Below are 144179 nucleotides of genomic sequence, written 5' to 3' on the forward strand. Positions count from 1 at the left end.
TTGATGGAGAGAGACAGCATGACCAGAGGGTCTGTTTACCTGGTATCCACTATTGGCAGGCTGAAACACCCATGCCATGTGCCAGCATTTGCCATCAACTTCAGCAAAACGCTTGGTAACTAATTACTAGATGCCGTACTTTTAGTCAACTTCAGTGAGGTGAGATAAATTCCTTTGCAGATATTTCCTGTGGAGGCATATTTGCTTAATTCGACTGTTGAGTTGGGAACTGACCACAGTCCTTCAAAAATTCTTCCATGTTATAGGCTCAGGGAATGTAATGCCTGGAAAAAGAGTATTAGCTCACCTAGCCTAGCCACTTGGCTATCATCAGCTATTTACTGCCACACAATTATAATTCTATTAAACCCAGTCACTTGGTTTTGCTTAAACATAATCTGTATTTGGCTACATTTACTTTTCAGTCTTGAACTGAAGACATCAGAAGCAAGAGAATTCCCCTCATCTCTGTAGTTTGTTCTGAGAGTTAATTCCCTTCTCCACTATAAATGTGCACCTTTCCCCCCTTCTGAATTTGCCTGGCTTCCAGCCACTGACTCTTGTTAAGACTTTATCTTCAAGATTCAAGATCCTTTTACAACCCAGCATATTTCCCTTAGGACGCAACTTGCACATGGTCACAAAGGAAATAGATACCATTGCAATGAACCAAACCTTACACTCTGAAATCTCAGGATAATGCCCAGAATATCAGCTCATCCATGCTGCTGACAGCACTTTGGAGAATGGGGATGGATAATGGTTACTAATGCAGCACGCAGAATGGGTTTTACAGGTAAGACTGTGAGAAAGGGCAGTGTTACCTCTGCCTCTTCCAGTCACGCACAGACCAGTACGTGGCAGCTGGGGCACAACAGAAGAGACCTGGTTATACAGGACACAAATTGCTCAGGAACTCAGCAATGTATGGTTCTAGCCTCTCATGAGGTAAACGGTTTCCCACAAATCTGCTTCAACCTGTTGCTAACGAAATAGCAAATGTCTGCCTTGATTATCCTCTGACTTTCATGGACCAGATGATGCTATCTGCAACATTGCAAGCACCAGGTGCCCATGAACCTGGCATCCCTCCTCCTCCAGCTTCCAATCCTGGCACCCTGAGGTTATTGTGGCAAAGACCCATGAAAGGGCATGCAACTTTTATGGAAAGTGGCAGATTTCAAATATGAGAAAGCACCTTCCCCCTCCCTGGAACTTCACCTTGCTGTTGTGAACTGAAGCTCTGCTCTCTGTCTGCTGCAGCCCCACATAAAAAGAAAATTGTTTCTCATAAATTACTTCGGAAATGCACATTGCATGTTAATTGTAAAATAAACAGTTTAAATTCATTTCATTGAGCACAACATCAGAAAGAAAATGAGCCAACTGCAGTAGATTATTTTTGTTGGATAGGTTTCAATCATCTTTACTGATGCCCTTCATTCTTCTCCTGATTACCATCACTAAAAACCCCCATAGCAAATTTCATCTGAGTATCTAAAAATAGAGATATTTATAACTTGGCTGTTTTTGTCTCACATCTCTCCTCCCCCTTCCCTCCTCGCATTTCTGATCAGACTTATTTCAGACCCTGGTGAAATATGTAAAGCACCCATGCAAGGACTATGTATGGAGGGGAATCTGGGGGCTTTACCACCTTCTTTTCTATCTGCACCATAGGTGGCCGAAGGAGTAGCCTCAGTCCATTCCCAGCGGCATTGCCAGGGGTTGTCATCCCATGAGACTTGCTCTCTCAGCTGCTTATGTGAACACTGCCTATCATCATTCAGATTCAGCCAGGTTAGCAGAGTTCCTAATTAGACTGGTTAAGCTAACCTTGTTCGTTTTCGCTAAAAAGAGAGTGAAGCAGACAACACAAATAGTCCATCCAGCATGCCAGCAAAAGCAGAAGTGAACAGATGGGGTAGGACAGGGAGCAGCAACTTCTTCAGCTAGTTGCACTACAGCCACGGCGATGTGTGATCACGGCCTTAGTGCAAGTCCTCATTTGGAATAAAAGTGGCACAGCTCTATTGACTTTACACTGATGAGGAGCCAGCTGATAAGGGGGATGCAAAAATAGCAAGTTTCACAAGTCTCAAAGACAGGTGAATGTCACCCTTATGAGTTTCTCTTCGATCTTTTGGTTGACATCCCCAAAATTAAGCAATTCATATTGAAGCCAGGAGTCTACATGTTGAGCCTACACGATCACTTGGTAGGTTGTAAGTCATACCTTAAGTCACAAGATAACTTGAAACTTAGCCCAGGCTTGTTTAAAATTCAGCTCAGGTTCATAAAGCTAAAAACCTCAGTGAACCCCGCGAACTTGGCTCAATTTTAGGGTTTGAACGGTCCAGGTCTAAACACATTTAAAATACTTTTTTTCAAAAGCAGCCTGGGCAACAACTGAAAGCCTTGGGAAAAGTTCCTCTGCATAAGAAAATAGCTAATGCATCAAGTTATGGTTTCTTAATGGCATTCAATTAACACATCACCGTTGTTAGTTGATTAAAAATTAACTGTGAATACACATTTAACATTTAGTACTTACAAATGTTCCTTGATTTATTAAAATTGTCAGGAGTTAAGGAGTCTTGGGATAAGCAAGGAATATTTTCTTTGCCTATTTTGGTAACTCTGTAATGAAGCAAGCAGCTTTTAATAGAGAATGCAGACTTGCTGAAAACTTTTCTGTAAAGCACATTATAAATCATTCTTCACATATTAAATACTCACTTTGCTCAATTCATGCTGTTTGCAAAAGCATGTATCGGCTAGCAGCAGTTGCACTAGAAGAAACCCCCTTTTTCAGCACTGCAAAAGAAGGGAGTTTGGTTCAGAAGATTCCTTCAGGAGTACAGCTGAGTTTCCACTCCTATTTGTGTTTGCTAATGGGGAATCTTCTCCACGCTGACTTTTTGGATTTCAGTATGCCAACAAATGCCACACAGGCCTTTTGCTGCCCGGCATCCCAGTGCCACTGCTACATCAAGAGGGCAAAAGATGACAGCCCCAGCCTGTGGTTGGGAGGACGCAGGAGGAAAGCCGTGCTCAGGAGAAGCACAGCCACATGCTGGACAGTGGTGGGCATCCTCTGCACGGAGGGTTTTCAAGAGACTGGGAATCCCACCCAACTCTGGTGTTACTTACAGGACCTGTCGATGCAGCCAGCCTGTATTCCCTATGACTCCAGCGTCGTTCCTCCTTTTACGTGCGATCTTCCTAAATTTGAACGTGTCAGTACTGATGCTGTATACAGGGCTGACTCTGACTGCACGTGCAGTTACTGCAATCGCATGTTCAAATAGACATTTAAGCCTCTGAAGAAATATTTGTACTCTCGGATGTGGCTAATGTGTTTATTGAACCAGGTCCAGGCAATGACAGGCATGAGGACACTGTGGAAATAGAAACAGTCCAACCAAGAAGTAGCAATAGCAGTGCAAAGCGCTCAACATTTCAGCTAAAGAAGTCAGGGGAAAGAGGGCTTTCCTCCTACCTGAGCACTGACATTTCAGGTCTGCCTGCTTTAGTCCACGATTGTGCGCCTCTGATTAAGTGTGTGACATATGGATGCAGATCACGAAAACAAGACCCCTACAATGTGAGCATTTGGTCACCCTGCTCCTGAGATGCTGACAAAAATCTTTTAAACACAGAAGTTGGTTTCCAGCACTATAATTTTCTGCCTTTGCCCTCCCACATTGCTCTACCCTCAGTATAACACAAATATAAATGAGAAAAAAAAGAAAAAAAAAAAAAAAAGAAGGAAAAAAAAAAGCTTGGGAGCACTTTGTATCACGTCCCCCTCTGACTTGCTCCCGGAAAATGCAGCAGTGTTTTTCCCTAGTTCTGCACCTAATGAAACTCTTGTCATGATGCAGGGATTAATCTGATTATTTATTATTTGCATTAGGATGATACCATCTGCCCTTCCCTCCCCTCTCTTCTCTTCTTCCCTGCATGATTAGAGATCTATTGTGTTGAGCAAGACGGGAACCGTGTTAAGAAAAGGTTGTTATCCCTTTTTCAAGGAAGGGAAGTGAGGTGGGGAGAATTTCGTGATTTAGATGGAGTTTGCTGAAGCACAGTCAAAAGCATCCTATCCATTTCTGTGGGCTCTGGATCAGGCTCTAAGCATAAGCCTGCTCTGCATAAGACATCACCGTGAGACAGAGATTTAAATTGGCTCCAAAATAGCTGAGTGTCTGCACTGCAGCATCGCCACCTGAGGAGATGCTAGTTCTGGCTGTGGAAGCAGACTGGCCATCCCAGCTTGGTGCTGGTAAACTGAGGTCCGGCAGCCTCCTCATTCAGAGCTGGCTCAATGTACAGCGCTCCAGGGTGTATCGACCAAATATGACCATGAATGCCCAGGATAACCTTTCTCAATTCACCCAGGAAGCAGTAAAATGAGAAAATAATGCTTCTATTCATAACTCTAAGTTACCGCTGTCCAGTCTTAAAGTACATCTGCTATACTGATAAAACAGGGTTCAGGATGAATCCAAAAGTAAGACATAGCTTTCACTTTTGTCTCTTCTCAAGTCTTCTGCCATATTTAGTATGTCCTTCATCATGTCTAAAAATCCAGTTTATCCAGTGAATAGCCATTCCTTAGGAAAAGGAAAAGCATTGCTTTGTGATACCAACAGTGGAACTCCTGAATGGTCTGGCAGAAATGCTTTTTAGTGCTTATTTTTAAAATGAAGAATTTTTTATCCAGAAGTTCTCAGAGATGTTCTTAAAGACATCTAGATACTTAAAGATACTAATAAGTGGTAACTGAACTTAGAAAAAGATGCTTATCTTCTGCTGAAGTTAATGGGAATGAAATACCTAAAAACTTGAAAATCTTCCTTCGCATCTGCTGATCTTTAATCTAAGCACCCTTGAAAAATCTAAGTCTTCTGTGCACTTAAAAATGAGATCCCATTGTGCTTGACACTCTTAACTGTCGAGGTATTTTACTAGCATTACTTACAGCCAATGATGCCCCAAGACAAAGCTAGCACTAAAAAACCCTATTACCAAGTGGGGAGGCTGACTTTCACATGGTTAAAAGTGCATGAGCTGATGAGCAGACTCCCAGAGCCTCTCCAGATACACCCTACTCTATTTACTAGACTGGTCTCGTCTCACCATCTTCCCACATGAACCACATCTTTGTTGTTACCGGCATTTACTCCTTAAGTCTGAGCCTGACATTCTTCAAGAAAATGAAGGGAAAGGGCTTACTCACCCCAATGCTCTTCATGTGAAGAGTATGACAGAGCTTATGTGCCTCGGAGACAGAGAAGGATCTACCCAGGCAACAAAAAAATCTCACAGAAAGCAGGTATTTGTCAGGTTGTGAGATAAAAGGCTCATTTCCACACAGACGGAGGAGCACAGAGCATAACAACGGGGAGGCGGGGGGGACCTAAATAACTTCAGGGGAGAAACGTGCCCCTGCTGTGGTCCTTCCAGGGCTGTCCTGGGAGAGCATCACCCCACCACGGTGAGTCACGGGAGCTGCTCTCTGGAGCACCTCAGGGACAGAGAGGGGTCACTGCCCGGGGACACGTTATGGGGTGCACGGGAAGAGTGTTTTGGGATTGAATGGGACTTATTATGCGTTGTTTAGGGGAGGAAAAAAAAAAAAAAAGGTGGGAAAGGGAGGGATCAAAGTGGTTTGGGAGAGCCAAACATGGGAAAACTGAGGGAAATGGCGATAAAACAGCCAGCTGTGTGTAAATAGGACTGGCCAGTGCTCTTGTCTGAATCCACTCGTGTGTGTGTGTGAGGGAGATGGTGCGTGCAAGGTGTCTGTACCCCTGTACCTCCCTTGGAGCGGGGCTGCAGCCCCAGGACCTCCTATGTCCAGGTGCCAGCAGCATGGGGGAGACAGGGATCCACGGGCAGCTACTGGGCAGACTGAGTGTCTGAGCCCAGCTACTGGGGGATCCGTATTCTATACATACGTGTATATTTTGCAGTGACAGACTTTCACCCTGATCAGCCAGGGAGGGGACATGATGAGGCTGTTGGTGCTGATTGTGTTTGTGCGAGTGCTCTGTGTGTCTGTGATCTGTATGGCTCTGAATACATCTATAAGCCATATACATCTATATGTATGTTGTATATGTGTGTTCCTGTGTGTGTGCCTACTGGGAATACATGCTCAGTCTCTCTACTGGTCAGACCTGGGACGTGGATCTTCAGCAGCCTAGGCTCTGTTGGGCTGCCAAATTCAGTCTTTCCCTAACAATATTTTCAAGGCACTAAAAAATGCACGAGTGCCATGTGCTAACCTGCAACAAACTCAGTGATGTCAGTATTTGGAGTCTGACTTTGGAGGTTTGGAGAGGCTACTATATCATAATGCCCTGTTTGATAAGCTTCACCAGCCAGATCCGAGGAAGGGAACAAGAAAAAAAGGTACCTTTGGACAGGCCTGTCAGGCAGATGGACAGGGGAGCCTTTCTGTTCATGAAATGATCCCAAGCACAATTGCAGGGAACAGTTTATGGTGCAAAAGGAAAGATAATAAGAATCTAATGCGGAGGAAATTTTCAGATAACAACTGTCTTCTCTCTCTCTCCACAGGCTGATATTGCTCGGTGCTTTCATTTTCTGATACTCTTTACATCCAAGCTGACTGTGATCTTTCTTGATGAAGGCACTGAGACAAATAGCAGTTGGGTGCCTAAATATCTCTGAATATCTCTGTGGACATAGCTCTGAAGACTCTGAGCACTCAAAATTCAAAATGGGGTTAGATTCCTCCAGCTGCAGAACAATAACTTTTATAGCCCTTTTCCGCAGACAGTCTCAAAGTCTAGAGTTTGAGACTATAATGAGAAGTTTAGAGCAATTGAAGTCTCTTATTTCATTTTCATCTGAATGAGGACAGCCTGGAATGTGGGATATCTCACTTTTTGGTCAAATAGCTAGACCCGTTTTATCTATGAAAGGGGCCTTGACTGAAGTAAGGTGTTGTGCTGAACTTGAAGACATCAGGGATGGTTCAAGTTGTACCTATCAGATTCAGAGGCTTAACTTTGCCTAATTCCTGGATCTCACTGGGATTTAGGCAGGAGTTAGCCAACCCACTGTTCAAATTTAGGGGTGCCCAGGGTATGTTTTCAGGGTAAAAGCATAGACACCCAGAGAGTTTATGATTCCCGTGAATTAAACAGTTGAAAGGGGGTATGGTTTGGATGACAATTTGAGACTACATTTGGCACCAAAGTCCTTCTATGGGAGTGCTCCTGAGATGCATTTGTGAGCAACAGAGAGCAATGAGCTTTGCAGGCAGTGTTTGCAATTACAAAAGGTTTCATCTCACCTAGTTTTTCCCATTTCATTGGGTAGCACTGAACTTGGAGTTACCTGGAGTCACCTGGACTCCTTCCAGTGACAGACGTAAGCAGAATGGACTCCTTCTTCTGTAAGCTATGCAGCATGAATTATCTTCTTCATAGTTTTGTTTCTCTCTTTCCCCTATAAGAAGGAACCCAGATGTTCAGCTTAGAATAAGAAAAGGGAAGGCAGAAAAGATGAATCTTGCTCGACACAACACTCTTTCTTCCCAAAGCCCTGTCTTAACCAGCACGGAGTTTAAAGCAGAGAAAACTTTGGGAACTGACCACTCATTTCAAAATCTTATTGTATAATTGGAAGATGTTCACTAGCGCAATACAGCTTGTTAATTATCAAGCATTAAACATACGAGGCCAGATTTTGACATCTTGACAATGACGGCAATCTTGTATACAAATAGTCCTGCTGCAATAAATTGGACCATTTGTGCAATGGGATCTACCCAAGGCTACGAGTGACTCAGTGTGAATCCAAATCTGACACCTAATATTTATAACAGGGGACTAGATGACTCAGGGCTTCGTAACAAAACACAGAGTTTTTCAGCCTCCGGCTACCTGCTTTAATCTCACCGCTGTCAACCATGACAAAAAGTCAGCACCACATGACAGCTGTTCAGAGACATCCTAATGAGCGGGTGATGTTGGAGGTCCTGGTGGACATCACCCGGGAAAGCAGCTCTACGCCTGGATCTCCGTGCTGGCAGCTGCAGCAGAGGACCGGTGGCCTCCAGGTCAGGGTCGGAGCATGTTGGGTGGCATAAAGAAACCGGCACGGCCGCAACTCCTGCGGCATCTGCTCGAGGAGAAAGGCACGTCTCGGCTCTCCGGGCGCAGCGAGGAGAGAGCTCCCCATCAGCATGCACAACCAAAAATAATACCCCCCCCGACAACTTTGGCTCACCAGTGAGGCCTAAACCATGTATTCTTCGGGGAGTGCAGCAAACCCGGAGACCATAATTAAAATATGTTAATCTACACTGGGCACTTACCCATGGATAAACACTTCCATTTGGCACAATTTCCCGCAATCTTCTGAGGTTTGAGACTGATCTCAGAACCCCACTCCTTTCCCTTTTGACATTTTTGGTCTTACTTTTGAGCCAAAAAGAAAATTAAAAAAAAAAAAAAAAAGTAAGAAAAAAAGAGAAAGAAAGAAAAAAAAAATTGACACTTGTTTTCTTCATAAGCTTTGTAATTCCAGTTTGTTTTTACTGGGGGTGGGGGAATGCTGTAGCTAAGCTATGTGTTCATTACAGCCAGGGGGAAAAAATGAGGTTGGCTCCCAGTTTTGCTTATGTTGTTAAAAGAGCCTCTGAAGCTGCAGTTCTGGAACAGGTTCTCCTCTTTCTTTGAAAGCATGCTGTTTGATAGACTGTCATTTGTCCCCTCCTTTCAGAAGAGCCAGCTGGCAGCTAAGTGCTAAAGCCAGTGACTTGCATGTGTTTTTCTGACATTTAACAAATGGGAACAGCTTGCAAATCTGCATTAACTCACTCTGTCTCACAAATAATCATCGGCTACGCGGTGTAGACATTCGGAACATTAGCGCAAACACAAAAGGGAGCGGGAGTCTGTGGGAAAAACAAGTTGGCAAATAAAAGATGTTTTACTAAGGGACAGATACAGCTTTTTGGTTCAGATGGAGGGTTCGGATATAGATCCTGAAATGGGGGGTGGGTGGAGGTATGAGAAGCGCGTGGCGAAGGGAACTAATCCTCTCCCTCGAACCGCAGGGAAAGCTATCAGATTTGCACCTGAAATGAGAGCTTCTTTCACCTACCATTCACAAGTGTTTATCAGCGGAGCATTTTCATTTTGCAGCCACCACCTGAGATAGTCTGAGGAAAATACAGAAAGTGCACCCAATGCCAAGTTGTTTCCTCATCAGTGCTTCTGCGTGGGAGCTTATGGATGTCCCTGAGTTTTTCATTTTGTAAATTAACGTAAGAGGCTGTTACTAGGATAATGAATACTATGGGATGGTTCAGGTAATAAAGGAGCACGGATAAACCCAACACATGATCAGTTCTGAGGCTAAAATACAGCAAGTAAAACATTTACCTTCTAGGCTTAGGTAAGAGATTTGGACTTTTCACTTGAAAAAGAAATGGATACTTAATTCCTTTAGCCTTTCTGAAAACTATAGCCACAGCTTTTAGGCAGTGAAAGAAAAATCCAGCTGTTGTTTCATCTTAACCACGCTTTCTTCCCCCTTCTGGGGACTGAGAAAGGCACATCCCCAGGTAACAATGCGGACTTTTTCCCCTGCTCTACAAAAAACCCCTTCCTTTGCAGGTTCACACTCTTGTAAGTCATGAAGCACACATAAAATGATGGGAAAGCCTCACGTACAGGCCATAACAGTTTGGGGTGATCATCTTATCTTCCTTTGTAATAGCACCCAGGCCAGGACTCCAGCATTTAGACCAAAACATCCCTCTTGCTGAAGCTACCGACTAAGTCCTGTGCCTGGGAGTCATCAGAGACTTGTGGCACCTGCAGGTGCATCTCTCGAGGCCATTACTGAGTTGCAGTAACAGAAGAAAACCACCTTCTGTCCCTTCCTGGGACAGAAGACAACCACCACAACGCCGGCACAGTTGAGCGGATGCTGAGGCAGGATATGTGATTTCCAGAGAGTACCCGGTGGATTTGAGTGCCATTAAAAATAGTTTTGCCGAGTAGACAGGTATGTTACTTTGCATTACTGGTAGCTGAGAAGGAAACATGCCTTGGCTGCCTCCATGTAGCACACTAACATTTCAGAAAATATCACTCAGTGTGAATGAAATATGAATATATTTCTGAGATAATTTAACCAAGAGGCTATAAACTATATACTGTATCACTTTACCCCTGAGTTATCCTGCCCTATGCCAGTTGCGGTTTAAAATATTGACTATATACAAGCTTTTAACTAGTCTCAGTAATGCCAAAAAAGCCCAGGATCAAACCTTGTGCCAGCTTTTCCACTAGGCAGGATTCCGCAGCCTGTAAGATCCCATGAGGACACAGCCCTTCAGGAACGTGCCTGGCCTGTAGGCAAAGCCTTAGCGTGCTCATGAAATTCTATACAGCTCTACTCTTCTTCCATTAGGAGCAAAAGCAGCCCCATACTTTGCTGGGTGTGTCTGTGCAGTTAAGTGCTTCTTGGTGTGCAAAACCTGTCTCAGAAAGAGCAGCAGAGCCATAGGTGCTGGCTGGCTGTATTTCCCCTCACCTGAGCATCTGCAGGCATGGTTTTTGTCTTTTGGGGGTTAAAGATTCAGGATTCTAGGCAAATAAGAGTTATTTTTTGTATTCAGCTCTGTTCCGCCCACCTTTCCCCTCCAAATATTTACTCTACTAGTAAAAATCATCTGGTCATTCAAATCAGCTACAGGAAGTTCAAGACCATGGATGATAAATTATATGCACCATCTCTAATTACTCTGTCATCTGTTTTCCTGTAAGTGCTGGGCAATTTCAGTGAAGCCTTAAGTAAGGAACTCAAGTCACACTTCCTTATCATATGTACACTGTAGTGTGTTTGCCTCTCTGAAATATAAGAGCTGCCATTTTTCCTGTAGCATCAACATTTCTTTTCCCTACATCCCTCTACCTCCTTCTCTCTCTCTTTCCTTCTCTCTCTCACAGCACTTGGCAAGTTTCTCCCTGACAAAATGTCCATCTGTAAAAAATAAACAGAACAATAACACCTTGTAGGCATGATGTAAGTGTTGCTTGGGTTTTATTTTTGTACAGATATTTATATATTTAATTAAATACAGTCCTGGCAGCTTTGTAATTGCTTAAGAGTATTCTAACAAAAGCCTAACTGCTGAAGTGGGCAGAATTGCATGTTCCTTCATTTTTCTTGCTCTCCTTTAGCGTATTCTGTGCAGTGCAGCAATGAGCGTATGATTTACTATTGTCCTGGAACAATCTCTGCAAAACCTTGCCTTTGATTCCCCTCCCCACCTTCGACTGTTCATACGCACAGATACACATTTTGTATCCAGAGCGGTCCCAAGGGAAGATCAAATTCATCCCTTGTATAACTACCTTGAAGTCAGTGAAGTTTCACCATCATGGCTGAGTTTGGCCCCTTCAAGCAAAGCTCTGCAGCAGTTACAAGATACGTATGAAACAACCCAAAAGGTATTCTCTTCCACCCTGTGAAGCAGCAGATCAGACAGACAGATGGAACAACAGACAGGCAGGAACAGATAGGATTTGCTCTGAAAAGAAGAAATGGTGAATACTTTCATGGCGGAGCTAGGAGTGATGCAGTTCCGGAAAAAATTTTGGAAAGTAATTTCAGGGACTTGGAGGCAAGTTGCAACTAATGAAATAGAAGTTACCAATTAGAAGAAAGAACAAAGTGTTTTCAAGCATGCTTACATCAGGTCCTATGCCTTTAACACCCTTGATGTTATAGGACACATCTGGCCAATAGATACAACCAGTGTGTGACTTCTGAAGATGCTGTAGTGCATCTTTATAAAACACCACAGAACAAAATAAAAACTGCCCAGAAGTTTACTTCTGAACAACCTTGATTCTAGAAAATAAGTAACTCCCAGCCAGCAGCTGGTCAAACTCACAAACTGCAGGGTAAAACTCACATTCAAAGGTTTCGCACATGGACTCATTACCAAAGCCAAGTCCTTTGGTGCAAAGCCATTATGCGAGAGCAAATCTCAGTAATGAGATCAATGCTACAGCTATTCCTGAAACTTTGTTGTTTTGTGAAAAAAGTTCCTGCTCACAGCAGCTGCCATGAAACTAATGAATGGACTTTGTCCTCAGGGAGAACTTGTCCTGTGCTCAAGGAGCTTTAGATCAGGCTGAAAGCTGTTGGTTTTCTGTGGTGAGGCTTGCTACGGACAAGCAAAGAAATATGAAGAAGCAGAGACTCACCTTTTCCTAAAGAAAAGTTAGGCCTTGGTAACAAAGTCATTCCCTACTAACTCTCTGGATGATCTAACACTTTATAACATTTTTAGATGCACCTTTCCAACCTTAATGTCATTCACGGTTGTTTGTATAAAGATATAGCAGGATTGTTTGGTTTGGTTGTTTTTTTTTTTTATTTCTGTTGGATAATCAGAGATACCAAACAAATATTTGGAGGTTTTAGAGCTCAATGGCACAGAACACCTCAAAGACAAATCATCTGAGATACTTTTAGAAAAGATCTAGTGGCTTTTTTTTTTTTTTTTGAAGAATAAGAATCAGCCTAACCTTTTCATGTACATTAAGCAACAGTATTGATCTGCATACCTCCAGGGACAGTTTATAGGCAGAAGAGGTCAGGAAGAAATGCTCCCAATTGCACAGCAGGGTGTTCAATGGGAGGAACTACAGAGAGATATTTGTTATTCACTATTTCCTGGAAAATCTCACTGACCTCTCCAGTGCTCCTCCTTGCTGTAAAAATTTATGTGGGGAATGAACCCAAACCAAAGCACCAGATTAAACTATTGAGCCTGGGATGGAATGGGAGAGGTTACCCAGCACAGAGCAAATAACAGTTTTGAGTCCTAATGCTATAAATTTGGACTGAAAGTCCAAAATCTGCAGCCAAGGTACCTTTTCAAATTTCCAGGTATCCACTGCAATATCATTCCGATAGAAGGAGATTTCTCCCCTAGTCACTTTTGGAAATAGATTGTCCTTTCTGGAAACCAGAGCTGGAAAAAAGGAGCAGCTGCAATCAAGCTATCTTTTGTCTAGATCCTGCTCCCTATCTCTTCCAGCCTTTCCCCCAGAAAAAATAAAAATTGTAAAAAGTCAAAAAGTAACATACAAGCATTTTATAGCTGTGTGGGCATGTATTTGCATGCATGTGAAAGAGAGAGATGGGGAGAGGATTCCTGCCCCAGAAGTGTGATTAAATCCAAAGCAGGTTGATAAAGGATCTACTGTACTAGGATGTATTAAAAAAGAGAGTTATTGTATCTTCTGAACTGATCAAGGTGATAAAGTAACTGATCACACAGAACTGCTGGAACTACACCCAATTCTACTCCATGAGTAAACAGAGTCCTGTGGCTCATTCAAGAGGCTATAAATTTAAGCTTAGTATTTCAGGTCTATATCTAAAGAGTGACAGAACCTCATATCTCCTGATTCATCCAGAAAGAATGCATCATCTTTTTGTACCAATCTAATCAGGAACACTTTTGCCATGTCCATTTTTCTTTTTAAGTCAAAAAAGGCACAGAAGAGATTTATTCTTTTTTTGTTCTTTTCTTCTTTTTTATTTTTTTTTCCCTCCTGGATATGGGGAAAATAAAACCAACCTCGACTTCGCCAAGCCTCTGACACAGGTATCCTGACTGTACAGCTCACGCTAGCGCAGTTAATTTCAACCCTGTGCTTTAAGTACCATCTAGTGGTTAGAAAAATATTTGCATGTCTGTTGGCGTATTTTCGAAATCCGATTTCTGTATCTTTTAGAGATGAACTAGTCTCATCATTTTCTGAAATGAAATAAAAAGAAAAAGAAACACTCTTTCATTTATTATTCTTCCCCTTTTTTTTTAAAGAAAATAAAATCATGTCTTTTTACCCACCTTGTCTTAGTTCCACTGGGAGCACTGAAAAGTTCATCAACTTCAGAGAAAAAAGGGCTCAAGAAAAATGTAGCTGTGCTTTTTTTTTTCTTGTACAGATAGAAAATAAATGTCAATGCATGAGCCTTCGTTTACTTATATTTAAAAAAAAGGGGATTTTTTTCATTAAGAGCTCAACCCATACATCTCTGAATATGCATTTGAGAATTGGCCTTCAATTTGAGCCATTTATGACTTTTGAAAGCATTGCTCCATCTATCTGTCTATCTTAAATTAATATCTCTCTTTGTGTGTTCCCCTTTCCATATTGTCTGCCATCTGTTATATGATTACTGAGAGATAATGCCTGGTTCACTTGTTTGATTAGTTATCTTGCTTTCGGTTTCAGTGGACGTTGGTTAAATACCCACGGTGTTGTCCTCCCGATATCAGCAAAGTTATACCATAAACAGGTAGAGGTAACCTCCTCCTTTCTACAAAATCTACGTGATTCTTTTCTAGCATAAGACTCCAAATGTTAGTTATGTAAGTCGTAGCCAGTTACCTTTAAAAAATCATTTGGGAGAAATTAGATCTTGTATTATCCTAAAATAGGCATTTACGATAGATTAATTCAAAATGTTGCTTAAGGCACCTGTCTTCTCCCCGGATTACGGAGGGAGCTCATCGATGTGGGTCAGGCGAGGCCCCTGGACCACGATTCAGTTCCTCGCCGTCGACCTCCAGCGTTGGTCAAGCTCCCCCAGGCATGAAAGAGCCTTCAGGAGACCTGCCCTCTCCCCGACCGGCAGTTCAGAGTCAGAGAATACTACCAACAGCTCAAAGGGCCTGAAATCAGATAGTTTGAGTCCCTACATACCTAGCCTCTCCTTACGTGCAGGGGAGAGCTGTCAGTGCAGCCCGTGGAGCCTGGGGACGATGCTGCTCTCCCAATACCAGGCACCAGGACGGCTCCAATAGCTCCCTAGGAGCTACCAGCAGCACTGACTAAGTCCCTAAGAGCTATAAGGACAGCTTAAACACCGGCCTAGGCATAAACATCCCTAGGTGTCTAAATTCAGGTGTTTTACTTATGCACACTATCCCACTCAATATTTTAGTCAGCTAAAATTTGGCAAGACGAATTCCACCTCGGAAGGTTGCTAATTTCACCTTGTAAGTCTAACTGGCAAGTGATGTGAGAAAAATAGAGACAATAAAACATTTATCATTCTCACACTGCCTCAGCACGGGTTATTACCCTCTCAGAGTTTGTCCCCACAAACATTCAATTTGGTGTTTGTCACAAGTGATGGAGCAGGATCCCATAAAGAATGTCCTGCTGCTGCTGGAAAATGTTTCTGTCGCTGGTTCTCCGTCCCAACTGCTTATTCCCTCACCCCCACGCTGGAGATTTCCAGCCAGATCTGCATGTAGCCATAGTCTAACTCTGGAGATACCAAGAACATGTGCATGGGAGGAATTCTTATATGACAGTTTAAAAAAGTCAGTTAAGTTCCTAACTGAGAAAAGCAAGAATCATTTAAGTACATCCCATTTGACAAAATTTAGAGATTAGCCTTTCTCCTGTTAGAATACTGTTCATGCTGCTTGTATCATATATCATAAATTGCTGCCTAACATTGAGCTGTGAAGTTTCATCCTAGAAATTCTGCTGGAGACATTTTGACATGAGCACAAGATTTATTGCTGGGCAGCTAGTGGATCTGATGTCTGTGATGACAGATATTCTTTTTTCAAATGAGTATAATGGCACCAAAAAGAACAGCATCAACCTTAATGTCCCTGAAGTCTTTTTCTGTGAGCTGCAGATGTACCCACATGCAGATTTCTGAGGAATCCCCATTAGCAGATGCAGCAGCATCGCATCAGGTTATCGAGCAGGAAAAAATGTGCATGTTTGTTTTATCAGGCAAATGCATTTTTCCCAGGGTGGGGGGCAGGAGGGTGTGATGGAGTCCTGCACTGAAGCTAAACTAGTCGGGAGATCCTGCTCGTACACTGGAAGATATTGCACATCTGCACGCTAAAGCACATTTCTGTTACGTTACCCAGAGCGAATAGTTTATTACGTATCATTACCTCCAAACAACAGATAATCAATTTGGATGTGTCCTTATTTACCTGGACAAACACTGGAAGGCTTTGCAATTTAATGGCCTAACAGTTTGTTAGAACAAATAGACCTATTCAATTCTGAGATCACAGTCAATCTGACGGTTTATAGCTGGTTGGTTTCTGCTTTCGAACTGTGAAACCCTGATTTGTTTTCAAGGTGTAAAATTAGCAGTAACATTTTCACATGCTAACGGATAAGTCCCTTATTGAAACATATGACTGCACTTGCTCGTTGTAGAGTGAAAATAGCCTTGCTCAAAAACCCAGCACAAAGCCTGTGGCCCGCCTGAATTTCACACAAGCCCTGATGTGATGCCAGGTGTGAACTGGCCCAGACACCGGCTGTCTGCACAAGAGTAAATTTCAACTATTAATTTACAGGTTGAAGCAGGAGGTTTTCCACTCATTATTAAATTATACTATTTGTATGCAGCTCTGTAAAGCAGCAATGGGGTGCTTGAAGCGAACATGGGCATTTAAAACAGTAATTCTTCATTTCATCTCTGAAATGATTAGCCTTGGTAAATCATTCCAAACACTGAAAAGAGGTGTTAAATCATGTCCCCTTGGTTTAGCAATATATTCCACCTTGTAATCACACCAGCGTAAATAAGCACAAGGTTAAAAAATGAAGGAATATCTGAACTCAAACCTCTGCCTTCAGATCTTAGAAGCCAGAGGAGTCAGAACAACATATAAGGAAAGGAAAAGCAACAAGGGGAGAAAATGCATTTTACCATATTAATGTGGTGGTTATTTTTTTCTGTTTAGTTGGGTAAGCCAAACTAAATCCTCAGAATCAGAAAGCCAAAGTAAATTTTGAAAATATCAAACTAGACTTCAGTGAGACAGCTGAAGATGGAGAAAGGAAAAAGTCTGGCAAGTGAAACAGGCTGCACATGTAGCAGTTCCAATGAAAAGCATCAGGCCTGTAATCTGGGTTTTGGCCAGCATGGAATGAGTTGCTGTTTCCAGTACAAACATCACCTTATCCAGCAATATCCCAGCATTAATCTGCTTGAGAGACTTATTGGAGTTTGGACTTCTAAAGAAGACACTTATTAGGACGCACTGAAGTATATATGTGGAGTGTATGTGATAAGGAGATACTTCAGAATATATAGTGATGTTCAAAGAGGATGCTTCAAAGTGGCGTGTGGCTGCTTCCAGCACACTCTGTCCAGAGGACAGCTGCACCCAGCTATGCAATTTATCTGCACTTGTCTGCATTTTTCATTGTTTTTCTCTAACTTGAATATTTTTTCCTCCTTCCAGGGCTTTGTCCCCATGAGGAAAGACAATTATACAGTAATAATATTACTTCCCTGCCTTGCCCCCACCCTTTTTGGTTTAAAAGCCCATTCTCTTTTAATCTTTCCACATAAAATAGGTTCTATATTCCCCTGTTAATTTTAATAGTCTTTCTCTGTACCCACACCATCTCGAATTTGTCTTTTTGTGGCCATTAGTGCCTCCAAGTTCCTGTTAGAATTTTTTTGTACTCGCCTTTCTTTTAGTTGCGTCACTTTAATGATTCACAGACATCACGCAATTTCTAGAAAGCCCAGGTCTTTCCCCTCTCTCAGTAATAACTGATGATCTCTCTATTTAAATCAGAAATGGCTAGGTTAAAATTCTTATGAGTGTTATCACAAAACTGGTTCAAAAGGGGTCCTATGAGCAACCTGAAGGAAAGATGCACATCCGACACAGTGTTTTGATAAAGTCCATTTACATTTTGGTTATCTTACCCTTGTCCATGCTGAGATGGATTACTTTTTATTTAATAAAAATTCCCACTTAAATCATTTAGATTGAATATAACAATTTGCTGAATTGTGTGTTACTTAGTCACCAATCTACAGAGAACAGGTATGTCACAAGCACCTCAAGAAGTCGTACGTGAGAAGTAAAACTGCACAAGACACACAGAACACAACTACCCCAGTAGCTCTAGCTCAGATAAGGGCATCCGTGAACTTAGCATGCTTCATTGCCTTATTCAATTCCCAGTGATACTATTAACATCTCTGTTTAAAGGCTCCATCATCTAATAATGAAGCTAGTACACACTGCCACTTAGATTTCCCCATCACAGAGCTTCAAAGCACCCTGAATCAGTGGTATTTTGCTTACTCTTCTAAAGCCTTAGAATTTTTTTTCAGTTCTTGACATAAGTGATCATATTTGTCAATCTTTTCTTGCATTTTCAATTGAAGGTTTTCATCAAATGGAAGAAAAAAAATTCCACAGTGAATCCTTCTTCCTCTTATTAACCATTATCACTAATATTATTATTGGCATGACCTAACACAGATTTAAGTTCTTTAGCTCTTTTTACTAAGGCTTCTTGCCTCAGAATATCCGTGACTCCCACAGGAAAGGCTTTTATCGGAGGTCCTGAATAAACTTCCAGAAACATTTTTGGACCAGAGTGCTAGAAGGATTTATTTAGTTATTGTCAGGGATTCATCTTTAAATTAACTGTGCCTTTATAGTACTAAAATTCTGCTTTTTCATTAGTGACATAGCTTAATTGCTTCACAATCAGGGGAAAAAAAATTAGAAATAAGAAGAAGAAAGAAAAAAAGAAGAGTAGCAAATACCTGCCTGACTTAACCACATTAAGCAGCATGGTGCAGAATATAACTTAACAGTCCAGTGAACTGTCAGTGGCAGAAGTAATTGGAAATTGGTGGGATAGTTCTTCATGTGATGGGGATGGGAGTTTTTCATGCCTATTTTTAATGGGCAAATAGCTCTCAGGGCAGCTTCGTATTCTGACATTAATTTGTAAAGATCCTTTATAATGTAGAAAAGTTAAGATAGCAAAAAAAAAAAAAATTCCAATTACATGTTTAATGACTTGGCATTTGTGGTAATGCTATCTAGCACTAATTCACCTGTTAGAAAACAGTCTATCTTTTAGCCCCTGGGGTTAATAGAGTGCAAAAGCCTAGTCTTATCACAGGGTGGGAGAAAAGTGATTAATTTTTTCCTACAAATAAGAAAGAAAAGCAAGAATGACAAAATTGATTATGCATTTTCAACTTGCTTTTTGAGCTTAGACTATTTATTAAATACCTTTTTAAGGAAAATAACAAACTTCTAATTGCTGGTGTCTATCTGGCCCTCGGTATTTTGCAGAGAGGCATGGGGGACTTCAGTCCCTTTGTACCCAACACGAGCACCCAGTGGAGTGAGGCATATACCCATATCGTGCCGTGGGGCTGCAGCGATGATGCCGCATAGCCTGCCCTTGAGATCAAGGCCTCCTTCACTTCTATATGGAAATGGGATCCATAATAAAAAATGTCGTTTGATCAGTCAATAGGTGGATGGATGGATTTATCCAGTCCTCAGCTGCATACTCATAACTACACTGAAATCAATAGCAGATGCTTAAATGGAACTAAGAGCAGAATTTGTTCCACAACAGCAAAGAAATACAGTTTATGCAAACATTCATATCCATTTACATGTCTGTCTTTATCAGTCACTGCTGTATTTGCATCTCACCCTGGATAAAAGGTTAGCAAAGGCATTTGTAACGAACCCTTCCATTTTAAAACATTTAAATAGTCTGTAGTATAAATTGCATATTCTAACTGACTGCTCTGGTGTGAATTTTTGAGTCCACTGAAAGGAAGAGAGGCAGCATTTACTGTGTTTATGCAACATCTTCCTTTGCTTAATACCAGATTTGTCTGTGTCAAGGCTAAACCAGGATTAGCAGCAGAAATACTAAATGATGTTAGAATTCATGCATCCCTGTCTAGCGCATGTAGAACATGGAGATACTGGTAATATCAAAAAAAACCCAAACAAAACAAACAATTGTCATCAGTCCAATCTCTAAAACTAGGAGTTTCACATTAAAGATAAGTGCTGTCTAATGGCTGGAAAACAAGCCCAGAAATCAGGGCTTATCTCCCCTGTTCCTAACTCAGCTCGTGGTTCATCTGTCAGGAGCTAATGAAGGCTGAATACTGAGCATCCAGAATACTGAAATCCAGTGATTTCATCCGGAATTCTGTAACCTTGGGTTTTCCGAGCAGTCAGCCTGTACAACTTGCTCCTGAGCCCTGTAGGGTCAATTATATTTTTGTCATTAACTTCAACTGGAGGGTAAAACATCAAACTTTATATTCCATGTACCTCAGCACCTCCCATCTGTGGCATGGAAGCAACAAAACCCAGCGCACCCTGAACAATTTGGATGTTTCTGGTGCTTAGAGAACTAACACTTGCAACGTGCCCTTTTGTGATCTGGTGGTTACAGAGAAAAATACATAAATCTCAGCTTTAGAGTGAGATTCACCTCATTTAATGTTAGCTTATAAAGGCAGTGTTTAATACAAGTCAGTCATCTAAGTTCCTTTTACAATTTTTTGAGAAAAACGGGATTGCAAACAGTGGTACATCCTGGCCTCACACAATTATTGAAGGTAAGTGTGATTATATTGGTCTAAATGTTACTGTCTCCTTCCCTTGACTCTAAAGCAAGGTGAGGCTAGCCTAGACAAGGTAGAATTATGATTCCAAACATAACAGCGTCATTTTAAAGCAATTAAAAATCTTTTGTTTATGGCCTGAAGCTTTATTTGGATTTGGATGCTATGAAAATGGACTGTAAGTGGATGGATGGATGGATGGATGGATGGATGGATGGATGGACTAAATTTTGCCTTTACATGCCTGGTCAAAACTTATGTTTATGGTGGTTCATTTTTTTAAAAAGTTGCTATTATAGTTGCTTCTTATTTGGAACAACCTAAAAGAGATGTTCAGCTACTTTGGGGAAGCACAGGGTACAGGTGAAGATATGACCCACTCTTATAAAAGACTCAAACTTGTTTTCCCTAAGTTAGTTGAAAGTGATATGCCCTCATTCCCATGGCAAGGAACATTTCCTTTAGTGCAGCTGACAAGTTTTTCAAGGTGTTTCTGCACATCCTGTAGGGAAAGCAAATTGTCATCAAAATTGAAAATTCAGAATATGGTGGGGGTTTTTTTTTCCCCTGAAGGTCCTTAGGGCTCTTGAAATGCTAAGTAGAAAACTGAGCTCAATGCATATGGAGGAGATTTTCATATTTTAAAAGACAGACAGAGTGTCAGCCGGCAGACGCAGCAACTCCAAGAATCTTCAAAAAGGCAGAAGCAGAAAAGTTTACTGCTTGTTCGGCGGACACATTATTTTAACCTGTGTTCTGCAGATTGAGAGGCAGATTGCCTAGGGTCAGAGGGTGACCCTGCCCTGCAGCATGAGTATTATTCCTTTTTTTTTAAAGTGCAAATTTACATTTGGCTGCAACCTGCCTCCTTAATGATGGATCAGCCTTTTGTGCAGGTATAAGCTCTGATTGATGGGGCACGGGGATAGGAAAGGAGAATGGAGAAAACAAGTTTATAAATTTGACATAAGATTTGAATCGCAGCAGGAACTCTGCCAGTCTCCTTAGGCATAAAATTGGACTGGCTGGAGATATGTACTGCATGTGTGATGTTTCAGCACTTACTGCTTTCATTATATGTTTACTTACTCAGTTAACAGACTACTGAACTTGCAAAATCTGGCAGACCAGGTTTTTTTAAAATAAATTTTATGATGGGGGAGGGGGAAGAGGAAGTGGAAAAAACTGAAAATTGCATACCAGATCTTCAGCTGGTGTAATCCAATATCATTTAATTGCTTTCACTGGAGTTATGCTGATTTTCTCTAGCTGATGACCTGACTCAGTATTTTTGTTTTGCTTTAGCTTCCCCCCCCGCCTTTCTGAACAGGCTGTGTTGACATTTCATATTTCCTATATATTATTATTCCTTCCCCTTCTTTGTTTTGGGAATTATATGGCTTATTGACTAAACAGCATTAGAAAACTAAAGTTAATGGGCCAAACTCTTCCCTAGTGCAACTTTATTGAGTTCAAGTTATATAGAGATGAATGAGTTCAGGGACTTCTCCAAAAAGGGTTACTGCAGAGGCTGATTCTATAATAAAAGGGAAGTCCACAGCTTTGTTGTCATTTCAATGGAAATTAAATGTTGCAAGAAGCCCAGTGCTTTCATCTTCAGCTGATGTGATGAAACCTGAGAGTACTGAGCACAAAAAGGTAAAATTATACCTCGTTTTAATGGATTAGAACAAACCCTTTAATATTTTCAAGAATGCATTTAATAACACTCCTGTTCATGTCTACATATTCCCTGGAGCACTCTGAGTTGTATGGCCAACCAGAATGGCCATCTTCTCCAGCACATCTCTATCAATGGCAACTGAGGGAGTGGTTTGCTGACTGGTATGGCATCTGTCCCAGGAGCAAGGTGAGACTGTGAGGATCCGGCTCCTTAAAATAGCAGAAATGCAGCACCAGTCTGGATCAGGCTCAGAGAAAACAGACTTTTATGGATGGGACAAAAAAAAAGAAGATGGTTCCTAACCAGGAGTGTTTTAAGACAACCTTCTCGTGGTCTTAGGGGAGCCGAAATCCTTTTTGCTTGTAAAGTGGAACTCGCCAAGACAGATTGAAACAGTTGGTGCTGGTAATAGTGGAAGATGGGACTGAATGTGTGAAGAGATGCCTGCAAGTGCTAGGTTTCTTTGAGCACAAAGAATGATGCTGTTGTTCTTGGACAGAAGGATGGGGAAACAAGAACTTGGAAAGTTTGTTCAGTGGTAGTGTCACTTAATGGCACACACTAGACAATTAGAAAATACTGTACTTCTTACTGTCGTGTTTAAGAGCTAAGTCCTATGATAGCAATCACAGTAGAAATGCAGAAGGGTAGTGACTTCTTCCACAGAGAACTCTAATCTAAATCTAACAGTCGTTAGTTATGGAAAAATATAAAATCAGCTGGAAAGTGAACCTTGTTAGGTAAAACATCATTCCATAAACCTAAGTTATCAGTGCTCTGACTTTTCAAATAGAGCTTTAAGCGTGGATTTGTATTATCCAGATGAGAATCCACAGGGCCACCCTTGTGACAGCTTCAGCTCTCTACAGAGGTATATGCTGCTGGCCGAACACTCTCTGTTAGACTTTGGACATTTGCTCCCTGCTCCATATGGTCTAGATCTGAATGTTTTTTGAGCACATTACAAGAGCAGCTTTGTTCCAAAGCTAGAATTGTGAGAAGGATAAGGTTTTGGACCCAAATGATACTACTAGGTTTGAATTTAACTCCAAATTAATGGGTGGGGGTTCTTTACAGCTAACTATTGTTCTGCATGGATACTTAAAATTATCCAGTATTTACAGTATGTGAATCAATGATCTTTTAATGCACCTATAAATAAATGTAAAACATACATTTGAAGAAAGGAAAGGCGTGTTCTTTTCTTAAATCCCATTCTTACCCCTTTTTAAAGAAAATAACATAACCACTGTGTTAACCACCTCTCCATTGTGGTTCTGAAAACCTGCCCATCATTGTGGCACCTAAACAGCAGAAACTCTCTCTGCTGTACATCCAGCATGTAAAGTCTTTCTCAGGATATTACTAGAGGGAAAAAGGCAGTTGCCAATTCAGTTTTGTTCCAGTTCATTAGTGACCAAAATTCATTACCATCTGACAGATGTACTAAGGGTTATGTATAGTTCTTAGTTGTCTCAGTCCGGTTTCGAGTGGACAGATGTCCACATTCGGAAAAGATGAAACAAAGCAATTCTGACAACACAGCTACTTTGAGCAACTTCGCTGAAAGTCTCTACCAAGAATGTGGGACCTGGCTGAACATCTGAACTGATCAGTCCTCTTGCTTATCGTGGTAGTCCCACTAGCAGAAAATAGATGGTGTATAAGGAAGCAATGCCATCCTCTGGAATATTGTATATATTTCTTAGTGGGATTGAAAGGTTACATTATTTCTCTGTGGCTATCAGTCGAATATGAACTGCAAGTGATACTTTTGCTTCAAAACAAGAAAAATAGCTCCATTCCCTCCAAAGAGAATCGTGTTAGTGGCAGAGCTCTCTATCGCTCCCACTGTTTTTCTCGATGCTTCACCTCATCAGGCTTCTGGGACCTGACAAACTATCAGACTGAAAAACAGAAAAGAGATGGGGAAGATTTTATTGCATGAGCAAAGCAATGAAGAGTGTCAATCTCATGCTTCCTATAGTCTTCTAATGACAAGAATGGCATAATATCAGTAAGTAACTAAATCTAGGTGTAGCTAGCCAGTTACTTCTAGTCTTCGTGAGAAAAAATAAATTTCACTTTGTGTACCTTTCTTCAAAAAGTTTGTAAATGCTTACATGTGTTGAGTTAAATTGGTGTTTCATGATCAAAGACTCAGGTAAACGTTAGGGCTCTATGGGAACTTGTGGTTGGGCTGTGCTGTGGCAGAAAGCCAGGGCCTGTCCCACTGCCCCAGCCAGAGAGCAGGGCAGACTGGGGGGCGGCCAGGGCAGACTGGGGGGCGGCCAGGGCAGACTGGGGGGCGGCCGGGGCAGCCCCAGCCCTGGGCATCAGGCACCTCCATGGGGATGGGACCTTAGCCCAAGAGTGGGAGTTGGCTCAGTGGAGCCCACGGGTGGGCCAGGCAGGGCTGTGGTGGAGCAGGAGACTGATTTCTGTGGCATTGCTGGGACATGGAACTCCCTGAAATGGGGTCCTGGGCCATGAGCAGGGGAGATTGGTGACCATTAAGGCCCATTAGTCCCTCAGGTCCCTCTCAGTTTCACCACAAGTCTAGAAGGGATAGATGCCCTTTTTCTGGTGGCACGAGGAAGGTCAGAGTTTGCTTCACAATGTACTTGGAGCATCAGCAATCTTGACACTCCTGTTCGCTTCCAGAACTTGTTCCTGCTATCACATATGTGCAGTTGCCTGTACAGTGTGTGTGCTAGTTCACTCCCGGACTCCCTTCTGGAATATGCTTATGAGTTTCCTTAAAGAAGAAACCCACGTAGAGTTGCCAGGAGAGTTTGCTTACGGCTGTGCTGCAGATCAGCAACAGGAGAACAGATGTGCCTTGTTTGACACCCAGCACCTGGAATAATCCTGCCCTACTTCAGTAGGCCAGAAACACTCAACCACCACAACATGCCTTCATGCCATGCCCTAGATGTCACGCTGTGAAAACCTTCCTGCAGGCTGCAAAACAACCCTCACGTTACATGAGGCACTTTGAGCTGGAAAAAACACACAGAAATAATCGTGTCTTTTGGCCACAAGAGTGGTCACTGAAGCTTAGAGAAGAGACAGACCAAATATTATTGCAGTTGGGATACAGATGGACCAGTCTGCAGGGAGCAAGTCAAGATAGGGTAGATGTGAGTCACACGTACTACTTGATTCAGGGGCAACAGCCTACAGTGGCTGTTTTTAGCAGTATAGATGTTGCCATGAACGGCGAGTGCCCTGAAGGATCCACAGAAGTGGCAGCAGAGAGTAAATGGGATAATGCCCTTATCTAGCTCTGCATCTGCTCTGTACCAAATGGCCCTGCTCAGCTTTAGTGTCCTACCTCGGTTGGTTGTAGCAGTGTGGCATGTCGTACAGACACTGCACCCGCTTAGACATCTGTCACCTCTGGCAAGATCTGTGTCAGCAGTGATTCCCAGACATGTATGGTACGTTCATCACTGCATTTTCAAAGTACTTTAGGGTCCTTCACGGTGAAAAATACTCTTTCTATCTGCCTCTATGGCAGTATTTGAGAACTTAAAAGTGTAAGGTTATTAATATGAGAAAGTAGTATAAAGTGACATTTTTGATTGAAATTGCATCTTTCTACAACTTCATTGTCAAAAATGTCTTTCCTAAACATTGTTATCCTCTTTTGCCTCCCACAGACCTAATTGATTTATTTAGTTAGACACACTGGAATCTGAGAAAGCTGGGAAGTACACCACTTCAAAAACTTTTTATAATGCCAACTTCAGAGGTCTTCTGTAATTTTTTCCCCTTAGCTTTTTTTTCTGATAAATAAACAAAAATTGAATAATGACCAAAAAATGTCTCTGTAATGGTGAAACCGATGTTGAGATTACTTAACTGATACTACTAATTCCATTAATTGAAAAAGGATCCAATTTTTCCTAAGACAAAATAATACCAAAACAGGTACACACATATGAAGGTACTTGCTGAGATTTACATTGCTTAGCTTTAAAATTGTGACATTTATTTATCTTTTAAATTTTTACAGTTTTATGTTTTACTTTTTCTCCATAGCCAAGAAGAGCAATACGTTTGTTTATCTCTGTTATGGAAAGCAGAGATTTTATGTAAAAAGCTGGGCTGGAACCAAACTAACAAACAAACAGAAGCCATCAAAAATTATGAGGCAGGCAATAAATGAATGGCAGCTGTCAAGGCTGTAGAAACTGTAAATGTGATCAAAAAGTAACAAATTAAGATAGAAAAAGCTGGACACCTTTTTTTTTTTTAAGTTATTTTAACATTATCTGTGCAAAGGAATATCTTAATTTAATTATGTTTAAATTACATTTTACACTCATGACACATGCCATCTTGGCAGTGCTTGAAAGCAAAGGCTTCATTTTAGTGACATATGGTTCTGGGTCACGGCCTTCTCTAATTTCCTAGTTGTTTTGGAGAAAAAGGAAAAAAAGACCTCCTGGTCACAGCACCTGAGGGGGAAAAAATAGTGTTGGGGTGAAATAGTCCTTCTTTCCTTAAAGAAGGGTTCCTCCCCAGCTTCAGCCTCTTCCCCCATTGCTGCTGACTTGCAAGAGAAGAGGACTAGCTGACGACATGTCCTTCCACATCACCTGTTAACAGGCCTTGCTGTGAAAATGGAGGAGAACGTGGTGGTTCCAAAATACATTATCTTTTTATAATACGAGCAGCACATGCTGGGAGAGAGCACCTCTGTCTTGATGCTTCCTCAGGACTAGCGCTGCAGTATATACAGCGAGCTACATCAAAACAGCACTTTTTATACTTTTGTTCAGCAGTGCTGAGAAGTTCAGCGGCTGTGGTGGATCATAAACCACGAACCTCCTCTTTAGGCAGCCCCGGCTGCTTTGCCTACATAGGCAGAATAAGCGTAGGATAGTAATGACGTGTGTATTTTTGTCACTTAAAAGTGGCTGCAATCCTTAATAACCCTTGAAACACTAAGGATTGTTTAAAATCATGTTATTATTTACAATATGTAAGTTGTGGGTGATTTTTGGTTGCCTGTGTCAGATGTAGAGTTGTTCTGTACTTAGATTTTACAATTTTGTTTTCTGTTAGGTGATGACCACTGATCACCTAGTGCTGCTGACAGCTGAGACTTCAGGAAAAAAATAACAAATGAGCAAAAAATACTCCCAAAGTAAGTGTGGTGAGACTTATGATAAAATCACCATGATGAATTCAGCGATCAGCCTGTAATGTCCACGTCCTGCACAGTGTTCGCTGCATGGTAGTAGAAGACAACTGCCATTTCTACTGGGCCTTCTTCAGAGCTGTCAGTAACATAAAGCAAGAATCATTATTTCTAAAATTACCCAGCGTGTGACTACCCCTGGAAAAAGGTAAGGTGTACAGTCTGTAAGCCTCACAGAAGTAGCACCTGCCTTCCAGGGCACAGAAAGGTTTTGGAGATGAGGGATTTGTCTGCAGTGTGAAGAATCGCAGCCTGAGAAGATAGCGTGAAATCTAGGTAAACTGCTGGAAAACTGAGCAAGAGTCAGAGCCTTGAAACCTTCAGACACATCACCCTGGAGGCTGCTGCCGCGCATCCCAGCCCTCTCCGCCCTCAAGTGGGGCAGGCAGCCATCTCGCACCCAGCTGGAGCACCGGCCATCTTGCCATGCCTCTCACGGAAGCGGCCATCTTGCGTGCCGTACAGCCGGCAGCAGCCATGGTGGTGAGGGAGACGTGGGCGCAACCCTCTTGGGACCGCCCACTCGGCTGACTTAGGCTGGCGGCCATCTTGGTAAAGGGCCGTTACAGCGGGAGGCGGTAGCGTCCCGGCTCCTTCCTCCCTTCAGCAAGATGGCGGCGGCGCATGCTCAGAGCGGGGCGGCGCGCAGGGCCCGGGCGGCGCGGCGCTCATGCCCGCGGGCTGTTGTGGTGGAGGGCTCGGGCGCCGCTGAGGCGGCGGGCGGGGACCGGCGGCAGCCATGGGCGAGACCGAGAAGCTTTGTTATGTTTATAGCTGCGACCTGGACATCAACGTGCAGCTGAAGATGTGAGTGAGGGGCTGTGTGGGAAGCGGCCCGGCCCCTGCCGGTTTGGGGGAGGCTGGGCCGCCCGCTCACCGGAGCTGCGCTGGGTCCCGAAGCCTGGCTTCCCCGCGGGAGTCCGCTTACGGGGCGGTGCTGGCTCTGTCTCCCCTCGCCGGCACCGGGAGCCCCTGGATGCCGCAGCCTGTTTCCCTCAGGGCTCCGGGCCGGGCGGAGGCAGCGCGGCCGCGTCCGTGTCGGCGTCCCCTCAGCCCCGCCGCCGAGCGGTGGCGTGGGGAGGGGACGGGCAAGGGACCGCGGCGGCAGCAGGGCCAGGGGTTGTAAGCTTTGCCCTAAACGCCTTAGAAACGTTCATGGTCTTGGGTCCCGCAGTGCAGGACCGTGCTTCAAGGCAAAGATTGGTTGTCAGTTCAGCGCTGATGTCTCTGATAACATTTCACCTGCTGGTGTCACAGCTCACCCCTCAGTGTTAGGGGAAGGAGGTGAACTGGGGACACTCTTTCCTACTTGTTTATGTGTTCCTTTGAGAGCAAGTTGCTCTTAGTCGGCTTCTTTGTTGTAGACAGATCCAGGTGCTGCAACATGTAAGTATGTTCCTAACTGGGTATGTGTAAGCACTCTTCTTGAAGCTGGTGTTGTCACACGCTGATGTATTTGCTGGTTAATTATGAAGTTTGGGATTTTTCTGCATCACAGCAATGGGATGTTTACATTTGCATAGGAGAGACGTGGCTGGCTCTAAAATGTATACCTGATGTTGCTACGTTGCACTTTTTTTGAAAACTAACTTGGGGAAGCTTTTTCGGGGGTTGTTTAACTTCTGAATGGAAGATGATACCTTAAGTCAGATGCATGTGTTCTTTTTGCTAATTCATTCTGCCAAACAAAAATATAACTAGGATTTTTTGTGTGTGTGTGTGTCCATCAGAGTGTATGTCGTCCTGGAATGTGCTATGCTAGTTTCTTGCAAGAAGCTTGTTCATCTACTCTGACGTGTTCTTGTGGTACTGATAGATCTTTTTTTTTTTTTTTTTTGCTAGAAGATTGATTGTACGTGTTTTCCCATCACCACCACAATTTCTTTTTTGTTTTCACATGTGCATCCACAGTCAGATATTTAATATGCATGATTGTTTTCATCGTGGTATAGCTGAGGCCTGAGAAATTCCATCAATTTACTCTAACGCCAGCACTCTGCAAATTGTTGCAGGGCTTCAATCGAGTTCGATTTGAACAGTCTGCTTAGTTGAGCTTTGATTTGTTGTTGATTTGAGAGACAACTGGTATCCAAAGCCAGTCATACGTTTCACATTTCATACAGTTTAAAAATAAGGCTTTTCTTATCATGTTGTTTTTTTTTTTTCCAAATAGTATTTGAGCACATGTGATCTGGTGTTTGGTTTGGTTTTTTTTAATAGCATCATATGTTATCTCATTGTTGCCCTGCTTAAGGTACCTCATTTGATCCTGTCTGAGAATCTGCAGGTTGTACTAGAAGTTATCTCCATTGAAAAGACAAACAAGTAATTCTTCCCTTCTCTGCTTCCCCCCCCCAAATCAGCATAGGAATAAATTCTGTATTTGTTCACCATTTCACATCCTGAGTTCCGCTCTGATATTTGGATTTCACTACCGGCTAGTAATGCACAGTGAGGATAGCCTCAGTACTGGGTAATCTAAATATAAGCTATGGAAATAGAATAGGATTTTTATTGTGGATGAAATAAATTCTGGTTTGTTTATTCCCCCCCCCCCCCCCGCAGAGGAAGTCTGGAAGGGAAAAGAGAACAGAAGAGTTACAAAGCTCTCTTAGAAGATCCAATGCTGAAGTTCTCAGGACTGTATCAAGAAACTTGCTCTGACTTGTATGTAACTTGTCAGGTGTTTGCAGAAGGGAAGCCTCTTGCTCTACCAGTTAGAACTTCCTACAAGGCTTTTAGCACTAGGTGGAAGTAAGTGACTGGCTTTTATTTCGTATTCCTTTTAGTTACTGTGGCATCAAGTTATATAAATAAATATGTATGGTTTTTATTTCTGTCAGAAGAATTTGTTTTCTCTTGTATTCCTCAAATAACTTATGTTTCTTCAAGTCTCTGTATGGTTGTTAAGTGTTACCCTGACAGCACAAAACCAACCTTTTTGTGTAATGGGTAAGTGATAAAATTGTTACTTGCGTGTTTGGGCATGGCTCACTACTTAACTTCTGGGGCCTCGACTAGCACGTTTTCATACTATTTACTGGACAGACTGATCTTTGGTACTTAGTCTCAAGCCAGAGTATTTCTCCTTTGGTCTCTAGCCTTTTAATCATGCTCAAGACAAATATTTGAATGGTTAAAGCCCACAGGAACATAGTCCATCTGCTCTTGGAAATTCATATTCTAAGGAGAATCTGGGTTGTATAAACTAATACAGAGTAACTTGAATTCTAAAGCTTTATAACTAATAAAAAGTGTTTCTCTGCAGCTGGAATGAGTGGTTGAAACTGCCTGTGAAGTATCCGGACTTGCCTCGCAATGCACAAGTGGCTCTGACCATCTGGGATGTATATGGACCTGGTAAAGCAGTTCCTGTGGGAGGAACAACAGTCTCGCTCTTTGGGAAATATGGGTATACTGCTTTTTCTTCTGTGATACAGATTTGAAGCTTACTTGTGAATAGTAAAGTAGCAGTGGTTATGAGAGGGGTTTTTTATTTATTTTTTTAAACGAAGTTAACAGTTCCATGTTTGCAAAATCAGATACATAGATGATTTACTCTATTTCCTCCTGACTGTAACTTCATACATGCTACAGTGTTGTAAAAAAAAGTCTTCTCTTGTGTAACACCAAAATTTATGCTTTTTTTTTTTAAATCTGTAATCTTGGATTTTAAGGTAGCAAATGCTGAAATCACTTCATTTTTATGCTTTTGTAATGCATGGATGCCAGTACTGATTACTTAACGTAATTGATTTAATTGGCTTGCAGTCGGGCTGTTAAGACAATATTATTTAGGAGGAATAAAGTGTAACTCAGTAAATCAGGAGTTTTCAAAATTAATAATCTGTGATCCAACAGAGGGTGAGTTTAGTAAATTTGTGGATGATAACACTAAGATGGGAAGGATTACAGGTGTGCTGGAAGGTGAACAATACATCAAAAAGATCTTGACTAAGTGCAAAGGGGACTGACAGAAAAATAGGATGCAGTTTAAGGAAAAATATGAGGTGCTGGTACTTTTTGCAATTGATTGTAGTCAAATACAGAATGGAGAGCAGCTGCCCAAGAAAACAGAGGAAAAGATTTGTGTTTTGGAGTGAATCTTAAGTTTTTCATGATTCAGCATGGTGATGCTCTTGTGAAATGTGTGAACAACATTGAATATATGAACAGTTTACAAGTATGCGCATCAGGGACAATGTTGTATCCTCTATACTTGTCCACTTGTCTGGGATATGTTCAGTTCTATATAACTGACTTTAAGCAAGTTGCTGACTACTGGGAGTCTAAGGGAGTCCATATCATTGAACATCTAGCAAATAGGTGTGATGGAGGAGGAGTGAAGACTAGTGAGGCTGAAGAAAAGACTGTAGAAACACTTTTCTAGTACGTAGGTAGCGCTGGAAAATGGGGAGAAACAGCCTTTTTTGTCTTGTCAGTGGATAAGAAGTAATAAGGCTAAACTGAAGTGCAGGAAAAGTTTAGGTTAACATTAGGAAAGCTGTTCTAGTGATGCTTGAATGCAGAAAATGACTGTAGAGAGAGATTGTATCTGTCACTGAAGATACTGATTTGACAAAAAGATTGACATTGTCTTAGGGCAGAAAATTGAACTGGATCAACTGGGCTATGTCCCAAAGACTGCTGGTAGTTTTTAAAGCATTAGAGCATAGCTCCTGGAAAAAGATACAATATTTATAAATGAAATTTACTTTTATTTCCAGCATGTGGGGCCTGGGGGAAGTAGACAGACAGAAACAAATAATTGTGGAATTTTGTATTTGCTTGTAAATGTAAACCTTTATAGTAGTATTCCAGAAATTGATGTGTAAATTCAAGGTCAGATGGTCTGGTCCTTCTAGTTGGTTTTTCTCACTTTTAATGGTTGACTTTTTGAAGTGTTCCTTCCAGCTGTATTTACCTGAAGTTGTTAGAGTTAAGTGATCAGCTCTTATTGGCAAAAGTAATGCACTTGATTTCTTGGAGCATTTTTTATAGGTGGATCAGCACAAATATGCAAGGGAAGCAGGGTTTTGCAGAGAAAAGATGTGGTCAGTTACCCTGCAAAGTTCTGTTCACTGCACAGTTTCAATTACTAATTCAATTTCAAGCACAGATGGAGAAAATGATGTGTTGAGGGTTGTGTGGGGGTTTTTTTGGTGGTGGGTGTTTTTTGGGTGTTTTTTTTTTTTTTGGCAGCTCAGAAGGCTGCTTTATATCAGTTGACCTTCAAATGAAACTTAGGTAGTTTTTTAGTTGAATTTTTTTCAGACTGGCAGACCTAAAGTCAGTATTATAATTTGCAAGTCAAGAGGAATACTTTCTGCTTCATTACAAATAATAAAACTATGAAGGTCAAGCTCTGTCCTCAGTTTGCGTTTGTACCACCCCACTGACTTTGGGAATTACCCATTTTTCTTCCACTTGCCAAATAAGTTATCTCAGAGTTACTCATTTTCTTCTAAACTCCATGTGCTAATAAAAATGAAGGCCGTAGAGGGCACAAGGTGCAAGGCACTTTGCAGTTCAGTTAAATTATGCATGGCACTGCATGTTTGCGGGTTTGGCCAAGGAAGCTACTTCATTTTCTTGCAGCTGCTGCTGCACTTTGATTCCTAACAGCTGTATTATTTTGAATGTACTGAAGTGATTCTGCATTTTTCCCTGCAGTATGTTTCGTCAAGGTATGCATGATTTGAAAGTCTGGCCCAATGTAGAAGCTGATGGCTCGGAGCCCACCAAAACTCCTGGGAGAACCAGCAGCACAGTCTCTGAAGATCAAATGAGCCGCTTGGCAAAGGTAATGGAATAGCAAGTAAGCTTTAAGATGTATGTGAAAAGTTTGCACTTTCACTGGAGTGAAATTAAGACAGGCTTTAATGAAGACAGGTGTCTTGTGTTGTTTTCTCATGTGAAAGCTGTCTTCCTTTGATTGTTTAGATATTTCACAGGATTTATACAAATGAGTAAAATAGATCATGCTCATTTGCTTGTGAAGTATTTATTAAAAGGGGACATATAAATACCTTTTAATATACATAGCATTCTGTTGTAACAACTTAACATCCTAATTCTTTGTAAAGAATGAAAATACAAAGATGTTTTGAAGATGCTTGAAGCCAAAATTCCATCAGGTTCAGTCAGAGCAGCTCCTGACAGTAACTTGTGAGGACAGCCTAGTTTCTTTCAGTAGCCATACTTTAGATTTAAGGCTGTCTGGTGTAGTGTTCAGATGTGTATGACATACCTCTACATTAGAAAGAATCTGAGTAGAACTGCGAAAATTAAAGTTTCATTCATTTAAGCTCATGAATATGTGTGTATATTAGTATTTTCTTCTCCCAGCTTGATGGCAGAGTGGTTTTTTTGGCATCAAAACTACTTCTGGAATTGATCAGTAAATGTTAGTTCTTGAACTGTTTTACTAGCAGATCTTTCTCATTCTTCAGGTGAGCTTACCCCAAGCTTGCCAAATTGTTCAGCTCATTTACCCAGTGTACTTTCTTCTTAATCTTGGTCTCCTAGTTTTCATCCTCACCTTTGCGCGACTCCGAGTGAAAGATAGGTCCAGTGCCATAAATACGTTCATTTTCTCATCTAGAGATTTATCACAGCAATAAACTAACTTTCATTTAGGGTCTCTCTTTTATTAGTCTAGTTCACCTTGAATTTATAATGGAAAACTCATTAAAGCTTTTTGCCAGTGGTGGTGCCCCATTTCTTGATCATAGTAGAATAAATCGCCTTTAGCCTAAGGAAGCTCTGTAGACAGACACTAAATATCAAGCCTTGTTTATAGTTCATCAAACGGTTACATGATGCAGGCAGTGGGTCTCTGAGAAAGGGTTTTTAGAGTGTAAGCCTTCCCTTTCATGTTAGTTCTGTTATGCAAATATGACTATGCCCTACCAGTGTTTTTTCTCCTCTTCCCTTCACTCCCTTATGCTCCCTAGCTCAAGAAGTACAAATAACGTAGAGTATTTCAGTCTTAAAATACCTGGATCTGTTCTAGACCGTTCCTTTGGCATATGGGAGATGAGGGCTCAAAGCCTCTGAGGAAGAGGAGGGAATTCTCCTTTCACATCCCAGTTGAGAGTCCTAGTTAATGGCTAATGAAATGCTAATAACATCGCTGCCATCACTCTTCTCTCCTGAAAGCTGTTTTCGGAGATACTAATTTCTGAAAGATGAGAGTGTTTTCACTGATACTTTGTTGTGTTCATTTATAAAAACATTTTACCAGCAGATGCTAGCAAAGTGAATAGGGTTTCTGGGTAGCGTGTCTATGAGAGCTTTCATTTGCACAGCTGTTTACACAGCAGATGAGGTTCTTGTGATGTATCATTCCTAAATAGCCATTGTTTGAGCACAGTCAGCTTCAGTTTTTCTATGACTTACTCCTCAGTTGCTCAATGTCTCCTGATGCTACTGTATGTGCAGGTATATTTAAATACTGGTAAGAGGAGCAGGACTAATTAAATACAAGATGAGTTTGTGTGGACTTTGTTATTCTTAGTTTTTTTTCTGTTTATTGCACAGACTTACCATTTATAAGTGTCATGCTATTGATTGATGTCTCATACCAGAGGCCAAATTAGAGTCCTCCAGATAATAAGTAACTTTTGAGAAGAGCTTGCTGAAGGACCTTTTCTCCATCTAAAAGATAACTTTTTATTTTCTTGACATGCTTCTGAGTTTGTGTGGTATTTATTATTATAGGGAATTTGTATAAAATCAATGACTGGCTGCTGGAGGAGTTGCATCCTTTTACCTTAAGTAATTGATACTATGGCAAGTCTCTCATTTCATGTTGAAGTGCCATATGGTTGTGCTCTTACAAAACACATGGATTTTGATTGTAAAATTGCTACTGATGAAAAAGCCATGGCTTTGCATCCTCAGGGTCATTGTGAATGCAGATTCTTCCTGTACTAAGGAATATTAGTGGGAAGAGTGTGGAATACCTTAGCACGCTCAAATATTAATGGCATTAAGATGTTTCTCCCATGAGTGTTGTGTTAATTTATTCTACTTAAACAAAATGTACTCTTAAGTTCTTTTTGATCCATTCATTTCCCTCACACCTGCTGCTGGCTGAATGAAATTAGATAATAACAGTGGTAAGATAGTATCTAAAAGGATGCCTCTTATTTAGTAGCAGATGATGAATGCTTCTTTCCCTGAAGGGAATGCACTAGCTTCTCTCTTATTTTAAGCTTTAAATATTAATCCAAGAGAACGGTTCTTCATGTGTGTGTATATATATATGCCTACAGATCTTCTGGGTCTTGTATGCAGGCCTAACTAGTTGCTGTATTATTACTTTTTTCCTCTCTACAAGGGAGGTTTGCAGGTTTAAGAGATTAATAATTTTCCTCTAAAACATACAGAATGACTTTTTTTTTATTCTCTAGTGCAGTGAACAAGAAAATGAACTAAGAATTTGTGACCAAGATATCTAAATAACTTTTTTTTGCCAAAGCTTTGATTAAGTGCTCTCCTAAATCTGTGTATCAATGCCGGATATGAATATGTGGTAGTCGGACAATTTTGATGCATTGGTTCAAGGTAGTGGAAATAAGAGGGCTACCTTGAGTAAGAAAAAATACTTTTGTTAGATTAAAAAAAAAAAAAGCAGGGAGTAATTTATAAGTGGCTAAAATGGTGGACATGTAGGGGTAAGGAATTTCTTCATTGTTGAGAATGAGAAGACCTTTTCTGTGAACTAGGTAGGACATTTGTGAATGTGTTTAAGTGATCATGTCCAGCCTGCCTGGAACAGCATTTTGGGTTATAACTGATCTGTGTGTTGCTGGTTCTCTACCTTTGAAATATATTATAAAGTCACATAGGAGGCAAAGGCCAAGTCTTGTATTATCCTGTTAGTACAGTCCTGGTGCATTTTGTCTGTGTAATAATGCTGAGATAAAATTTGATGAACTGGCTGCAGAATATAACGTAAGATAGCAAAAAGTTATTACTATATTGTGCTCCTGTTTACAATCCTGCTGGTAAGTTGAAAGAACTGAAAGACTGGTTATACTCAGCATCCTGAAACGTTAGTAAGGATTATACTTTGCCGCCTCCCCCTGCCCTTCCTTTTCCTTTTGTACTGTTAAGTTTCTGAAGTTTATTGAAGCTAATCTGAAGATTAGCTGTCCCAGAGTTTACTGGAGACAAAACAAATGAAAAAAAGTCCTTACTATATACTGAATGGAGTTAATTAATTCTTAGAAGTTGCAGTGGTCTTCCAAAGTTTGCATCAAAATCTTATTACTTCTGTCAAGCTATACTGTGGTCTAGAGCTTAAAGAAATGTTAGGTGAATCAGCTGCTTTAAGCGAACAATATCATAGTCGTTATGGAATTGTGGTTTTGTGTTTCATGGAATGAGTTCAGGACAAAGGGCATCAGATTCTCATGGCCGATTTACTATTTAATGCTTCTTGAAATGGCCAGTTCCTAGCAAATCTGGAAATAAGTTTGTTTGGTTTTTAAAAAAGGCAGGATTTTCCTCCCAGCAGAATAGCTTTTTGACTGCTTTTTAAATTGTGACTGCTTTTAATTAGTCCTTTACTTTGGTGGAGCCACTAACTATAGTTGAGGATTAATATTCAGTGGAAAAATTTAAATCTCATCACTAGTAGACTTAGTAGGAACCAAGAATCAGAAAAGCTGAATTAGATAACGTCTGAGAAATGAGCAAGTATTGGCATTCAGAGCTAAACATCATGCTTGCTTTCATAAGTAATTGCCTTAAAATTTAATTCACATCCTGAGAGGGTGCAGAGGTCATGGTGTGGGCTGTAGTGTATTCCAACTCTTACTGACATAAACTGTTTCCAAGAAAACTAAATTAATTGGGAGGTTTCTTTCCTGCTTAGAAGTGGGAACCAGCATCCAAACCTGTTAGACCCTAACACCAAATTAAACTCTGGGGAGGTGAATAAGAGAAAAAAAAAAAACCCAATGACCTTGTCTTAAACAGCAAGAAGTCAGTTTGTGGAAAGTGAACAATCAAGATGGTTTGTTGTTGTTGGATATGAAAGGACAGTTGATCAAGGTGTTAAAAGACAAGGATTAAATGCTTACCAGCTGATCTTTGACAGATCAGTTCCACTCATACAAGAACACCTGCAGGGAGACTGCAGAACACTGAAATTTCATTTCATTAATGGCTTTAATGGCTGTTTATAGTCTTTTGGAGACTAGACAATTATTTGCCTGTTATCTCAGCATTACTTCTAAGAGATGTAAAAAGCTATGTGATTCTGCATAATTTCTGAAGCTTGGCTTCTTGAGAGTTTGTCATGTATGAACTCTGCAGGTCAGTCAGGATCTGTACCTGGACGTGAAGTTGATGCTCCTTCCAGAGTATGTCATGATGGGGTATGTATTTAGCCCAGGTCATCCTTGGTGTGCAATAATACTTGTGCCCATACTGCTAAGACATCAGTTTACTGGGGATTTGAGTGAGAATAATGAAACAGTATTACTGGTGCAAACTCTTAACCTTTTTTTCTTCACAGTGATTTTTTTTTTTTTTTTTCCTGTCTATAGTGGTGAGCTACTGAAAGTCTCATGCAGGTATCTGACAAGCTATGCAACCTAGATGACTCCCAGCATATTGCAAGTCTTAAGTCTTCTGTGTCTTTTTTTTGTAGTAACCTGATCTTTTTTTTTGTAGTAATCTCATCTCCAGTTCTGTATGGAGGAAGCAGGCTGTTGTGTTCTCCTGCATACAATACCTTCCATTCATATGCTCTCCTAGTTCTCCTTGTATATTGCTTGTCCCCTAGCTGTCAGCTGGACAAGAAATGGCAGTTGGTGTGACTGTGTGGCCTGTTCAAATTTAAATGCTCATGGGTCGGCAGGGTGACCACAGAACAAAGCTTGGTGGCGTATTAGTTGTAACCCTTCCCTTAACAGGAATAATTTTGAGGGTCTCTTCACTGGCCATTTTCTAGACAGTGATTTCTTTGAAACATGAAAGAACTTGATGTCTTCTAGTTCCTTTGTATCTCTTCTTGCATGCTGCAATTACTATTTTTTTGAGGAACACTTGTGATTTCTTAGGAGCCAAAAAGATGATTTTTGTTCATATTTGTGTGGTGGTCTGCTGAATTTTTCATAAACTGTTGTGTGTCAGTGCATCTGAAACTACAGGTAGTATGGCTCATATCTTGCTTATCTACTCTTCCACTCTTCTAATGTTAGGTAGTCTTTTAAACAACTCAACTTCCTTGCTATTAGTATAGCAATATGTAGATGTAGGAGTAAAACTTTTAACTACTTTTCAGGTGACTAAAAAGAAACAGAGAACAAGCTCTCTATGATTTGCTGTAAGCATTCAGCTGACCTTTTGCAGTGTGTAAGTCCTGGCCTGAAAACTTGTTTAGGTAAGGCTAGCAAGGGCAGAAATACTCAATTTGGATAGTTTTTGAAATATCTTCTTTTTCTTTGGCTTGGTAAGTTTTACTGTATGAAACTTAGTAACACATAAAATGAAATATATTTGTTACATGACTTTGCTTAAAAAAAAAAAAGGTTCCTGTTTTTATTGTGTTAAAAATGCAAAGGTGATGTGCTTGGAACATGGTTTTGGTCTTTGCCTTGATTGGGGTTTTAGATAGTAGAATTACTTTTATGGCATGGCTTAACTGTTTACAAGCATCTACTGTGTGTGTACTGTACAAGCATTTTTTTCCTGTTCCTTTATTTTTTCCCCTGATTTCATGTTAGTGTCTCTGTTAAATTGTAACTTCGATACTCTTCTTGCTGTGAGCAATTTAAATGTTATCATTGTGGTTTTTTGTGCAGCTCACCAAGTCTCATCGGCAAGGTCACATGGTGAAAGTGGACTGGCTGGACAGACTGACATTTAGAGAAATAGAAATGATCAATGAGGTAGGTCATCATACATCACGGTTGTAACTTATATTTTTTGGATCTTGCTAATATGGAACCGTTGCTTGGTTAGGGGACTAAGTTGAAGTACTTGTCCTGTTTTTCTTCAGCTGCCAGTGTATATGATAAAGGAAAAAAAAATTCTTGTAAGCTTCCAAAGTTGATTTTACTTTGGCAATAATGAGACTCATAGAATCACAGAATAATTTTTGTTGGAAGGGACCTTTAAAGGCCATCTAATCCAGCCCCCATGCAATGAGCAGGGACATCTTCAACTAGATGAGGTTGCTCAGAGCTCTGTCCAAGCCCTGACCTTGAATGTTTCCAGGGATGGGGCATCTACCACCTCTCTGCGCAAACCTGTTCCAGTGTTTCACCACCCTCATTGTGAAAAATTTCTTCCTTTTATCTACTCTGAATCTATCCTCTGTTTAAAACCATTACCCCTTGTCCTATCGCTACAGGTCCTACTAAAATGTCTGTCCCCATCTTTCTTATAAGCCCCCTTTAAGTGCTGAAAGGCCACAATCAGGTCTCCCTAGAGCCTTCTTTTCTGCAGGCTGAACAACTCCAACTCTCTCAGCCTGTCCCCATAGGAGAGGTGTTCCATCCCTCTGATGATGTTTCTGGCCCTCCTCTGGACCCTCTCCAACAGGTCCATGTCTTTTCCTGTGCTGAGGACCCCAGAGCTGGATGCAGTATTGCAGGTGGGGTCTCACCAGAGCGGAGTAGAGGGGCAGAATCACCTCCCTTGACCTGCTGGCCATGCTTCTGTTAAAGTAGCCCAGGATATGGTTGGTTTTCTGGGCTTCGAGTGCACATTGCCAGCTCATGTCCAGCTTTTCATCCACCAGAATAAACAGCTGTCTTACAAGTTTTCAGCTTTAATTGAACTTGATCATGAAAGACAGGACTTATTAATAATTTGGAATAGCTTTGAACAAATGCTGTTAGGTATTACTAGCTTAACTCTAGGATTTAGGTTGTGATGGGAAGCTTTTTGGACATACAGTCTGTTCCTTGGTTTTGAGACCTGTCCAGCTTTATTGGTTTTGATTTTGGGTGCTGAGGAAGAACTCTTGTAAGATTTGAATGAATATTTAAAAAAAAAAAAAAAATCCAGTAGTTAAATATCTGAATGAGGTGTTAACCCTCATTGAGCAAAATCACCTCCAAACTGTGAACTGATTATACTCATCTTGCACAACAGAACTCTGTTATTTTCTGCTTTGCGCTCTGAGATTTTTGTTGTCTTATTTATAATTAGTCCTCTGGGAATCATATTCTTTTTGAAGTTGAATTTGTGCTTTTATAAACCCTTATGAATATTTTTTTTTTTTTTTTTTTTTTTTTTTAGAACTCAGCCTATCCCACCCCTTTTTTTTTCTCCCTTCCCTTTCTGTAAAAATACAGAAAACTAAAAATTCCTGATTCCTAGAGCTGTGCAATTAAGTTCAGAACCACTTTGCCTGTGCTGGAAAGTCAGTCCACTATTAATGCATAAAATGAACTAGAGTTGCTCATTATTAAAGGCGATGCTTATTTTTTTATTAAATTTATGTTCCTGGTGGTGGCTATGTATAACTTCTTTCTTGTTTCTCACCTAGATTTTAAAATTCTAAGCACTTTTTCTAGGTAAAGCATTTCAGAAATGCATACATGAGCAAATTTTCCTCCAAAAGTGAATGAGCTGCAAATCTAATCTCATAGTCCATGTTTAATATGTCTCTTTCATGGTGTTATTTAAAAAAGTGTCTTCTGTTTTTTGACTCTGACATGCATAATTGTGTGTAATGATTTAAAAAAAAAAAAAAGCAAACACACAAAATGCGGTTGTCATCTGGTTATTCTTCACTGCCGTTTTTCAGACTTTCAGCCCACAGTCGCAAGCCACTGAAAACAATGTGATTTTATCTGTTAAATGTGGGTGTTTATCATGAAGTAGGAATGTGAGCAAGTAAGAATATCAGGAAGAGGGTGATATGGCTTCAAGTAGTGCCACAAAATGATTAACCGAATAATTGCTACAACTACTGATAATCTAATTAATCAGTTACAGCACAAAGGAAGTAAGGTAATTGCTGTAGTGAGAATGCTGAAGATTGATGCACTTTAATGTATGACACACATCTGTGGTGGTTCTCTTCTCAGAGGGAAAAACGAAGTTCTAATTTTATGTACCTGATGATTGAATTCCGTTGCGTCAAGTGTGATGATAAAGAATATGGAATAGTTTACTACGAAAAGGTATGTGCCTTGCAGGCTTTATGGTCTTCTTTAAAAAGCAACATATGCACCTAAAATGGATGGGGTTTTCTGCTGAGGTGAAATATTCTGCTGCAGGATAGTGGCAGACAGCTGTCAGTGGCAACTGTTTATGTACGTACAAATCAAGTAGTACAGATGCAACAAGATTGCAGAAGTCAATCATTTGTGTAATACAGTTCAAGATTACAGAATTTAATAAGTGTGAGTGATTAAAAACTTTTTGATCTGTGGTTCCTTCAGTCCTCCAGTAGTACTTTCAGAGTAGCTGTCTGTAAAATTATGTCTTATATCAGGAAGAAATGTACCTGTATTGATTGGTAACTTAACTCTTACAAAGTTGTTAAAACTTTACACAGGAGCTCTGCTGGTGAACATTTTATCTAAAGTGAACAAATGTAAAAGTTCGGTCTTCCATGCTGAAAATGCTTTGGAAGTCATTTAAGTGAAAGACTTCTGGATTGGAATGTCTTGCATCTTTTCTTCCTGTTTACAAAACAGATCTCCAAAGCAATGCCTTCAGTGTTTTGTATGAGTTCAAACATAATGGAAAAAAGGATTAACAGTGAGCTTAACAGACATCAGTGTGGCACTGGAAGGCATTATCAGTACTTTTATGGACCTCTGTATTGTGGAAAGACCTACTGAAATAGAAGCAGCAGTGTATCTCTAATCTGGTTTAAAAAAAAATTTGTCATTAATTGCCTCTTAAAATTTCAGCATGTTTAGATTCATAATAAGTCAGGAAGTTACTGAATAATACAGCTTTATGGGAAAGAGAAGGTACAAAATGAGACTGGAGTCCTGTTGAGATCAGAGGCACTGACTTCAAGGAGCATCTATTCTGAGAGCTTAAAAAAAAAAAAAATCTAACTCAGTATGCAAAATGTTAATACAATGGAAAACGGATTACAAGTATTTCTATGTATGTGACAACACTACCAGTTGATCTGGACAGAAGAAGTGTGATCTAACTTAAGATTCTTGAAGAAGGTAGTGAAAAATAAAGTAATAAATTGCAAAAAGCAGGATTCCACAAAAAAAAAATCTGAGAAGGCATAGATCAGAATCTACCTCAACTGTATGATCTGGTGCAAGTTAAGGCTTGTGAGTATTTGAAAAAGAACTGTTTATATGCTATTAATCTAGCCCTTTGAATTAAGGTGTTATTGAATATCTGAAAGTATTAATAGTAGTCTTGGCACTAATTTTAATAGAGATGCCTCTATAAAAGAAGCTGTTACGATTGTTTTTCAAATTGCTGTAGTCATAAAAAAAAAAGAGTGGCTGTTTAAGAAATTTTCTAAGCCCTTATAAGAGCTGTGTCTTGCAGACATGATATAAGCATAATGCATGCGGATGTCCACGCTCTATCCAGATATCCCATATAGTGGTAGCTGCCTTTGTGATGCTTCTGGAGGAAATAGGAGTTCCACTTGGCACTTAGTGTCTCCTCCTGCACTCTGAGGCAGGGGTGTGTTTTGGGGGAGGGAGTTTCCTGGGGTTTTTTGGTGTGGTTTTTTTGTTTTTGTTTTGTTTGGTTTTGTCTTTGTGGTTGGGGTTTTTTTGGGGGGGAGAGGGGTGTTGGTGGCTTGATTTTGGTTTTTTTGGGGGGGGGAGGGGCGGTTTGGGTTTTTTCAGTGGTGGTGTGGTTTGGGTTTGGGAGTTTTTGGGGGGGTAATTTTGGTGAAACTGTGCCTTAGGCAGATGTCTTGGTTAGCTCTTTAGCATTTCTTTTTGCGGACTGTAGTTGACAATGAGACCTCTCCCCACCTTTCCAAGTCTTTTTCCCTTTAGAATAGCTTGTTTCATAGTGCTCCTATACACTTATCCTAGAAGCAGCTATTGTAGAGGACCTTACTATTACAAAACTCTCTTGTGTTAGAAATCAGAATGAAACCTACGATGTGTCAGATTCCTCCAATAAACTAAATAAAGTTACTTCTGTGGAAATCAAGGAAATACTTTTCTGGAGAGCATAATAGAGTATGATCAAAATATTGAAACATTTTACTAACCCATTAGCTTTTTTCATTAGAATGTGCTGTACTTTTTTTCACAGGTGCAAACTGATGAGCATGGCTACTGTGTGGCTGTGTGTCCTCTTGGCTCTTATATTTTTATAGGTCAGTGTGATGTTCCTAGAAATGATTTTTCTTCCTCACCTCCAGAAACCTACCGTTATAGATGAATTACTCCCGATTTAAATGCACAGCTTTTTTAGTCATCATTATGGCTTTACATATGTGCAAGGTGCAGGGAAGAAGATTAAGACTTGAAGCATGCCTCTTGCTTTTAACAGATGTTTCTGAAACATATTAAAAGTGCATGGAACAAAATAACTATGAATTGGCTGCTCTTGTGGAAATAAAGTAATTGAATGTGTAATAGTACATATTAAAGCTATAACTAAGTGCAGTTTGAGGGATTTGTTGTTATGAAGTAGCTTTTCAACAAGTTCTTGACCCTTTTCTGGCAGCAGTAGGAAACGGTACATAAATTAGTGCCTGTCTTCTCAGTTTTGTCATGCTTCCAATTACAGTGTACAGTATATGTATCCAGCATCACCAATCCAGTATATTGAGTCTAATGAAAGTAGGTTCTGTTGTCACCTGCCTGTGACCGATAGTCGAAGTGGAGATTACTTGTCACAGTTTTGTTGATAAATTTGTTTTCAAGTGTTTACGAAGAACTAGCCTGTTAAACAGTGGCTGATAGAATTTGAGATTCTTTGACTCAACATTCAATTACAATGAAGTGAAGTGGCAGTGGCTCCTTCCATGTTTTCTGTTAAATTAATTTTAATACAGCATTCAAGACGTGAAGTATAGCAGTCTGCTAGTAATGAGAGCATTGCTTCTGATTCTTCATTTAGGCAAAAACTCAGTGTGACTTTCCAAGTGCAAATAACACCAGCATTTACCATTTATGTGGTTTTGCGCAGGTTTCAAGTGAAACCTTAGTTTGAATAAATAAATTGATTGCACTGCTGCATCCAGTTCATTTGGGAAAAAAAAAAAAAGTAGTCTTGATTATCAGAGCCTTTTTCATGGCTTGAAAGAAATAAAAAGTAGTGTCTACAGCATTGGGTGTCCGTTTACTTTTTGTGGGGGAGAAGTTGGATCCCATTGGTGTTACTTGAAATGATGTTTTGGCTAAAGAATAAGATAAATAGAACTTCCTTGTTTATTGATGTTGTGAAACTAATTTTCAGGAAAGTGCAGAAGAATGTTGCTGCTTCAGAAAATTCTGCATATTTTGTTGACTTTCTTAAATGAACTCTAATATTTATTTTAAAGTAACACACACTGACCTTAACGTAGTGAAATACCTCTACAGCTTTGCAACATAGTAGTTTAAAGTAAGTTAATGCTGTTCAGTACTGATGTTGCTTTTGTTTCCCAGTGGTAAAATAGCAGGTCATCTCAGGTTGTGGCTGTGCTATGAATGAATGCTTGGCAAAACTTGGTTTCATAGCAAGTTTTGGTTGAAGCTTAAAGCATTGTTCTAAAATGCGATGAAACGCTGGGAATAGAATTTTCCTAGTGCTTGAGCTAAGTAACTAGAGTTTTTCAGCTTGGCTTTTCAGCATAATCTAACTGCATTTGAGAAGAGGCGTTTAAAGAACAGTCATTACAATATTTCTTTTGAAAGGCTAAAAAAAAAAAAGATGCCAGCAATGAGTTTAGAAATCATTCTTTAAACACTAGTCTTGGAAGAAATCTGCAATCTTTGTTTTAGAGGGTATTCTAAACATTTTGACATGAGGCACTGGAAGGCTTTGCACTTTTGTGCTTTTGTCATTCTCATCCTAGTAAGTTCTGAGTTGGTAATAGCTGTCATAGGCTTTTGATTGTGGGGTAGGTGCTCCATTTTTACCAGCCTAAAAGCTTTGTCAGACTTTCGTTTTACAGCTATTTTATCTGAATGTTTTCATTGAGAGAAAGATGTAGTAGTATGGGTGTTATTACTAATCCCTAGAGAATCCGCATGGGGTATGGATGTTATAAATGCCTCTGTAGGAGTTTGAAGATTTATAAGTTGCTAGTGAATCCACTCCTGTGTCAAGTTTTTCCTACAGTGCTTTTATGTGAAGGGTCTAAACAGAGTGGAAACTTGTTTGTCAGTGGGGCATTGGTAATCCTTTGTTGTTTTATAAAGGTCAAGTCAGATTGCAGCCTTATGGTTTTGATTAGGAAGATAACCAATTAGTAGATAGAAATTGGTCTGTCATCTCTTGTCATCAGAAGTGTTTGTTTTCAGAAGGATTTCTCCCCCCCGCCCCAACCAATTTCATTGTTTTTTATGTAATATGGCTTTGTAAAACTAGTATAACATGATCTGAAAGCTCTGTCTGTTGAGATGGCAAAGGTTTTAGTCCAGTGCTAGCGCTGATCTGTCAGTGTGGCTCTACTCAGTTCAGTCTACTGTTATAGTGATGCGGTAGTATTTTGTTATAATAGAAACACTTTGGAAATACAATTAATTATATACAATTAGGTTAAAGCTAAGTTCGTTATTTAGGCAGTATGATTTTAAAACAGAGGAACTGTAAGCAAATGTACTCTTTGTCCTCTTCAGTGTTTGCATGTGTACTTTTTTTAAAGACTACTGGGAAAAGCAATCCTGCTCATGTTCTGGGACCATCATCAGCCACAGCCAGATTGTATGTGTATTTCCTTTAACTAGGAATGATGTGTGTGTAGTTACTGTCATTATTTTGACAGTAAAATCATTACTTCAGAAAGGCATAAGACACTAATAAATGTAATAGAAGTGTCTTCCTGAATGTGCATTTCAATAATAAGAGATCTTTTACTGTAGTCAGCAACACAAAATTTATGTGGCTGGAAAAAAATGTTTCTCCTGCAAGGTTAATGGCAATTTTAACTCCTGTGTCTTGTTGGTGACGACTGATTCTTTTCTTCGCCTTGATACAAGCACCTCCCTTCTTTGAAAGTTACCTCTGAAAAGTATAAAACCAAAACCATCCCAAGAGGCATATGTGATTGGAAAAGCAGGAGGGGGGGAAAAAAAAGGAGGGTGGGGACAGAAGCAAACCTGAGCAAGTTATCTCAAAACTTACATTATTGAAGGAAATGTGATATGTTGAAAAAACTTTATTCTGAGCTGAAATTTATTCCAAAATAAATGAGAACAAGCTAAGTATAAATATAGCATAGCACGTATTATGCTGGTGTTGTCTTGTTGCTTTTTCTGTTTTACTGTTTTATACTGTCTTTTAAATGAAATGTTCTTCCGTAGATTGTGTCAATTAATGCTTAGTTACACTTCTAAGGTAAAAAAAACCCCAAACTGAACTGCTGGGTGTCACTGAAAGAGGGAAACGGAGTTGCTGTTTTTGTCATGTGGTGGCAGGCTTTGTATTTTTTTGTTCCTTCTGCCTGGTTGAAACAGGAAACTTTTAGCTTCTCCCTTCCCTTATTTAAGCAGCAGCAGGTTAGACTGCCCTGAGGAAAACTAGCAGGCTCTTGTTGTACTGCTCTAGAGCAGCACAGCACGAACTTCTAGAAGAGACTGTCACGCTCCATGTGGAACCTGTGATAGATGGGCACACATATATCTTCCTAAATTTGTCTGTGTTGAACTGTTAGGAGATATTTTCTGCAACATAGTTGTTATTTCTAGGAAATGACTTGTTTTCAGTGGAAATACGGACCCTGATTTGGTTTTTCTTTGTGCTTCCAGAGGACACATGTAATACTAATGGAAAATTTCTCCACTTACCTGTGTGCCAGCATGGTAATGAGCTGCCAAGCTGTGTCTCATCGGATGAACTTTCATCTGTCTTGCCACCTTGTTTATCATCTGGCAAAAACTGACAAGAAAAAGAATCTATTTCTTATTTTCTGTTTTTCCCTTTATAACTTTCAAAAGTCAGCAAGGTGCAGCTGCATCATTTTTTCACTGTAGTATAATTCACAATACATTAATATGACATGTTTTTTCCTAAAACTTGATGTTTAATATGCCTTTAACTTTTTGTCATTCAGGATGGTGATGAGTCATCTCCAATTTTAACAAGTTCTGAAATTGTGAAGATTCCAGATCCCCAGATGTCTATGGTGAGCATGCTCCATGTAATGCAATCCGTATTATAGTATTTTTGTTGAAGTTTTTGTAAATGGAGATGAAAGCTTGCCTTTATTGCTGTCTTCAATATTTTAAAATTCCAGTGGAAAGATATATTTGACCAGTTGAGAAATATCAGTGGGTTTGACTTTTTAAATTTTTTTATTTGCTGCTGCTGCTAGATTAAAATACAAGAAGTTGTTTAATGCTTACGTTCATCTCCTCCTTTCCATACCTAGTGTGCTTGCTTCTGAGGTGTAGGAAAGCAGAGAAGGGGGATTGCTGGCAAAAGAGGTCAGAGGGTGGGAATATAAGGTAAGAGGGAGATGAAGAAATGAAATGTAGAGGATGGTGCAGTAACTCTTGGTCACTTCGTCTGTTAAAATATTTTCTCCCTACACTCTCTTGTATGTTGTCTTTCATGTAGACAGTGCCTAAGTACAGTTCTAGAAAAGATTTCCATTATTGTGGATGCCAATTCAGTGGGACTGGTATTGGCAGCTTTGGGAACCTTAATGTAAGTGGGCTTCTACTGGCAACACTGTTTGAGCACTGTGTAATCTAACACTGCAAGAGCAAGTCTGACAATGCTGAAAACTGCCTTGGCTGCTGAAATCTCATTGACACTGTGGCTCCTATTGTGGCTCCTACTGTTGCTAACATGGTATTAACAGTGGGAAAACTTTTTGAGATGTTTTCTTGCATACAAAGCTTTATACTGCAAACATCATCCTAAAACATTTATAAAGTGTCTAGCACGTTGTGAGTGCCGTCTAAATCACGGACATGTCGACTGAAACGCTTACATTTTGCAGCAATTCACCAAAAGGCAAGATAGGGTTTGTAAATTATGTGAAGTAGAAAACCAAAACAAAACCTCAAAATCCCCAACAACCCTCCACATATTATTGACGGAGGTTCTTCTAAAACAACAGCAACAACAACAACAAAAAAATCCAGAAGATGCTGTAGTTTTAGATGTGAATTTTAATTGCCGTGCATTATTCAAGGTACTGGTGAGTCTTTACTAGATGGTTTCATTTCAGTAGTAATTTTCTCTGGAGTTTAAGTATTTATAAATACTGACTTACCCTCTGCGTTTAGGAGAACTTAGTAGAAAGCAAACATCACAAGCTTGCTCGAAGTTTAAGAAGTGGACCTTCTGATCATGATCTGAAGCCTAATGCAGCTACGCGAGATCAGCTTAATGTAAGTCAGTCATATGATGGCTAAATTCAATTTTATTAGGTAGGTTGGTATTAATATATGGTGACAATTTAAGGAAAATACAGTTAATTTCAGTTTATAGAAAGTGATTAATTAAGAAATGTTAAGTGTTTCTTACAAGTGCTTAGTTAGATGGGTCCAACTCAGGAGCAGAAGGTTCTTGCTCATTTTTCTGTAAAACAGTTTTGGGGGGATAAGAATGCATATTGTGCACATATCAGGTAGGTGTTAACGGTGGTCTTAAAGTAACTGTGTATGTTTGCCTACACTGCCAGTTCAGCCACATAACTGAAGAGCATCACCATCATAGCATGAGAACTTCGTGTGGTTGGAAAGATTTTTTTGTTTGTTTCTAGCTATTTTTGTGTGTTGTCAGTGTTGTGCTTTGTCACAGTGTAGTCTGTTAACTTGTTAGTTATGCCTGTTCATGTTTTTAAACTTGCTTTCTGACTATGTATCCAATAGATCATAGTGAGTTACCCACCGACAAAGCAGCTAACGTACGAGGAACAGGATCTAGTTTGGAAATTCAGATATTACCTTACTAATCAGGAGAAGGTAAGTTGAATGGTTTGCGAAGACATATTAACGCAAGAGGTGCTTCATCTGGCACTTGTTCTACAATGTCCTGTCCTTGCAGAGATACAGACCTTTAGTGTCTTAGAATCTATTCAAGATTATTTTTTCTACAATGTTATTGATTTAAAAATTAGTGACTGTAATTTTTCCTCTTAAATCATCTGAACTGGCTATTACTGCAGCAGTCTGTCTTCAAACACTTTGTCAGCTTAAAATACCAGTGTTGTCAATTTTGTCTGCAGCAAATAAAAATTATTAGAGTAGCTTCTTGATCCCTTTTAGACAAGGGTTAGCGTTACCAGTATAAGTAGCAGCACACCAAAAGCCCGAAGTAAATTAAATAACTAAATAATCCCTCAGCAGTGGCATTTTTAATGTGGTGGTAATGGTGTTAGAGCAGTAACCATTGACTTTACATTTTACTTAGAAGATAACTCAGCTGCAGTTTTTTGGGACATACTAAAACAATTCAGTGTTGTATTGTCACTTATATCAGTAAGGTTTCTCAGGTCTGTGCTTATGTAAATACAGTCTGAATCTAGTTCTACCTTAACGTGAAACATTAATTTCTGAAATAATTTGTTTAGCCTGGCTTTTCACTGATGAATTGTCCAATGTCTTTCTATTTAGGCCTTGACAAAATTCTTAAAATGTGTCAACTGGGACCTACCACAGGAGGCAAAGCAAGCACTGGAGCTACTGGGCAAGTGGAAGCCCATGGATGTGGAAGACTCTCTAGAACTTCTGTCATCACACTTCACCAACCCAACGGTTCGGCGCTATGCTGTCGCCCGGCTTCAGCAGGCTGATGATGAGGTATTCATTGGTCTGTGGACACATGTGAAAGTCAGGTGGTCTCAGGATTTTTAGTCTCATTGAGTACTTGAAATGTTTGCTACTTTTTAAGGTGTTTAAGTAAATAATAGTGATGGAAAACTAAAAAAAAAAAAAAAATTCACTGTGATGCTATTTATTGTAAGCTCTCTGTGGAGCAAAGTCTTCACATTATTAATTGGCACTCATTGATAATTGTCTTAGTGTGAGCAGCCAGTGATAGCTGGTTTTGTCAAACAAGGTGAAATCACCATATGTTCTCCTCAGAAACCAGTGACAAATTTTGAATGTTAACCTGCATAGGAGTGCTCTGAACTTAAATAATCTACTAAAAGATTTCCAACAAATCCTCCTGCTAAATTGAAGCAGTGTATCATCATACTCTTCTGCTAAAGAGAGTGAGTAGAAAAGCATCTGTGAAAATAAGGTGTTTCTAATTGTATACTGATTAGAATATGATGAGCTGTGATTTGTGAGTAGAGCCCACTTAGATGCTAATCTGTTAATTTTTAATTATTTATGTATTTAATTTTCTTTTGACAGTAAAAAAAAAAATAGTACTTTGAATGTATTACCATAACTCTTGAATCCTTGGCAATCAATAGAGTTTAAAATTGGGAGCATAAATGTATCGAATTTTTGCAGGCCTACTTCAATAGCTAAGGTCATGCTGCTTTGACTTGAAAAATGTACCTTTTATGAAACATTGAAAGGCAACTATACGGAGCAAGTTGAATAGCAGAGGGGAAGAAATTCATTATAAACAGCAAGTGATTAAAATTCTATACTTCAATCTAAAATAGATCAGATATGTGGGGTTTCTTGGATCCCCAGCTATACAAGGGATTAAAAAAAAAAAGAAGAAAAATGATAGTGCATAAGAGAGGAGAGAATCTGAATTCCTGGTACCATGGTCCAAATTTTATGCTTGAATTTTTTTCTTGGAGCCACAAACTGAAAGGTTTATTTTGTGGATGCTGGAAGCAAGTAGGGCAGCTTAACTAAGGAGAACTTTAAAGTAGTAATTGCCCTTAAATATTTACTTAATTAGGACTTACTACCTTTGAGTAAAAAAACATTAGTAATGTGATAATTCAGTATCTTTTGCGAGTCGAACTTCATCCTACACCAGTTTTTCTATTGTATATTGCTTGCTAGGGAGACCCCAATTTCCATTTCCATGTAGGCCACTAAATGCAGACTAAGTTCTCTATAAAATAGAATTTTGAAAACATGGAGGCCTAGTCAGCTTTGTCTGACCCCCTCAATTCACTTTAATTTTTTTCCTCCATGAGGATTTGCTGATGTACCTGCTACAGTTAGTCCAGGCGTTGAAATATGAAAACTTTGATGACATAAAGAATGGACTGGAACCTAGCAAGAGGGACAGTCAAGGTTCAATGTCAGAAAGCATGACAACATCTGGAACTAACGGTGCAGAAATAGACAGGTAAGAAACTTAGATTTCCAGTAGAAAAGCAGAAACATGTAACACTGTGAGCCCTCAAATTCTTTCTCCTTTTTAGGGACTATTGCATATTCAACATCCTATTTTATAATCTGAAGCGGTAACGTTAAAAAAAAAAAAACCTGACCCCTGAGCTTTCACAGAATGTATTTCCTGACTACAGATAGTTTACAGAGCAAACATTCTTAATCTTGAAGTTGTGGCCTTTGACCTTACTGCATGAAAGGAAGACAACTTCCGGAGAGCAGGAAAAACGCTGGCATTGCTTCCTTCTGTCCTTGCAAAAATTAGGATGTCTTCAGTGAAGCTATATGAGGCTCCACTTCCCACTTGCGTCAAAGAATATGGATCTAAAAGTCCGATCAGTCTGAAATAGGAATTTCTTCCTGCCCCTGCAGAAGAAGGTGTAGGGAGAGTCCTGTGAATGTAAAGGAGCTGGAGGAGCACAGTTTTTATTCTTGCAGGAACACAAAAGAAAGGCTGAAATATCTAATTAATATAGTATTAAGCAAGGTGCAAACAAACTTGGTTAACTGAAGTCTCCTGTGAATATTTAATACAAATTTCCAGGATTTTTAGTCTTAAGCTTCAATGTCTAATCCCTTGTATCACTAGGATATACTTTTCGTATTACAAGTATACTGCTTTTCATTGATCTTGCTGCTAAGCTGTAGAGCGGGTATCCTGGGATGTATGGCGTGTTTTGAGGCTGCAATGACACTTAGATCTTAGTAGAGCTGTTTGATTACTTCCTTTCAGGTAAATTTGCTGTGTGATAATTTTGCCTTGCAAGCATTGGGTTTGTCTACTCTGTTATGTGTAATTGCATTCCAGAGACGAGTGCTTGCAGGTGTTGTGTATTAGCAGTTTCATCTTAAGAACATTTAAAAAAAGCTTATCCTGAAAATGCGGATTTGCTAAATTCCCATCTATGTCTGCTTATTTTTTATGGAAGATGAAACAAAATGCTAAGTTTCACGTAAGTGAATGTCCTTCAGAGCCATAAACTGTGTAGCTAACCAGGGACAGATTTTTGCTGTTTTCAGGAACTGCAGCTGTCAAAGATGCTGTTCATGCAGTTTGTTCTGAAACAGGGTTGAGATACTATCTTCAAAGTTACTTCTCGTCTACTTTTCTGAATTTATTATGCTGTGAAAGTGAAACGCGTTGCTATTTCCATGCATGCCTCCTGCTCCCCAAGCAAGAAATTTGAATCATGCCAATTACATGCTTTCCTTATGTAGTTCCCAGATCATGAGTCCTATTCCACCTGTTTCCTCACCACCTCTTACTTCTAAGACAAAGGAGCTTGCAGACAGTGAAAACCTTGATGTAAGTCAAATGCTTTACCTTCTGTTTTTGATACTTTTTTAGTGACCTGCTACTGGTTTTAGTTTTTGTTTGTGAATATTTGAATCTTTCTACTGTATCTTGCTGAATACTTAGAGTGCTCAAAGAATATAAATGTAAACTAAATGCTAAGAAAATAGCAATAGCTTAACTGATTATTTTTTTTACAGGCATCTATTTATGTACATGGTCACACTATCCAAAACTGGGGGACTGGGCACTGAATTCTTCATAAAATTAAAGTACTCTCCTTTAAAGGAGAAAATTACTGCAAAGACTATCACATGCTGATTAGATACTGACAACTGCATGTGTTTGAGGTGTTTTAAAGCAGTTTTTTTTTAAATGGAAAACAGTTATCCAAATGTTTTAATCTCTGCAATCTGTTCTTCCTGTAGCCATATTCTTTGGCATGGGTGTCATCTTTTTTGCACTTAAGTGAGACACTGTATTGATTTACATCTGCCAAGGATTATACTCAATTTATACCACAAGTAGAAGAGTAATAAGAATGGGACTGGAGGGAGGGAGAGATAGAAGGTAAAGACAGTTTGAAGGAGTCTGATTTTAATGTAATGTGCAGTTAATTGGTCTTTGAACTAAAGATCCATTTTCTGTTGCAAATCTTCCTTTTTGAGTCTCATTATTGCATAGAAAATATGCCTCAAATTGAGCATATCAGTAAAGTTACACATATTTCTTGTTAGTTGAAATATTAAACCTTGAAAAAGCAGCTAAATGCTGTGTATCCTCTACAGATTTATTCTTTATGTTAAAATGTAGAACATCTTAAAGATTTTCACATCTTCTGGATGCAAAACAGGGTAGCAATTCCTTTTCAGGGTTGAATCTTACAGCAATGGATAATTGCATAGGAAGAAAGTGTAATATACTGTAAATAGAAACTTTACATTAAAGATTTATTGTTGGAGAACATATGTACTTTTGACATGTTGGTAAATATATTACTATAATAGCAGACCTTTTTTGACTTGCAGTGTTGTTGCAGGATTTGGAGTAATATTAAAACTAATACGATTTAAATATTAGGTTGGATTGGATTCAGATTTTAGAAGGAAATGTATCTCTCAAAATGCCCTGCAGTTATTTGGGGTTTTTCCTTTACTTCGTGTCTCTCTCAGGTTCTTAGACTTCTTTACAACTTAATTTTGCTTTTCTTAAATCCCTTCCAGCAAGACCTTTGCACTTTCTTGATATCACGAGCATGCAAAAATTCCACGTTGGCAAACTACTTGTACTGGTATGTTAGAAACTATTTATTCATACTGTACCAATGTCTAATTGAAATCACAGCTATAATACCCAGAAGGATGCACAGCAAAAGATAACCTCTCTTGAGAACTTGAGAATCTCAGTTTCTCTCAGGATGAAGTAGTGGATTTAAACCCATATCATTTGAACAGAATAATTTGTAAAAGGAGGGCGCTGGTGGTTTGTAGGGCATTAAGTACAGTGGTGCCCCCCCCCCCCCCCCCCCCCCCAAAAAAAGCCTAACTGTAGTTTATAAGTTGTCATTCAAATTGTTTATGGTGGTGGGGTGGAGTTAAAGTTCCTCTTCTGCTCTGCTTTTCTGTTTGGTTTGTGTTTATAGTTTTTGACAGTGTTGGCTAGAATACTGAAGTTATGCACTTTAGTATTAATCAAGAGTGTACTTTAGGAAGGTTCATAAAGCACTAATTTTTTTGTGCTAATCTAATTATTTTTTTAGATTCCATTTGTGGGTATATTATGAGCACAAACAAAATGTCATTGCAGATGCAGGCTTTCTTAAGGGGGAACTTTAGTTGTGAATAGTTCATTTAGATAGTGGAGAGGTACGATTACTTAGCTAAGGATCTTGTCTCACTTCAGTGGTTTAAGAATTAAATTAGATGCCTAAACCAGTCATCTGCATGCCTTCTGAGTAAGCATTTGCAGATAGGAATTATCTCATTTGAAGGAAGCTGAGATGAATAGAGCTGTACTCTGTGAAGGTGTGTGTGTATATGTGTATATATTAATGTATATATATATGCGCATATACACAACACATACAGCTATTTACTTGTATATACACATGTATTTTAAAATAGAGAGCGTAGATGCCTTTTACATGGCTAAACTTAAGTCAAATGATTTACATTTGTATCTTTTGTAGCTGTATCTAATAATTAAAAATACTAAGACCCATGATCATATGTTAATGTGCTATGAATATTAACCACAGATAAGTCATGAATTGGGAACAGTGTGATATGTGATGCAAACCTACCAAACTGTTCTTATAAAATTCTTAAAAGAATCCTAACCTATGCTAAGAGTGATTCCATTTGTCTTTTTAAGTTTTATTATTTCATTGCTTTTTCAGTAGCTTGAATTTAAGATATTTAAGTGCACGACTTAACTACAGTTCCTATTGCAGTGGCCAAAGATAATGTTTGGCTTCAGAATAAAGTGCCATCAAATTTAAATTATTAAAATAATTGCAGGCTGAATTGATGTGGGTAGAAGCCAAATGCTTGACTTAATCAAATATTCTTCATTAAGATCACTGTTAGTAGATTAGCTTATTTCTACCCCATGGATAGAAACTGTGCACTTATGCACTTAAATTTTGGCAACATCTCAGTCTACAGAAAGTTCAAACATCCAGAACTCTGAAGTTTTTGTCTTATGACTTTATAAAAAAAAACCCCAAAAACCAACCCCCCCCCAAACCCCAAACAGACAAACCACAAACAAAAAAAAAAAAAACCCCAAACCAACCACCAAACCAAAAAACCCCAGTCAATTTATTCTTTGTTTTCTTTCTAGACATCTCAATTTCTCAGTGACAAAATACAAATGTTGCAGCCACTGTTTCAGCTGACGTAGCCATAAATCCTCTTGGCTGCTGATCAATTGCTTGTTTCAACTATCCAGACACAGCATGCACCTAAAATAATCAATGGAAAAAGTACAATAACCCTTGAAAATCAAACCTCCTGCTCAGTCACTTGTCACTGTAAAGCTGTCCTATCCTCATACTTTAACAGCAGCTACAGAAGTCAGCTACTGCTTTTTTCTGTCTCTTCTTTGGACATACGAGACACCTACCCGAGTATGAAGCATTACTCTTACTCCTTGTTTCAAGATAGCTTTGAGAAACTGTCTAGGGCTTTTTAACAAATGAAGATGAAAATGGCATGTTTCAATTCATTACTTCCTGTTTTCCTTTAAGTTTTGGTGCACAGACTTTGTAAATATGGACTTATTTTTATGCACATATTACTGCAATCTAATTTTGTCATTTTAGTGAGGGAATGATGTAGAACAATTTATTACCAAAGTCCTAGAAGTAATCTTTAGTTACAGATTTCATTGAGATAATGCTCATGGAATGAGTTACATATGCCTTATTGTGTATTTACAAATAAGACTAGTCAAATCTGATCAGCTGCAAATGGCAGTCCTCTAATTTGTCCCCTAATCATTCAGTTGCAAAGAGATTCTGAAAAAGTGCATAAGGAAGGGTTAATTCTAGCTGCCAGAGTAAAGTCCAGATGTGTGTGTTGAATGTGTAGAGTTGCTTTTGAATCCAAATTCAGTGTTTTAAAATCGACTGACTTGCTAATTTCTTCCTTTTTTTAACAGTGGGATTGTATTTTTTTTACTGGGTGGTGCTAGGAGATAGATTGATCAACGGAAAGAATAACTTCCGTGCATAGCTACTTTTTGATTGTAAGTGCTGTGACCAGAAAGAAGCACAAAAGCATTCCAAACAACTGCTTAACATATAAATTTTCAGTATAACTGTCCCAAGTTGTACTGTTTAAATCTTGTACCTGAATCCTAATTTTAGAAATGAAAACTTATTTTGGAATGTAGACTTTGCAGAGCTGCTTCAGGACTAACACCATCTCTTCCACCATTGCTAATGGTAAAATAGGGAACAGGTGGGGTGAGATTCTTCTTGGTTTTGCAGGTATATTTGAATAGCAAGTTTGTAGCCACTACATTGTGTAGAGGGTAGTAGCACAGTGGAATGCCTGCTCCTCCCATGTGTACTGCTTGGTTGGAGTGTTCATGTGATTTGGACTTCTGACTTGTCCTGTTTGAGTGATGCCGCTTCATTGCAAGTGAAAGACCTCAGAAACTTTGATAGGCTCTCCTGATCCAAGTGGGAATTTGTGACTATGCAATTTTGAAGCGTTCACCTGTTGGTTGAGATAGCAATCTCATTCAAAGATCAACTTTATTTTTAGTTCCAGGCCTATAATACAGGACTACTGTATTTCACTCAAATTGTGTAGCACCAGAGTACAGCATAACTTGGGTTGTTTTTATGCTGCAGGTATGTAATAGTGGAGTGTGAAGACCAAGACACTCAGCAGAGGGACCCAAAGACTCACGAAATGTACTTAAATGTGATGAGAAGATTTAGTCAGGCTTTGCTGAAGGTAATGCCTCTGCGTAAGGAAATGCCTAGTGGTTTGGGATAGTCATTCTTTAAAAAGACATAGGTGTCTAGGAGGACAACAGTTTTTTATGTCATAGGTATTGAAATTTTAAAAAAGCTTCTGCTTTTGCTTGAATTTTGAATTTGTGGTAAACCAAAGAAACTACTGGAAAAGAAAAGAACAAGTATTGGGAACTCTTTCCTCTGTTTTATTGCTTATTCCTGTTAGTAACCTGCTGGGCCTAAAATCCTCTCTCTTGTGTAAACGGTCTACTTTATTTACTATTTCTTTATTGGAAGCACTTGTCCTTGCAGTGTAAATTGAGACAAGACACCTATCTTTTGAATTCACAGTGTTGTTCTGTGTATCAGCAGCAGAGGGTGCTGGAGCAGTGGGGAAAAAAAGCAAAAACAAAAATAAATACTTTTGTGAATTGCAAGCTATAACGTATAGCAGATGTGCAGTCTTTCCTGATTTTCATGTATCTCACACTTCATACTAAAATTCTGATTTTAGGGATGTTGCTTAAATCTGACTCTTATGCTTCATAAGAATATTGCATGTGCTTATCCTTACTAACTTATTTTGGCTGTGTGAATAGGTTTGTCATGCATGACTGTTCACCACTGAAATTGTTGATGCAAATTGAAGTGCACTGCTGGTCAGATAATTGATTGCCAGCTACAGTGATTCTGATAGTGTTTTACAGAAAATACCTTTTGAATTGACAGGAAATTGATCATTATTCATTTACCTCTTAAAAGCCCAAAGGTCTAAGAATAAAGGAATAATTTCTAGATAAAATAATTACAGAACAAAGAACTAATTTTGTTTCTTTTAATTCATTTAGGGTGATAAGTCTGTCAGAGTTATGCGTTCATTGTTGGCAGCCCAGCAGACTTTTGTAGATCGGCTGGTTCATGTAATGAAAGCAGTGCAGCGTGAAAGTGGGAATCGTAAGAAAAAGGTAACTAAAGGATTGGAAAAATTATCTCTGGCTAGAATTTGATAATAGGAATGTTGGCTTTTAACTAAAAATTGTTAGCACTGAGATTTTTAACAGATGTCCATCTGTCCTGTAATAACTTTAGGTAACTTGAAACAAACTTTGGAGAGGTTTAGATGGGTCAAAGTTCCAAAGTGTTCTGAAAGTTTGTAGACGAAAAACAGAAGAGGCCCTTGAGAAAAATCTTGGAATACTTTGGCAAAAGGAAGATAGGGGAATAATTGAGTAGTTGAAGATACAAGAGTGAACAAGTTGTGGGGGATGTGGGAAGGTAGCAGAGGTTATTGTGGCGTGAGAATTATGCCAGGATAGATAATGAAATTTGTCTAGCAGCAATGTTTAATTTGTTCCAAGAGCCACAAAACTATTCCTTTATAAGGAACTTTGCCTTCTGTTGCATCTTGTGGAAAGGGATTTCTATCATAGGTGCATTTTAAGAAGATTGGTCCTTTTTAGTTAAAATATTTTAAGTGAACTTGACAGATGTGTATGTGGAGGAAGCAGGAAGGCCAGAGGGATTTCTATTCATGTTTGGTTTTTGTTTTTTGTTTTGTTTTTTTTTTCTTCTGGCACACATCAGTATTTTTAAACATGTATTTTTCAGTGTAATGATTTTTGTCACCCTTCTTTAAATCTGTGGGGTATATTTCTGCAGGAAAATGAAACACAAGTATTGCAGCATTGTTATGAAATTTTGTGAATATTCTATATATCAGTAATAAAGGTGTGATCACTAAAAGAGGAGGAGTATTTTTCAATTCGTAAGAATATATTTCTTGCTTGTGCAATACATTGGTAGTATTCTGTCATATAGTCTTTTATAACTGCTGGGATATTTCTGTAAAACTAAGAAACAAATGGCTTCGGTTTTTCAATTAAAATCTAGCTAGCAGCAGTTAACCACTGAAAGTATTCCTAACAGTAGTGGGCTACCTTGCTGTGTGTTTTTGCCTGTTATATTCAGTAAGGGAAAAGGCTAGAGACTTTTATGTATTCAACCTTTATTTTGTAGGGCACCAAGTGTAAAGTACTTGAAAATTGACTGGTATTGTGTTTCTGGTAACTACAGTTGTAGGAATGCAGAGCAAGCCCTGAAATCAGATCTGTGCAAGCTGTTTGCAATTTGGTTCACTGATGGTAGGGGATCTCCTTGAGTTCAGGGATTTAAATGATCAGAGCTAAAGACTTGAATCCAGTTTCTGAAACAGAGCTAATGTTTGATACTGGTATGGAAAACATCATCCTGCTACTTGTACATGTAATTTAGAAATAAATTTTTGTAAGTCTGTTATATCTGGCACTTAAAAAATTGCTTGACTATACTCAGACTAGATGGAGTATCTGCTTCCTTATTCACATTACTGCAAGTGGGGAATTTTTATTTCACTGGATTTTAAGAGTGAAACCTTGATTCTTTGGAAGAGTAAATAATTGAATAAATTGGCTGTTTATTAATAATACGTCCATTGTTAAAAGACTTTTTAACTGTTCATACGTACCTAGTATGTGTTTTATGGTTGTGGGTTTTTTGGCTTTTTTTAAAACAAGTTTTCATTCTTTTATTCTTTTAGAATGAGAGGCTTCAGGCATTGTTAGCAGATAATGAAAAGATGAATTTAGCAGATATGGAACTTATTCCACTTCCTCTGGAACCTCAGGTGAAAATTAAAGGGATAATCCCTGAAAAAGCCACACTCTTCAAGGTAAATAAGATATTCTGAATAGCTGAAATACAAACAAATCTTACGAGCACTAAGCTTAGAAACATCAGTTTTAAAGATTTAAAGGGGCTGACATAGTCGAGGCAAGATGTAACTGTAACGTGCTCTTAAAGTGGTTAAACAACTCTATTTTCTTTGTGAAACTCTTTTTTTCAAGTTAATGTGCAAACTTTAAAGCAGCTCTTGTAAGAATGATACAGTTTATAAAGTTTATGAAGTCCCCAACCTCAAGGCATGCTTCCTAGTTCAGAATTTCTCTGAACTTTAGTTAGACAGTATTCAATAGGAATACCATGTATGATCAGAATCATACAAATCAAGTCAGGTGTGCTGGATGTCAGCTACATGTACGTGTCTATTACATTGGAAAATAAAACTGTTAAATTGGTGGAGACTGGAAAAGCAATAAGGTGGTCTGTTTCATGCAGTTGCAGTGGGCTGACAGGTAGATCCTATATCCCCTATGGTTGATAAGTCCTTAAACCAATCTGTAGCAGTTGCTTGTGATCATATGGCCATCCCTTAATCTAGTTAATAAACAGTTGAAAGGCCTGGGGTTAGTTTGCTTCCTATACTACTTGGAATGTAAGTTATTGCTTGGAATGTAAGTTATTACCTGTGTCCAGTGATGTAGAACCTCTTTATAAATTTACTTTCAACTCATGTAGGTGACTGTGATCTAATTTTAAGATGACCAAAATGTGCTTTATGAGTCAGGCCTATGTCCAGGAGGCATTCTCTGCCAGTTAAAAAACATACATGCTGCTGTGACAACCAATGTTAATCCATCATCTCTACTAGCTCATAATTTTATTATGCCCAGTAGTTTCAAACTTTGGTGACTGATATAATTTGTGTTTACTTAAAATCAGAGATGAACATTTTTGCAGTTTTCTACCAAACCGTCTCTTGGTTTCCCAGCTTTGGCTTGCTTCTTTATGTACCAGTTAGTCTCTTTGAAGAGTACGCTTCTTCAATTGCATGCTCTTGCACCTCAGGTTGGAGGCAGAATTGGAAAGATCTTGTCATGAAAACAAGATTTTGCAAACTTGGGTCAACTTTTAGCATGAATATGTTGTAAGGGTTGGGGGAAGAATGTTGACAAAAATACTGCTGGAACAGCAACTAAATATTTCCTATCAAGAATAATAGCTTAACTTGATCAGGACAAACTCAAGTCAGATAGTCTTCTACATATTGGTCTACTGTAGCAATGTAGAAAACTTAGGACCAAAAATCTGAGATATAACTTCTTTCAAAATCAGTGATGGTTTTGATTCACCTGATTCTGAAAGGTTACAGATTTCCATTTAATCTCTCATTCTGTACTGTTGGATAAATGACTAATTTTTGGTGCTCTTGGGCATCACATGGCAGCTTTTGTAGGACTACTTAAAGAATCATTTTTCCTTTCTGTATTGAACTTAATAATTTTGAAACATTCATTGCCTGTGAAAATCTAATGTAACTGCTCAAATATTGAACTCTGTATCCTTGAATATTTTTTTTGGTTTTGAGGGAAGTGACTTGGTCAGTTGCAATAGATGAAATAATTCATGTAGGTAATTGATTCCTTTCAACCCATTTTATGCAGAGAAATTGCAAACAATTAAATTGGCTTTCTCAAACAACAATGTAAAAAGGCATTTTTGCTTTTGCTAAATAGATTAAGGAAGCAATTAATTGTTTAAGATGTCTTGCCCCTAGCATTTCTTTGATGTTTATCCTATAATTGTGTCTCTCTTTGATCTGGTCAGTTTAAATTTGTTTTGTTGTGACCTTTTGCATAGTGCTTCTGTGTTGATTGGAATTACATGCATACAAACAAAACTTGAATACTTCTGTCCTTTCTCTTCTGCTGCTGGAGGGGGGATGTGGCAAGGGAATGTATCCTTCACACTCCTTGCTAAAAAAGGAGGAAAGCTTTAAGGGGGTTTTGGTTTTTTGTGGTTTTGTGTTTTTTAAAACATGCCTAGGTCACATTTTTGGTAACTAGAAATGGTATGTTCTAACTGTTTAGTCCTAAACAATGAGTAACTGCTTTTGGAAGCTTTAGAATTGCTGCTTTTCTACCAAACTGGAGGAACAGCAAAAGAGCTCTGGTACTCACTGCCACACTGTTGGTATTCAAATGGGACTATTCCAAACCTTTTTGTAACTGAATTTGATACTTGAATCCGATGACCTGATACTTGCTTAATTCACTTGGTATCTACAGTGCAGTAAACAAAGATTTATATTTTAGAACTCTACTGTAGCAACATGTTAATATGAACCAGTTTAGTAGAACAAGTTTCCTTTTCCAGAGTGCCTTAATGCCTGCTCAGTTATTCTTCAAGACAGAAGACGGAGGCAAATACCCTGTAATTTTTAAGCATGGTGATGATTTACGTCAAGATCAACTTATTCTTCAGATTATTTCACTCATGGATAAGGTGAGAAATATTAATCCACATCCTTGCCCTTCTCTACTCTTGATTTTCCTTGTCTAGAGCAAGACTGTTAAAACCTGTTAATGCAGTTTATGTTGCTAATACATTCCAGGGTTCTCAGATCTTAGATGGCTTTTTTCTTTTCTTTATAGACATGCAGTGATCCTGTGTAGATTTAAAAAAAAAAAAAAAAAAAAAAGGTCAAACAGGCTTTCACTCATTACTAATTTAAATGAAGAACAGTGGAGATCAATGTCCAATACGCATTGGTTTTAGAAGTAGAAGCTGCCTTTCTGTTGCATTCATCTTTGCTTTTGTGTGTTGTTTTTTTCCAGCTGTTAAGAAAAGAGAATCTGGATTTGAAACTGACACCCTATAAAGTGCTGGCAACTAGTACAAAACATGGTATGAATACTTTTATTTCCTAAAAATACAGTATTGGGAGGAATCTTCTCCCTCGTTCGTAGACTGTGTTGTGACACAGTGTTTTCATGAGATGTTTTGATTAGTACAGCATTCTAAAAAGGAGCTCAAATGTGTAAGAAAATCTTGTTGCAATAGAAGTCATGGAAGTAAACAACCTGAGTGACCACAGTATTCCATAAGTGACTCAAATGTCTTCATAAAAGAAGCCTGGTCTGGATTTTGGAGTATGTGACAATCAGTAGTCTTATCTTTGCTGCTAGCTTGCTGTGTGATCTTGGACAAATAACTTTTAACTCTCCTATTTATAGATCTTTGCATGAGATGGAGGAAAAAACCGAGACAAAACAAAATTAAACTTGACTATGTTTTTAGAAACATTCTGGATAAATATTTAGAAAGCCATTGATTTACTTTCTCTTCCCATGAAAACTTGGAAGAACAGACCTTCTGCAAGCTAATTTGGTGTTAATGACAAGTTGTTTTAAAACTACTGAAGATGTAGAAAATTGGAACAAAATGGTTTTTTTGGTGATGAGAAGCAGCTGAATGAAAGTGTATTAGTGTTGTCCTTTAATAAACATGCATTATAGAGTAGCCTGAAAGTTCTATGCATTGGAGATTTTTCTTTTTTTGGTTGTCTTCTGTCACAGGCTTCATGCAGTTTATTCAGTCAGTACCAGTTGCAGAAGTTCTTGCTACTGAGGAAAGTATACAGGTACGTGATGGGGGATTTTTAAGTTGTCTCCTGATCAAACAGTATAAATTGCACGCTTAGATCTCATACAGAAGTCTTTAGTCTCCCACTGATTTTTGTATCTGTTGTTAGAAGAAAAATTATAGCTTGAAACATAAGTATATTTACAGCAGATGTTTTACTTTAAAAAACATATACTTAAATCACCACATGAGTATCTCATGTCCTAAAAGTAATACCATTTAAATAATTAAAGTGTAATTTAGTGGTGATACTGAAATTCTGGCTTTGTTGTAATGATGAATGGTAGGTGCATGACACTTTTCTGTACTGTTTTGTTGTTAAGTGTTTCTGTTGTTCATGTGGTAGTTTTGGCTTGATACCTGGTCAAAGTATGTTTTAATAATTTTTTTTGATGGAACAACTAAATAGTTTGTTCATATAATTTCTGAAGTCTGTTTCCCTGCCATAGTGGCTGTATAGGTACTGTGCGATATTTTTTTTTTTTTTTTTTTTTCTTTAGCAAACTTTCTGTAACTGTCATGAAATTGAGTAGGGACACATAATTGAGTAGTGGCACACAAAATTCATGCTAGTTTCAAGCACAGCACACAAGCTAGGTAGCAGAGTTCAGCTGGTTGAGATAAATATAGTTAGATAAAAATATACCAAATTGCTGTATGAGAGATATAGCTAATAAGTTTTTTTAATGAAAACACAGCATGTTTATGTTGGATTCAATTTGTCACAGTACCTTTTTTCCCTTTTTTGCAGTTGATTGTTAAGTTTGCATATGTTCATAGCTCAGTAACTGGGAGCCAAAGTAAACAGCTCCCAGCTACTATAAACTACATATTTTAAAAATACGGAGATTAAAAAATGCTTGTCGCTTGCCATTATCGTTTGCTTAACAAATAAGCATATCAAATGCTTATCTATAAAAAATGCTTATCATTAGTCAGACAATGACCAGCATCAAGTTGCTTAAGTTTCTTGAACTTTTCATTCTGTAAAGATGGTGATAAGCTACATCTACACATTCAGTAATCGTACAGTTTAGAAAGTGTTTTCTTGGCAATCCTTTGTAATCTTGGAAACATAGTACTCATATTCTAGTTCATTGGATGTTTTTATAAAATAATATATTTAGAAATGCTTGTGAAATTGTAATTTTGCAATTACTTATAACATCATATTCCAATCTGAAATGGGTGCCCCACTGTTTCAGTTGCTGTGCAGACCTAAGGAGCAATTCTTCCTGTGAAGAATTGCTAATCTAAATAGACAAGACGCCAGAAGAATGTGATCTGAGATTACTTCACAGATCAATGACAAAATACATTATAGAGCTCAGATTTCCTGTGCCAAAGCATGATAAAATAGCTGGGCATTGTAGGCCAAGGAAATAAAAACTAAATGAACATTTTTAGGTGTTGTGAAAGTTTCGTTTATTCTTTTTGTAAATGTTCATTTTGGGTGTCACAGCTCTTGTAATAAAGATGGGTACTGTATATAGATATTAAAAAATGTTTCACTTCTGAAAAGAATTAAAGCAAGTAATCTAGTATGGGCTGGTAATGCAGATATGCGGGACAGAAAAGGTGTTTTGGTGTTTGAGTGTTATTTACCTTCTATCAACAATCTTGAAATTACAGTTTATGTTTTAGAGGTATTTCTGTTCCACACTTGACAATTTAGCATTTGGATGGTCTGAAGTATGTGTGGTTTTTGTTTAGTTTCTGGTTTGGTTTTTTTTTGGTTTGGTTTTTTAACATACAGCATGTAACATTTTGGAGCACTGAAAGTAAATCTCACTATAGTACCCTGTTAAGCAGTTAAAAATTTCCTTCCACATTTCGCTTAGGGATTTCATTTAACAGAATCTTTACTCTGTCAGCTTTTTTAACATATTTCAGAAGGGCTTTTTTTTCTGCAAGCAAAGATAATTAAAGCTTTCTCCAGGCCTTAAATCTCTGATACACATTACAACAGGAGTCCTTTTCAAGCAAAACTTTCTTAAATTGCCTGCAGGTATCTTCCTTCAGTACCATCTCCTCTTTTTTAAGATTCCCTTCATTTTTTCATTATGATTTTAGTCACTTATATGTCATCTAGTTGCCTACAAAGCTCCTCTTCCAGTGCTTGCTTAGATTTGTGTTTGCTTACTGGAAGAAACTTGTGCTTAGGCTTGGATTTAATTTAGTTACCTTTCATCTCAGTCAAGAAAAAAAAAAGTTTTCTTCTGAGTGTGCGAAGGACTGTTTTGGCCCTGTTCCTGTTTCACAGGAAATGTGAAGTTTCCATTTGATGACTTAGATTTTCCTTTTAAATTCAGTAGTGGTTGGTTGTATTGAGGAATATGGAGACATATAGCAATGATAAACCTTGTAAGAGAGTGTGTTCCAAATGTAGTTACTAATCTGGACTGTTAGTCCTGTTTTAGTTTTTGTTGATCTGGCCTAAACAGTTTCCTGTGGAAGTATTTGCACTCATAGTTATTAATCAGTAACTTTTCAATGCATTGTTAACTTTCTGAAGCTGTTAATAAAGAAAACTGCTTTTCAGTTTGAACTTGAGATCTGTTTCTCTTGAGTATAGGAATGTGATGATTAAGACAAAATAAAGCGATATGAAATTAGATCTTACTAGTTTTTTGAGGAGTGGTTGTTAGTTTACTACAGATTGTAGTAATGGCCATTTGTGGTCTTGATTTAAATCTTTTTTTTCTACCAGTTCTAAAGATCCTGTTTCAGATCATGTGGAATAACTAAATATGTTGATGACTTCCCCTCCAGAACTTCTTCAGAAAACATGCACCTAGTGAGACTGGCCCTCATGGAATAAGTGCAGAGGTGATGGACACATATGTTAAGAGCTGTGGTAAGTTACAGTCTTACAGCTGGTAACTTAATATCTGAAGTATAAAGGACAGGGTAGATGAGGTGTTAGGACATTTCACGTCAGATGACTGCAGGTAGGGCACTACGCATGTACTTGCTGTCAGAATGCCTGTGAAAAGACCGGTTTTGAGCCTGGCATGTCATACACAATTCCTCTCCTCAGCCCTGTTTTTGTTCTCCTTAAAGGAGACTAGAAGTTAAATATTCTTCACTTTCTAGCAATGATCTTGCCTCTGACCCTTCCACTTCATGAGTTGGGGCCTTTATAATTCAGGGAGATGTAAAGTATTTCTATAATAAGAAATCATCTGTATTTGAGGTGAAAAATTTTTATTTGTTTTTAAAACATCAGATTTTTGGGGGGGTGAGGCTACATTCAACTTCTTGTTCCATTTGGTTGACAAGAAAAAGCATTAGTGTCGCTCTTGTTCAGTAAACTGGTGGCAATGTTAACATATCACATTTGCTGTCCATTAAATGAAAAGCAACTTCATTCTACAAAAAAAAACAAAAAAAAACCAAAAAGGAATTCAGTTGTTGCTCCACAGTATCTTCTCCTTTCCCCTTTGCTTTCTGATGGCACAGTCTTTAGAGCTGCTTCAAACTGTTCTTGTTAGTGGGTGAAAGTAACAATGAAGCAGTTCACTACTTATCACTGTCTGGCTTACTGCTTAGCTTGTGAATACTGCTGACGTATACATTCTGATTCATATCAATGTCTAATGTTTGGTACAGTCTTCAGTTCAAAATGAGTACATTCATTTTGCTCAAAGCACTTCATCTTCCTTTGAAGTATCTTGATCCCAATATTGAATGAATTTAGGCTTTTAGTGTTAAGCGCATGATTGTGTAGTAAGAAATTAAAATCTAGGCAGTACTGAATAAACTTCAGAGTTTTTAATCTGTTACTTCAAATGTTCTTCACAGCGTTGACAATCTTGATTATTCTTCACCAGCACCACCCCTTCCCCAGTCTCAATGGTATATTTATTACTAATGAACAAGAACTGAGATAATGTCATACACTGTTGTTAATTGTGTGGAACTTGTTGCTCTCCAGGAAAGATATTGATATTGATGTTTACAATTTACTTGTTACAGCTGGTTATTGTGTAATTACTTACATCCTCGGAGTTGGAGATAGACATCTGGATAATCTTTTGCTAACAAAAACAGGTAATTCTTTTTAGCAGTATAATTTTATAACAGCAGTTGTTTAATTTCTAATGTGTTGGTACTGTTGTGTTCCATTTTCCTGGAGTATAACCCACTGAGTATTGTAGATTAGAATATATATTTTTAAATGTAAAGTTATATTGTCTCATCTAAGGTAATATTTGGTTCAGTGAATCAAAGTTTAGGTTTAAATTATTAGTAGTGTGAAACGGCAGCTGAAGAATAAGAAAGCAAGTAGATTAATTGCTCTCTAAATACATTAGTAGGCAAGATATGAAAAAATGTGTATCTGATATGTGGTTTTGATGTCAGTTTAAGAGCCATTTATATATCTGTAGGTTATGGAAGTCTAACTTAACCTCAACACAGACATGTTTATAAACACTGGAGTTTTTGTATAGTTTTCAGTTGGCTTATTTTACAGTCCTGTGTTCTACCATCATTTTTTACACTGAAAGCTGGACCTGTAAGTTGTTTTTTGTTAAACACAAGAATTTTCTTGAGCGATGCTACCTTTTTTGAAAGTAGTATGGACATAGTATACGGTAAAATTTGACTGCCTTTACCTAAGACCAAGAAACATTTCACCATTATCTTAAACTTGGCTAAAATCATAATTACATTGTTTTTTTCAGAACTCTTGGTACGAAGCTGGAAAAAAGAATGCATTAAAAAATACTTGTAAAGTGACTCTAACCCCAAGTATCCTAATTGTTCTTTATCAAACCATTTAATTTTTCATTAAATTGTTACATTTCTGTTTAGTAGCTTTTTTAACGTGCTATCAGAAAGCAAATTCAAGATCTACTAGTTGGATTCTAGTTGTATTGTAATAGTTGTCAAATAATTCTGCTTTTTTATGTATGCTATTCCAAGTACAGTAGACGTTTAGACAAGTATTATCAGTAGTCATAGGGAATTAAGTATAATCTTGATGACTTTACTGAGATGTCCATGTGAATTCTTGTCTCAGATTTGACTTTCTTTTAAACAAAGTGGTTCTGTGAACTTTCCAGGTCTGTATGTTTTTCTGAGAAATTTACATGATAAGTCCCAGAAGTGGGAACGTAATGTGAGACCTGTCAGAGCAGGATTCACTTCAGCATTTTCTATTCCCTATGAATCTTGTGTTCCTGATGAAACCAAACCACTGCAACAAAAATCCAGTAGTTGAGCTGGCTGGACCATTCAGCTCTAGTTGAGATTATATATGGTTTTTTAAGCCTTCTCTAAAAACAAAGAAGGAAATAGACTCTTTAGTGTCCTGTTCATTACAAATTCACAGCTGGGGGAGAGAAGGTAGTAGAAGTTACTGTTTAATCAAGTCCATCCTTTAGTTTGCAGCAAAAGCCATGTATCTTGAAAGTTCAAAATAGCAGATGGGCATTTTGATTCTCCCTAACTTGTTTTAAGTTTTTTTTAATGTTATTTTTTGTTGCCATCTGTATGGATTAATAACAGACCAGGTAGAGTGAATAATTCTAGTGTTTCTTAATAAATAGAAGATTTCTTTACCAGAGGAAATGAAGGATTTGAAAATTAAGCTACTTCAACTATTACAATCAGTGCCTTGGGGTGGAGGGAAATTCAAGTGTTTTCGTTGAAAATGAGTTCGTGTGTAGCTGCATGAACTTCACAAAGTTTTAACAAAAACATTTCTAGTAGTGGAAGAAAATTTTGGAGTTTTTTAGTTTGTTGGGTTTTTGAGGTTTTTTTTTTTTTTTGCTTGCTTGCTTACTTTAGAACTACAGCTTCCCATAGGAGTTCTGATGCCTTGAATACCTTCATTACATAGTGATGAAGAGTTAGGAGATGTGGTTAAGTGTTTATAATAAAGTGAAATGTACGAGAAACATGTAAATAAAAAATGGTATTTGGGGAAAAGAGACACATCCCCATGGAAGGCTTGTTAGCTTACAGATAAGGGTGAAACATATATTGCTTTGAATCAGCATATTCTGTATGAAAGAGTAGAAAATTAACCATTGGACCTTGATTAGGGTAAAAGGTCTTGCTCTAAGCACATGGGGGAACAACTAAAACAAGTGTAGTTTTCCTTATCTGCTTGGAGATGTATAAATGGGCATTTAAAAATCTGTCTTGAGAGGTCTCTATCATTTGTCTAAGGTGACAGGTATAAATCTTTTCATCGCAGGCACTGCCTGTGTGCTCAGAGTAGCAATATTTTAGTATTTTGTTTTGGGGTAAAGTGCATCTTACCTGTCTATGTTAAAAAGCAACAGCACAATGGCTGTTCGGCTTAGTGGAACAATTTAAGCAGTACAGCAGAGGGCAGCGCACATCCACGGTACGTTCTGAGTCTGAAATTGTTTTCGTCTGCCACCTGTGCTCTTTTACATACTGAGAGAGTTTTTTTGAGCTAACGAGAAATTCTTATGTTCCAAATACAACAAAGGCTTGCTACAAAGGCTTGTTTTTTGCTACTGAGTATCTCTTAGACTTAAGTTGGAAAAAGCTAACTTCATTCTTCTCTTGGAGAATGGAAGCCGTAAGTACCTTTCTTCAAAACTGCGTGACTATATACATATCCTTTCTTGATGATATTTATTTAATGAATTGAAGCTTTCAAATAGGGTAAAGAATGCTGAGTACCAGCTGTGGGTTCACATACTTTCCTTGGATTTATATGGCAATATACATCATTCCCTTTTTTGACTCTATCTTTTAGTTTGGTGGATGTAGCCACATCTGTGTTGGACTCCTTCCAATAGAACTGTTGCATCATCATCTAACATACAGATGTCTATGCTTATAATAAATTCAGTATAATTTAGATATTAAGCAGTAGATACCAAAGTTCATAAAAACAAATTGTTTCCCACTTAATGTTAGAAATGTTTTGGGTGGGTTTTTTTTTTTTTTGCACTATAGGATGAGAGTGTCTGTTATCTGGGTGAAATAACTTCTGATGTCTTTCATAACTGTTTTATGCTTGTAGTTCTAGAACTATGGTGACACTTTTATTTAAGTAGTCTTAAATAAGATATCTAGATTTTCAGATTTTTAAATGCTGTACCATTCATTCTTCAAGAGCAGGTGTAGAAATTTGTTTGGAAAGAGATACAGGGAATCTTCAGTCAAAACATCCTCATCTATAAGTAATGTTAAAAATTACAAGAATACTTCAATCAGTTTCACAAATGTGCCTTAGCTTATAACCTGAAGGTCACATTATATAATCGGTATTACATAACAGCAATATTTATTTTCTCTGAGAACCTTCAACTTCCTACTTATCCCGGAGATGAAATATGTTATTAATTGCTGTACGTTTTAATTTTTTGTTTCCAAATCTATAACAGCAGATATTACTGTGACTTGTAAATAGCAAGGCACTGTTTTGCAGCTGAATACCCAGCTTTAAGTAACATCAGTGCCATATTGTAGGATTACAGACTGATTTATATTTTAATGCCAGCATCTGACTTACCAGCTAATGTGCTCTCTGTTGCCTTGGAAGGAAGAGCTGGATGGTTGTGAAGCTGGATTGAGATATGAGATGTAGCATGTTCAGTTAACTTCCATGTAATGTGTTACGCTAGTATGTTTCAATTATGTCATGCCTTCCCTTGAAAACACTTTCCTCTGCATTTGTTCCACTCTGGTTTTGATTGCAGAGTTGGGATCTAGCTACTGATATAACATCCAGATATGGATGTCTTCATGTTTGCTAAGCCTTTCAAAGTCTTAGGACAGTCAGTACAGCCATCGTTAGAGCTTAGATAGTTTCAGCTATGATAGACCAGTGAAGTCTCCTGTCCCATTTGAGATATCGTAGTAACTTCAACTTGCTTTAGACAGACAAAGGTTTCACAAAGGTCCTGTCATATTTGCAGGCTATGTGTAGATATTTTAGGATATCCTGAGACATTCAAATGGCATTCTTGAGTAGCACTGCATGCGTGTGTCTGACCAACTAACTCTCATCCTAGTGACTGGTCAGCTTAATCTTTCAATAACCTTTAGGGACCTACATGTAAATTCAAGTTCCCATTATAGGCTCCCTAAATACAGGTGCTTTGATCTGAACTCTACAGCTGAACTTGCTCTGTAGCAGTAGAGCATGTTGCTACATGGATAAAATTAGGTTATTAATATCTGAGGGCATGTCAAAGTCTGAGGGCTCATAACTTGAAAACCACATTTGCTTTTAGCATCATGTGTAGATAGGTGAAAGAACAGGACTGTCTTCTCATTTAATGCTTAGAGGTAGGGCTGTGGTCTGTCTTCAGTGTGAAGTGCACCAGTTGACATCTGATTTATTCTTCAGTCTGAGTTAGAAAGGGTTGCCAGGTAAGATGGCAAAGATCTGAACAGTTCCATATGTGAGGTGACACCATGTGTTTGTACTTTTAGTGCTTTTCAGTTAAAACCATCTATCCCAAAGGAGGTTTGAAGATGACAAAAATGGAAAAACTATAGGATTCAAACCTTCCTTCTATATCAGTCTTAGATAAGTACATTAATAAATACATTTATTAATGTTGCAAACTACTACAGTATGTGAAATGCAGTGGAATTTTTAAATATTTTAAATGTTACTGGTCTTGATAGAGGAACATGCTTTTTGTTAAAAAAAAAAAAGACAAAACTAACACATACTGTAATCCTTTAGATTTCTCTCTGCAACTCCTATTTGTGATGCCTACCAAAAAGAATATAAACTTCTAGCTGTTGGTCTGCTAAAAAATTTTCTCTTATAGGTATCTTGAACAGTACTTCTCATTTAACAATTCATATCTGACATCTATTTTTTTCCTTACAATATGCCTGCATGGAGTGTATTTTGAGAATGGACAGCTTGATGCGTGAGGGGGAAAAATTACAATCCTTAGCACAAGCTGGGCCCTTATCCATTCTATGGATGGTGATGATAAACTTTGCCTCCAGCTGTTGCTGCATACTGAGTTTAAAAACTGTATTCTGAGCAAGTCCTTAACAACTCATGCTACTTTCTTCCATTTTTGTGTAGTCTTAGAAAAGTTATAACATGTAGCTGATGAAAATTATGGCAGTAAATTAGGCACAGTGCTCTGTTAGCAAAGGAGAAATTTTGATGGTAACATCAGAATTTGCTGGGAAAGCCAGGAAACCACTCCCTCCATCCACTCATTTTCATCATAGGAATTTTTATCCTATTGCTTCAAATTTAAAATAGGAATTCAGTTAAAATAGTCACTAAATTGTACTTTTTCTATATGAGTCAGGTTAAAATAATAGTGGCAGTTGCAGTTTACAGAAAAACATTGAAATTCAGAGCTTGTTTGTTCCCCCCCCCCTTCCCAAAAGTGGGAACAGGTAAGTTCAAAATAATTTGTAAGGCTTTCTTACCTGTTAAAGACAATTGCCACCAGACTTCCTTTATTCCTAATTTGCTTTGCCTTCTGCATTTTAAGGATTTCAGAGTTCTGTGCAGGTTTTCAGTAGTTTTTCCTAACAGTCCTCTGGTGAAATAAAACAGTTTCTGTGCTGCTGTATGGGAACTTTCTCCTGTACTAAAATCTAGGCTTTGGCAGTAAAAGTGTTGGACAAATCAGCCTCTCTGGCTGCAGTCAGATGTTATTGGCTATTGCAAGCACAAGATATCAATTTTTAGTCTCCACAAGCCCATGCTTCACTTAATCAAAGATCACTTCACTCTCAAGGCTGAAAGGAACTTAGGTGGACTTTCAAATCCCTCATGCCCTGACTGCTAGTCAGGGAAACTTTCCATGTTTGATGGCATTTCCTTGAATTCTCCAAGTGCCTGTCCTCTTTATTCCATATGTTTAGAAAACCAGGTATTCAGTAGAAAAATGTAGTCAACCTCATAAAACAAAACAAAAAAAGCTTAAAAGTAGACAACAGTATCAGCTTTTAGGTTTTGAAGTAAATAATTTTGTGTGTTTATGCTGCATTGTTGCCTATTCTTGGAAACATCTCATTCTCTTCCAGTCAGTGTCGCAGATGGACTGACGCACTTCACTCGTAAGAGAGAAGTAATGATATGTTTATTGATACAAACCAGCAATTTAACAAAGCTTGATAGTAAATGTGACAGTGGTTTAATAAGATTTGATGGCAAGGTACACTTGAGTATTTACTGCATAGAGGACAGGGTCAGACACAACTGTGAGGGAGACCCTCCCGTTGAGTCACAAGGATCAGAATGGATCCCCTTGTGTTCTAAAGTCTTTCTCAGAGAGGAGTCTAGGTGCGGCTGGATCCAATCCTAGTCCCAGACTTGGTCAGCAGTTTGTCTAAAGGATTATATATGCACAATCAATCCTTTATATCACTTAGCTAAGATTTCAAAGATTAGCATGCTATTAATCACTTGCTGAGAATCTGTTGCGGCAAGGAATCTCTCAACCTCGAGGAGTGACCTTGAGAGGCATCTCTACTCGGGGAGATCCTGGCGTGCAGCCTGCTGCCGTGCAGGAGAGCTCAGCGGGCCCTGGGCTGTCCTCTATTTATGGAGTAAGTTAATTGACACATAGTCATATTTGTATACCGACTACAGATGTTAGCTTTTCCCAAATTTGGCTTGAGTTGGACATTGACCAACACTGTGATTAGCCCTTGGCTATTGTGTTGTTAGCCGTCCCCCCCAAATCTACTTCGAGCTGGATGCAGCCATCACGACCAGACGCATCCGTTACAACTGCCACTGGTGGTTATCACTTGAGCAGGGTTACTGGAAACACAGGTCAGGTTGCGGGGGTAGGGCGCATGGGGAGCACACCGCCACAGTCAGTAAATGCCTTGTCTTGCTTTTTCTATAGTAAAGTAGCTTAAATGGGAAGTGGAGAGTGATTATTAGGGCACTGTTTTTTAAGATGAGAAGCTCTATTCAAAGTCTTTCCAGCAGGGATTTTTCTTGCTTCCTGAAAGAATGCTAATACCATCTTTTAGACTTTGAGGAGTGAGCCACTTTCAACATCAGAAATGTTTGTCCAAAGCTGTGTATCTTGAACTATATGTAGGAGCCTACATATAGTCCTGCTCCTAGCCTCAAAACAGAGTAGAAGGTTCATACATACTTGTCTGTGGTCTTGAGGTGTTTCCTGAATTGTTATGTTTTGTTTTTTCAGATACCTAAAATCCCCCATTTTTATAAGGAACTCAGATTTCTAGATAGATGTCTAAAGGTTTCAGTGTCTAAATATTAGAAATCCAAGGCCTTTTTATCTAGCCCTACAAGAATGTAAGAGGCTCAGAGGATGAAATGTGTTTCACCTGTTGTCTTAAGTAACTTCTCTTTTAGTAAAAAACATGACTCAAACAAAAAAACCCTCACCCATATGATTTAGCAGTTATTCAGGAACAGTAATAAACCAAAACTAGAAGTCCAGGTTTGTCTTTTAATTACTAGACATGCTTATAAATTAGAGTCCTTTAAATTAAGATCTAATAAATCTGAAGAAGATGGATTAGAAGCTGAGGTAAAAACATGATGGTTTAAGAGATCAAAGTGTATATGTTATGGCACTGACACTGTATATTGAAGGAAGGAAATGTAATTGTTTTATAAAACACGGAAGTTCAAAGCCTTTAGAAAAAGTAGTGTTACACGAAGTTCACAAGCAGTCTAATTTACTGGGAGGATAGATGATAACTGTATATAAGTACCATGCTATGGGTATGAATTTTTACTCGTAGTGAGGGTGACGGAACACGGGCACAGGTTACCCAGAGAAATCGTGGAGTCTCCATCCTTGGAGATACTCATAAACTGTCTGGACATGGTCCTAGGCAAGGCAGCTGGCTCTAGGTGGCCCTACTCGACCAGGGGCTTGGACCAGATGTCTTCCAGAGGTCCCTTCCAACCTCAACCTTTCTATGATTCTGTGAAATAAAGGTTTAAAAGAGTCATCTTCTAAGTTTGGTTGAGAAGGTATGTTTCTTACCAACCAAATTACATAACTTTCAGGAACTTTCAAATACAAACTGCACAAATTGTGTGATGCTCCAGAACTAAAAAACTCACTCAACACCTGCCCAAATAAGATGCGGATTCTCCTGTTGACTGTTTTTCAGCTGTGATTACTAGATAAGGTTATTTTTTAATTATTGTCGTACCTGAGGCTGACAAATTTCCAATGAGTAGTGTTTTGAGGAGCTGTGCTCTTGAAGAACAAAATGCATTTAAGCTGACAAAAAAAAATTCATGAGCTGGTACTGGCAGTTTTTGCCTCCATCCTTACAGATGTGTATCAGGAGTGATGGCTATGTTAGGAGACAATATGCTATTCACAGTGAAAGTCAATTCTTACAGAATAAAAATTCTTACTAAATATATTTTCTGTCCTCTTAAAATTACATCTTCAGTACAGTGATTTCTAGAACAAAGTGATATTTTTTGTTTGAAGTTCATATACTCTACAACAGTTGCTTTATATAGAGCTGGAGTGTTAGGTTCCTATTTTTATCCTGCTCTCTCTGCTACTATTTAGTATTTTCTGGCACTACACCGTGTCAAATAGGTACCAGAAACTTTCTCCAGCCTTGTTCTTGTAATAGAGCTTATACTGAGTGGTAGTCTAATCATCACATTCATTAATGTTTGAAAGTGGGATGTTCCCGGGATGATACCCCGACTTTTACTTGGGATGATCACTTGAGATACTTGCAACATTTTATCTTAGTATTAAAAGATTTCATATCATCTGTTGTTAAACCTGATAAATTTATTATTTATTAACATGTGTAATTTTCGGTATTAAATATACAACCAATTTCATTTGTCCAAAGCAGGCTTGTTCTTTGCTTGTTACAATTGTAGTTAAGTCCTCGGGGAGAACATAAGTCAGGCTTCTTTGTAGAAAGCTCTAAAACCGCAGTACCTCCCTCAAGCTGGCTGGTCAGTCTTTACTGGTGTAGAGGCTTCAGGCAAGCACCAAGGGGAGCCTTCTGTCCATATTCTGTAATATGGTATGCTGGTTCTTGGATCTTGGAGGAACTGCACAAATGAAAATTAGTTAAGTCTGTGTTTAGTACATGGATTTGAAAAATATTAAATATATTTAATGTATTTAAATGAAAGCTTTTGACATACTTTTTAAGTCAGCCTAAAAATCTGCTGGATTTTGAAGTACAGCTAGGGAAGCTAGAATGTTAATGCAGGATGGCCTCATCTTATACTTTTTTATACTTCATTCCTGAAAATGCATAAGTACTTGATATCTAATTAATTTATATGAATGAACGTATATCAGTCAGCTATTAAAATAGTTTTGAATGCTTTAGATGCATCTTTGTTACCAATTTAAATTATTAATTGTTGCCTCTTATTCCCTATCTCCAGAGTAAACTAAAAAAAAAGATTTAATTACTGCCACAAGAGTTACTGTTTTATTCAAAATGTTGTCTCTTGACTCTTGAAGGTGACAGGTTTGAATAAGTGAACAGAACACACACCCCCCAAACTTTTTAATTAAATATTTTTTGTAACTTAATGGTGGAAGGGGGTGTATATATCAAAATGCCTACTTCAAAAAGTTTGTACAAAAATGAGCTCTAAAAGTAAGTCTTGTAGCAGCTTGAAAAAAACTATTGAAGGAAGGGAGGGGTTTTGTAGCACAATTAGGTACGCAAAATGTAATGGTTGTGGCATTTATCAACTAGCAAATACTTTGCCTGCTTATTAAGCTTCTTTGTGATCTCCCTTAGAAAATTGACTGTGATGGAATTTGTTTCTTGGGTTGAAGAAGAGTGCTTATGACAGATCTCAAGCAGCGTTTTCTGATGATAAAACATTATTATTCAATGAAATGGCCAAAGAGGGGTGACTAATTGAAAAATACTGACTGTTCCATTTTTTTCAAGAGTGCTGAGCACCTAAGCTTATGAAAATATTAAGATGAATATGGATGCTGCAGGTTAAAATAGCCCTTAGCAAAGAGATCTCTGTCCATAATGCTGTTCAGTTCTATAATTCTGAAGCAAGACTCTGTATGTTCTGTCCTATCTGTGACTGTCTAGATGATAATCATACTAATAATTTTTTACCTTCTTGTTTAAAAGATCTTCCATCTTGTATCTGCATTTCATTCTCTTCTATAAATTAGTCATATAAGACTTAAATTTATTAACGTCACTGAGTAGCTTTGCTTTGAATGCAGAACTTAATTTACCTAACGGCTCAAACACCCATCACCTTTTTGTACTTCTTAATTTATTTCCTGATTACTTATTACTGCAGAGTTCGGGAAGATGGTTTCTCTCTGTCCTAAGGAAATCACTTAACAGATTTCACTTATGTTTTTTCTTTTAAATTTTTTATATAAATGTTTCTTGGCATATCCGCATTCTTACCATCTTTTTGTAACGCAGCTCTGTTATGGCCCAAGTAATTGTTTAAAATATATATTTTAAACTGAAAATTTATTTGAAGAACACTTTAAAAAACTTTTTTTTTTTTTTTTGCTTTATATGGTCAATGTTTTCTACTTAAGTGAATCAAGAATGTTCCTAGAAACTGGCTTCCTAAGAATTATGGATTGTACGATTTTGATCTCTGTTGACAACGTTTTTGTTTTGTGTATTTATATAATATTTAATCTTCAGATTATCTAAATGTTTTAGTAGGTTTTTTGAAGTTGCTGGTGTTGGAGTTGTTCATTTTGCCACCTATTGCATCTCATGTATGGTTCAGTACTATTGAAAGAGAATACAGTGAATATTCCCTAACAAAAGTCTGAGCAATATTGTAAACAGCATGGCTGCACGCAAGCTCTTAATAGGAAGGGAAGTTGCCTTATGCATTTGAAGCAAGAGATAAATATAAGTTTTTGTGAAGTTAATGCTGCAGAAACATCTTAAATGTAGTCAGTTGATCTGAGAAGGGAAAGGTAGTGATCAAGTGATGTAACTCTTGTATATTAGTACTGAAAAAGTGTAAGACAGACTTAGGCACATTTGAAATACAGTTTCAGATTTGAAATTGTAGTGATGTTTCTTCAACGTCTTTGAAAATGGTTGATAAATTTTAACCTTACTCAAAGAACTAAAAGAATTTTGAAACAGCTTTGAAATCTTTGGTATTTGGTGGCTTCAAAAGGTCGTTCTTAGGATCATGAGTCTTAACTTTCCTCTTGGTAAATTTAACATACAACTAAAATAATGTGTTTCATGCCACAGCAACCAAATGGGATAATAAAAGCAATGTGATGGGTGTATTAATATTTTAATTTGTTAACATTCTAAAGAAGGCACAAAGAATTATGGTATCTATTATATAACTGTGCATTAAATATCTACTGACCAGTTTCAACATTGATTCAGTCTTTGTGAATATACTTTATACTTAAGTTTTTCTGCCTTTTTTTTTTATCTTGTTAGTTAGTACTCTTAATGAATTTGAAATCAGCTTTACTTTTTTTAAACCCATAATTTCAAATTGGCAGCTGAAGATATAAAATATACAGCTATAAGCTTTATAGAAAACAGTGAATTGTATTTTTTTGAGAGCTGCTTAGCATCTACTAGAGATTGCACTTAAAGATTTTTTTTTTTTTTTTTTTCCCCAAGTTTTGCATCAAGATTTGATACTATGTGAAGTGTTTGCCTTTCCTCCTTCTGCAGGTAAACTATTTCACATTGACTTTGGTTATATTTTGGGTCGGGACCCTAAGCCTCTACCTCCCCCAATGAAGCTGAATAAGGAGATGGTGGAAGGTATGGGAGGCACACAGAGCGAACAGTACCAGGAGTTCCGTAAGCAGTGCTACACAGCCTTTCTCCATCTCCGCAGGTAACAATACTATTTTTGTGCTAAAAATTTTAGAGCCACCGTAAAGCGGGAGACAAGAGGAGTAAATGAATCAGAGAAAATATTTACGTTGAAAATTCACAACTTTGAAGTCTGAACACAGACACAAGAATTTTTACAAAACAAAGGAATGAAAACATCACAGCATTGGTGTAATGTGGAGCTTGAATGTAATTGTCCTTCAAGTTAAGACCTCCAATTTTGCTTGTTTAATAACCTAAATAGCTTTTTTCCATAACTCCTGTGAGGTATTAAATTATATCTTGCTTTTTGGATATGTTTTTGTCCTTAAGCAACTTTCTCTCTGATTACTGATGATCAAGTAACTGTCCTTTTAACTCTGAGTCATTACTCATTTGCTGTTCTTCTCCTCCAGTTTAGATTGGTGGTGATCAAATTCTTTGGCTTGAAGATGGCACATAAATAACCTTAGTTGGGTTTGGGTCCTGCAGGACAACAATTAGCTACTTGTAGTTACAGTCGAGTATGTTAGCAGTTTCTGTAGATACCCAGAACTGTGACAGCTAAAACCTCTTTAGACTGTATTTATTTATGGACCAACAGATCTCTCCTTTAAACTTGGAATCAGCTTCATTCTTTTGCAGCAACTGTATTACTTACCATCAACTTTCTGAGCCAGGTAGCTCAGCTTTGTTCTGTTTGAACAGAACACAGGTAAGCACTCTTGGTCTGTCCAGTGATTTCATTTAGTACATCTTCAGTGGAGATGAAATTATTTCACTTTAATATCAAGATCACATAATGTAAACCTCCAAATATGTGGAAAAAAATTAGTAATATGAAAAGCATATGTGAAAAGTACATATAGTATGAAGAGTAGGCAGTCAGTGATATGAAACAAAAATGCAGCATGTAGTTTTCCACTTCTTAAAAGGAGAAAGAGTAAGGAGTTGGTTTATGAACTGACATTATTAATAGGTTACAAGCAATTCAGCTGCATGAAAAAAAGTGGCATGTTATTTGCAAACAATATTCTGACTTCAGAGAACAATCTGAAAGGCTAATGTGTATTCCATGTTCTAAATTTTGTTTAAAACTGTTTCATAATACTGTATTTCTTATTTGTGAAATACTTGAGTTATTTTTATTGTTTAAACCTAGCTGTTTCAATGGAAAGGTTTGTTGTGTCAGAGAAGGATTATCCATTGCATTAATTTATGTAATGATTTGCTACAAAGATCCTCATTAAGTGTGGAATATAGCAGTAATTTGGGTATAAAACTAAACTGTAAATCAAGATGGTTTCATTTTTAATGTCTGGGATTGTAGTTGTAATTATAGCCTCTCCAATATTTGTTCAGTTTAATTGGAAAGTATTTTTAAATTGTTCTGGATAAATATCTTTAAGGCTTTCAACAAAGATAGATAGCATAGGATAATATTAGTATTACTAAAACTATTACTTTAAGCAGCTAGAACTAAAAACGATTAAGATTACTTGCTTATTGAAAAAAGAATAATTAGAGGTGGAATGGCTTCATTCTAACAGTTCTGCATGTTGACACAAACACGTTCACAGATACTTCTGGCTAAGTAGTGGGAAATCATAATCTCTGATTGCTAAGACAAAATGCAAACTCTGCTCGTCATCTCTGTCAATTTGTGTTTTATTCTTTCTTTTTTATTTCCCTGGGGTATAGACAGTTCTCTACATCTTTAAAGTGCTATATCTCAGTGTTTCAGGATTCCTGGTTCTGTTGGTGTTGCAGAGTGAAAACAAATAAAAACAATTTAAAACTTATAAGTGGGAAAAATAGTGTTGTTCATTGTTTTAGGTTGGAAGTAGTTTGGCACATGATCAGTAGTGTGCATTTTTTTGTTGGTTTTGTGTTTTGTTTCAGGGGGTGAGGGAGATGTTTCCATTTTTGAACAACAGTAATCAGTCGTGTGTGTTTGTCAGCAGTGGTGTAATGAAAGAGCAGCCTCTGTGTTCTGAATGTGTTGCAGGGCAAATTGCGGCTGGCAGCAGAACTTGCATCCTCACTTGGGCTGTAGCAGCCTTTTTCATTATACATGTTGAGCCTGTTTAAGATGTTCAAGTCCTGTTATGTGTCAGCATTTCCCTTCCTCTGAGAATTCCCAGTTTACGCATCCTCAGCAGGATCCAGCAGAGAAGAATCCAGCTGCAACATTTGAGAGCTTTTTCCAGGGGGACGTTCTAGATTGTGGTGTTCCTTCCCAAATAAGGGTTTCCCCCTGTGTTAGTCATGTGAGAAGTTTGATGCTCAGTTTAAGTGCTTGGGCGTAGGTAAGGACAAAGGATTAGGAGGTAACTAGGGACAGAAGCTGTAGTTTGGGCTGAGATTTGCTCTGTATGGATGGGGAATCCAGCTGGGTGGACCAGAGTGTTTTTCCCCAGTCTGGTCTCAATGGTATAGGGGACAGAGGAGGCTGTATAGATCTGAATGAAAACACTATAGGCAACAAGTGGATAGCTGTGATGGCCCTTGGGAAGTGCTGATTCTTTGGAAAGGTTGTAGCTAGGCAGTGCAGGGTCTAGATAGTCTTCTAAAAGCTGGGGGTAGATGGCGAAGAGGGAAGAGCAAAGGTGAAACTGGATGGGATCAGGTCGGTTTTGTTTGAGTCTGGACTGTGAGGAAATACTTTTGGAAGAATAAATGCCATAGTTTATTATAGCTGACTGGAACATGATAGTGGTTGGGGAGTACACATAGCCTCGTGAAGAGGAAAAAATGAGTCCTGGGGCGTCCCAAGTTACACTGCAGAAAGGGCAACTGCATTTTAAACTTCAGAATTTTTGAGTTAGACCAGGTAAACAGGGCTTTCGTTTGGGACTGCAGATAACTGTATACTTTCCTGTCCTGTCTTTGTAGTAGAAGTTAGTGGCTTCGAATTTGATAGACTACTGCAATGTCAACAGCCTAAGTATTTGGTTGGTTTAAGACATCTATATGCAAAGGGGCCCTTAAATGTTGAAAAAATGCATAAAGGAGTGCTTAGGATCAAGCATGTATTTGATGAGATATTAAGCACTTAAAACCAAAAGCTGCTGTTCTCAGAAAAGATGGCTGTGAGAATTTGAACTTTTGTGATGTGGGTTTTTTGGTATATATGAGGCCTCTCCTATGTAGGAATAGAGTTATTTTGTTTGATTTCTTAAATTTTTACAGAACCTTCTTGCTTTTAGCACTTTATGTTCAAACTGTAAGCTTAATCAACCTCCAGTGTAGCTAAATGCTCATTTCTTTTGTAAATTAATTTGTACTGACCTTTGAGGAAAACAAAGAATGCATTTACATGAGAGGGATTTAAGGTCAGGTTTAGGTACTTAATTGAAGCTGAGCTCCTAGTTCGTTCTGACTGTGGATGGAGGTCAGCCGTTCCAGAGGCCTTTAATGTAGATGTCAAAGACGAGTGATATGACTTGCCTGACAAAGGTGTTTGGTTTTTACAGGTCAATTTCTTAACCTGGGTGTTTCAGCAAAATGTCTAGTCTTAGGATGAATTTGGGTTGTCAGTTGACCAGTTGCGATCATCTTGGCATATTTGCCAAGGATGTTGCTTATGGGAGGGATGACAGCCAGCTGTCTAAAGTAGGAAGCTCTTAACTCTCTTGTCAAGTCCCAGTTTTTTAATAAATTTTCTAAAATTCTGTGAAACATGACAGGGATCCTAGAGGCAGCTAACAAACTCACTTAAGATCTTTTTCACCCTTAGACCACCATCTAGTTGATTACCGAGTTAAAGAAATGTTGGGGTGAGGGTCAGAGGAGAGACCTGCAGATAGCATAGTGAGCAGCTGTTTCCTAATTTTTGTCTCTTCCCACTCCATACTCCCCCCAAATTTACCTTCTCTTGAATTTTTTTTTTTTTAATGAGGTTCTTCAATTAATCTTATGCTTCCAGTGCTTTTACTCTAAGCACCAAGAACCAAAAGACTTCATTGTGTGGAACAGAACCAGCTTTTAACTGGCCTCTAGCAATGATGCCTAGACCTTTGAAATCTCTTTTACAAACCTCCATCTCTTAAATAACCCTAGTAACCTGTACTGCTCATAAGCTCTTATTCTCTGTGTGGTTCAAGAGCAAAAGGGACTCAGACTCTGGACTCCTGGGTCAGTTCAAAGGGAGAACTACAAATGACCTAGGAAGAGACTTGAGAGAACATAGCTGTAAGACTTATGCATGTTCAAAATGAGATTTGCTTGTTTCAGGCAAGTAGAAAAAATTTTCATTACAACCTATGGTGTCTGTTTCTGGCACCAAAGCAACTTGACTGCCAGATTTCTTAACCAGATCTGAAACAAAATGGTAGTCTAACCTTTCTTTTAATCTGTGATAAAGGTAATTTTCCTGATTCCAGTCCCTTGCCCCTGGGAAAGTGAAGCAGAACAGCTGAAACAAATAAGACACTGAAAATTTCTGCCCAGACAGTTTATGTTAAATGTTTGTGTTTATAAAGAGTTAAAACTTATATTGGAATGTGTTAGGTAGTGCTAGTCCCAGATAATAATGAAGTGTCAAGAGTTTTTGATGGAATTATGCTTTCTAGAGAGATTTTTTTGTTGTTGTTGAGCAGTATTTACTTTGTAAAATACAGCTATGAAGCAGTCCTTTTGTGTAGTTAAAATACTTTGTACTCCTTGCAATTGTCAGCTTATTGAGCAGCTTGCTCATAAACAAGTTTTGCTGCTAAGAATTCATTTTCTATCGTCTGTGAAGCTCCTAGTGTTCTTAGCAAAGCAATATTTCAGATTTTGAAGTCAGTTACCTACTTTGTCTCTGAAAGGGGATTAGATCTCTTTACAGAGGAAGGGAAGTTTCAGTTTATGTTGAACAGCTTGAAAATTATCCTTTCAAAAAGCAACTTACAGCTAATTTCCTGCAAGGGCAAAATGATGTTCTTTAAAAGATTCGTGAGTACTTCCGATATCATGTTAAGACTGAAAACTATACTCTGTCTTGTCTTTTTTAATGGTTATAGATTACATTTGTACTTCGTAAGTGTAGCATGCCTACCAATGTTATTGCAGCTTAACTGAGCAACTGCAGACTTGGATCTGGTAAAATCACTTATATTCAACTTGTTACGGCAAAAGCCCTTGAAGCAACTTGAAAAATCATTTCTTGTAATTGTGAAGACTTCAGCTGTTTGAATGCTAATTTATATAATACTGCTGTATCACTGATATCCTTTTTAATAAAAAATAACCTTTGAATCAATATACTAGCATATGTTTGTCCTACTAGAGGTAGAAAATGGCATTAAATCTTTCAATATATGAAATCACAGTTTATATTTGATGTGTTTCTGAATAAATGTGCTGACAATTTTTAGAAAATTATAATAAAACCAGAGCAGTCTGTTCAGTTTTGGCAGTTTGAGACGGTTTGAGGGTTAAACTTTCACTGCTAATATCGGGTACCTTATGTTTTTAACATAAATATGTTCAACTAAAGTGTTATGAATACACCTCCTCTGAAGCATTACCAATTCACATTAAGATGATGATGTGTTCTTAAATGAAGTTGTTTGCAAAATGTCTTTTGTACAGTTTACAAAGTGTTTTACCTAATTTGCTCTTCTGCTTAGGTATTCCAACTTGATCTTGAACTTATTTTCCCTCATGGTGGATGCCAACATTCCAGATATTGCTCTTGAGCCTGATAAGACTGTAAAAAAGGTAACTGGAAAGCTTTCCTTGTCTTGCAGTGACCCAACTCACGATCATGTCATGAAATTGTCAGTCACTTGTGGTGACTTATTTGTAACTGACCTGAAAATACTTGATCCTGTTTTATAAGTTTTGAGCAATTTCTAGAATAATTGAAGTTAAAGATAGGAGAATATACTTTTGAGATCACTTAGCACATGTGCCCATAAATACAGAATTGCTCTTTATCATCCATGTGGTAGTGCAAAGTCTGCTTTAGCACTCTGTTCCAAGTGGTATTTTAGCATTCTGCTAAGAACAGTGATCCTACCTTATGAAACTTTTGATAAGTGAAGCAATCAACACTGACTATATCGTGAAAGATTGTTCCATCTAGTCTAGAATCCTGTAAGTCATAGATGGTTTTATAAAACCAGTCTGCCGAAGATTTAAAACCAGTAGATTAGTATGTCTTCATCACCAAGAATTTTGTTTGTTGTGAAAACAAACTCGTGTCCCATAATTCTAATTCTGTCCCTTTGCACCAACCTGAATCATTCTTCTCCATTTGATGTTTCAACAACAGTTGACATTAAAAAATACTGGATAAATGTTCATCTCGATTTCATTACACTTATATTTTAGGCAAATGTTGGCTTTTTTATAACCTGATTTATAGTGAAAGGCTATCTGTTTTAATTCCACGAAAGACTTTGTGGAGCCTGTGTATCCAATGGAAATCAGTTCAGTGTAATTTTTATTCAAGCAGTGGATTTTCTCTAAAATAGGCTGTTCTTCAGTGTTTTCAATAAGCTATGAAAGCAAAGATTCAGAATCTTTAAATTAATATTTCATGTTCTAATACCCTTAAAGAAAAGTAAATTGTGACTCCAACCAAATTTTTCCTTTTGCCTGCAAGAATTTGAGCATTTCCGTTCAGAGTTGCTTGGTTTCAAATTAATACAAAGAGTTCATGTAGCTGTTCAGTTTCATTTCCAGGAAGACTGAGCTAGCCAGAAGTGCTGTATTTTGTGGTAAAGATGACAGCCCTCCCTCCACTTGATACTTTTCCTGAGAAACTCACAGCTAATTCTTTTTTCATATCAATATTTGAACCTCACCTCTGTCCCTAAATGCCCTGCAAAGATTGAGTAAGTTACTCACATAGAACATGGGAGATAAAGGCTTCAAGTAGAAAACAGAAATGGTTCAATACCTACCAAGTTCTGGGAGTAACTACATTTTCCTGGAGAGACTTTCTTTTGAAAGAAGAGACCTTCCTAATGGTGTACTTGCAACGCATGCCTATGAATTTCATCTTTATAAAGAAGACATGTTTGTTTCAGGCTACGTATTGGAAAAATGAGGAGAAATACTTTTTTTTTTTTTTTATTTCCATGATACAGTAAGGAAGGGAAACCCTTCTAGATTGCAAAGTCTACGAATAGATGCACAACAAATCCTGGGAGAAGTTAAAGTATGCATCTACAGGTAGTGCAGGGGCTAATTTTGGAAAGTTTGTCGTTGACTGCAGTAGTCATCAAAAGGTCAAACTGATGGTTTCATTGAATTCCAGAAGTGCTGGTTCTTTCATGTTTGCAGCAGTAAGTTTGAGACTTGCTGCGTATTTTAATCTTACTCGCCTCTGTCCAGAGTCACTGTCACTTGACGTAATTATGTTCGTTCTTGCCTTGGATGCTCTTTCGTGAGCTCTGACATTTATTAATCAGTCTCCCAGTGTTCACTGCCAATTAACGTGCAAGATCCTTGTTTCTTAGTAGTATCTTGGCATTGTATTTTATGTTGGTAAACCCTGTAGAAGTGCTGTCCAAGGGTATATTGCTTTCTGTAGTTAATGATAATAGGATGTCAGATTCTGTAAAATATTTGTAAAGGATTGTTTTAATGTAGCAACATTTGAGTATTTCAGACACTTCTAAAACTCTTAATCTATATAAATTTCCTATATAATTTTCTTTAAGTAACAAATTGAGATACAGAATTGAAAGCCAACAAGTCTTTTCTACAGCTTCTAAGCATGTTACAGTTCACTGATGTACAGTAGTTAAAAATCAAGATTATGTAAAGTATGATTGTATTGTATCTGATTGGAGATCGTGGAAGGAAGCAAAAGCTAAAAGGAAGTTCTAAGAGCTATGAATTAGATCAACGTGGTTACTTCTAAATTCCCTTACAAAGTATAAATAATAGTGCATTCTTTGCATGAAAAGAACATAAGCTTAGTTGTTATATGACAGACCGCTATTAGGTCAAAAGCCGCAATTAGTTATTGGGATACTGACTCTGACAATGCTGCAGCTTGGTGAACTGTGACTTTTACCCTCATGATAGGTTCAAGTCTGTCTATTCACAGAGGCTTTAAAATGTGAAAAGAGCTAGAACTGAACCAGTAAGGCAAGTATTTCTGATAAGGAATGCAAATCACTTTCACATTTTCAAATGTTTTGAGAGGAAAAGGTTTCACTTTCCCAAGTTCTTTAAGTTCATTTACAGTGTGCTTGTTCCTTTAAAAAACAAAACAAAACCCACACAATAAGATATTATCAGAAAGATAACCAGATTGTTTAGCTTGTTCATAAATGTTTTATTTGTAATTCATAGACTTTTCAGCCCTCCCACAAGTATTGTTATTTTATATAAACTCTCATTTTTTTCTGATAGCTCAGCTGTTTTTAACTGCTATTAACTGTTCAGGTTTGGTCCTTTTAGTTCAAAAATTATCCTTTGAATATACTCCTGGAATTTGTGCAAAAATAATACATCATAATGGGCTCCCTAAAGAGTAGGTGAACAGAGGACCCTTCCATAAAGCTGCTGTTGACATTATGATCTACTGAATGCATACAACTATGTTCAAAGCTCCTACGACAGTAGTTTTCTTTAGTTCTCAATTTTGGTTTTACTTTTTTGCTTTAAAAAAAACAGTTAGCAAATCAGCTGTAAATGGGCTAGTATCAGAATCATTTTAACCCATTATAGAATGGTCAGTAGGTCATTGTTTGGTTTTTTAAATAATGCGTTAGAAAACTTTTGGATATTAAATACCCATTAGCCTGTCTCAAATCAGTTATGAGCTTTGTTATTACTAATAAAAAAAAAACCAAAACAAGGTGTCTTGCATCTCTTGGGCTGAGTGGCAAGTCTGTTCAGTCATTTAACAAGATAATACTGTACCTTGTTGTAGGAAAATTGAATAAATGCTTTCAGCATCTCAATTGATTTTTATTTTTTTTCTTAAAGCTTTAAACAAAAAATCCATATATATTTCAACAGACTCAAATTAGCTAAAGATCCATTTTGGACTGAACTGCAAAATTAAATTACCTTTGTGTGAATCAAGTCAATAGCCATTTCAACCATGATACCACTTTCATGGAAGACGAAGGCAGAGATTTACAAATGTTTCCGTATCTAAGAAGGTATCCTGCTTAACAGAGTAGCTGGAAGTTCATAGCCAGTATTTTCGTTATTGGTGCTGTAGTAATACTCATTCTCTGTTTTGTAGAGCCTGCAGTTTTGCTTTAGGGAGCTGGTGAGCCGGTGAGGCTCTGGTCTCACAGGCAGCTGAAGTCAAGTCACTGAGGTAACTAGATAGGTTACGTTTATCTAAATTCGGTGATAAATCAGAAAACTAGTTTGAGTAAACTACATGGAAAATTATATAGCAGGGGAAAAAAAGAGTTCTTGTTTTTAAACAAAGGAATGTTTACTGAAGGGAGTATTATACTTCAATTATTTTAGAGAACAATTTGTTTGGTATAGAGATCTTTGGTATTGGAATTTTTCAGTAGGTGCAGCTATACTGCTGTTACCAAGTAGGCATGAATTACTCTAAAGATTATTTCTAAAGGAAGATTTTTCTTTAATGGTCACAGTTTTGATTCCTCAAAGTGAAAGCATTGCGATGTTAGATGGTAGCCAAAGTTCCAGTCTAATCTTTAGCTTCACAAAGTGAAATAATGCGTCATCCTCGCTTCTGATAGGCAGGGAGGTGATTTATGTTGCAGAACATACCTGCCCACTGGTGAAAAACACAGTAAGGTGTGAAGACATGCTTGCGAGTAAAGCTGCCTTTGGAAATATTTTTGGTGTTCCCCTTCTCTAAACTTTCAGAGAAAGTAATCTACTGAGTTTTTACAGCCAGAATGAAGGTTTAATTTTTGTAATCATATACATATTCTAAATAAAAATAAAATTTACATATACCATATGATAATGACAGCTAGAATAAAATGAGTAAAGAATACTACTATCATTTTGTATGGCTTGATTTCTTGTGCTGTCTTTTGTCACTTCCTGTGACACATATATGTGTATTGTAACAGCATGCTCACTAGTTAGGAAAGATGGTTGGATGTCAGCAATCTTTGGACTTTATGTTCAGACAAATAAGGAAACAAAGTAAGATCATGAAAGAAACTATAATGTGGGGCGTCGTCTTCAGTGAGGCATTGGATGATTTGAATTGTGATTTTTTTTTTTTTTTTTAAGAATTTCAGACTGGTATGCTAAATGACACTTTTTAGAAAAATCTGAGTGTAGAAAGCACTCTTAAGGAATATTATTATTAACTTGAAGAACAAAAGAGAAGGCAGGATCTTTATAGTTGGAGACTGTTTTTACCAAAATACCATCTACCTTCCAGTAACAACCTGACATCCCAAGGAGCTAACTGGCAGAATGTAATTGTATAATCAAGCTTAAAATCTGACTGAAAGCATATTGTCCAGTTGTCATTTCTGTCCAATAGTTGTGAAACGTCTTGGGAGAAATATGTATCAAGTGAAGGCAAAATTGGAACAGCAGCTTGTCATGTACAACTTTCTGTAAAATAAGTACAGAATAAACCTGTTTTACATGGTTTATGGCACAGGATGGTGTAAGTAGAACTGGGTGCTCTGTTCCTGTCATCTGTAAAGGTACTTTCACATTCTTCTTGTTCAAAAGAAAGTAAGCTCTACACAAACTGATTTTTCTTACTGGAGAATGACGACAATTGTGGATATTTTCTCCCTGTTAGTGTGAAAAGAACCAGAAGCTCCCATTGACTTCAACTGGAGATGTGGATTTAGACCATACCAAAATTTGACAATAACTTCTTACTTGCTTTCCATAACATTTGCTTTCAGAAATTAAATCAGTGCTGACCTTAATGATGCATTCTTACACCTAAAATTGGACTGAAAATGAGTAAGTCAGCATTGGCCTGAAAACAAAAAAAAGCTCTGTTTGAAGTTTCACAACTATTCTTTGAAAGTTTATGGAAAAATGTTTTTTCAACCAACTATCTACTTTCAGTGTGTATACCCAATATCACTGGGTAAATTGGCTAGTACCTTTCAGTTGTAAGAAAAGCTCGTTTTAGTGACTCACTTCCCTCACTCCAGTTTTGATCACTACTTTTCCCTATAGAAAAACCCAGAAAACAGCAATTACCAACTACGCAAAATTGTCCCCGTCCTCAAAACCATAGGAACCCTATTCACATTCTTGGTGTTTTAACAGTAAAACATTTGACAATTTTTGACCAAGAAAAAGTAGCTGCAGAGTTTAAAATTATTTGGTTTTTTGATCCTTTCATCTCCTTTTGTCCTCTCCATACTATTTATAAAGAAAACTGTCAGTTTAGGGTGCTTCACTTCATGGTTCATGACACTATCTCTTACTGCCATCCTCTGATTTAGGCTGTTCTGAAAACCCGCTTTGGCTCAAAAAATGTCACAAAATGAAATTAAATTGAAAAGTAGGGGAAGAGTCTCCCCATTTTGCCTCTCCCTTTCTGTGGCCTCTGAGGTAATTGCCTTTAAATTTTCTACTCTTTGCTTATGTTTTTGCACTTCTCAGTTTTCAGGAAAAAGGGTGGGCTGAAACCTCTTTACGTTGACTCGTCAGTGCATAACTGATGATACAATGAAGATTTCCCTACGCACACCTTTTTTCTGCCAGTGCTACTTGCTTTTTCATTTCCAGTACAGCTGCAACACTAATTGCTAACTGTTGGGCTTTTTTAAATTAGCCAGTGCTATAAATTTAAGTAGTAATGACTAAAATCTGGAGCCAATTATATAACCAGTTTTGCATAAGGAAGAGGTAGACCATCACTCTTCAGATGTAGCTAATGTATTCAGCATTGTCACCTCCTAACAAAAAAAGCTTTTGATTTTTCTACAGGAAAGCCAGATGGTTTCTATCTGTCCTTCATAGCAAATTTGACCTTTAAATTAGAAAACATTAGGGACCAGTGATTCATTGGCTCGCAAAGAACCCAGCAGGCATTAAAGGACAGTGTCCTAATTGACTGAGCTGTGTTTCAGATGCCCATTGATTAAAGAAGGTGCTGCAAAGATGCTGCAACTGTTTTATTTACAGGCGAGGTTATTGTGAACATAGCAAACCAGCAAATACCTGGCGTCCAGCAAGCAGTAGGTAACTGATGTTGGTGAAAGGAGCCCCATTCAGTTTTGATAGCACCTTTGGGTATACACAGAAAAGGCTAAAATCAAACCATTCAGGAGAGTGGAGAATTTTCTTTCTATGGGTTGTAACACTGAGACACCCTCTGTGTCTCCCAAATATATGCAAACATTGACTAGGTCTCATCCTCCTTAATAAGAATATGAGTACTGTAATTGTTTGGAACTAGCAAGAAGAGAAAGCAGGCATGTTTTTGTTCCTTTTACATTAAACATATCAAGGTAAAATGATTTTTGTTCTACAGCCATAAAAGCTGAAGCAGAGATATGATGTGACTTGAGGTAAAAAAAGAATTTCTGAGCTAGCTTGTTTGTAAACCTGAGCTAGTGTTGCCAGTTTCTTCAGCTGGGTTGTAGTAAAACTCCCTGTGCTCTTTCCTTCTCTTCTGTCCTCCCCAGGAGTCGCTCAATGGATAATTGAGGGTTGAGCTTACAAATTAGTGAAATGGAAAGGGCTTCTAATTTGGTGCTTGACATGCCTTTTTAGGCAGTGGATATCTGTGTCTTTTCACCTGACTGAAAATACAAGTATTTGTTAAAAGGTGGAGCTAGGAAAGGTTTCTGAGATTTATTAATGTCAAGAGGAAGTTTACTTTTATTGGAGAAATAAGCTCAGTTTTGCTAGTTACAGTCTGTTTGTTTCAGTATTTATACTTGCTTGCTGCTCTGGGGAGGTTTATTCTTTGTAAAAGTGTCACATTGACATGGAGCTTATTTTGCCTAGGCAGACGTTCATCTTTCTGTCCATTTGGGTAATGACGCTGCAGCTGCACACCCAGCTTTTCTGTTTCTAGGTTGTTAATTTTGCATGTATATTAATTCATTTCGAAATTTAAAAAAAATGGAATAAACATCACAACATGAACCAAGTGTGAGAACACTCCCGTTGCTTTATATCACGCTGTCTATTTGATTATAAGTTTTTGACCAATATGTTGAAATTCTGAGCTGTAACAGTATCATCTTTGCGTTTTGCAGCAGCTGAAACCCTGATTTTCATGGAAGTTCAATTTAGAGATGTTCACTAACATCTTTACTGCTTCTATTTAAAAAAAAAAAATAAAAAAAATTAGAGAAACCTACACAGGCTTGTTTAGAAACTGCAGTTTGTTCAAATCAAAGCCTTGAAAACAAAAGCTTTTGTCGGGATAGTCTTTCAAATGAAATTGCTCATGCAAATAGAGCATTCTAGGAGTTTGTAATGTGAGTTGTTTGGACTGCAAGCAATACGGAAAGCAAGAAAGTCTTTTGCTGAAAAAGATGAAACATAGTAAGGGTTAAGCCAACCATTTTGCAGCCAAGTTCTGCTACATGAATGTTGGATGCTGACTGTTGGTGACAATTATAAGGCAAAACAGTAAAAATAATCATGAAAACCCCACTAAATTTTGTTTCTTTCTTTTTTGGCTATCAGTTGATTTTTATCTGACGTTTTGGTAGTAGTCAGGGTGCTTAGATCCAGTGCATATTGTGACCCAACAAAAAAGGACACTGAAGTTTCTCTTAAATTTAAGCAGCTGACTTTGCAATGAGCAATACCATATTGGAGCAATAAAATTATGGAGTGATAAAATTATGTACCTAGTAGTGACAGAAAACACAAGCAGTGCTGCTTAATGTTGCTGGAAAAATAAATAGTAGAGCAGCCACCAGTCTTCAGAATGGCTGACTTGCAATTAGTCTGAAAACTGAATAGCATTGAGAAAGGGTTCTCATATGTACTTGTGATATGTTACCTCAAAATGTATTACTCCTTTCTTCAGTAATTACAAAAAACATAGCTACAAATGTTCATGAAGCTTGGATTTGGATACTGCCCTGAAGTTTATAAAACTTCCTAACAATTTCTAAAAAGCTTCTCTTAACCTTGAGCCTTAAGTACCTAATCCATTTCAGGTAATGTTTTAGCAGCGAGATGTTTTTTAGTAAAAAAGAAAAATTCCTGACTTTAATACAGTGTGGTTAAGGAGCAAAAAGTGTAAGTGAAGATCTTGGAACTTTGCAATGAAGTGCACTTACCTGCACTAGCACTATTCCCGACTGGGTTTGTGTACGATCTCTCAATCCTAAGGCTGACAATACAAAATACCAAAAGAGAGAAGGGTAAACTTGGAGATTCATTCAAGTGAATGAAGACGTAGGCCTGCTATTATCTCAGACCTTTAACTGCAATTTTTAATATGATGATTAGGGCTTTCTTGAGTATTTCATCTCCTCTTTATTGCCATCCTGATTTTATACAGTACACAGCTCTGTGAGCCTGACTGGGAGTTTTCTGTGAAATCAGCTTCATACAGCATGTTTGATACCATTTTCGAAATGATAGTCTTTTTAGTTCTCCTTGAAGACACTTCAAGCAAAAATAAAGTGCGAGTTTACCAGCAGTTAACGCTGCCCGTTATTCTGGTAGATGTTATGCTCTTTCCCTCTCAGTTAACTTTATAACTTTTCTTTTTCTAGTGAAATGTCATATCAAATATAACAATACATAAGGTTTACAGGTTTTGAAATTTCATGTCTTTAAAACAGGTTTTGGGGGTTGGGGGGTTTTTGGCGGGGGGGGTGTTTGGTTTTTGGTTTGTTGGGGGTTTTTTTTGTGAGTGTGTGAAATAGCAGTGTTTACCATGAAATAGTTTAATTTCTACTTCAGTCTTATCTTTCATGATGTTCTACTTCCCCATATTAACACTTGTGGTGTAGGAGTTCCTTTTCTTACCCCAGAATTTAAGATGTGGGATTCTAGTTAGTATTTGCTCTGATCATGCTGTGTCATCATAGGATCCTGGGTTTGGGGTTTTTTTGCAGTAGATGGATGAAGTGACCACTTGATTTTGGGTTGAGGTGTTTTGTTTGGTTTTGGCAGGTAGAGGAAAAGAGGAAGTTAATTCTAATTTTGACTGGGATCTCACAGGGTGATTGTGGTTTGGGTTTTGGTGGTTTTGTTTGTTTGTTTTAGCAAAAGTATAGTCAAAACTGATGTCCGTTTTTGTTATTTCACACCCTCCCTCCCATATCTTAGTACCTTAATCCTTATGTTTAAACTATTCTAGAAAGCATAATAATGTATCTGCAAACTGTGATCTGGTTATAAATAAAATATGTAAATGCAACTTTAGACCATATTAAAAATAAGTGCTGTATAAGTTCATCTTTGCATTAAAAAAGGAAGATCTTTTTATTTAACGGTTTAATCTGAAACCTCTCCAGATACTGAGAAGTTCATTGCATGGGGCAGCAGTAATGGAATGTGGGAAGACCTTTGATACCTATCAGTTACAGAAAACAAAACAAAAAAACTCCACGAACAAAACACTACCTCTTATTCTATTGGTTTTGCACACTGTGCTGGAAGGTGAGGGAAGCTACTAACTATCCAATTCCTCCTCTTGTGCTTTTTTTCTTGGGTTTGTTTCATCTGTGGTTGATAAACCTGTAATTTTGGATGGAATAAGCGCTGTGCAAAGTAGTATTTCTTGGTGGTTTTACTATACAATACATTCTTTTACTTTTTTGCCTTCTTACCTTGCTAAGATTCCATCCTCTGCGATTCTGCAGCAAGCGATGATCAGCTTTTTTTTCTGTTCTCATCATCAGTTCAGTTCCAAGTAATTTATACTTAAATGCTTCTCCCCTCACCCCCACGTCCCCATATTTTCTTCTGAACTGTCCCTCATGATTTATGGCCTCTTCCCCTTTTAATTTTTATTTTCTTTGTCTTTTGAAAAAGAAAAACTCTATCACGATAACTTAACAGGAGCTTTCTTACAGGATGCTTCAGTTTTAACTGAAGTATAATAAAATTTCTAGTCAGGCATATTTATACAACTGTGCAATCCTGTTCTTTTATGCTTTAACACTGAACCGTCCGCTGTGCAGGGGGATAGGAGATGGACAACTTGAAACCTTCAAGTTGATGTCAGTATCTTCATGGACTCTCTAGTTCTTTATCCAGCCTTTTTAACCTTAAACACTGAAATCCTGCTGTTGAGATCTGATGTTTAAAATCAATATGTGTATACAGTGTGGGGCTTAAAACTTTCCTCTCTGGAAACAAAGCAAAAGTTTAACCAGATTCAGCAAGTATGTTTGTTTTCTCTTTGACAGATACTAATGACTAAACTAAAACAATTCACTTAATTTAAATGCCAAAGTCAGAACTCTGAATAATTCAGGTGAGATGTTTTTGATGCCTTCACGGTGGCCATTCTTAATTGTGTAGAATGAGACAATGGTATAACTCATCAGAATTTGACGTGCCAATTCACTTTTTTTTTTTGATACCATGCAAAAATCTCTGCCTAGTTGCACCTCCTCTGTGAGAAATTGTTGGCTTTTAGAATACATGGTTTACTTTGGAACTCACAGATTTCAAACAAGAATTACTACTGGTTTTGTTGTAAGAACTATAAGTCAATGTATGTTAATCTTGTTGCTGTTGTTGCATCTCAAGAGGTAATTTGTCATCTTGCCATGTTTCTTCTCAGTTAGGCTGCAGTCAGTTTTAATTGCAGTACTGAAAAACTTTCATGCAAAGTTCTAGTACTCAGCAGCATTTGATCCTGCTGTTAACTGCAAACTGCTTTTAAGATCTAGCTGTGGGTAAACAGTGGAAAGCCACATGTATCAGTGTGCCAGTCTGTTCCTGGGGAAGGTGGGAAGCAGGTTTAAATAGTCATTAATTCATAGAATGAGGCTGCATCTTAATATCGCTAACTGCAAGACTTTCTGAGAAGTACTTCTATGAACAAAGTAGAAGATCGCTGCAGTGCTTCATTACTAGAGTTGTGTAAAAGCATGTTACAGTGAATTTTTTTTTTTTAAACTGCAGTTAGCAATTTGGCTGAATTCTCATTACATCACCTTTTCTGTGAGCGTGAAAATAGATGTGATAGAAGTCTGTGCTCTAATTTGGGCAAGTATTTAAGCTTGTGTATAATTGCAAGCATGTGAATAGTCCATTAAATTCAGTTGGATTCTACTGTGTGCTTTGTTGGCTGTCAAACTTCTTATATGTCTGTGGGAGATAATAAACTTCCTTCTCATCATGTTTGTTATGAAGATTAAAGTTATAAAATACTAGCCTGAAATATCTTCTAAATCTCTCCTTGGTACTTGCTTCCTTGAGAGTTTGAACTTTTTGGGCTTAATGTATTCTTTCATATTGATCAATCTTCTATTTGAGGGGAAGTTGAGGAAAAAGTCTGTTTATGATTACTTCAAACATATCAGCAACAGAGTTATAACAGTATTTTGAGTGAAGCAGCGTTATCTTTCCATACTTGGCAGGCTAACATGCTTTTTATTGTAGCGCTGGAAGGGTGCTCTTCTGGAATACCTTGCCTTTGACAAGAATGCAGAGTAATACTAAACTGAAATCTCAGAGTATTTTGCTATCATAAAGAGGGTGGTTGTATATGCAGTATCCTTGGTGCATAGAAAGAATACAGAGTGGGAAGAGAAGGTAGTGTCATCTCACAAATGTGACCTTATTAAGAACGTTGTTGAAATAATTTGGCTCGCATTTTTGTCAGTGCTTAAAAAAAGTGAATGCATGGAAAATGTTCAGGAAAGACTTGATTCTGTCTTACAGTCAGTCTCCTTAGTCATATCCAGGAGAAGGTTAAGAAGCAACTTAAATAATTTGATATTTTCCTACATGAGATAGATTTCTGATGGACAGTTCTTTAATGTAAAAAGTTTTAATGAGCTCAACTGTTTGAGATGGAAATGGGACAAATTCAGATAGGAAATAAGTCACAATTGTTAAATAGGGCAATTAATCATTGAAACAATTTACCTAGGATGTGAAGCATTCTGTCTCAGTATAAAGACTCTGTAAAAGAGATTCTTCTCTCTCTATCTTAGAGATAAACTAGAAGTTACATACTTGATGCAAAAATTGTTTGATACCATTTTATCTAGCTCATTATGCAGGAGACTGAAGTTAGAGGAACACGATGGTCTCCACAAGAGCTCGCATCATTTGAAATTTATCTTTATGAGAATAAAGCACGTGATTAGATGGCAGCAATTAATTTTCTGCAAGTGATGTGAATTTGCTGGGCAATTTTCATATTGTTATCAGCACTACTTTGCAAGGTGACTAGTACTTTTAAACTTTGGGGATAGGGTTGATTAGAGAACACGAGTATCTAGGCTTATTGAAAGAGCTTTAAACTAGATTTGAAGGGAGAAAGGGATAAAACCAGGCTCCCTAGAGGTAGGCCTGGGGGCAGCATGCCAATGTTTGAGGGACAGTGTGCTAGCGAGGTCCCTCAGTCTGCTGTCTCAGCGTAGGTAGGGAATGGAGATCCATGCGGCAGCAAAGATGCAAGGGTTATTGATATGTTAGAAACCACGGAAGCGCCTGAGAATGGTAACGTAGGAATTAGAGCCTTCTCCCTGTAAAAAGGTGGCAGGATCAATAGCCCTAATGAAGTGCATCTACACCAATGCACACAGCATGGGCCACAAACAGGAGGAGGTGGAAGCCGTTGTGCAGCAGGAAAACTGAGACATAGTTGCTGTCGCGGAAACATGGTGGGATGACTCGCGTGTCTGGAGTGCTGCAATGGATGCCTATAAACTCTTCAGAAGGGACAGGCAAGGAAGGAGAGGCAGTGGGGTAGCCCTGTATGTTAGGGAGTATTTTGATTGTCTAGAGCTTAATGATGGTGATGATAGGGTTGAGTGTTTATGGGTAAGAATCGGGGAAGGCCAACAAAGCAGATACCACGGTGGCACCCAACCAGGACGAACAGGCAGACAAAATATTCTATAAGCAGCTGGGAGAAGTCTCATAATCACTAGACCTTGTTCTCATGGGGGACTTCAACTTGACAGATGTCTGCTGGAAATATAACACAGCGGAGAGGAAACAGTCCAGGAGGTTCCTGGAGTGTGTGGAAGAAAAGATAACTTCCTGACGCAGCTGGTGAGTGAGCCAACGAGGGGAGGCACCCTGCTGGACCTGTTGTTTGAGAACAGAGAAGGACTTGTGGGTGATGGGATGGCTGGAGGCAATCTTGGGAGTAGCGATCATGGAATGATAGAGTTTTTGATTCTTGGAGAAGCAAGGGGGGGGGTCAGCTGAACTGCTACCTTGGACTTCTGGAGGGCAGAGTTTGGCCTGTTTAGGAGCCTGGTTGACAGAGTCGCTTGGGAGGCAGTTCTGAAGGGCAGAGGAGTCCAGGAAGGCTGGATATTCCTCAAGAAGGAAATCTTAAAGGTGCAGGAGCAGACCATCCCCATCTGCTGAAAGACAAGCTGGCAGGGAAGAAGACCAGCCTGGCTGCCCAGAGAGCTTTGGCTAGAACTTAGGGGGGGAAAAAAAAAAGAGTTTGGAGACCTTTGGAAGAAGGGGCAGGCAACTCAGGAGGACTACAAGGATGTTGTGAGGTTATGCAGGCAGAAAATTAGAAAGACCAAAGCCCAACTAGAACTTAATCTGGCTACTGCCATAAAAGACAACAAAAAATGTTTCTATAAATACATTAGCAACAGAAGGAGGGCTAAGGAGAATCTCCATCCTTTATTGGATGTGTAGGGAAACATAGTGACAAAGGATGAGGAAAAAGCTGAGGTACTTAACGCCACCTTTGCCTCAGTCTTTAGTGGTAAGACCAGTTGTTCTCCGGGTACCCAACCCCCTGAGCTGGAAGACAGGCACAGGGAGCAGAATGAAGACCCGATGATTTAAGGGGAAATGGTTAGCGACCTGCTACACCACTTAGACACAAGTCTATGGGGCCAGATGGGATCCACCCGAGGGTACCGAGGGAGCTGGCGGAAGTGCTCGCCAAGCTACTTTCAATCATTTATCAACAGTCCTGGCTAACTGGGGAGGTTCCAGTTGACTGAAGGTTAGCAAATGTGACACCCATCTACAAGACAGGCCAGAAGGAGGATCCAGGGAACTACAGGCCTGTCAGTCTGACCTCGGTGCCAGGGAAGGTTATGGAGCAGATCATCTTGAGTGCCATCACATGACACATACAGGACAACCAGGTGATCAGGCCCAGTCAGCGTGGGTTTATGAAAGGCGGGTCCTGCTTGAATAATACGATATCTTTCTATGACAAGGTGAACCGCTTAGTGGATGAGGGATAGGCTGTGGATGTTGTCTACCTAGACTTTAGTAAAGCCTTTGACACTGTTTCCCACAGCATTCTCCTGGAGAAACTGGCTGCTTGTGGCTTGGACACAAAGCAAACTTTGTGGCTGGAGCAGAGGAGGCTGAGGGGAGACCTTATCGCTCTCTACAGCTACCTGAAAGGAGGTTTTGGGCCTCGGTCTCTTCTCCCAAGTAAGAAGCGATAGGACAAGAGGAAGTGGCCTCAAGTTGTGCCAGGGGAGGTTTAGATTCGGTATTAGGAAAAATTTCTTCACCAGGAGAGTTGTCAAGCACTGGAACAGGCTGCCCAGGGAAGTGGTTGTCACCATCCCTGGAGGTATTTAAAAGATGTGTAGATGTGGCACTTAGTGCATGGTTTAATGGTGAACTTGCCAGTGTTAGGTTAACGGTTGGACTCTATCTTAAAAGTCTTTTCCAACCTGAACGATTCTATGATTCTGTCTTAGACTCTTAATTCTGAGAGATCATGGACTTGCTAGGAGGTATTCAACAGCACAAATGGTTTTCCAAATTCAACACCTCAAGGGCTTTTTAATGCAAAAAGTAGAATAGACTGTTTCAGTTGGAGGGTACCTGCAATGATCATCTAGTCAACTGCCTGCCTAATTCAGGGCTAACCAAGTTAAAGCATGTTGTTAAGGGCATTGTCCAAATGCCTCTTAAACACTGACAGGCTTGGGGCACTGGCAACCTCTCTAAGAACCCTGTTCCAGTCTTGACCACCCTCTCGGTAAAGAAATGCTTCTTAATATGCAGTCTGAACCTCCCCTGGTGCACCTTTGGACCAGTGTGATGATTTCCTCTCCTGCCCCCAAAAGAGTCTGAACACTTGCCATTCCTATACGCAGACTTTGCTGCACAGCCAGCACTTCAGAAAACTCAAAGTGATGTTTTGGCATCTGTAGCACTTCCTCAGGTCCATGCATCAGAATATTTGAACTCATCCAAAATGCTTGTTTATGCATCTGCCTCTCATAAATGTTTTGAGGGATAAGGCACATCTGCAAAACTTATTTGGCTCCTCTAAAGCAAAATCTTTTTCTATTTTTTGTTTTTTCTGTAAAGATCTGTTTAAGCTCTTGCCAGTTCTATATACAGAAGTTTTTTGAGTATTACCAAAGGAATGTCTGTTGTGACGGTGCTTGTGAGATGTTGCCATCTGGAGCAGTCCTGAACAATTGCCATGGAATTAGTTGGAATTCACAGAAAGGCATCCGCTGCACCTTTGTAAATATTCATGGGTCAAGGCTTTGCCAAGGCTGAAATAGAAAAGTGTAGATGTTGCTGTATTCTTATAGTGCATTCCCCTTTTAATTCATATATAAATTGCAAAACATGTTATTGGTACAATAATAAAAATATGTTGCCGTCAAAAGAAAAAACAATGTAAGGGGTAGCAGTGTCTCCAGCTAACTGTTTATGGATGGTGAATATAATAAAAGTTAATGAAATTCTCACCTGCCATATAAAGGTCAGTTTTGACGTGGTTGATCTGCCCACCCCTTCCTCTGATTATGTATTCTTTACTTAATAGTCTTACAGTTTCTGAAAGCCAATGTTACCTGAAAATAAGTTTAGAATAAGGAAGTGTTACATACTTTCAAGAATGGTTAGGATCATCCAGACTTTTCCAACTTTGTATTTAATATGCAAAGTTGTGTGTTTTTTCTCAAGTGGCATTTAATTCTATTTTAATGAACTTAGAGTGTTTTCTCTCTTTCTCAGGGCATTTTAGTTCTGTTTAAACTCTTATGTCCAGGTACTTCTCTTGACTCTCTGGCCTCAAGCTTTGAAATTACTAGTTGGAAGGATGAAGTGTAGGTGGCTGTTTCTAGCTTATTTAAATACTCGTTTTTATGAAGCAGTGAAAAATGGGCGTTTTACGTAACATTGTAAATTTCCAATAATCTGCTGTAATTTAGAAGTGAAAGAGAGATTTTCTACTAAACTTTCATAACTGAAATTGTCGTCTGCTACTGTATACTTCAGATAGAATAGTGCATGTGTTAACTGTTGAATCAATTTTTGTCATCTTCGCCCCCATTCCAGGTGCAGGACAAGTTTCGTTTGGACCTGTCTGATGAAGAAGCTGTCCATTATATGCAGAGTCTAATTGATGAAAGTGTCCATGCCCTCTTTGCAGCTGTGGTGGAGCAGATACACAAGTTTGCACAGGTGAGATATCTTCTCAGTTGGTGGTCTCTGTGAAAGCTCAGTAAGGTGAGAGGTTATGAGTGGTAAGTTCAAGACTTAACTTCATTGTTTATGATCTTTTTAGTTCATTTTCCAACAAGTTAAAAGTGTGTTCTTGCTGCCAGGACTGGAGAGCAAGCTCTTGGTGGTTCTAGAAAATTTTTTAAAGCACCTTAGCAAACATGCTAAGTGGGATGTAACTGGTTGTATTACTAAGGGTAAGAACTGCAAATTGGAAAGCTGGAGTTCTGAGGGAAGGATCCAGAACTTCCTTAGCTTTCATTCCCAAAGTAAATGAGTGAAGATAACTTCCTTTCTTTCATACCTTTGCTGGACTTCCTTACCTGTGCATTCCAGCTAGTCATTTTGATCATTGAAAGACATAGCAGCTTGCACAGAAGGGGCCAGGAACTCTGCTCATAACAGCATCCACATCTTCTGCAATGTTGATACCGTACCCTAGAACATGGTCCCTAGCGGCTACGTGGACAGCTATCCCCTATGGCAGAGGCGTCGGCACAGAAGGAGATCCTGAGGGATAATGCAGTTTTTCAGATTTGGGGCTGTAGAGGGTGGCTGAGACCTCTTGCTGGGGCAGTGGGAATTGGGCTCCTTGCCTGCAGGAGGTGTGCGGTGGTGGAATGTCTACATCACCAAGTAAAGGAGCTGTGGGAGGAGGTCAGCGAACTGCACAGTATCAGGGCTGACAAGAAAGAGATTGACCAGATCTTCACAGAGACCTTGAGATAGAAGAGCCTGAAACTCCAGCTGCACTGAAGGAGGAGCAAGAATACATTGTGCTCATCAAGTTAGGAAATGGAGACTCCCGGGATGGTGATGGCTGGAACCTTGAGACTTCTGGTATTAGGAGGGATGGCTTCTGCTCTATGTGCAGATCTGCAGAATAGATTCAAGGTGATTGGGGGTAGTCAGCATGGATTTAGAAAAGGGAAATCATGCCTGACCAGCCTGATGGCCACTTAAGATAAAAAGCCTAGCTCCGTGAACTGGGTGAGAGCTTTAGGTGTTCTTTGTCTTGATTTTTCGCAAGGCTTTTACACTGTCTTCCATAATATCATCATAAACAAACTGGAGCAATACAGACCAAAGAACTGGACAGTGACGTGGATTGGAAACTGGTCAGTGTGCTGTGATTAGAAGGTTGTGATCAGTGGCATGAACTCCATCTGGAGGCCAGTCACTAGTGGTGTACTCCAAGGGTTGATACTGGGCCACAATTGTTTAACATCTTCATTAATGACCTGGATGATGGGTTGAAGTGCACCCGCAGCAAGTTTGCAGACGAAGCAAATCCGGGAGGAGTAGCTGATACACCAGAAGCGTGTGCTGCCATTCACAGGGACCTTGACAGGCTGGAGAAATGACTGCACAGGAACCTCTTGAAGTTCACCAAAGGGAAGTTCCGAGTACTGCATCTGGTGTGGAATAACCCCATGCACAAGCATGGGCAAGCGGGGGTAGGTGATAAGGTGGGAAGCAGCTTTTCAGAGAAATCCCTGAAGGTTCTGGTGGACGAGTTGCACATGATGCTGACCACTGGTAGTGGTCAATGGCTCGATGTCTGGATGGAGGTTAGTGACAAGTGGTGTCCCTCAGGGGTCTGTATTGGGACCAGTGCTGTTTAATATCTTCATTGGTGACACAGACAGTGGGATCGAGTGCACCCTCAGCAAGTTTGCAGATGACAGCAAGCTGAGTTGATAAGCCTGATGGATGGGATGCTGTCCAGAGGGACCTGGACAAGCTTGAGAAGTGAGCCCATGTGAACCTCATGAGGTTCAACAAGGCCAAGTGCAAGGTCCTGCACCTGGGTCTGGGAAACTCCTGGTATCAGTACAGGCTGGAGGATGAAGGGATTGAGAGCAGCCCTGTGGAGAAGGATGTGGGGGTACTGGTGGATGAAAAGCTGGTTGTGAGCTGGCAGTGTGTGCTTACAACCCTGAAAGCCAACCATATCCTGGTCTGCATCAAAAGAAGTGTGACCAGCAGGTCAAGGGAGGTGATTCTGCCCTTCTGCTCTGGTGAGACCCCACCTGCAGTACTGCGTCCAGCTCTGGAGTCCCCAGTACAGGAAAGACATGGACCTGTTGGAATGAGTCCAGAGGAGGGCCAGAAACAACATCAGAGGGATGGAACACCTCTCCTATGGGGACAGGCTGAGAGAGTTGGAGTTGTTCAGCCTGGAGAAGAGAAGGCTCTGGGGAGACCTGATTGTGGCCTTTCAGCACTTAAAGGGGGCTTATAAGAAAGATGAGGACAGAGTTTTTAGTAGGGCCTGTAGCGATAGGACAAGGGGTAATGGTTTTAAACTAAAAGGGGGTAGATTCAGAGTAGATAAAAGGAAGAAATTTTTTACGATGAGGGATGTGAAACACTGGAACAAGTTTGCCCAGAGAGGTGGTAGATGCCCCATCCCTGGAAACTTTTCAGGTCAGCTTGGACGGGGCTCTGAGCAACGTCATCTAGTTGAAGGTGTCCCTGCTCACTGCAGTGGGGTTGGACTAGATGACCTATAAAGGTCCCTTCCAACCCAAACTATTCTATGCAGCAGCATGATCTCATGGTGAAGAAGGGCCACCAGAGTGTTCCTGGTAGGTGGAGGGACGTGATCCTTCCCTTCTACCCAGTGCTACGTGAGATACACCAAAAGGTGCTGTGCCCCTTTTGGGCTCCCCAGTACAGGAGACATGGACATACTGGAGCGAGTCCAGCAAAGGGCCATGGAGATGATTAAGCACTTGGAGCATCTGTCATACGAGGAGAGGCTGAGAGAGCTGGGACTGTTCAGCCCGGAGAAAAGAAGGCTCAGGGGGATCTTATCAATGTGTATAAATACCTGATGGAAGGGAGTAAAGAAGATGGAGTCAGACTCTTTTCAGTGGTGCCCAGTAACAGGACAAGAGACAATGGGCACAAACTGAAAGACAGGAAACTTCATCTGAACATAAAGAGCTGCTTTTTTACTGTGAGGGTAATCAAACGCTGGGACAGGTTTGCCAGAGAGGTGGTGGAGTCTCCATCTGTGGAGATACTTAAAATCCAACAGCACAATGTCCTGAGCAGCCTATTGTGTTTGATCCTGCTTGAGCAGGGGGGTTGGACTAAATGATCTCCAGAGGTTCCATGCACGCTCACACACTATCTGATTCTTGCTAATGGTCTGGGGTGACAATAAATTATTGTCTTTGCTGTTTTTATTATTAAAATTTACCCTTGCTTTAGTATGGAGAATGAAATGTTTAACCACATGTGTGCTGTCTTACTACAAGCCACAATAAGACAATAAAATGTTTAATTCTCACGTTGAATAAAACTGTGTTCACAAAAGCATTTCTTCTTTGAATTTACAATGTTTTTTCCCTAAAATCATCTGACATATTTAGTTTGTGTTTTTCAGGGATTTAAGATATTACATTGTTTGCCTTAAGTATTAGACTCATGACAAGAAATGGAATTGAGAGGAAAAATGAAACCAATCTGAAGCGCCAGTCATTATCTCAGGTTTTTTTATTGATTCTTTCTTCAAAAGACTGATCAAATTCTGATATAAACCAAGGAAAACTATTTTTATGGCTATGCATTTTGCTAAAGGTCTTCCAACTAATATGTTGTTTCCTACAAACTTTATTTTTATTTTGAAGAACTGCACTATAGTGCAGGGTAAGAAGCAAAAATGTCATTTCCATCTGCATATATATTTAATAAAGGTGATCTTTTACGTGATGTGACAAAAAGGAATGTAATTATGCGAAAATGTTGCAAAATTTGCTGTCATTCATTATGATCATAGGATGGAGGACCATAATTTCATAAGACAAAGTGAAAAATGCCTAGCATCTACCTTGGGGTTCAAAAAAAACAAAAAAACCAACCCCGCCATTACAAATATTCAAGATTAAAATTTTAAGTGCCTCCAATATGTGTGTAGACCTTGCTTTTAATCACATACTGACAGTCACTTTTTTTTAAGACATGTCTTTTTACTTCATTGGTTTTAGGTGACTGCCAGACTCTCCCAGAGAATTGTTATTGCATTTGTGAAGCTGTATTAGTAAGTCAGAGTTTACAGGTTTGGTTTAGGTGACCTTTTCTTTTTCCATTCAGACTTGTTCTTGCTTGACCTTTCTTCAGCACTTAAAACTGCTTTTAAAATCACAGGACAGATTTGTTGAGAATATTTAAAAGTACCCAAGAATTTGAACCCCAGGCTTCTAGCTGCCAGGATTGGTGTTCTAAGCAAGAGGCTGATACATACAGCAGCAGGCACCAGTTGCATCTTCCCTTCACATTTTTGGGAGTTAAAAAGCAAGCCCACAGTGTGTATTGCACTTTGGATACCAGATAAGCAGATATGACAGCCACTAATGCAGGCTTGATCCAGTTGTCTCATTTGGGGGTTTTTACCTCTCCAGCTGGCTGATGCTGAGTTCCAGCATGGAGACTTTTGGGCTGCTTTTCCTGAGGCCCTGAATTCTCCTCGTGCACTGCTGCAGAGTTTGCTACCTATATGCCTTTAGCTTTCCTTTCTACTTTTGGGATCAGGTGCCTAAAATGAAAGAATAGTGTGTTGCTCTGTAAGTGCTTAAGGCATCTCTTGGCTCCATGTGATGTTGGATTCTTCTGCTAGTTTTGGAGTTCAGATTATTGCCTTCATTCATGTTCTGTAAACAATTACACATGCAGGCTTCCCCCTGCAAGAATACTGGATATTTATAAGAGTGAGAAGGATACAAAAAGAATAGTCACAGATTAATCAGCGGTTGACAAGTCTTAGGAATCTGAGCTCTATGTATGTATTTTTTAAAAAACTTACCAGAAAAATCCATCAAAATAAAATGTAATTAATGTCTATTTATATTACAAGTGAAATAGGACACTTTTTAGTGATACTTAGTACTTCATTAGTCAAAATCATTATCTTTCCTTTTTGTCTGAGGTGGTCTTAAGAATTTGCTGCTGGAGTCTTCACAGAGTCTGTAAATCATTGAACAAATGAACAATTAATGCATCATTGAATTTGCTGTAAAGGGGTCATCTTATACAATGGCCAATTGAAGCTTTCAATTTGTTCATGTATAATGCTGCAATGAATTGCCAATGGCCTTGCTCTTAATAGTAATGTAAGTTGTCAAAAAAATGTAAGTTGTCAAAAAAAAAAAAAAAAACCAAAACCAAACCACTACACAGGTATTATGACACAAGCATAAACAGCAGATTTTGGCCTAATGCTGCCACACAATTTTTCCTTTGAAATGCCCTTCAACATGTTTTTTTGTTTATCGATAGATATTTATTCTCTTACTGCCTTCAAAATAGGCCTACAAGGAATCTGTGTTGTCTAGTGCAGCAGTTAAGAGGTTTTTAATAAGGTTGGTTATTATAGTAGCTGTTGTGTATCACCATTCTATATGTCACTCTGTAGTAAGTAAAGCTCTTGGATAAAGCAGTCTAGATATTTTGGTATTGGCTTAGTATTGTTATTTTGTAACAATATTGTAAACTGAGTTCAGTTTAAAGCTGTGTTATGAAGCCTTTAGTTTAGTTTCTAATGTATCTCTAATCTATTATCTTACCAGATATTTTACAGACCTTTTTATGTAGTACTTGTCTCCTTCTTAATGGTTATCAAAAAACTGTTGTCTCAAAAGTAAATAAATTTAACATTTAGAATAAGTTAATGGAGTTGTACAATAGTGCTCAAGAGAAGAAAAAGTGCATACTAATTTTAGTTGATACTAATGAAGACTGGATAGCCATTTCTCCCTGGAGAGTCATTTTCATTTTAACAGCATTATTTATTTCTGTAGAGGAAGGAAACAATCTCCAGTTGAAGTGACTAACTTCACATTTTATTTCCCTTGTAAATTTACAAGTCAAGTCAGTTACATTCAGGGCTCATGTTAAGCAGTGATTAAAAAGTGAAAGCTTGGGGGATGAGGGGTGTCCCACCTAAAAGGTAGGTGTACAATTTGGGGTTGTACTAATGGTTGGCTGCTGTCTGCTTAGCAGCAGACTCGGTTTAAGCTGTAAATGTTACCTGGCTTTAGAATATCTCCAAGCTGTGGTCCCAGTGCTGCTGCATCCTGGAATGCAGCTGTGGTTCCTTTCCTTCAGGACAGGGCTTCTGTTTTCCTTCTGTTGGATGCCAAAATAAAATAGGGAACATCTACCAGCAGGATTGTGTAGATTGGATGAAACCGTTTGTGAAGAGGCAGATAGAGTTGGTTTCCATGCTGTTTGTTTTCCTGAAGGGTTGTGAAAATCGCCTGCCTTTAGGCATTTCACCATGTTTTTAAACACAGAGTTCAATTTATGCATAACTTTTGTTTCTGAGAGTAAGCCAAGTTGAATAAATGCTGTGATATCTGTTTTTTGTTTTCTTTTAGTATTGGAGAAAATAAGCCTTTTGCCTACCTGTGGTGGAAACAAGCAAATGCTCAAGAGAGGGACTTTCTCAAGCCCTTATGGACTTCACCAAACAGTTTTGGAAGGCAAAAGCTGCAGTTTTGGTAGCATGGAGAATTGAGAGCTCAGGAGGTAGAGAGGCTTTTTGAGTCTCTGTTCACTGAAGGTTTAAAAACAACCATTTTTTAAAGGAAAATGGTTGTTTATACCATCCTTGGGGCTCAGATGCTATGGCATTTCTTTCCACTGAAAACATTTGAGCCTCAAAAGTTGAAGTAAGCAACTTCCTCTCAAGCCAAAGATAACTGGAAGAGGCTGCATTTGATGGTAAATTCTTGTACCTGTTAATATATTTTCTTATTTAAAAATAGAAATCATTGCTGTACTGAACAAGAGTATGTACAAAGTTAGAACAGTGAGGTTACAGTTCCTCAGTGCGGAAAAAACACAAAACTATGGCAATCTCCTCTCTTCCCTTCCCACCAACTTTGTTCCGTGAGTAAGTTTTAATGTAATGCGTATGATCCTTTATTTCCCACCCTGGGCAATGTTATCAGTTAGAAAGGACAATCATTTCTTCCCTGCTTACAAAAATGTTTTTAAGTGCTGATAAGTTAGCCAGCTGTAGGCAGCCAATTAAATCATCACTAACAGGCTCAGCAACCAGAATGCACAGTGAGCGGTTCAGTATTTCACACCTTAACTCTGAATGTTTTCTGTACAGTGATTATATATTCTTGACTCTAATAAAGTCTTTGTTGTTGCAGTCTTGAGGTGTTCTGTTTTGTCTTTTTAATCTTACCTGCTGAGACATGGCATACTAGAGGATTATGTTCATAACTCTTGGCTTTTTGCAAGGATTTTCACTTCTCAGTTCGTTTGATGCAGGAATAAGGCCACTCATAAAATGACTTTTGTGCCACATGTTGAGTTCATAATGAATCTGGTTTGAATGATCAACAATGTAATTAGCTCTTCATAAACATGTGGATCTCTTCAAAGAGTGCTCTTACACTCCTGTATTATTTTTTTAATAACAATTCAAGTGAGGAAGAAATCCCTCCCAATTACAAAGATAAGAAGGACTGATTTGAATCTGAATCTGACTGATATTTGTGAGTCAGTCTTGCTTTGTGCTTCTTTTGCTTGCAAACACCAGAAGAGCTTTGATGGAGGAAAATCTACTAGGGCTGTGATGGGCCCTTAGTTATTTTAGCATATTACCCAAATTTGCCTGTTAAGCATAACATTGGTTCAGCCCCTCTTTTCCCCTCTATCTGCGACTTAGAGGAACTGTGTTACCCTAGTTACTTAGTGCTTGTGTTAGCTGGCAAAACACATGCCACAGAGGAGCCAGAGTAGTACCTCTTATCTTTACCTGGCTTTTCTTCTGAGAAGTAGTAATGACCATTTTCTTGTGCGTTTTTTTTTGGTCTTACTTCATCTGGCAGAAATACCTATTTCTCTACTGCCTCCATTTCTCATTAACTCATTTTACATACAGTACTTGTGGTATCTTCCAAGGATATTTCTGAGAGCATGGACTTCTCAGACATTCAGAGTAAATTCTGCAAAAAAAAAAATTGTCTTTTTTTTAATTTGTTTTGAAGGGGCATCCTACATGCTCACACAACTTTGATTTGTATGTTGTGGCCACACTTTATTTGACTGAGTTCTGAACTCCTGATCCCCAGCCCTTCCCACTGTATATATTCTAGGATTTTTCCTCTATTTCTTTTGAAGAAAACTTCCTCTTCCCCCTGCCCAAGACTAATTATGGCCATGAGCCGCTCTGTACCAGTTGACCAGACAGACCAAGGATGACTCCTTGTTAAAACCCAAAAGACATCATCAACCTGATCCTACAGCACATTCCACTTTGCAGAGAGGTTTATAAAGTGTTAAATATAACTTTTGTAAACACATTATGAATTAATACATGGTTTTTCACTATGTCTTGTGATTTAAAATTAACACAATAACCTGTTCATATGCTGGACTATGCAGCAGCCTGTTAAAACTGTATGCTAAGTCAGTTATAAATGTTAGCATGTGAACCCAAAATGGAATCTGAGTATCACAGGTAAGGCTTAAGAAGACCCTGACTTCACTGTAAATCACTGACTATTTTCTAAATGGAGAACATCAGGCACAGAAATGGAAAAGCTTGCCTGAGTCAGTGGAACATAATCCAACCAGTGTGTTCTTTCTGCTTGTTGAGTCGCCCTGCTTATATTTTCAGGGTATTTTCCAAACAATTTTGTAGAACATGTACCAGCTGAGCACTGACAAACTAACTGGATATGTCTCTGATCCAACTAGTGACTTTTTGGGGGGCTGATCTGCATAGTCTGTTCCCAGCTGCTATGAACCCTTACAGCATGAAGAACAGGACAGCACTGGGACTGCTACAATATACTAGATGTAAGTAAATTTATTTAAGCCTTGTGTTCTAAATACCAGATATTGTTGAAAATTGTTCTTAGAAGTCAACACATCAAAAGATTTTTATGTATATATCTTTTTATTCCTCATATACAAGGTAAGTTCTGACTGTTTTGCAAAATCTGATGGCTCTTAGGATTTCGTGCGGCATCATCTATTTAAAGTAAAACAGAAAAAATAAAACTGGGGGGAGTAAGCTATTTTGTTTTAAATGAAGAGTTTTCTTTTTCGGTATGTTAGTCTAAAGCTTCTGCTTACTGGAGTAAGAATGTTTAATAGTTTATCTATTGTGGCTTGATATCTCTGTGTAATCCAGTACTGTGAGTATCTTACTTATCTGTCTCTAATAACTTCTGAGTCCCTTGAATAACTACTACTGATTTTGTCTTGAGGAGTACAAGTCTTAAAGGTGAAATCCTTCTACGTTTCACAAAGGTAGATCCCCAGTCAGACGAAGGTCCCCAGGGGGATGTCAGACAGCAGTTTCACCCTGCGCGTGTATTTGCATGTATGCATATGTAGGGCTGCATGCACACACAAAATTCTGCCTAGAGTGAGGCTGTGAGGTCCATCACATGTATCAAAGCATGATGCAGTAGTTAGTAGGAAACCAGGCTGTACCAGTTGTGTTTTAGAATAACTTGTCAAAAGTCATCCTATTAAGTCTCTCCAGGAAGTACTGCAGAGAAAAAGAACAGAACAGTCAAAAAATAATTTTTGCCACAGGCTTGTTTTACCTAGCAGTTGTATTTTGTATAACTAGAGGTAAAAAGTACTATAAAGCCAGCTTGGGGGTGCTTTATTTGCCTTTCAGCATCTATCTTGGTTTCATCCTGATTTTATTTTCTTCTGGAATCTCTAGTGGTCTTTCTCTTGGGATTGAGGGTGAGGGAAGTGAAAGAAATTGCTCTTTTTTTTTTTTTTCCTCCCCTACCTATGTCATTGGTTGCTTTCAACTGCCAGTGCTTCAGGAGCAGAAAGTGGCACAGTCATCTTTTCTTTTTTGAGGGGAGGAAGCAGTAATTGCCAAAGTATTTTTTGGGGGGTGGGTTAGGGGAGTAAGAAAGAGAGGGATGGGCCCTTGGTTTTAATATAAAAGGCATATACCCTTTTGGCACAAAATGTCCCCATTCTTGCAGACACTTACCTGTCTTTGTTCTTCTTGTGTGCAGTCTAAAATAAAAAGCACTTTTGCAAGGCTTTGGAGGAATAATGGCTATGGAAAAGGGAAGGAGGAACAGAAAATGGGAATCTTAACACCTCACAGAGTGGGAGTAGCAGCAAAGAGAGGTAGTATCACTAAATGGCCTTCCTTTTCTAGTCAGCAGAGGTTTTACTCACAAGACCCGGTGTCATCACTGGATGGTAAAATACCGTGGTTATTATGAAGTATCTGAAGCGCGTACATTTAAGGAGTCTTAAGGGAGTCATCGAAAACAGATTGCAGGTGGATTGTGTTAAAATAGATTTTTGTAACCTCTTCAGCTGATGTGATGATTCTTTGTAATAGTGAAGCTACTTGAAGTGCAATATTGGTGTCCTCCTGTCCTTCCAAGCATCGGTGATTTAGAAAGGACTCTGCCGGGGGGGGGAAGAAATTTCACTTTGGAGGGTAAAATACCTAACCCCTGTTGGTTCTAGAGAATCGAGCAGCGACACGGTTCATCTGCATGGGTTCAAACCTGAAATGGCAGGAACAGTGCTTGGAGAGGAGGTAATAGCTCATCTACACAGACATTAATCAGTTAAGCTGTGTGTGGGATGGTCCTTTCCAAAGTGAATTAAGCTATACCACAGGGAGGTACTTAAATTCTGAATAAAACCTCTCCACAGCTAGAAGTTGTGCAAAAATTAACAGAGCCACTTTGAATTTCTTCCCTTGACAGAAATGTGTTTGTCCTAAATTTTTCCCCATCGCCCTCATCAATGGCGAGGGATCAGAAGATGGTGATTTTACAGACTTGCTCTGAGGAGGATGTTCAATTCATAAACTACAGTGCACGGAAAGTAAAGTGATGTGAAGGGAGGGCTGAGCCAACGTGGGGACTCAGGGGAACTCTGAGATCAGTTCTTCTGTGGGCGAGCCATTCAGTTTGCTCCAGCCTGTAGTCCTCACAGTGACAGTTGGATAACGGCACTTTTCCCCATCTCGCTAGGTGCTTAGACTTTAATTGGTAAATCATACGGATACACATTCCACAGTGTCAAACAAGCTGCTTCATCTGTCCTTGATCTATAAAATAGGAAGAGTTTTTGTGCAGTCCTTTCTTCAGTGTGTCTTCTTTCACTGGGAATCAGATTGTGAAGTTAATTGTAACCAAAGGCTTTTATCTCCCGTGTCTGTTTAATATAACATCTCTTGCTGATTAGAGACTGAAGAACCCATATTGCGGAAGAAAAATAGCTTTTTTTTATAATAGGTTTCTTTTCTGGCACAGTCATATATAACAGTTTTCTAGCTGAGAAGGTGGGAAGTAATTAGGGAAAAATCACTGCTTTTAACAAACCATTCACAAACTACTTCCCTTTGAACTTTAGGTGGAATAACAAGCTCCATGTCTACGTGCAGGTACAGAGAGGTGCCTACTTAATCTTGCCTAGCTGGTGTTGTAGCACCCTGTGACAAGGGCAGTGTCCCTAGGACAGGACAGAGCTTTTTTTCTCTTCCAGTAAATACTGGATTGTTTTTTTCCCCATATCTGGTGGTGTCAACTGTACTCATTCAGTCCAGTCAGCTGTCTGTCACCTTTCTAATGCTGTATTGTCGTCAGCTGACATACGAGGGAGAGATTGCTGATAAAAGCACAACTAGTCTAGTAGCGGTGTCTATTCCCTGAAGTAGGCAGCTTCCATTTCAGCTTGAACTTGGGATTTTTTTCGCTTTGTCTGTCCCTGCTGGGAGCCATTCTTGTGTGGATAACTGTTTCACTTCTAACGCTCAGGTCTGATCATGCAGTGACTGACTCGGGTACTAAGTTTTCTGACCCAGCAGAGGTGAAGGGGAGGTGGTTGATGCTGTAATGATTATCTGATTCATTCACCAACCTCAAGGGTGAGGACAGCAGCATGCATGGCAAGAAGCTCTTTCTTTAAAGGAGTGACTCAGCTGAAGTCTCTGACCAGGTACTGCCAAGGCAGCATTACAGTGGAAGCTAATTCAGTTTCTTTTCCAAGGGAAAGCACAACAACAGACCTTGGGAGAATGAATAAGGTGGTCTTAAAAATAAAATACATGGCAGAGAGCTGGCTACCATAAGAGCTGTACTTGTTGAAATCCTGAATGGGGGAAAAAATGTGGTTATACAGTTCAGAGGTGTTTTGCATGGTTAGTCTGCACAATTTACTAAAACCTGTAGGTGGTATCTTTTCAAGGATATTGGGCCATATTGCATTTATCTTTTCCAAGTTGCAAACAACATGCCAATAACAAGGTGCTGAGTGGCATCTTACTCTGCAAACGAGGAGATGACAGGTCTTAGCTCCCATTCTGCTTCTAACTGGACAGACGCTACTTTTGAAATGAGAACTGAGAGACTGTGTTACAGCCCTGGCTGTGGTTTTTGTTGTCCGTTGGCCTTGAAGATTTTTTACTTTTTGAACTCCTGTTTCCCTCCCAGCTCTGTAAACTCAGTGGTGCAGGACCTGTTTTTAACTTGTCTCACACGGGAAGTACCATAGCTTGGGGCTTTAATTTCAGATGGATCTGGGAAGTGCCATTATAATCTAGCAAATAGCAATGCGTTTTGATTGCATTTTGCATTCAGCCTTGGTTTGTTGGCTTGTATTTGTTCCATACCTTAGAGTTGAAAGATGCCTGAAGAAATGTACTTGCTGGAGCTCCTGTTCCTGTCAAACACTGTTCTGGCGGTTCTCTCCATCCTTCTGTCTTAGAAAGCTGTAGTAAAAATAGGGAGAAGGAAAATGTTCCTTTGCTTTCATTAACTAATCCTAAAGTTCAGTATGTACAAAAAGAAAGCTTAACTGAAACACAGCAAAATAAGATGATCAGTTTTTCAGCTTAAGCAAGCAATAGCCACAAGACACTTTGTCAGGCCTTTTTATCAGGGTCCACGTGTTCTGCATCCGCATCATCCAGCTTAATGGGTACCTGATGCTGATTTAAAAAGCTGCAACAGATAAATTTTTTTTATTCAATGAAGAGATATAGCCAGAAGGGTAGCTAAAAGCTGTACGTTTTTTCTAGTTTAACACCATATGGATTGTAAATGGGGGTGTACAAGAACAACTGAGAAGTTCCAGAGATTATTTTCTCATTTACAGTTAGAGCTATATAATAAGCAAGAAGACCAACTCATTTAAGATGTGTAAATCAGCATAAATCAGGACACCCACAGTTCAGTCTTACATCTCCATTATGTATGTATACAAAAGGCTTACTTAGCATATGTTTTTCCATTATGTCATTATTTTGTTGCCCATATTAATATCCCTGGTCATGTACCTACTAATGTTCCTCAATGGCAGTTTTAGTGTTGAGCCTTTTGTGCAATCGTAAAGATTGTTCTCTTTGTTACTCAGGTTTTTGCATATTGAGTTCTAGTGCATTACTATTGTAGCTTGCCATTTTTCAGCCATGGTGTTAGTACTAGTACAAAGGCAAGCACAGGTGTGGTGGTAGGGTTACCAGCTATCCTAATTTTTGTGACTGCAGAGTGTTGACCCTGGACTAGAATATCTCTGAAGATGTAATCACTGCTCATATACTTGACTACAGTTTACACAATGTACTGTACTGTAATACGGGAGCATGAAAAAGGAATCTGGGACCCTTGCGGTTGGTGCCATACAGACACAGATTTGGGGCAATTAATGCTACTTGATTAAAGCTGCCAGGTGTACGCATGTTCTAATCCTGTAGATTACAGTATGTACAGAATCCTGTTCAGTTCTTTGCTGTCCTTGGTTAACGAATAATCTCTTCCTTCCCATTTGTCTTGCCAGGCAAGCAGGTAAGGATCATTACCCTTAGCTTTATATTGTGATATTTGGATCACAGATCAGGATTTCTGAAGGAAGTTTGTTTAAGGTAGGTCCCAGATCTAACCAGTATCCTTCCTGGACTCTAGCTATTACTCTAGAAGAGCATGGGTTACACGTATTTTCCATGTTATATTTGCCAGCCTGTCATGGAGGTCTTGGCTACCTCAGGCCATTTCAAATGGCACTGTGTGCTTAGTTTTAACCACATTGAATCAAGCCTTATGTGCCTACTTTAGGATGAGCTCACTGTGAAATATTATATTTCAGTGACTGTACTGAGTAGGATTTCCATGGACCATGCTGGGAACTTAGATGCAGGTATTTATACGGAGCCGAAATACACACGTGGCAGTTCTGTTTTCCAGTACTGGCATGTTCCTTGCAAGGACCAAAGAGAGGGCATCCCTAACTGGATCTCCCAGTCATGGGAAGTTTGGATAATTAAGGGAGTCTGAGGTCCTATTAGGTGGCAGGGAGAGGTTCAAGGCACTCCTTCTCTAAGAGGAGGTCACAGTCATTGGTATGCAGACATTATGTTACTCTCTGAGCAGTGGAATTCACTGTGAGATGTGGATTAAGTGTGCATCCAAATCGCGTTTTGTTTGACTGTATGGTCCCACATTTGTTTTCTGAGAGAAGTCGTGGGTACAGGAATGTTCAGAGAAAGGGTTAATCTCATCACATTTTCATCCAGCTGGTTACCTTGAAAAGATCATTGTTTCCATGAGCCTAACTTCTGCAGAAGTTCAGAGCTTCACATATAGTAAAGTATTAGGAGTACAGCCCTGTCAGTGAATGCTGAGATCCTTTTCCTACATTCAGATGCCCATAAATTTAACTCGAATGAGAGGTCTCCCCCCAGAACCAGAGGAGGTGGTGCTGTCCCAAGAAGACAGACCGATTTTACCTAAATTTATTAGTGGATGATGTTGCAGGAGAGAGTACCACCTTTTAGAAATGCCATCTTCTCAGAAGCCAGAGCAGAGTCGAATGCATTTCACACCACTAGGCACATCAACCAAGCTTAAATCACAGAGTAGATAATTACATTGCTCTAGGAAATCAACTAGCTGTTCCGTTATGCCCAGCTTTGGGCTCTAAATCTTCATGCAGCATCCGATTGCCATGGTAGCTAGGCTTCGGATGTGCTTGTTCTGATCTCTTATTCTTTACCTGCTTTCAGGTGTTTTGCGAAGTTTAAAATAACAAATGTGTTCAGGTCCTGGTAGTGGAAAGATGCCAGGTGAGGCATAAATTAACTTCTGTAAGGTAGAGATTTGCATGAATTATCTGAAGTTAAACATGAATTTGTACTGATACTGCAGTTTTTGAATGTCTCTTGAAGATTTTATTGATTATTCCCGTCCTATTTTGTTTAATTCCATAAAATCCATCATGACTGAGGGTGGGAAGGAGGCTACTTTTCTTTTTTTTTTTTTTTTAGTTTATTTTCAATCTAAATAATTTAAGAAAAGAGATTTACTTGAATTTGCAATCATTACAGTGAATTTCTGCTGGCACAATAAAGGACAGGCTTGATCCCAGTGCTCCACAGATACCATGCCAGCTGTTTGCCATTTCACATGTATGAACAGTTAATCCAGTCTCCTTTAAATTCTATATATCTGCCATTAGGGATCCAAGTGGTTCTTACTTCACCTGTTGCATCCATCTGTGTTGTCTTCTCTTGACCTTTTAAATTTGTAAGCTCCTCCAAGCAAGGATCATATCATTACATTTGCATAGTGATTCTCACCACAGGTCTAGCATCTCTGAGTGTTCCTATAAGACAAACAATTACGGAAGAAACCAGCAATCCAAGCCCAAATGAAAAGGCACATGTAAATAACATAGCTGGATCTTGATAGTTAAATTAACTGTAAAATGAGAAGGGACACTAGATAGCTGCATAGAATACAGAAGCCTTCTGAAGAAAATGTATACCTTCTGCTAGAAATAACTGACCTCACATATTTTCACTTTGGTCAACCTGAAAATATGAGAAAAAAAATGTCAATTTTGTTTTCTAAATCAGAGTGAGAAGAACTGTCAACTGTTGTTGTTAAACCAAACTGTATAATCACCCAGTGAAATCCTTCTAGTGTGCCTTCTAGACTCTGCTCAATAATTTCTGGTAGAGAAGAAAACAATTAATATATTCAGATAACTTACCGTTATGTAGGATAGAGCTGGAAAGAAATGTCTTGTCTAAAACTTGAGGCAGAAAAATGTTATTGTTAAGGTGGCAGTAATGCATTCCTGTGAATTTCTGTCTCCACACCAAGCAGCTGTGTGTTGAATTGCAGAAACAGGTAGCCAAGCTTTGTAACAAAATAGTTGTGCCTTTGGCCATGAGTGTAGTGAGTGTATTTTAAGTGCTTCTCATGCTTTTGGAATGAAATTCTAAAGTACTCCAAGTCCTACCTCACCATAGGGTGACACACCTCTCCTGTCTTTTAACAAACAGCTGTTTCTTATCAAATCCCATGGAGTTTTACATCCACTAATCTGCATGTCAGAAGACAAGACGACTTTCTTGGAAATGTGAAACAAAAGAAAACGATGCAAAGATTTACAGTAAAGCAGTCTCTATGCATGTCTGTCTTGTACAAGGAGATCCAAGGACTTCAGACCCCTCCAAGTGTCGAGTCATAGGTCATGGTAGCTAATCTGGCTTTGAAAAGCAAGTTACATGGCAGAAGCAGGTAGTGAAGGCATGGCTGTTCTGCTTCCTTCTCTGTTTCACAAGCCAGAAGTCTTCAGCCCTTGGACTGCTTACTTTACATATGTCTAAAATGGTGCCCACAATGTTGATGATAGAGGTGTCTGAATTATTCTGTCATTGCATAGACCAGTATGTGAGTGTAGAAGGCATTTGCATAAGGTATGCTGTAACGACCTCAAAAAGAAAATCACTTGTAGGATCAATGTATTACTTCAATATTCCACCTTTACACATACATTTCTATCCTTTTTATCCTTCTCTTTTTTCCTCCCTTTCATTCACTTTTCTGTTTTGCCATAAGAAAATAATTGAAAGGGGGCAAAAATGCTAATGCAAAATAAATTCCTTTTTCAGTTTTTGTTTAGGAAAGCAAAGCAAAAACTGAAGGAAGAATAGGGGGAAGCATTTGAAAGTGATTCTAATAATAATAATACCATAAGGAAAAAATTGCATTATACAACCCCATCTGTTAAAAGGTTTATTCAGGAAAGAGATCTCAGAGTTCTAATACACAGTTTTAGGAAAACATCTTTTCATGCTCCCTACCAGTCAAAGAGCAATTGAACATTACGAGTTGTTAGAAAAGGAATAGAGAATGTACAGAAAAAATCCTCCTGCCACTGCATGTGTGCATGTGCATCCACACACGGAATGCAAACAAAGCTGTGGTTGTCCCATCCCAAAATGGATATATTGGTTCTAGAGAATATGAAGATAAGTAAAAAGGGTAAGCAAGGGAACTTGAGGAGGGATAAGCAAGGGAAAACGACTCCCAACGCAGGATCAATAGCTGAACCAGGAAGCTTCAGTCTAGAAAAGAGATGGCTGAAGAAGGATGAGACAGAGGTCTTTAAAACCTGCAGTACTGTGTCCAGTTCTGGGTTCTTCAGTACAAGAAAGATACAGACTTACTAAAGCAAGTCCAGGAAAGGGCCAGGAAGATGATTAAGGGACTGGTCCATCTTTCTTATGAGGAAAGGCTGAGAGCTGGGACTATTCAGCCTGGAGAAGAGAAGGCTCAGGGGGATCTTACCAACGTCTATAAACACCTGCGGGCTGGGAACGAAGAAGAGGGTGTCAGATTCTTCTCAGTAGTGCCCAGTGACAGGACAAGGGGCAATGGGCACAAATTAAAACACAGGAAATTCAATCTGAACACAAGAAAACATTTTTCTTTATTTTTTTTACTGTGATGGTAGTCAGATTTGGAGACAGGTTGCCCAGAGAAGCTTTGAAGTCTCCATCAGTAGGGATGCACAAAACCCAACGGGACAACAGCTGCTCTAGGTGGTCCTGCTTGAGCAGGAGGGTTGGACTAGGTGGTCTCAAGAGGCCCCATCTAAACTAAAGTATGCTGTGGAAAATCCTGAGTAATATGGAAAAAAGTGAACAAGAAAGGATTGGTTTTTTCTCTTTCTTAATGAACAGATAGTATCAAAAGGAACTTAGCAAGAGAAAGGTTTGAAACAAATAAAAGGAAGTGCTTTTCACACGGTGCCTAATTGAACTATGGAGCTCCTTATCATAGTGTTTTGTGGATGCTAAATAGCAATTAGGTAAATGCATGGAAGAAACATTCATCAAGGTCAGTTAAATGTAATATTACCCACACTTCTTGAATTTCCTGAAACTATAATTCACTGGAAACTGAGAAAATACAAGAGAAATACTAATATATTCTTACTCTTTTCCTCACTCTTCTTTTGACGCTTCTCACTGGTCTCAGTTGAAGACAGCACAATATAGCTGACCTTGCATAGTTGGTCATATGTTTAGAAGTACAAGGCATGTGCACTTTGTAATTCATTTCATGGCAAATGCTCTGTGAAAAGATCATAAGAGAAATGGGTGACTATCTTAGAAAAAGAAAATATGCCTTCAACAGAAATTATTTGCATCGAGAGCAGATTTGTTGAGCAAGAAAGTTCATTCTCATGTCTGCTTTTGATGAATGCTGTATTTTGAGACTTTTTTTTAATTGATATTTAATGTATAATACAGGAAATTCTATACTGAAAACTATTCAAGCACAAGTGAAAATTTAATATGCTTTTCAGAGTCTTGCTGTAATTCTGAGGTATGTAAATATAAATAAAATTACTTAAATGACTTAGAGTGAAATGGGAATTAGGAAATCTTTTCCTTTTACAAAATACAGGACTATAGCTGTATATTAGAAGACTGAAAAGTTTCCCATTTTAAAAAGCAAATCATACAGTTTTAGGAAAATCTAGAGCATATGCTGAAGAAATGGTTCATCATAATTAATTCTTCAGCAAAATAGTGAAGAACTTGATTCGCACAAGACAGAAAACTGATAATCTCTGTAACATACTAAAATTGAGGAGACTGAACCCTGGGGGTTATTTTTTGTTCTGATTATGACAAATAAAGCAAATTAAAAAGCAGCCATGGTCTTCACTTATAGTGCAGGGAAGGAAAAATCTGGATAAGAGAGTTTATTTCCTTTTTTGGCTAAAGACCTGTACATTCAATCCAGGAAGAAAGAACAAGTGGAAGTGACAGCATTTTGTGCAAAGAATCTGTGCAAGGTTGAAAATGTTGAAAAATTAGACAGCGTGGGGATTAATTGAAGTCTGGGCAAGAAAGTTCTCTCTTGAAGATGAGAGCAGCTGAAGCTGCCTTTGAACTGATGTCAGTGGGACACTGTGATTAAATACATCTTGTTTTTAAAGCATTGCCGGTCCCTGTGGAGCAGTGATTAGGAACCCAGATCAATTATATGTCGGTATTGGTTTAAGACTGCTTTTTTCCTGCTGTTGCCTGCATTGCAAGCCTTTGGAATGAGATGGTAAAAAGGAGGAACTGCAGGTTACTAACCTGGAAAGGCTGTTAGTTTTGTTTGGGTAGGTAGACCCCCATGGAATATCACATCTATTTCTTCCTCTATGTTCATTCAGGATAGTCCAGCTTTTTTTTTTGCCCCCCCCCCCCCCTTTTTTTTTTCCTTTGTTTTTTTTTCCTCCACATCTGCCCTGGGTAAGTACTGACCTGCTGTGGCCAGCAACTGAGCCTAATGCTTGCTGTGGCTTCAAGCTGTCATGAGCTTAATCTGGAGAGCTGAACGCAGCTGTAAATGTTCTAAGTCCCTTTGTCTGTAGTTTGATTGCTTTGATAATACTCTTCTGTCATGTGTGATGACAATTAAAGAACATTTAAAGCACCAGACACAAAAGAAGCATGAAGCAGTGCTGGAAGCAGGATAGAAAATGCTTTTATTTAAATATTGAGATCTTAGGGAAAGAAAGAGGAGGAACCTGAGTGCTTAAAATGGCTTTTAAGCAGAATTTGTGTGTCTGTGGTGCTGACACCACCCACTGAGTCAGGCAGGACTTTGATAAATCTCTCAGTTGCTCTCTTTGACCTTCAAGTTTGTGCCTCAAGATGAGCACAATATAGTGCCTGTTTTGCTAGGTTTAAACAACACCGAAACTTAAATCGGGATTCTGAGAGCAGGTGACCCTCTCAGTTTCTGACAGGCTCAATCTGATGGGTTTGCTCCAAGGAAATACAAAAAAGTGCCCTTCGGGAAACTCGGACGTCATGCAGAGCCACACCAGCCACATCAGACCAGTGGTCTGCTACTGATAAAACTTCTTCTTCAGAAGGAGGGCCACAGCCTGTGCCCTTTCTGTGCTCCAGGCTACAAACCAGGGGCTGACGTCCTTTCCCAGGGCACTGCTTGTTTCCATAGACTGTTCCGTGATTTCCCTCAGAGAACTCTCTAGTGGATGACTGAGTGGAAGTCCACCATTACTCCAGGGGCTAGAGCAAGGAGATGGCCAGAACTCCCACCATGCGGCACGATCCACCAAGCTGTTGGACTCCTCAGTAATTAGAGCTCACAAAAGCAGCTAGTTTTGATGACTGATGGATATTAATTACCTTTAGGATATAATCCCTCCTGTCTCTGACTATTCAAATACTCGCCTGAAAAGTCAAGAGAGAAAAAGAGGAAAAATCCCCTCTTGGAAATTGTTTCCATATCCATTATTCTTAGCTCATTGGCTGCTAATTATTAACTGTGTGTGAGCTCACATTATCGTACATTGCAGAAAAGGCACCATGAAAGATGTTATAGATAGCATTTATGAACACAAAGAGCTTTGAAAAACCGCTTTTAGTCCATAACAGTCAAGTCAAGCCTACAGTCCAGTGAGTCAATTGCCTCTCATACAGTTTAGACAGACTTTTCTAAAACTCAGCATATAGTGATTTTGTTCTCTTTAATCATTCTTCCATGGAGGGATTTGCTATGAATGCAAACCCTGGCCACACTGACAAATGGAATTGGGGTTTTCTCCCTTTCCAGAAAGAAGTAAAAACTATAGATATATTTGTACATGTATACTGAGTTTGGGTTTGTTTTCACAACAATGTTTTCAACTGGTGGAGTTGTCCTGTTCAGCAGATTAACTATAGTATATGGAAATAATATATGCTACAGGAAAAAATCCAGAGTGACACAGTGGTACAGAAGGGCCTGCTCTGGAAGGAATAGTTTCTGCCTGAAGGCAGTAGAGTTCATTCTGGAGTTCCACTATAACCAGATGCTGTGATCTCTCAGTATGTAAAAGAGACCTCTGTCAAAAGGAAATTACTGTCTGCAGGTCACCTGGTCCAAGAGACATGAAAAATGATGCGCTGCTTCCAGGAGGAATGATTTACTGGCTCAGCACAGGGGCCAAAGCAAAAGGGCTTATTTAATTCCGTTTCTCCCTAAAGGATGAGGAGAGGACACCTGTGCTGTGGCTCAGAAAAACTATTTTAAATCTTACTCATAGTGACTTTCCATATGATGTTTTCTCTACCAGCAAAACCAGTTTAGGATAGCCTTCTCTTTCCATTGTCCCAAGGGCTCATTCTCACCCATGTGCGATACTGTGCTGCCTCTTCAGTTGGGCCACTGTTAGATTGTGTGTGATGAAATCATCTGAATTAACGCAAAACACAGTAAAAAATCCAGGACTCTTCCAAATGAAGAAATGGGATGACAGAAGAATTTAACTCAGAGAATTGAGGAAAGTAGTTAAAGTACTTGTAGTCAAAAGGAAGATATGCCTTGTTAGCATTTAAATGCACATAAATCAATTCCTGTGCCCTGCTTAGAGCCCCAAAAAAGCTTTGATACGAGAGGTGAAGGCTCCCTGCATGACAAAGAATGCAGGTACCCACTGAGCAGTACTACGGGAGGAATGGGAGACCACAGAACTCCTTCTTCTCCAGCCTTTGGGGAATGTCTCTCCACTTTCAAAGCGTGTAGCTATTCCTGGTCACGCATTGCTTCTTAGCAGTAGTAAGGATGTGTCTGCTCTTGCCATACAGCAACCTGCAAGCATCTGCTGTCCGTTGTGCCCAGTCCCCAAAAAGCACCATTTTTGGAGTTCTCCCTGCTAGTGCAAACATAATTGAATGCAGTGATGTGGTGCTTCCCTCCTCTAAAGGCAGCTGAGCTCTCCCTTTCCAAATGGGTCCAGTCCTTTCTCCATGATTCTGCTGCCTTCTAAGGGCTTTCTGGCACTGGCTGAAATGCTTTGCAGAAATTTCATCATGGGCTGAAAGTGGTTTAGAAGATGGGTACTCATTCGGCTTGATGCTTAGTCATTTAATTTTAATAATCAAATAATCCAGTGGGACAACTCAGAGGCAGTCAGTTACAAAAGGAGAAAAAAAGACAGAAAAAGAGCAACCCAAAGAACCCAAAGAGAGCTCTTGGGTTAAATTCTGGCCTCAAGAGGCCTGTTTTTCATAAGCAGCCATGCTACTGCTCAGTTTCTGTTTTGTGGAGGAAGAGACTTAGAATCATAGAATCGTTTAGGTTGGAAAAGACATTTAAGATCATCGAGTCGAACCGTTAACCTAGCACTGCCAAGTCCACCACTAAACCGTGTCCCTAAGCACCGCATCTACACGTCTTCTAAATACCTCCAGGGGTGGTGACTCAACCACTTCCCTGGGCAGCCTGGTCCAATGCTTGACAACGCTTTTGGCGAAGAATTTTTTCTAATAGCCAATCTAAACCTCCCCTGGCGCAACTTGAGGCCATTCCCTCTCGTCCTATCGCTTCTTTCTTGGGAGGACAGACCAACCCCCACCTCACTACAACCTCCTTTCAGGTAGTTGCAGAGAGCGATAAGGTCTCCCCTCAGCCTCCTTTGCTCCAGGCTAAACAACCCCAGTTCCCTCAGCCACTCCTCAGAAGACTTGTCCTCCAGACCCTTCACCAGCTTGGTTGCCCTTCTCTGGACACGCTCCAGCACCTCCATGTCTTTCCTGTAGTGAGGGGCCCAAAACCGAACACAGGACTCGAGGTGCGGCCTTACCAGTGCCCAGTACAGGGGAACAACCACCTCCCTGCTCCTGCTGGCCACACTGTTCCTGACACAAGCCAGGATGCCGTTGGCCTTCTTGGCCACCTGGGCACACTGCTGGCTCATATTCAGCCGGCTGTCAACCAGCACACCCAGGTCCTTTTCTGCCGGGCAGCTTTCCAGCCACTCTTCCCCAAGCCTGTAGCGCTGCATGGGGTTGTTGTCACCCAAGTGCAGGACCCGGCACTTGGCCTTGTTGAACCTCATGCAACTGGCCTGAGCCCATCAATCCAGCCTGTCCAGATCCCTCTGCAGAGCCTTCCTACCCTCGAGCAGATCAACCCTCCCTCCCAACTTGGTGTTGTCTGCAAACTTGCTGAGGGTGCCCTCGATCCCCTCATCCAGATCACTGATAAAGATATTAAAGAGAACTGGCCCCAACACCGAGCCCTGGGGAACACCACTTGTGACCGTCCACCAACTGGGTTTAACTCCATTCACCACCACTCCTTGGGCTCAGCCATCCAGCCAGTTTTTTATCCAGTAAAGTGTACAACTGTCCAAGCCATGAGCAGCCAGTTTCTCCAGAATGCTGTGGGAAATGGTGTTGATGTGTTTTCTTGTGAATTTGAGGCAATAAAACAGCCACAGTAGAAGAAAACAGCAGCAACAACAACAAAAATTAATCAAGAACAGTAAACCTGAAGTCGTCTTATAGCATCATCACCTTTTTTCCTAAGAATAGGAGAAAATATGCATAGGACACTTCACATGGCCTGAAAGTTTGGCTGCATCTAAAAGGGGTCACCATTTAGAAATGAGTTACAGTATGTATAATGCTGATCCTTGGTGAATCTATTGCTGAGGTCCTAAGATATATAATTCATGGCAATTTCTATGATGTCTCATCGTAGACTGGGTAGATGGATAGACTGGGACAAATGTGTTTAATGCAACACAGTGATCACCCATCACTCTTTTGCTTTCTTATAGCGTTAACTTTGCTTTGTTCTAAGTGCAAGCTGAATCCAAGGGGGCATCTCTTGGACACAAAAAATAATGCACTGGAACAACTTGTTCTTTGACCAGTGGAAGTGTTGAAGAACTGTAGAGAGCGGTCTGTTATGGAGTGCCGCTTTGCTGAATTTTCTTGTGCTTGTTAAAGTGCCAATAACAACAGTGTTTGTTGTTTTAGTTTTGGGTTTTTTTCCCCTAAAGCCAGGAAGTTCATAAAAATTTCTGCTGCAGCTTCCTTCATTAATGATTCTTACTCTCACACTACAGCTGTTTTAATCAGCAGAGAAAGTAATAAGGTCTCCTTTCTTGATTAAAGATTCATTTCCATGAAACACGCATTCATATAATATCTTTGAGACCTCCCTGGTCCACCACATGCAGTTGAAACTGGCCCGCAGCTTCAGCAGTTGTACTATGAAGAATGGACAGATGGTTGAAAATTGATGACATAAACCTTCCAGCTTCAGCATAACATCACTAAAATTGTTGTTCTTAGCTTTGATGTCTGTCAAACAGAATTATACTAGCTAATTTTTTCCCTACTAATCCTCAAACTAAGGACTATTAGGAGCTTGGATTTTATAAAACTTTAATTTATGAGCCCAACATGGTGACTTGTTGAAAAATGCTATTTTATCATTTTGGATCCAGGGAGAAAGCCTTCATCTTTGTTAAGAAGCATTAGCCCTCAGTTCTCCTCATCTGCACTGAACAAACTATTTTGTTCCACCTTTTGTTAATGTTAAATTTAAAATAATAGACATTGTCTGCAGTTTCACCTTCTGAGGATGCTCTTTCCACTGTCCTTCAATGTCCTTTTGAAGAGCGTGGGGCAAATTTGGCCAGCAGTTCCATGGATGCAAATGTAAAATATCCGTGATAAAGTCTGAACCTATCCCCTGAACATCCTGGTCTGCAGTTTACTGCAAACAACTTGAGCAGTCTGAGCCTAATGAAGGTTTTAAACTCCTGCTATGCAGCTGGAGGAGCCCCTCAACTTTATAGCCAGCCCAAACAGGGCAAAGAGCTACACTTTGCTGGGATTACACAGAGTTCGGTCAAGGTGCAACAGTTATAACAGCTCTACCCAGCTTTGCAATTCTGGCTCCGAGCATTCCAATAAATTACTATTTCCAAAGCCTCGACGGTTTGTGATTTCGCATCTCTCACAGAGGATCCGTTTTTTCCAAGCTTCAACATCTGCAGAGATGCTCCGTAGCTGTACGTGAGACAAGGAGACAGAGAATGATCCCTCCGGCTAAGGCAGGGCTACAGCTAAGGGCACAATAATCTCTTTCTCTCCAAGAAGTGATGGAAAAGCTCCATAACGGAGCAGACGTTCTCTGAACTGTACAGATGTCACATTAATGCCGTACCCAGGTGTACGATGGAGGCTAATTGAGGCAATCGAGCAAAAGATTGGTGCATCGCAAAAGATGTCAGTCCGGCACGCAGAACCCAGGTGTTCTGTGGGAACTAATTAGATCAGGGAGCGAAGGCGAGACGAGTCTTTGACAGAGGAGGCAGGAGGCTTGGGAGGGAGAAAAAGCAAAAGAAAGGAATAACTACATTAAGGATTTTGGTACGGCAAGGAGGGGGGATAGTGCTGAAAAAAATGCCCAGCGTGTGGCTCAGTGCAGGGCTTTGGGGCAGGCAGTAGGATTTGATGAAAATCCCACGGTGACGACCAGGGAGGGCTGCTCCATTGGTGCTGCTACGGCAGGAGCTCGGTGGCAGCGTTTGCAGGCAAATTCCTTCCAGCACAGCCTGGGCATGAAGTCTGGGAGGGGAGGGAAGGACTGGGGAGGCTCAGGGGTGTGTGCTCTACAATCTCCATCCCCCCAGCTGAAATCTTTCTTGAGACGGCAATAACAGTCCTGCCCTTCTGATAGAGGCAGGTTTCTAAAGCCTTCCTTACACCCCCGTTTTAAGCTTATTTTCCTCTGTGTACAAGCCAGTCTGAAGGCTGCTCTGAGGCGCTGCTGGAGTACAGACCTGTTATCCGTGGAGGATGGGGAAAACTGGGCACACCATGGGCTGGGCTCTTCCCACCTCTGGTGCCAGCTTGAGGATACGTGGTGCAGCATTCTGCAGCTCTCTCTTTCTCCCTTGATTACAAAGCGGGACCAAAACCCCTAACGTAGATGTCTCAATTTTAGACTTGCCAATTTAAGGTGAGACACATCCTGACCCAGGGGTAGTATCTGTTTCTAATCAGATAAGTTTAGCAATCTGAAAGCCTTGCTGCATTAAGGTACCAGTGCTGTAGGATGCTGTAACATCTGCCTGGAGAATTTGTTTGCAGTCCATGGGGTTACCCACTATAATTTTCAGCTGGTTTTGCAGGCTGAGTGTTCGCTTTGTGCATATCAAGCTATTTTACTGCTTGTTCTTACTGACGTAACATAACAATGATGCGAAAATGGTGTCAGTTCTGAATTTCCCATGGAATTTGGCTTGTTTTGCCACCATCTGTCTGTATTACTGACTTTCAAAACTGTAGGCTGTGAGATAAAGACTGATAGTTTGTGAAGCCACCTCTCTGTGGTTTAGCTTTTTTCAGGAAAACTGATGAAAACACATGTGTTGAATCCTGGTCATATGTTAGAGGCAGAGAGTAAGCCCTAAAGTAATCAAGTAATAACTATTCTGTAATGCCCTAGAAAAAGCTAACTAAGTGTTTTAGACCTCTGTGTGCTGGCTTTTGTATGGCTCTATCTTCTTCAAAGGAAAAGGTTAAAAAAAAAAAAAAATCCAAAAGGCAGGGGAAGGAGTGCTTTTTTTCTCTGAACAATGGTTTGTATAAAAAAGGGTCTGTAGAGGGTATGATGGCACTCTCTTTTTGAATTGGACCTTTAAGTGATTTCTGACACCTGAATATCAAGAAATACATTTGGCTTCTCATTCATTGTAGGCATCTGATGGTGCTGGAATGATTGCAAGCCTGTGAAGAAGTGCTCTGGGCTCTGTATTCTTAGCTTATAGAAGATCCTGGCAAAGGTGAGTTTTGTGCTATTTTATACATGAGTGGTCTCTAGAGGGTAGGATTTCTAATCTGCCTTCTACTTTGCTGTTCAGGGAGTCACATATTTTTTCTGCTGTTTTCAGTGTGTAATAAATTGAGCATTTATCTAATTCACGGTAATTTTCATGCCACAGCGTCTTGGGTCTTTAGGTGACTCCTCAGATTTCCATTTTTCCTGTATAATTTTCTCTTATCCTCATCTAGATTCTGTAAAGTCAAAATTAGATTAGAGACTCTAGTTTTAAAAGATCATTTACATTAACTCAGGGAAAAAAACCCCACCATACAACACTTTGGCATTGAGCAAGGTCCTAACTGCTGTGCAATCACATTGAACTGAATCTGTCCTAAAGTTTGTTCTCCCCAGGCAGAATGAGCACAGCAAACCATTTGACTGAATGGCTCCACTGGGAGTAGTTACATGCTACGTTTTTTCTGCAGCATGAGAAGTTCCCTGCTGTCCCTTCGGCTGTGTTGATACAACTATGTGCGGGCTTGCAGTTTAAACCAGGTCTGAAATTATCTGGGTTAAAACAAAGAGCACAACCTTGTTCTCTGATTTATTTTAGCATTTTTGTACCTTTCTGCCTTGACCAGCGTCACCGTAGACTCTGTTGTGCTGGTACAGCAGAGGGGCAGGGAGGGTTGCAGAGGGAAGGGAAGGGAAAGGAATGGGAAGGGGCAACGGGAAAGCCTTTAGAGAAGGAAACTGAAGGAGTGTGTGTAGTTTAATCCTTGCTTTCTGTGCTCTTTGCTTTCTTGTTAGGCAAGGGTTTGAGCTGGGCACATTGATAATAGCCAGTTCCCTTTGAAAGGGAATAAAGATGGACTGTGACCCCAAGTTAGAAGGGAAGGACCAGCACAGGAATGCTGTATAGTGCATGCATTTTCCTGGCACATATGATGGATTCCTTTTTAATACCCCCAGCACTTTGTAATTTGAACTGCTGCCTGCTATTTATTTTACTTTAATCTGTGTCATTTCTCTGTGTGTTTTATCTTCCTTGCCACTGTCCCTCAAGTTATGTATTTCTAGCCAGGCTCCTGTAATATTAGGAGGTCTTTTCAAGAAGGGAGGACTGGGTTTGTAGGGAGGGAAAAGTTCAATAAATTATCCATGCAATTTGTAACTGTCAGAGTACAAAATACAAAGTACTTAAAAAAACCAAAATAAAGTAAATGTTTGCATTTACATTCCATACTGGGAACTTATATTTTAAACTTGGAACTAAAGCCTTTATCTGAACTGTCAGTGTTATAGATGGTGGCTTTATATATATAAAGATTTGCATAGTTTTTATCAAAGTGATGCACTTAGCTGATTTAACATTCCAGCCTTTTATTTAGGAAGGGGGGAAAGATAATATTTTAAAAGAATATGAAAAATGGATTGCCTTTATTCAGGCCAGTCCATCAAACTGTCTTGCATTAGCTCACTTCGGACACAGGAGCCCTTTTTGGTGGTTGTTCAGGATATACTGCCTGTGAGATGGATTCTGGGTCTGGTCTTCCATCCTGGTTTTCAAATTCCGCCTATAAAGTGTCACTCCTCCCATGCTCTTCTGGTACCAGAAGTCCTGCACATGGTGGTGAATGCCTTGACCAGTAATGAAGATTAATTTAGGAATCACCAGTTGGAGCAATAAGATTTGGTTTGCTTTGGTTTGGTTTGGCTTAGTTTAGTTTGGTTTGGTTTTTTTTAAGCCCTACATTAAGTTCAAGATGATTGCATTTTCAGATCCTGAGATCAGCTTTAACCTACCGGTCACTGTGTGTTGTGTGACCATGCTCCACAGATGGTGCAAATCTACTGCAGTTCTCCCAAACTGCAAATTCATCACAGCCTAAGTCAGTCTGTCAGAGCTGCCTTTCCCTGTCCCAGCGGTGGGTAAGTCGTGTGTCTACCCAGTTCAGGGAGCAAGCCAACAAAAACCTGATCCACCGCTTATATAGTATTGGATTTCTTACGGCTGAACTCACTGAACTGATTTACTCATCGAGCTGAGGAACACGAGGGCTGGTGCAAGTGGGACAGGGTGTCTATTTGTGGCAGTCCCAATTTAGCTTATCCAGCCATGGAGCAGGATACCTTTGAACTATCTCAGACTGTTGACACAGAAGATTTTAGCACTGAAAGTGCCCATTCAGTCCCTGGGGTCTGGCGTGTGGTGGTTTGTCTAACAGTCTTAACCAGGGAAATGATATTAAGGGGTATTCAATCCAGTGCACTAAAGCATAATAGAATTGGATAGCAGGAAGTTTAGGTCAAATAAATTCAAATGGAAAAGAATGAATTCTGTCAAGGTGTTTAAACACATTGTAAGCTTACCAAAGAAGGTGGTAAATTCACAGTGAAGCGTTTACGCCGAGACTGGATGTCTTACTTAACAATAAGCTATAGTTCAGCCACCAGCAAGTTATTGGGCTTGATAGTGTTCAGTTAGGAAGAAAGAAAGAATAATTCCCTCTGCCACGGTGGGTGAAATCCTATGGCCGGTGTTAAACAGAAGGTCATGCTTGCAGAGGGCTATGATCAATTCTCTTTTGAGATCTATGAATCTCTGCTGGTAGGTGTTCTAAGCTTGCCATTTGCTATGTGTTTTACTGAATATGTGAAGGGAAGTCCCAGACCTCCATATATGAAATTGGTTGCAGTTGTATTAATCTTTCAAAAATTATCTAGCCTTTAAAGACATACACCTCAATACAAACAATAACAAACTGCGGTGTCATCTAGGCACTCCCAGGTTGCTAGAGCCCTAGAATTTGTGTTATAGTATCAAAGGGTTAAATCCTATTTCCAAGAAGGAAGTGGAAATTGGACACAGGCTCTTTCAAATTTAGGCTTTTGTCCCTCATCACCCGAATGGGCTCTACAGCCTCAGTATTAGGGAGCCTGGATTCCCATCTGGGAGAATCCAGTGGCTGAAAAAAATGGGTCCAGCTCCTCTAAGTGGAGGAGAGAAGAACCCATAGTAGGTGAGATGCGTCTGAAAGCACTGTGCATGTATGTCCATGGAAAGTCCAACTCTGGAATCATCTCTAGAGAGCAGGCACTAATTTTTTTTTTTTTTTTCCCCAAAAAAGTGACAGTTTCCACCTTTTTGGCTGATACTCTGCATTATGTTACTCAGTTGGAATGGGAATTCAAACTCCGCCTAGCTGGGTTGGTGGAGTTTATCCGAAGCACCAGGCTCTTCACAAGCATCAGATAACATCCATCCTTTCTGATGAAGGTCCAACTCTCTGCCACAGCGAAAAAAAACAAACAAAAAAACAAACAAAAAAAATCCAAAAAACAACCCACCCATGAACTTCTTCATTATAAAATTAACTTCTCCACTATCTTCAGTCTTAATTGAAGTCTATGCTCTTCTTGAAGCCTCCCCAGAAGTTCAATATGAAGCTAGAATCAGGGTTCAAAAATTATTCTGTCTGCTAAGTTGGTCTGCTACAATTGTCCCAAGTTTCACTGGTCCATGGAAAGAAATACTGTACATTCCCCTTTCTCTCTCTAGACCATACTGACAGCTTCCTATAAGCATCAGTAACATCGGAGGGTCTTCTAGACAGTGAATTGTCCACTGAAATGTGGCAGAAGTGTTATGGGCTCCCATGCCCTTCAGTCCCTTTGTATATAAAGCCCTGACAGCTGAATTCAGCTTATTCATGTAAGAATCTTTGATTTATTTTTTAAAGATTAAAATCTCTCTCTCAGTTGCAGGGAAGAGTTTACACTCTCCATCTGAGAGGAAGGTGAAGGCTGCAAATTACAACACAAGGATTTTGTTTTCTTTTTGAATACTGTGATTCTTAAACTCGATCTCACAATTTTGGGGGTGGGGAAGGGCAGACCAGTATTGTCATCCTATTATCAAATGTCTATACCTCCTGCTATTTACTGCTGCTCTGGAGAAAAGCGAGTTTTACCGCTTGTCAGGATTATGTGAATCCAATGCAATGGTAATTACGATGTGTTATGGCAGCTCTGGGCATAGGGCTGCAGTTCTAACGTGGGCAAAATCCTCCACTGCTGTCTCTTCCTAAGGAGCAAGCGTCTCATCCATTTTCCTTGTTTCCTTTCTTTGATGTTCTTACTGAAATTAATCACTTGACAGCAGCAAAGGCTCGCTACTGGCCTCCTGTGACTTAGCTATCTATGATGGATTTTATTTAATATAATAGGACAAAACTTTCTTGCATTCAAATCTGTTTTAATGTTTGTTTAGGAAGTTCAGGAGTTGTTATCTCCCTCCCTGCACCCGCTCAAGCCACACATAGAGCTTAGGAATTGCTGGTTGTCCGTTCGCAGCCATGGTAGCCATCTGAAGTGCTTGTGGCCATCGGTATTAAACTAAGCTTGTCTTGCTCCTTAAGCCCAGGTTGCTGCTTTCTTATCTCCTGCTAGAGATAAAGGAGAATCTCTTTGACAGGTTTCCACAGAGCCTGTGAGACACACCAAGGCCGTAGCAATTCTGTCAGGCAATGTACATTTTGGTCTGGGAGTAGTTCTCTCTTCTGTATGTTTGTTAGGCTGTGATCTCTCTGAAACAAAAACCCTGGCACAGATGCAAAACAAGTCTGAAGTGTAACTCTCCACTGAAAGACAAGGCTGTTTTTCAGGGAAATGGGCAGGGAACCGAGGTGCTTGTTAATAGCCTTAAAAGCTAGGAATTTAGTCAAAGTTGGTCACTCCCTGGAGAAACAGGCATGTGGTCTTGAAATGGATGTCAGACAGGAGCTCAGGGAGCCCGTTTGACTGGCTTGGACTAGATACTCACGTAGTACCGAAGCTAGGTGAGGTGAATTGCAACCTGCGTGATCTACCCAAGTTCACACAGTAAACACATGTCTTGTTGGAGGAACCTGAAGGAAGGTCCTTGCCAGTGCCTGATCAAGAAGGTCATTGCCTCCTTCCCCGACCCACTGAAGTCAGTGGGGTCTTAAACTGCTCTGAACTAGTGAACAGTAAATGGAGACCGTCTGGGGGTTTGTCTCAAAATCGTGCTACAGCTCCAAAACAAATCACTGCAGCCACTGGCAAACAAAATTTGGAAATCCTGTTTTCTTTTCTTACAGGAATATAGCGTAGGGCCCTGTTGCTACTAGAGACAGAACAAAACACCAAACCAGTGCTCTGTAGTGTGGGATTGTCAGTGCTCCCATTTCAAGACCATAAACTATCTGCTCTGTCCAATAATAGCATAGTGCAAGGAAGTATATGTTTTTCCTCTCTTTAGCTATTGGCTTCCTGAGCCTGTTGCTTAACAATTGAAATAATATCTGAGCATTAATCCTGTGGTGTTGAGACACAAATTATTTTTATTATATTATTTTTCTATTTATTATTTTGTTATTTTATTATTATAAAGATAAATTACATTTACCTTTTTTTCCGAAAGTGTTTTAATAAGAAATACCTGTTAGAACAGATGAAGTCGATCATTCATGGGATTACTAACTGGGAAAAATAACATTTAAAATACTTATAAGTGTTTTTACCAAAATATTTCCATAATTTCTTTTAAAATAGGATAAATATCTTCAGTCAGCTGATGGAATGGCAGTTTGGCACTATTTAATCCTTTGTGAAAGCTTTGTCACTGGTTAAAGAGAGAAGACTATTTGGTCAAGAAGTTTTGGAAGTTAGGACCAGAGCTCAGAAGTGATGAAAGATGGAAAGAATGGCATATTTGTTAAGAGAACAGAGATGATATTTGAAAGATCAAGCTTCTCAGCTTTGATTCAGATTGACTGTGTCTTTTGGGGCAGATAATTTAGGCTTACTTAATGGAGACAGCCAAGTTAGACTGTAGTCATCCTTCTGTAGTCAGTGGAGATAGGTGCTTTTGGAGGAAGAGTGGGGTCACTAATGCTGCTTTTTGAACTCCCTGTCTTTTTTAGTTAACACTGTAGGGAGTCTAAGTTGAACTGGGGAGGAAAACACCCTAAATGTTGTAATCATATATAAAGCATATGCTGGTAAAAATATAAAAGCTTTTGTAAGTGTTTTGAGATCAAAAGCCATTGGAATTAGTCATTAATTTCTGCTTCTTAATTTTTATCTGAGGAAAAAGAAATCCAGAAAAAAATAGGAATTGCTAAAAACCACTGCAAGAACAGCCATGAAAAGAAGGCTGAGTTGGAAATAATATATTGGTCTCACTGGTGTATATTTATTTACTTAATTTTCAAGATCTCATCCATTGTATTGGCTGAAATACCGGTGCCATACCATTCTATCAAAGACCTTTCAATTCTTCTGGAGCATTATCTCTGCTGCAGCTGGTGGGGCAGACAGAAATGGATAAATTGATTCTTGAGTTTTCTTCCATGACACAAAACCTTAAAAATTAACACGTATTGACTGAAGTACTGGACTATGTTGAATATTCAGAGTACTTGGGTTCATGTACCTGTTGACTCCGAAGGCAGAGCAAACAAAAATAACCCTTATGAAATCTAGTATTTTACATAAGAAGCACGGTTCTCGTGTTCCTTCATATTGCCAATGGCTGAAAGTGGATTCCTTATTTTTTCTTCATTTAAAGAAGGGCCGTACTCACAGGTATTTTAAAAACCATTATGAGAGTAGTATTGATGACACCTCAATAATTCCCTAAAATAAACAGAAAACTTTTAGTGATTTAGTGAGTGGATTCTTCTGTGTTAGAGAAAGACTGTTATCCCAGAGTCACAGTTACATATGTCTAAATCAATTCTGGTTTCAGTCCTTAGGGAGATTCTATGTTATGCTGCAAAACCAGAGGGTGGTAATTAAGAACAACCACAGCAAAATGTTAATAGTGGTGAGAGTTGAGGAGGGACTGTTAAAATCACACAACAGGAGCTGTATTTTTTAGTCCAAGCCAAGACTCCATTATTGTCTGTTAGATTTCTCCCAGGAAAAACTACCAAGAGACTGCCAGAGCCACATATGTGGATATTTGCTTCCTTTACCTGCTGGGTCAACACCATGTTGGTACAACACCAGTGGGGTCTTCCTGGAAGGAAACCACCTCTGTTAAATTCAACCAAAGCCAAAGACTATCATCTAGTAATTTAATCTGCTATCAACCTCTTAATTCGATTTCATTACATATTGTATTAATGCAGTGATTTGATCATTCTGAGGCTATTGATTTACTGATTTCATTTTAATTGTGACCTCAATTTGACCATCGCGTTGTTCGGTCTTTAATTGTCCTAGTAAAAATGTAGTATATTAGCTCACTAATAGGCCCTCTTAAGTGAACATTTGCTTGCTCATCCTTTTGAATAAATCCATTAAAAGTATACAGAACTGTTTTATTCTGTCTGCCTGCAATGTGGGTCACGCATTCTGAAGATACAATTAACCTCAAGTGAGAAATTTGCAAGCCACTAAGTTATTGCATTGAAAAGTAAAACCAAGGTCTTTTCACCTTATTATGTAAGACACTATAAAGCCTTCAGTTTCTTGCTGGAGAGAGAATTTCAGAGCAGAGATGAAAAGATAGGATGAAATGAACAGAAATGCTGAAGTTTGGGGTTTTCTTTTTCTTCTCTTTTCCATTAGGATATCACTCGGGGAATACAGTACCACCAAGGGCCCATCTGGTGGCACTATTAGCTGAAGTCTTTATTTCACAGGCAGAGGGACAAATGTTATACAACAAAAAAAGAAGGAAAAGGACAATTCTCGCTAATGGAGTTATTCATGTTGCAGTGGTCAAGTGACATGGTCAAGCCTCGTTTTATGTGCCTGTACCATCACATTCTCTTCAGTCCCATTCTTAGGATTCCCGCAGGTGGGAGTATCTGATTTTTTTATCCTTTTCTTGCTTTTTTTCAGTTACAGCAAATACCAGAGAATAGAAAAACATCCCTTGTTAAATAAATGCCCAAATGTGCGATCATCTACAGATATATGTGTGTTATGTCTACTTTTTTTTCTGTAGTGTCAGAAATCTGGTAACACTGAGCCTGATAAACTTATCAACAATCCTAAAGAGAAATTCAGAAATTTGAAATGCCGATGTGCTGAACACATAGATGCATGGAGGAAATCTTTTATTTATTAGTCATTATTTTATACCTTAAAAAGTATTCAATGTGTTCCTACTTGGAACTGCTTGTAAAGACACCCTTGCTTTTTCACACTTTATGCATTATTGAAGAGTTAATATATCCCCTTTTCTTGGACTAAATACACCCTTTAAAGTCATTGAGATTACTGAATTTTTAGTGACATGACTGGACGTCACTGATGGAGAGATTTAGGTGTCCAGGGACATTTTAGATGCCATAGGGTATCCAAGACACCGCTGCTGTGCTGCAGATAAGACCCAGGAAATCTGCAGCACCCACGTCCCGTATGGGCACCAAGTGGGAAACCACATGGGATTATCTTTCCCTGAGTGTTACAAGACCTTTGTGAACTCAGGGTACCTCAGTCCTCGAGGGAACGATTGCAAAGGCTGTTCACAGCAGTGTCTACATGTGGCACTGGGGGGGGAGCTCCTTCCACTTTCCCCTCCTGGATGTCTTCTGTCACTTGTTTGGTGCTGCCTTTAGCATTCTTAGGACCTTTGTGTGAGCTAGTTTACCTCACTAAAATGGCAGTAAATGTCTCTGGGGAGGGAAGAGTGGGTAGTTTTCTGCTCTTTTATTTAATTAAATTGGTACAGCACAGGTCCAGAATTGGCCCAGGGGAGGGTGGGACCTCATGGCTGTGAGAGAGGGACAAGGAAGAAGGATGGAGACCTCCTCTTCTGGCAGCAGAAGTCCGTTAAGGTATTTTTCTGCATTTGAATCAGCACCTCTTGTGTCTCCCCGCGGAGGGCTTTGGCACTCTCTCCACCGGGCCAGCTGGCTGTTTTCAGGCCCCAAGCCAGCAGCTTCTCCCAGATTTGATGTGGGAGGATATTTGGCACCTCCCTCAGCATGGCGTATACCCCCTGCGGAGTTATGCACCTAACTTCATGGTGCTGGGTGAGTCATGCAGCTCTTGAAGGTGGGATTTAGCTGCTATTATGAGAAAAGTATCCCACACCTAAAAATGCAAGTAAGTACCTTGGGTCATTTCTGAAAGCAACAGCAAACCGGACACCTGACTCCAGATGAACACTTGTGAAAGTCTTGCTATAGTCTCCAACTTCTTGTTCAGAAAGAGATGTGATAGCTCAGCCCAGAACTACCTACTTACCCCTTTTAATTAACTTAGGTACCTATCCTTAAAATACTCCTAGTTAAGTTAGTAGGGATAGATTTTATTTGTGGTTGCTGTGAAAGTTTCTTTGAGTTTAGGTCCCCTTCTTAATCAAGCCATTAACTTTTAAAGAAGCAGTAGAGAAGAGTACAATGTACCAGCAATAAAAATAATTAGGGTTGGAAATGGGTCTTTGTTGCTGTCTGGGAATTTGCAGAGGAAATCTGAGTTTTGACATACACTTATTGTCGTGCTGCGTTGATATTCAGACTGATGGTTGCTCATTGAATCTCTCTCTCTCTTTTTTCCAGTATAATGTGAGACAAATCTACACAAGATGAGAATATCTACGTGTTCAAACTGCAGACTTTCAACCTGATACAGTAAGAAAGGAAGTTTGTAATTGAAAATTAATTCATACTGGAAAGTGTAGTCAATAGACAATTACTGAGATACAGCTTGTGTTTATTGCTTGAGGAATTTTACACAAGATTTATAACAACTAAAAGCAATTACCTTTACATGTAAAGAACAGTCTAAAAAGATGAAACTTAATTACTGTAGAAGCCTTCAAACATTCTGTATCTCATGTAAATAATCACCAACCAGACAGTAATTAAAAAAAAATTAGATGTGAAAGTCAGCATGTTATCCACATCAAAAAAGATTACAGAAAAATACCCATATTGTCCACGATTCTTGTTCTGTTAGTTTTACAGAAGTGTGGCACTACTGTTTTACTCCAGATGCACGAGGTGAAAATCAGATACAATGTTTATGAAATTGAAATCAAGTAGGCATGAATTTTTTAAAAGTATTCAGGTACGCTGCTGCCTCTTCCATCCTTTATGCCTGCGCTTTAGACCCCGCTGATAATCTCAGAAACATAGAAGTTGCATTCTTCATGTGGAAACTTCTGAAGGAGCTTCCCTGGGTGTAATAATTCCCATTTGTGGACTATGTGCTATCTTGGAAAGTAAGATACTGAATGCATGGCATGAATACATTTTAAAAATGTTAGAGATAAAGGATCTGTAAAGACACAAAAGCAAAGCAGCCAGATACAACTGGGAGTCCCAACACAAAATACAGAAGATGGTTCAGAGCATGAAGACCACCTTAGCATAGCAGGAGACCAAGGGCACTGGCCAAACTGGAATAGTATAGAAGAATGGAAAGGTGCATCCTCTTTCTCCAGACTCCTGGGTTTGTTGTCCACACACCCAGAACCAAACCCCTACTGGATTCAGGTCTGGAAAGGTGTTTTCCCTAGGCTTTGTTTCTGGGAATCACTGGTTTGGGTTCAGATTTTGGGGGGGAGTGCGTTTTTTTTTTCAAAATTTTTTTTTTTTTTTTTAATTAGGGTATGGCTCACATAATGAACAGATCTTGGTCCAGTAACCAATGGGCCTTGGGCATTAGTACTATCTTGGTCTTTCTTTTTTGGTCTCTGACAGACAATAGTTTAGACTCTCAAGGACTGAAATGCCTGACTCTAACTGAGGCGTGGCATCAAGATAACATATGGAAGACACATGCAGCGGTCTGTAGAATACAAAAAGTCAGATAGGATAAAGTAATGGTAATGGTTCCTTTTTTCCCCCTTTAAAATCTGTGAAATCCAGCCTGTGTGTTTTGGTGAATTAATATTTTTAAAATATTTTCCTCTTTCTCCCCAAATCAGAATGGAACATCTACAATGAGGGGTGTGAAAATTGTTTTCTCTTTCTAACTGTAATGACCATAATTAACTTTTACATATGTATTCTCTTTTTTTCTTTTTATTACTTTTTTTTTAAAGACGACCAATATGTGAATAACTGTTCAATGCCTCATGCTTAAGATAATGAAGATCTCCAGTCTGATACCCTGTGAATATGTTGTGGTGATTGCAGGGAAGTTTTGACTTCATGCACAGGTGCAGGGATGAGAAACAATGAGAACTGCAGTACATTTTCACTCTGGAGTGAAAGGAAGCTGCAAATTGGTTATAGAGAGAGAAATAAGTGTGTGTGAGTAGAAATTTTCCTCTGATCTTCCCTCTGCAAATTACTTCTGAGATTAAAAGAGTAATTAGGAAAAAAACAAAAAAAAAGCCACAAGATTTATTGGTTGGTGAGTCTAGAGCTCGGGGTTGGTGCTGCTTTTGTTGGAGTTTGTCGTGGTTTAACCCCAGCCAGCAACTAAACACCACGCAGCCGCTCACTCACTCCCCCCCACCCAGTGGGATGGGGGAGAAAATCGGGAGAAGAAGCAAAACCCGTGGGTTGAGATAAGAACGGTTTAATAGAACAGAAAAGAAGAAACTAATAATGATAATAATAACACTAATAAAATGACAACAGCAATAATGAAAGGATTGGAATGTACAAATGATACGCAGTGCAATTGCTCACCACCCGCCGACCGACACCCCGCCAGTCCCCCGAGCGGCGAATCCCTGCCCCCCACTTCCCCGTTTCTGTACTGGATGGGACGTCACATGGTATGGAATACACCGTTGGCCAGTTTGGGTCAGGTGCCCTGGCTGTGTCCTGTGCCAACTTCTTGTGCCCCTCCAGCTTTCTCACTGGCTGGGCATGAGAAGCTGAAAAATCCTTGACATTAGTCTAAACACTACTGAGCAACAACTGAAAACATCAGTGTTATCAACATTCTTCGCTCTGAACTCAAAACATAGCACTGTACCAGCTACTAGGAAGACAGTTAACTCTATCCCAGCTGAAACCAGGACAGAGTTGCAGCAATCTTTTGGTTTATTTTAGATGCTGGGAAGGCATCTTTAGCAACTGCACTGAAACAGAAGGTAGTGCTGAAGTGACCCAGGAGAGGGAAAAATGTGCTCAGGGAACACGCAAGCTCCTGTGATTACCTTCACGGCAGTACGTCATTGGGCTCGGTGGGATGAGTTTTCCTTTGTGGGACCCAAAAAGCATCCCCAGGGCTTCCTCGCTGAACGAGGGAGGTGTCTTCTCTGTCCCTTCCATGTTTGGGCTTTCTGAGTAAGGGTCTGTCGTGGTTTAACCCCAACTGGTAACTAAGCACCACACAGCCGCTCACTCACTCTCCCCCACCCAGTGGGATGGGGAGAAAGAATCTGGAAAAAAAAGTAAACCTCGTGGGTTGAGATAAGAACAGTTTAATAGAACAGAAGGGAAGAAACTATAATGATAATAATAACAATAATAAAATGACAATAATAATAATAAAAGGATTGGAATATACAAAACAAGTGATGCACAATGCAATTGCTCACCACTCGCCGACCGATGACCAGTTAGTTCCTGAGCAGCGATCCCTCCCAGCCCCACTCCCCCCAGTTTATGTACTGGGCGTAACATCACATGGTATGGAATACCCCTTTGGCCAGTTTGGGTCAGGTGCCCTGGCTGTGTCCCCTCCCAACTTGTTGTGCCCCTCCAGCCTTCTTGCTGGCTGGGCATGAGAAGCTGAAAAATCCTTGATTTAGTCTAAACATTACTTAGCAACAGCTGAAAACATCAGTGTGTTATCAACATTCTTCTCATACTGAACCCAAAACATAGCACTGTACCAGCTGCTAGGAAGACAACTGACTCTATCCCAGCCAAAACCAGGTCAGGGTAGTAGTAGCAATATTTAGCATCAGAAAGACAGACAGATAGACAGACAAACACCCTCCTTTTGCAACCCCTTCCTGAGTTTCCAATCGGAAAGCAAACTGTAGTGCTGTGCAATTACAGGATATAGGTTACCAGGGGAAGATTTTTCTTTTTATCTGATCGGGTGTAACTGGGGACTGCCACAGCTGGAGGGCCAGCAGTAGGGCCGGCCCCAGTGCGAAAGGGTAGAGCTGTCCTGTCATAGTCCGTCTGCTCCTTTTCCATGTGCAAGGGGGGAATCGGGACTCGATGGCAGAACAGATTTGGTCCTTTGTGAGCGGCTTTGGCACAAAAGACAAAACGTATGCGTGGGCTATTATGCACAGACCTCCTGGGTGACTTCTCAGCACTTGATTACATTTTAATTATTTTTGTAATGTGAAAGTGAGCCTATTCTCCTGAGAAGAAAGAACTGTTTCTATTAATCTAACAGGTTATAGCAGAGGATCAGCAATTAGCTGTGTGCTTTTTATTATGCTATAATTATTAATAACGAGGGGCCTCCAGGAGCCCCATTTTCCATAGCAAATCCCATTTGATTGAGTAGTTAGATGGTTCGTTTCAGTCAAGGTTTGACAGATGGATCGAATGTGGTGTGAGCTGCGTTGAACTGAGCGGAGCCTGGGCAGGTATCTCTAGCCGATGTATCCCGTGTAACATGGTGGCACAACCAGCGCCAGTTCTTGGTGCTGCACAAATAGGTTCAAAGAAAGTTCCCTGCAAAACACAACCCACAATCTGATCAAGGAATTGCCTTCCTTCATTTCTGTTGTTGTTATTAGCAGAACAGATGGACTCTCCAGCAGATAAAGCTACCTTTACTGCCATTCAATTGAAGGCAGATGGAGAGCATTTGGGGGGTGTATCATAAATGCTGGTCCTGTTATTCTCCTGCAAACAGCCTAGTCCTGGAGTTAAGAGTGTGGTATGTACTCCTGTAAGTATTACATCATGTTTCAAGCTACCTATGACTTGCCCAAAGTTTATTCAACCTCACATTTTCCAGGCCAGATGTCTACAGCCATGTCTCAGAACAAACTCAGGGAGAACTATTTTTTAAATATTTCCTTTTTACACAGAAAAAACCCATTCTTACCACTGTTTTACTAAAAAACCATAGTTACTCAGAATTTCTCCAGGAGAGGCTGAAGTGCTGGTGGGCAAGTAACTGTGGTAACAGAAATTGTACATGCTGGGTCTGAAAAATAGCACACTTGCAAAAGAGATTTTGGGAACCCCATTTCTGAACCCCCCTGCCTGGTTAGAGCATGCCCCATGGCTGGCTCTCCCCTTCAGTGCTGTCCTTCGGAGGGATGGTGCCTGCTCCTTCCCCGCATGGCTGAGGCTGAGAAGTAATTTTCCCTGCCATGACTGTTGCTTTGTTTGAAAATTTAGTTTACGTGAAAGAAAAAGCATATATGACCAGATAACATAAACATACAGAAAGGACTGTGAACGAAACCCTCAGTTCTAGCTTATCTAAATTTTTCAGATCTTGATACTGCAGCCTGATTTTTCTTCTAAGAGTGTTTTTGGTGATTATTTCTGGACCTGGTAACTTCCCAGCAAAACAGAGAATTTAACAACTATAATTTTATTAAGGAGTCTTACTTCTATTTGATAGCTTCTGCTAGGAAAAGAACTTTACAAGATTAGTGTCCCTCTGAGCAATTAAGTAGCAGGGTCCCCTAATCTCTGAAGTCATACACAAAACAAATAGAGTAGTAGATGTTGCTTCTCTGGGATCATAACAATTATTTATTGCTTTTAATAAGTCTGAGTTTGCTTGGATCTGTCAGGATATCCTTTTGTACTAGTGTCAACAGGAGTAATTCTAACATTCAGTGGAGCTGATAAGGTGAAATCAGAATTATGACCAATTATTTTTTATTTTCTTGTATGACGAAGGAAAAAGAGAGCTTAGAAAAACTCTGGGGAACTTCAAACCCTATGGTTTTCTAGCTCTTTCATAAAAACCTGTTGGTTTAAAGTTTCAAGTTTATAAAGCTTATCTCACTTTTCCACTATAAAGCAGTTTTATAGTGAACTTGCACTTTTCAAAGTATTACAGGCCAGAAAACCATTCATGTTGATCTTTCGTGGTTTTGTTTTGGTTTTCATCACGTGTAACATAGATCAGGGTGCAGCTGTGATCAGGAGGGTGGGAAGGACCTAGCAAGGCTGTTTCCCTCTTGCACAAGTTAGACTGGGTGCCCCTGAGAAGATGGTC

The 144179-nt window shown here is 39.2% G+C and overlaps 1 protein-coding gene across 3 annotated transcripts; it reads left to right on the forward strand.

Annotated features, from left to right (window-relative positions):
• Positions 1-28011: 28011 nt before the first annotated feature.
• PIK3C3 (phosphatidylinositol 3-kinase catalytic subunit type 3) lies at positions 28012-109339 on the forward strand. 3 transcript variants are annotated; one of them, XM_052776291.1, is made up of 26 exons: positions 28012-28205; positions 29964-30152; positions 30667-30810; positions 33072-33201; positions 39221-39307; positions 41459-41554; positions 47587-47658; positions 48093-48182; positions 48770-48874; positions 49358-49450; positions 50102-50287; positions 51601-51755; positions 53018-53105; positions 54317-54384; positions 57457-57562; positions 58413-58529; positions 60140-60271; positions 62596-62724; positions 63057-63126; positions 63798-63862; positions 66637-66721; positions 67843-67917; positions 79504-79672; positions 85266-85356; positions 102004-102129; positions 108555-109339. In XM_052776291.1, exons 1-26 carry the CDS (start codon positions 28138-28140, stop codon positions 108567-108569), a joined length of 2751 nt encoding a protein of 916 aa, XP_052632251.1. In that variant the 5' UTR covers positions 28012-28137; the 3' UTR covers positions 108570-109339. The 3 variants fall into 3 exon arrangements, with proteins under 3 accessions (XP_052632251.1, XP_052632252.1, XP_052632253.1); XM_052776292.1 differs by lacking the exon at positions 48093-48182; XM_052776293.1 differs by lacking the exons at positions 28012-28205; positions 29964-30152; positions 30667-30810; positions 33072-33201 and adding an exon at positions 38712-38799.
• Positions 109340-144179: the final 34840 nt, after the last annotated feature.

The sequence above is a fragment of the Harpia harpyja genome, chromosome Z (assembly GCF_026419915.1).
Source record: "Harpia harpyja isolate bHarHar1 chromosome Z, bHarHar1 primary haplotype, whole genome shotgun sequence".
Classification (NCBI taxonomy): domain Eukaryota; kingdom Metazoa; phylum Chordata; class Aves; order Accipitriformes; family Accipitridae; genus Harpia; species Harpia harpyja.

Excerpts from the sequence above, each read along its gene's own strand:
- PIK3C3 (XM_052776291.1), top strand. The coding sequence starts at position 28,138 with ATGGGCGAGACCGAGAAGCTTTGTTATGTTTATAGCTGCGACCTGGAC. Across the intron at positions 30,153-30,666 it reads GCTTTTAGCACTAGGTGGAA|CTGGAATGAGTGGTTGAAAC; the intron begins GTAAGTGACTGG and ends GTTTCTCTGCAG. Across the intron at positions 41,555-47,586 it reads GAATAGTTTACTACGAAAAG|GATGGTGATGAGTCATCTCC; the intron begins GTATGTGCCTTG and ends TTTGTCATTCAG.